Source organism: Protopterus annectens, chromosome 3.part1 (genome assembly GCF_019279795.1).
Source record: "Protopterus annectens isolate FY-2018-M chromosome 3.part1, PAN1.0, whole genome shotgun sequence".
NCBI lineage: Eukaryota > Metazoa > Chordata > Ceratodontiformes > Protopteridae > Protopterus > Protopterus annectens.
This window is the reverse complement of record NC_056732.1, coordinates 726,395,044-726,539,222: the sequence shown is the minus strand read 5'-3', so window position 1 is coordinate 726,539,222 and position 144,179 is coordinate 726,395,044.

The following is a 144,179-nucleotide window of genomic DNA, read 5'->3' as shown; positions in this document are numbered from 1 at the left end:
TTGAAGCAGTCACCAAAGCCGTAGACAAGGGTAAGGTGGTTCACACAGCCTATCTAGATCTCGCCAAGGCTTTTGACACCATCCCTCACTCTGGAATTATAGATAAACTCACTAAACTAGGTATAAATCTCTATGTCACAAGATGGGTTGCCAACTGGCTCACTGACAGAACCCACACTGTGAAAGTAGCAGACTCCAAATCCGACTTCAGACCAGTGACAAGTGGAGTACCACAGGGTTCAGTCCTGGGTCCTCTCCTGTTTGGTATCTACTTTTCTGAAGTACAGGCTAACACAGAAGGTCTTTGGTTAACAAAGTTTGCAGATGACTGCAAACTAGGAGCCATAATTGAAACTCCTAACTATGTGGACATCCTACAAAAGGGCCTGACTGAGACAGATGTCTGGTGTCAAAGCCATGGCTTCAAGCTCAGTGCCAAAAAATGCATTGTCATTCCGTTTGATAAAAACTCTTTACCCATAAGCTGCCACATAGGTGATAGTTTACTTAACACCAAAAGTGTGATAAGAGACCTTGGGACACAGGTGGACAGTAGTCTCTCCTTTGATAATCACATCACCACAGTAGTCAGGAAATCCTTCTATGTGGCACACCTCATCACAAAAGGTTTCTCATCCAGGAAAAAAGAGGTTATTGTTCCCCTCTACTCATCACTCATTAGACCTATTATAGAGTACAATGCCCATTTTGGTATGTACCTCACAAGACATCTACAACAACTGGAAAGGCCGCAGAAATACCTCACAAAGAGGATTACCAGCCTCAAACAGATGCCCTACACAGACCTTCTCAAAAACTCCAGCTATGTCAAACCCAGAGCTGTTGGACATGCTCCTCTTAATGAAATCCCGATCCCTCTCAGCTACATGCTCTAGGGACCTAAACCTTGTCACCACAATAAACAGAACATTCTGGAGGGATAGATTCCTGTCCCAGAGACTTCCTATACTCTGGAACAAACTACCTATCTATATCAAACAAAGCTCCTCATTAGCATTCTTCAAGAAAAATATTGATGACTGGATGGGAAATAGGAAATTTACCCTGGGGGTCACCTCTGTGGCTCTGCTCAACAGGGGCACAGGAAAATAATTTTCTTGGGTGGTGAAAGCCAGGGTACCTTTCTGACTAGGCTTGTATAGGCCCTAGGGCTGATAGCCTAGTACCTACCTATGAACCTATGAATCCATATTGTCCCTAAAATGTAAAATATTATTCTATCAATTTTCTTTACTTCTTGTCTTATTTTTTCATAATATTCATACTCCAACATATCCATATTTATATGTTCTATCTTATCCAAACCTTTCAACATCTTATTTTTACATATTTCTCCACATAATTTCTTTATTCTGATACATTTCAAAAAAACATGTTCTGTTGTTTCAAGTTCTCCACAATGAATACATGTCCTTTCTTGTTTTCTTTTATAAGGCATATTAGCCTTAACAGATAATTTACCTAGTGATAATCTCCACAGAAAATCTTTACTTTCATGTGCCTTTTTACACCAAATGTATCTCATTCTAATAGCTTTCTTCTTTTTGATCTCTAAATGTTTCCAAGGAAAAATGAGAAAGTGTTCTTTCATAATATTTAAATACCATTCTTTTCTATTTTTTCAATTGTATTCACTTTTAATTTATATAAGAATATATTGTTTTGATATTCCTTTATTTCTTCATTTATATAATTTTTCAGTCTTTTTCCTGTCTCCATTTTTCCCAAAAGTACTTGTATTTATCACAGATTATTATTCTCTTTTTTTGTAACTTGTTAAAGCTTTATACAGGTTCAATGAAGATGAATAACCCAATCCTCCTCCTTTGTTTACATACAAAATTCCCCTTTTCACTGGATTTAGCCTGGATCCCCATATGAATGAAAATATTATAGATGTTATTTATTTTCATAATTATTTGGTATCATGTACGTACTTGCTACATATGCTAACTTACCTATTAAGATAGAATTTATTAAGTGCACTTTTTTCTTATACGGTAACTTATAAGATTTCTAAAATATGCACATGCCTTTTATTTCTTGTATAATTTTCACCCATTGTTTTTTAATATATTTTGTTTTTCCAAATACTGTTCCTAGCATATCTATGGTCTCTTTATTAAACTCTATATCTCCTATATTACCAGTGAATCCAAATACTTTATTTTTTTCTTTATGTATACATAAACCAATTGTCTTTAACTCCTTCTTTAATTGTTTGATAACCTCTGTGACATCCCCACACTGGGCCAATAATCAAGGAGCCTGAATCCTCACCACTGACACTGGAGAGGGACGTTCACTTGGAATACAAATGGATAAACTCAGTATTTCCAGATGCAGACCTCCCTGCATCAAGTACAATTTCCCTTAAGAGCACACAGGGAACACACTTAACCAGGGGTCTGGATGTCTCTATATCTGTCTCCCTCCAGGTCTCCAATAAGACTGTCCACTGGTACAGCTGTAGGGTTAGGTCCTCAGCTTATTGCGCAAGCCAAGTCCTCCAGCACCCTCTCTGTGAACCCAGTGCTTCGTGTCCCTGCCCCAAGTAGCTGACATACACACTCTTGAAAATTAAATTTTTACACATACACACACACACACACACACACACACACACACACACACACACACACACACACACACGGGAAAGGCTGGTACAGATTACCTGCTCTACCAGTTTTGCCCAAACTATAAGGTAGGTTCACTGCTACCAGTCAGTTACTATAAGGCTCTTACAAAGAGTATCCAATTATACAGTGCAATATTAATACTAATACAAATGATAGTAGTTGACCAAGACAGCTAGGCCTTCTGTAGTGGCCCACACAGTGTCCCATATAAATGTAAGTACTCTCAAAGGTTAAATACTTTCTACAAAGACCAGCCACAATAAAAGTTTTAAATATATTTAATAATAAAAGAACATGAAAATATTGAATATATATATTTACAGTAAACCAAAAAGTTCAAATCACAGAAAATATTGAAATTAACATTGATGGCCAGACTCATACAACTAAAGAAAAACACTCTAAACTAAGCTTCACTATATTCCTGACTGAGTCTAGGAGAATTTACTCTTCCAACAACTTACTTGGCCAAGGCAAGATGAAATATGTGAGCAGTCTTTCTGGTCAGGCTTCCAAACAGAATACTCAGTACTCTAAGATTTCTCTTTGTAATATCTAAAATATAATTTCCAAGAGGGATGGAAGAATAACCTCATCTGGTCACCTGACCCTAGGTTCTCACAATATTCCCCTTTGAAGCTGAGACTGGAATTTAGCATAGATGGCTACAATACACATCTAAATGTTTATGGCAATGCCTGGAGCTTCTCCTCTTTTTACTGAGCTAACAAACAAAGGCTGTTTTCCAGACTTAGCTTTCTCTGGTCCTATTCAGCACTGTGGGTAGCCATTTTAATGGTTTAACAGCTCATTTACATTTCCCATATTTTTCTTAAAGTAAGCTAGCTGGTACATTTAATTCAGTTGCAATAATACATGTACATTTCTTTTCATTCCAGCAGGGTGCACTGTTGATACATTTTAACACAAGCAAACCTTACAAATACATTTTCAGCACAAGCATCGGTACAAATCAGTTTGATATACAAATGACATATAGTTCTAATACATTTGCAACACAAGCATTTTGTATAAATCAGTTTGCTATTCAAAGGACATATCATTCTTTACAAAACTCCAGCTGGCTATGCTGGCACTTTCCCATATGATCACAACCCCCCCCCTTCAAAGACTCACTCTAGTTTTTCAAGTGATCCTTGAGAAATATGGCTTGAGAGAAATAAGCATACCTGGGAATATGTTACTCCATTTCCTTTCTTGACAGCCCATCTGCATTGGTATTGCTAACCCCACTATGGTGTTGCACTGTCATGTCATATGGCTGCAATACTAAGCTGCACCTTAATAACTTGGCATTTTGCTGGCTATCTCTATGTAGCCATGTTAGGGGATTATGGTCTGTAACTACAGGGAATTTCCTTCCATACAGATAAGACTGAAGTTTCTGCAGTACCCATACTATGGTTAGAGATTCCTTTTCTACAGCTGCATAACATTCCTCCCTGGGTTGGAGTCTATAGCTGAGATATAGCACTGGGTGCTCTTCTCCCACCGAGGAAACCTGTATAAGCACAGGCCCCACCCCACCATTTGAAGCATCCACTTGCAAAACAAATTCTTTGCTGTAATCTGGACTGGCTAATACAGGGGGGTCCTCCCAAAGTGCCTTTAAGCTTCTGGATTCCCTACTCACATGCCAGGGTCTACACTGCCTTATCTCTTTTTCCTTGTCAGGTCTGTGAGGGGAGCAGCTAAGGTACTATAATTGGGGACAAACTTTCTATAGTACCCCACTGTCCCTAAGAATGCCCTCACCTACTTTTTGGTAACAGGGGCAGGCCATGCCTGAATGGCTTCCACTTTGGCAGGTTCTGGCCTGATCTTACCACTCCCTACTCGATGTCCTAGGTAAGAGACCTCTGCCATACCCATCCGACACTTACTGGGCTTAATGGTCAACCCTGCCCTCTGCAGTCTGCCCAGCACTGCCTGACATGCTGAAGGTGCTCTTGCCAGGAATGGCTGTGGATGGCAATATCATCCAGATAAGCAAGGGCATAATCTCCTGCTAGGATGCAATCTACCAGCCTCTGGAAAGTCACAGTGGCATTTTTCATCCCAATGGGCATTTTTGTGAACTCATACAATCCAAAAGGAGTCACAAAGGCTGATCGCTGTCTAGCGTTTGGAGTCAAGGGCACCTCCCAGTAGCCCTTGGAAAGGTCAGTAGTGGTCAGATACTTAGCCCCACCCAGCTGCTCTAAGGCTTCATCTGTCCTAGGCATGGGGTAAGCTTCTGACTCTGTGTCTATCTAGTTTCCTGTAGTCCACACAGAACCTGGTGCAGCCATCCTTCATTGATAACAGCACCACCGGGGAGGCCCAAGGACTGCTAGACTCCTGGTTTACTCCCATTTCTAACATCTCCTGTATCTCCTCCCTCACAGTCTGCCTGGCTCACTCAGGCACCCTGTAAGTGGCCTGCTTTATAGGTCTTTCGGGCTCTGTATCCACATGGTGCTGCACCAGGTGGGTGTACCCTGATTTCCCAGGGAACATGTCCCCAAACTTCTGTAACACTGCTTGGATTTCTGAAACCTGGGTAGGGGATAGCTGCTGGGACATTGCTACCCCTCAGACTCCTCCTGCCAGCCATTGCAAATACTCAGCACAAGGGCCGCCTTATCATGGTAAGGCTTCATCATGTTAACATGGTACAATTTGTGCCCCTGCCTCCTGCCTAGCAGTTCTACCATGTAGTTAACATCACTGTCCTTGCTTACCACCTTGAAGGGTCCCTCCCAAGCTGTCTGCAGCTTATTGTGTCTGACAGGAATGAGCACCATCACCTGTTGTCCCACAGTATACTCTCGAGCTCGAGCTTTCCTGTCATGCCAGACTTTTTTCTGCTGTTGGGCTCCTGCCAGGTTCTCCTCAGCCATGCCCATGAGCTCCCTAAGCCTTGTTCTGAGTTTTAGGACATATACCCCAACAGACTCCTTGTGGGATTTACACTCACTCTCCCACTCATCACAAATCAAATCTAATGGTCCCCTCACCCTATGTCAATACAGCAACTCAAAGGGTGAAAAACCTGTGGATTCTTGGGGTACATCTCTGTAAGCAAACAACAGATGGAGCAAATATTTGTCTCACTCCCTCTTAAACTGGGCTGCAAGTGTCCGTAGCATGGTCTTTAGTATAGAGTTTAACCTCTGCACAAGGCCATTAATCTGGGGATGGTAGGAGGTTGTCTTTATGTGCTTCACCCTACAGTGCTTCTACAGACAAGCCAGCAGGTCTGACATGAAATTGGCACCTCTGTCAGTCAGTATTTCTCTTGGGAAACCTACCCTGCTGAAAATCTCTAGCAAAGCATTTGCCACATTTTCTGCCTCAATGGAGGACAGAGCCACTGCCTCAGGGTATACAGTAGCATAATCTACTACCACTTTTTCTCTGTGGAACTTGTGGTATTCAGAGGCCCCAAAATATCCATAGCTACCCTCTGATATGGATCCTCAATCATAGGCAAAGGCATCCAAGGATCTTTGACCTTGTCTCCTGCCTTGCCTACTTTTTGGTACTCCTCACAGGTAGTGCAGTACCCTGTTACATCCCTGGCAATCCCAGGCCAATAAAGGATCTGCATAATACATCTCTTGGTACACTTTATGACCATATGACCTGCAAAAGGAATGTCATGTGCTATGGCTAGAATTGCATGATGGCAGGCTCTGGACACTACCAAATGCTGTATTACCTCACCTTCTAGTCCTCCCTCAGGGGTCCACTCTCTTTACAGTAACCCTTTGTTCAAGTATACCGATTTGCCCTTTCCTTGGGAATCAGGCACCTCCCTAGCTACCTCCCTCAAGTCTCTTAATGTAGGAACTGAGAGCTGAGCCTGTCTCAACTCTCTCTTTGTACGTTTTCCAAGCTCCCCTTCCACAGAAAGTCTGTTATCCTCTGATGGCAGTGCTTCACTGTCAGCCTGGGTACTACTACTTACCTCTGCCCTTGCAGTCAGTCTGTCCAAGGGAACATCAGTACACACTAGCAGCTATGGCTCACCTTCAGTTTTGCTGCTACAGGGTAGGTCACTCCCTGAAGTAGCCACATCACCAGTCCTGGCTTCAGGTATGTGGTCTGTCTGGGTCTCGCTCAGGCTACCAGACTCACATTCCTATCACCAAGCCTGACTGCATGTCACTGCATGCACACAAGGTACTGAATTATCAGAATCATTCCCTATCAAGACATCTTCAGGGCTATCATCAAACACACCTACTTGCTTGTTTCCTTTTTCACCCTCCCAGTCAAGGTGAACCCTGGCCAAAGGCATTTGGAATGGGACCCTCCTAAAGCTTTGCCTGGAGTAGACTGCCCAAGCAAGTATTGCTCCTCTTTAACCAGTGCAGGCTTCACAATGGTTATATCAGTAGTTGTCTCTCTCTTGGCAATGGCCTGTTTTCCATCCACCAATATAATTTTTCCATCCACCAAGATTGGATATAAACTCTGTTGATAGATTGGAATTGGTAGCCTTGTTGTCTCCAGACAAATTACCCCTGGCATTCTGGTATTCCCACTTGCTGGCTCCCCCACTTTTTGTTCCCCACCTTGCCTCCATGGACATCTATATGCTACAGGGCCTCACTGGTTACATTTAAAACATTTAACCCTTGATCCTGGCCATGTACCTGAACTAGTGGCTTCCCCTGTTACTGGCTGACTCTGTTGGGGTGGTTTAGGCTGCTCATTATGGGTTCCCTTATATCCATGGGTACTGGGTATGTCTTTCCTGTGTAGTGATACCCTGCTTGTTAGATATATATCCCCTTTTTTCCCAGTTCATCTGCAAAGTTGCATTCCCTGTCCACTAACCAGATTCTCATGTCCTCAGACACTGTGCTAAGAGCTTGTTCCCTCACCCAAAGGTCTGCCAGCCCTTGAAAGTGGTGACATGACACCCATTCACCCACCTATGAAAATAAGTGCTTAGATCAGCAATATAATCACATACATCTTCATCTGCCGTGTGGCTATGCTCACAAAACTTTTTTTCTGTAAGCTTCAGGTGTTAACTTAAAGCATTGCAATAAACAGTACTTAACTTTATCATAATCTAAACAATCAGTATCAGACAATTTAGAAACAGCAGTTACAGCTTAACCATCAGGAACTGTACCCAGAGCTCTTGATCAACAATATACTGTTTACATACCCTTTCAAATATATGAATAAAACTATCAAATATATCACCCTCTGTAAATTGTGAAGAAATTTACTGAATTTATTGCTTATGGGGTTCAATTATTCCCTTCCCCATTACCTCCATGACCCTGGCATAGAGTCAGCATCTTCTCACATGTTGACACTGCTTCTCCTTTTCTTTGGCCTCCAAATGACGCAGTTTCTCTGATAATTCTAGTTCCAAACGTTTGGCCTCCAGTTCAAGTCTCTTTAACTCTAGATGAATTTTTAAGTCCTCTGAGGCAAAGTTGAACTCTCCTGTTTCTGAGGGCTGCAAATTCCCATCATCAAACTGGCTATACTCCTAGTTGCTGGTCTGTGCTGTGGGTGTGTTTAAGGCCGTAATCATTTCCCATTTAGTCAGGGTGGCATGCCCCAGTGCTTTGGCTTGGCACATCTCAGCCAACTGGTTCCTTGTCAGCTTGCCAAAATCCTCTGCTGACATCCTTGCCTACTCTCCCTGACTAACTCAGCTAACAAAACGTAAATCAATAAAACTATTATAGTATGAAACTCTGAATGTTTACTTTGTGGCTGCTTGAGAGTACAAACACCTTCTTTAGTGACCACTGCTTACAGGCTACAGGAGTTCAATTAATATCCACACCACTGCTCAACAATATGTGAACATATGATGATCCCACCACTGGCAACAATATATGATACTCACAACTGATACCAATATATGATGGCCGCCACTGCCAACAATATGTCACATCCCCATTCTGGGCCAATAATTAAGGAGCCTGAATCCTCACCACTGACACTGGAGAGGGACGTGCACCTGGAATACAAATGGATATACTCAGTATTTCGAGATGCCAACCTCCCTGCATCAAGTACAGTTTCCCTTAACAGCACGCAGGGAACACACTCAGCCTGGGGTCTGGATGTCTCTATATCTGTCTCTCTCCAGGTCCCCAATAAGACTCTCTACTGGTACAGCTGTAGGTTCAGATCCTCAGCCGAGTGTCCAAGCCAAGTCCTCCAGCACCCTCTCTGTGAACCCAGTGCTTTATGTCCCTGCCCCAAGTAGTTGACACACACACTCTTTAATATGTAATTTTTACACACACACACACAGACACACACACACACACACACACACACACACACACACACACACACACATACACACACACACACACACACACACACATGAAAAAGGCAGGCACAGACTACCTACTCTACCAGCTTTACCCACACTATAAGGCAGATTCACTGCCACCAGTCAGTTCCTATAAGGCTCTTACAAAGGGTTTCCAGTTATACAGTGCAATATTAATACTAATACAAATGATAGTAGTTAACCAAGACAGCTAGGCCTTCTGGAGTTGCCCACACAGTGTCACCAAATAAATATAAGGACTCTCAAAGGTTAGATACTGTTTACAAGGACCAGCCACAATAAAAGTTTTAAATGTATTTAATAATAAATAATAAAAGAACATGAAATGTTGAATATACATTTACAGCAAACCACAGGGCTAAAATCACAGAAAATATTGAAATTAACATTAATGGACAGACTCATCCAAATAAAGAAAAACACTCTCTAAACTAAGCTTCACTATATTCCTGACTGAATATGAGAACTTACTGTTCGAATAACCTACTTCAGCAAGGCAAGATGAAATAAATGAGCAATCTTTCTAGTCAGGCTTCCAAATAGAATACTGAAATTTCTCTTTGTAATGTCCAAAATATAATTTCCAAGAGAACTGGCAGAATGACCTCATCTGGTCACCTGACTCTAGGTTCTCACAGAATTCCCCTTTGAAGCTGAGACTGGAATTTAGCATAGACTGCTACAATGCACATCTAAATGTTTATGGCAGTGCCTGGGGCTTCCCCTCTTTTTACTGACCTAATAAACAAATGCTGTTTTCCAGACCTAGTGTCTCTGGTCCTAGTCAACACTGTGGTTAATGGTTTAACAGCTCATTTACATGTTCCATATTTTTCTTAAAGTAAGCTAGCTGATACATTTAATTCAGTTGCAATAATGCATGTACATTTCATTTCATTCCAGCAGGGTGCACTGCTGATACATTTTAACACAAGCAAACCTCACAAATACATTTTCAGCACAAGCATTGGTACAAATCAGTTTGATATACAAATGCATACAGTTCTAATACATTTATAACACAAGCATCTTGTATAAGTCAGTTTGATCACGCCAGTCGCCCTGCTAGACAGGGGTCCAGGGAAGTAAATAGTATGGGAAGAAATAGCCAGGGCTGATAGCCTAGTACCAACCTATGAACCTATGAACCTATATTCAAAAGACATATTATTCTTTACAAATCTCCAGCTGGCTCTGCTGGCACTTGTCCATATCATCACTCATCTCTGTATGTAAATATTATTGGTAATAGTATTTCTTCCGTTATCTTATATCCTGCCATGTCTAGTATTCTATTTATTTTACTGATGATTACGTTTATTACTAAGCAAATATGATATTACTCTCCGGGCATCCATGTTTTATTCTACATCCTATTTTGATTTATTCACTTAGTCATCCATTTATAATTATTCTAATATTATTTCTTATATATATATATATATATATATATATATATATATATATATATATATATATATATATATATATATATATATATATATATATATAAAATTAATTTAATATTTCTATCACATATGTCCCATAATGCTTCATATTGTATTTTATTAAACATCTTACTTAAGTCTACTACCATGGTTTTGGCTTCTACCTTTTGTTTACAATGTCATCTATTACTCCTCTTATTATCCATAACAATTCTTAACTTCCTTTGCCTTTTCTACCAAATATTGTTTGTTCAAGCTGTTTATCTAGTTTATTTGTTAATCTTTTTGTTATTAGTCTCATAAATATCTTATTGTCTGTATTATTCAAAACTATTGGTCTCCAATTTTTTAAATCATCTTTCTCTCCTTTTTTCCATATAAATTTCATTATTCCCAAACATATCTGTTTATCTGTTATACCTTTCTTTAACCATTCATTTAATACTTCCATAAGAATATTTTTTACATTATTCCATATCATTATATATATCATATTCAATACCATCCAGTCCGGTGGCTGTATCCATATAAATGTCTTTTAATGCATCATTTCATTCTTTTCTACTTCTATTCTTTTCCAGATTCTCACTATCTTCTTCTTTTAGCTTTTACCTATACATTTCTGCATTACTTTTGTGTCCTTTTTAACAAAATCCTGTTCTATATGTTTTTAATACCTTAAACATTCCTTCTTGTGTTTTTATTTTTTCTCCTTCATTATTCTTTAGTTCTCTTATTATTCTTTGATTCTCTTTTACTGTTTACTAAATATTTATGACACAAGCCACTCTATCCGTAAAATGCCACTCTGTCCGTAACCAATGTATTTATATGTACTTGGAGTAAACAGAATATTGTCTCTGTTGCTAAAGCTCTAGCTGAAGTTTAATACTCCAATCCTGCCTGAAACATTAATGCATTTCACTCATTCCAGGACTGTAACTTAGATATTAGACCCTGTTGCTTAGCTAATCTGTGTACTGTGCCTACTACTAATCATAGTTTACTCTGTCTGTGCCTTGTTAATTTGTGTTATATTGGTATTTGAATATGTTTAACTTAAAACATTTCTTCTTAGAGTTGCTTTAACCAATTTTCAACTGGAAACTTACTGTGTATGCCTTAACTACCTGATTTTAAACTCCTGAATCTTGTACTGTATGCTTCATTACCCCTTTTTTTTTCTCTTTCCTTGCATATTTCAGCCTGTGTTCCTGTTTCTCCGGCTCTAATCTCCCGAACGTTCCCTTTTGGAAGTCCAAACTAAGGAACCCTCAAACAAGGACATTTATCTGTAAAACTAAAACCCATCCAGCTCCCTGCAAGGCATTGTCAGTGAAAGTATGTGTAGTGCTATATCTATTTCTGCCCGTTTGAAGGTAGTACATACTTTCTTGTAGGTCGCTGTACGCTTCCCTGCCAGGTCAGCGAGCAGCCAAAGCTCTCCCTCTTCTTGCCCACTGAATTATCCTACTCTCTCTATTTTACATATTTTTTGCCTCTTCCAGTCCTTTACAATAACCTTACTCCTCTATATTTCTTTACCCCCACTCTTGCTGTACATCCTCTTCTCACCAAACAGGATTTTTCCCCTATAGGACTCTCTGCTGTATTAATCTGACTGCCCACTAGGTGGCACTCTCCCACCATTCTGCTGTCTCTAGTTTCTTTCCTACTCCACTCCTATCTCCCCCATTTACTTCTTACATAACTCATACTCATCTCAGTTTCACTATTCTCCTTGGAGTATCCATTCCACTTCTCCACACTTCCATTACCCATCCCTATCCCACTTAGCCTCTGACCTTCTTCTACTGCTATTTCTCTTTCATTTCTAACCATAACTCTAACTTGTTGTCAGTCTTTTTACTTAACATAACTGTGCAAACTCACCTTCTGGCTCTCACTCCATTGATTGTTTTCCTCCCTTCCTTTTCTCCGTCCTTTGGCTCTTCCGCTCCGTTCGCCCTCTGGACTCCTCAGCTCCCTGCCCCCAATTCCCCCCAGCACCTCTACATTTATTCCTGACTAACCCCTGCCACCCAAACCAATTAACTAATCACTTTCCTCTCCTTATCACCCCTCCCTTTCCTACTCCTCCCTATACCCCTTAACCCACCTTATCCTCCTTACTCAGTCTCTCTCTCTCTCCCTGTAAAGACTTACTTCCCCTCTACTTCCTCTACCTCTTCTCCTCTATTAACCTGTAAACTTCCTCATACATCTCTCCCTTTTTTTCCTCACATTCTCCTAGTATGTCTTCCCATACCATTTATACTATCCTTGTCTCATGCTCCTTCTTGTGATACTAATTCCTGTTTATTCTGCTACTTCTTACTCTTCCAAAACACCCTCATGCCTACCTCCTTCTCAAACCATCCCATGCACTCACCCAAAACCATTCCTAGCATCCCACTTCCATACAATAACACCCTCTCTTATTTCTCCTAGCCTACTACACCTATTCCTCCCCAAACTCCTCTCCACCACAACAAATACCCTCACTCTTCAATCTCTACTAGCCGCAAACAGCTTCCTTCTTAATAAACCCAAAAGGCTAAAAGTTACTCCCATTAATGACCTAGCCTTATCTGGAGACATCCATCCTAACCCTGGCCCTTGCCTCACAACAAACTACTCCCCTTCCCCACTTCATCCATTTCACACATCCACTCTCCCCCCTCCCTCTTCTTCTTCTACCTCCTGTCCTAACACCCTTAAGTTCTTCACCATAAATGCCCAAAGCCTTAATAACAAAATACACCAAATACAAGCTTGGATTTCCCACAACCAACCTGACATCCTAGCCATTTCAGAAACCTGGCTAAAACCCCATATTGCTGACTCCGAGATCCTACCACCTGGATTCCAAATCCATAGAAGTGACCGTTTAAATAGAAAAGGTGGAGGCTCTGCTCTAATCTACTCCAACCTTCTCTCTCTCATTCCTCTACAAACTCCAATTCCAAAATTCAAAAATACTGAACTAACCGCTTGTCTCCTACAATTAAATAAACATAAAAATATCTGCATTATCTCACTATATATTTCCCCAGGTGACAACATCTCTACCCTTGAAAATATTCTTCACTGGGCCTCTACTAAAATAAATTTCGAAACTTACATTCTAGGCGATGTTAATACTGATTGGAATAAAATCAAGTCACCTTCTCTCTCCTTATTCGTTAACCTCTACAATTTCTCCCAAGTAATACAGACAACCACTCGCCCTAACAAACACCACCCCCCAGGATCAATCATCGACTGGGTCCTAGTCTCCCATCCAAATAAAATAACTCTCTCTGGTACTATCCCAGACACATTCAGTGACCATCTCCCTGCTTTCATACATTGCTCAACCAACAATACTAAACACCAACACCACTATATTCACACTCGCAATCTCAGCAACTTCAACCCCTCAAATTTCTCAAACACTTTTAAATATATAAACTGGCAAATCCTTTATACTCTTTCCCTTGACAATGCTGTAGAATATTTTAACTCTATCTTCCTAAAAACCCTCAACTCCCAAGCCCCACCAAGAAACAAACGAATCAAGACTAATTCTGCTCCTTGGCTATCCAAAGAAACTAAACAAATCATACACTCCAGGGACCAATCCTGGAAGCTCTACCAAAAAAATAAGATGCCTTCTACCTTGCTTCAATACACTCAACTCCGCAACCAAGTAAAGAAACTAATCACCTCTGACAAAAAAAATTACTACAATAAACTTCAGTCCAATAATAACAAGAACTCTAAACAATTCTGGAAATCTATTAATTCCCTACTCCACTCAGGATCTAGGAATAATCCCTGCCCTGACCCTAGCTTAACCGACTCAGAACTAAGCTCTCACTTCAACACATTCTTTACAGAATCCATTGCTAATCTAACCAAATCTTTTCCCAACAATAATCCATCCAACTCTCTCTCCCCTCTACTCCCAGCACCCCTAGTAACTGTACGCTTAATTTCCAACTCAAACCTGTACCAACTACTTTCATAAAAAGACTCCTATCAAAACTAAAGCCTTGCTCAAATACCCCAGACAACTTACCCTCCTCCTTCCTCAAAACTGCTGCAGATGGTATTGCTCTCCCTATCAGCATCCTAATTAACAGATCTTTAAAAGAGTCTTATGTACCCAAACTTTGGCGATCTGCCTTCATTCTACCTCTACACAAAGGAGGCAAAAACTACAATATCTCTAATTTCCCAATTGCCTTACTCTCACCATTATCAAAAATACTTGAAAAATGTGTCCATCACCAACTTATGCCTTTTTTAACTCAGAATCTCCTCTTAACTCCCACCCAGCATGGCTTTCGCCCTGGCCACAGCACCACTACCGCCTTACTATCCTTCTTAGACACAGTAAATCGATCACGCGATTTTGGATTTCTAGTATCCACAGTACTGCTAGACCTTTCCAAAACCTTTGATACCATCTCCCACAAGCACCTTCTCTTTCATCTCTCCAACCTTCATCTCTCCCTGATACCCTTTCCTGGTTCTCCAGCTACCTATCTGACAGATCTCAAGCTGTCAGATGGAAGAACTCTACCTCCTCTTTCTTGCCAACACCCACCGGTGTTCCCCAGGGGTCCATCCTCGGACCCATGCTTTTCAACATTTTCATTAACAACCTTCACTCAATCATCCCTGATACAACAGTTTTCCAATATGCAGATGACTCCACCTTAGTCTGTGCGCCTCCAACCTTCCTGAACTATTGACTAAAACTCAAACAGCTTTTCCACTACCGAAAACTGGATGCACCAAAACCATCTCTCACTCAACTCTAACAAATCTAAAATTCTTCTGTTTCCTCCCTCCAGAAAATTCTCCTTCGACAAGAATGCTTTCAAAGTCCTTAACCAAAGCAACTCTGCCATAGAAGTGGTCCTTCCATAAAACTCCTCGGCATTACCATAGACGAACACCTTAAATTTGATATCCACATCCAACAAAACATCAAGAAAACCCATCAAAAGCTAGGCATGCTCTATAGAAATAACCGCTTTCTCTCCAACTCTGCAAGGCAAACTATTGCTAATACCTACCTCCTACCCTCTCTATTATATGGAGCCCCTCTACTAACTAACATATCTTCTTCCAACACCTCTAAACTCGAAACTTGCTATAATAAAATCTCCAAATTCGCAACTAAATCCAAAACCTCTACCCACCACTGCTTAACCCTACAATCTCTGAACTGGCTGGAACTCCCAAACCTCCTAGACTATTTCCAACTAACCACTGCCCACAAATTAATATTCTATCCAGATAAATGCCCAGCCTTAACAAACATCCTTCCCCCTTACATCCCAACCAGATCTCTGAGATCTGAACATCAAAATTTAATCTCTGTCCACAAACCCAAATGCCCTGCAGGCCAACACCTTCTCTCTCTTTCACTGTTGGCAAAAAATGGAACTCTCTCCCTCCTTCACTCAGGACTACTCCTAACTCTGAATCCTTCAAAACCCTACTTTTCTCTTACCTATCCACTAAACGTAAATGCTCCTGCTTTCACCCTACATAACTATCTTAAGAATTTCCCCTTTGAGCTCTTCATTCTCCTGCTTTTCTCTGCACTATTACCTCTTTCTATTATCCTAATTAAACCCAAGCTAACATACTCAGACTAAGCATCCTCTCTCTCTTGACTCCAAGTATTGTATATATTGTAAATATCAACTAAGTCATATATACTTATTGTCCAGTCAATCTAAACCTACTGTCCTGAATGTAAATACCTACAAACTGTGCTACCTATGTCAAAATTGTATTTCAATGCCAATTTATCCCCTATACCTGATTGCATATATGTATTTTCCACTGTATTATGTAACCTTTGTATCCATTTATGTATGTACTTACCATTGCATTATGTAACCTTGTAACCATATTGCTTATTGGAGCTTTTCTCCCCGGGCCTCCACTGAAAATGGGCACACCACTGGCCCAGTGGACTTCCCCGGTAACCAAACTGAAATAAATAAATAAATAAAATAAATGTGGTGATACTTCTTTCTTTCCTTGTAAACAGTATCTTTGTTTATACAACAATCTTTTAATATTTTCTCGATGTATATCATATATTTCTTTTTCTTTCTCAAAAGGATTCCTCGTGTCTCTTATTATTTCCTTAAATACTTCTTGACTCAATTGCTTATATCTCAGTTTTTCTCTTATTTTTTTTGATTTTGAAATTCCAAAAAGCATTTTTTGTATTTTTCTTTAAAGCTTATCCACAAACATGTACATGTTTTATAAAATATTCACATACCTATATGATCTTTCCATAATTTGCTTCTTTTCTATTGTCTTTAAGTCTTTTTCATTGAATCTTTTAACACCTTTTCCCATTTGTATGTATCCTTCTTTCGCATATACCTCTTTCCATATAGCTATATGATCTAAAAAAACTGTCTTTTAATCCCTTTCTGTAATATTTTCAAAATGTCTGATACTACAAAATAGTCAATTTCCATTTTGATTTCTCTTCTTCTATATGTCCAATGTTATATTTTCCCCATATGTATAACTTTCCACTTTTCAATATCCCTTGTATTGTCTTAACAACATTGCTTTTTTTTCTTTCCTGTCCTTAAATTGCAATTAGAGTATCCCACTATGATTCTATCTATATTAACACTTACATAATTAAAATTTTAAAACATTATTTCTCTCTCTTTTTTGTAACATATGCATATAATACAATAATTCTATAAACCTTTGTTTTTTATCTTATGTCTAATACCATTATTCTCCCCAATTTGACTAATGTGAAATCTAAAATTTTAATGTTTTCTTTACATAGTATACCTATTACAGAACATGTGTCCTTTCCCATATTCCAAAATAACTGTTTTGTCCTATAAAACTTCAGTTTGTAATCTTTTTTCTTCTGTCAAAATCCTGGTATCTTTTAAAATAATAATGTGAATGTCCATTGATGCACACCATTCTAAAATACCTATTCTTATTTTGATATTCTTGATAATATTCACATTTAAAGCTAAAATCTTCTGCTTTTAAATGATAATGTCTTTTTATCTCATCCTTTGCCTTTTTTGCTCTCTTTTACAATTATACTTTTAAATTTTCTTTCCCTTTCTTTTACCCTTTTCCTTATTGAATTTTTTTCCTCTTACTACTTGCCAGTTTACATATTATTCTTCACTTGTACCTAATACCTCTTCTTCCCCTTCTCTTTCCATGAGTTTTGATTCCATTACAATTTATTTCTTGTTTTTCTTGTTCCTTTTCGTTATTCGTATCATATACTGACTCCTGTATAACTTCGCTTTCTACAATTTCCTTACTTTCTTCACACTCAACCCATGTAGGTCCTGCTTTTCCACATTTGTTTTACATTTCATAACACATTTTTGATGCATGCCCTATTTTGCCACAAATAAAACATTTTCATTTGTCATATCCATTAATCAAATGATTACTTTTTCCACACAAAAAAAAAAAACGTGTTTTAGGTTGTCCTATATACTTAACAAATCCTCTGTTAGCATTCATATTAATCACACTGGGGATATGCACAACATTATTACATTCCATTTTCAAAATAATCCCACGCTCTCAACCCACAGTCCATAAACCTTTTTTATCATATATTTTTGTTGTGTCAATCACATCTCTACATTTTGACTTTAAATATTCTTTCAGTTCATCTTTCTCAATCTCATTTCTAAATTATATCATGACTCTTTTTTTTAGTCTCTCTATGAAAAGCTTGTACCTCATATTCAGTCCAAGGATAACAGTTTTGTTTATGTTCATATTTTTCTAAAAAAATTTCCAAGTATTGTCCTGATTCAAAAATTATATCACAACATGTCTCTTTGTTGATAAGAATAAATGTTCTTACCTCCTTGGGTGATACACTTAGTGGTGCAATAATAGTGCCCCATACCTTGTACCTGTTCAGTCCTGTTTCTTTCTTACTGCTTATTCTTACTATGAATTTGCTCTTCTTTTCTTTTACCTCTTAACTTTTCTTTTCTCCTTTAAATTTCTGTGCATATAACTTCCTTTATGTAATATCTTCTCCAGCCTCCTCTTCCTGTATTTTTTCCATAATTTCTCCCCATGAATCTGCCACTTCATTCTCTTGTTTGCTCTGATTGATCATGTCTTTTAGTAAAGCATTCCACAACCCTCTCGAATGGAGGGTTGAAACAACACATTCTTGTACTGATAGGTCATCTCTGAAGAGATTCTCCTGAAAGGTCTCTTCCGAATTCCTTGCTGCAACATTATTCTTTTTAGTAAGCTCAACAGCTTTCTTTCCATCTTCATCAGCAGGCTCACCTGCCTGCCCTTACCTGACTCTTTCTTCCATTGTGTTCATTTCCATAATATCTTCATTAATAGATGATTTGCCTCTCATTTTGCAGTCCCTCACTCATTCTCTTTGTTGTCCATCTTCTTCCTGGTTTCTCTGGGCTGCCTACATGCCTGGCATGGAAACCAGAAGTGCAATCCCTTCACAAAACAAGCATTCATAAGTGAGTAGGGGAATTTCCCTGATGTTCTGAACAAATTTCCCTTAAGTAGTAAAAATACCACCTTGGGTTTCCCTTGAAAAGATACCACTAACCAAATAGGACTAACCCGGTCAACTAAGGCTAAATAAAAATAAATAGATTAGTTAATACTTCATACATAGATTTTCTTGGACCATTTTCAGACTCAGCCAAGAATGCAATCTCACGTAGTACAAAAGTCTAAATCAAAAATATAAAGAGGAGATAAGGAAGGCAAGCATATCAGAAAATATGAAAAAAAAAGTTGAAAAATAGATGATCTGTATATTTTGTGTATACAGTATTTGCAATATTATTCAGAATGAATTATGTTCAAAGGGCTTTATTAATGCAGAAAATGGATGATACCCAAAGGGTTTTGATAAAGAGAGAAAAACACACTAAAACAAGCAAACAAAAAATAGATAAATACAATAAAATGAGAATGTTTTTATTGTTTAGGAAGTAAAACACATAGTTAACATGACACTGGCATCAAATGTTGTACTTAGATGGGTTTGGGTTGTTACGTCACCACTGAGCATCATCTACAGTCAATGTTCACATATCTGGGTGGGTAGGCCTGCAAGCTAACCCATTAGTAAATAAAATCTGTACCATCGTCATAATTCCAAGACAACAAGAAAACCTTATATGTGCAGTCTCATAAAATGCAACAGATATTGATGACAGGATGTGTATCAGAACTCTAACGCCAGCCAGTATTAGCCTCAATAAATAATATACATCTCACACAGATAATTTTATCCATTTTATCCTTCCTTGTAGTCTTTATTAAAGTAACAGAGTGTGCCATAATCCAGTTTATCCAGAAAACTCAAGTAAGTAACTTTTTCTTACTAGGGAACAGTACAGGCTCATCATGATGGGATTGTGTCTTTGGAATCATGTCATATTTACAAAGAAGTAATTGCAAAAAGGATGAAGGAATAACCATACTTGCAGAACATTTTGACCTCACAAAGGTCTTTGGCACTAATTCCCATGAAATAATTACTGACAAATGAAATGATATAGTTCTTCTCACAGAGACCTGGCTCAAACCCCAAATTAAGGATACTGAAATATTCTCTGCAGGCTATAACATACTCCAGAAAGACCCAGAACACTAAGAACTAAGTCTACTCACACCTTTTGGCTCACCAAAAGTACCCAACAGTGCCTAAAACAAAGAGATAAGGCATGGGACACATTGGCATCAAAATAAAACAAACTCAAATAGACAGAAATACTTTGAACTAAGAAACATAGCCAAAAAACAAGTTAAATCCAACAAAAGAAATCACTATTCTGAAATCCACTCTAAACACAAAACTAACCCAAAGATTCTGGGCAGCCATCAATAAAATACTGCAGCCAGGAAAAATCAGTACACCATCCCTAAATATTGATAACACCACCACCAATATTGCTACTCATTTTAGCCAGCACTTCACCAATTCCATTCTAAATCTCATGAATACCAGTTCACCTACAACATACCCAAATCTCAATAACCCTATAACTGACAAAAATTGCTTCTCCCTACAACTTGTCCCTACCTACACAATTTATAAATACCTGACAAAATTAAAGCCCACAACCCTAATAGCTGATTAACTACCAGAGGAATACCTCAAAAAAGCAGCCAAGGCCATCTCATACCATATTTCCATATTAATTAATAGGTCAGTCGATGAACAACATATCCCAACCCTTTGGAAAATTTCACATATAATACCACTTCACAAAGGTGGAAATACAACTGATCTATCTAACTACAGACTGAGCGCTATTCTATCCCCCCTTTCAAAAATCTTAGAGAAATGTATACAGTCCCAAGTTCTAAACTGTCTTCTAAGTAACAATCTCTTAGCTAACACACAACAAGGATTTTGCCCCAATCACAGTACCACTACAGCCCTCACTAAGTTTACTAACACTGTAAATCACCAACAAAATAATGGCAGCCTTGCATCCACTATCTTTCTAGAACTCTCCAAGGCTTTCGATATGGTCTCACATCCCAAACACCTAACTGTACGTTCCAAACTCAATCTAAACAACACCACAATATCATGGTTCAAGAACTAACTATTCAACCACCAGCAAGCTGTAAAATGGCAAAATTCTCTATCCCCTCTTCTCCCAGTAACTTTAGGTGTCCCATAGGGATCCATCCTTGGTCCTCTCCTCTTCACCTTAATTACCAATGAACTCCACAAGGCCAACCTCCATGCCAACCTCGTCAAATACGCTGATGACTCCACCCTAATTTGCTCTGCCCCCTCTCTCCAACTACTGCAAAAGATTACCCAATAATCCTTTACTGCCATCAAATCATGGTTAGCTGGCTTACAGCTGATACGCAACCCTAAAAACACGCAACTAATGTTATTTCATCCCACAAAAGCCACAGACCTGATTCCCCCCTTTATCTCCTCTAACAACACCCTCATCTCACCAGTTTCACAGACCAAACTACTAGCAGGTATCGTAGATAACACTATGAAATTTGACAAGCACATAACACAAACAATAACAAAAGTACACAAAAAACTTGGAACCATTTACAGATGTGAAAATTACCTCACTGATAACAGTAAAGCCATCATCGCTAGAACCCACCTAATTTCTGCATTACTCTATGCCTCTCTCATACCAATTAATCTAAACAAAGGTGACTTAAAAAAACTAACCAACAGCTATAACAAAATTGCAACGTTTGCTATCAACTCAGCCTTCAGTACCCATCATTATCTAGTCCTCAGACAATTATCATGGCTGGAATTACCAAACTTACTTACCTATAACCAACCTTTAGCCTCCCAGCAAATTGTATACCACCCCGAAAAAACCCTGCTAAACCACTATACAAACAACTGTGTAATAAGATCTACCAACAAAGCGCTCATTGAAGTAACCAAAATCAGGAATAGCTCAGGTGACTCCCTCTACTCCAGTGCTATTGCTAAAATATGGAACACCCTCCCTCTAGATATCAGAATCCTGGACAGTAAGCTTAACTTTAAAAGACATCTTAAGTCACACTTAGTCAGTTCCTGGAACTGTACCTGCACCGAACCAGGATAACCATCTCCCAAAGCAGATTCTGTACCTTAGTCCATACTTACTCTCCACTATCATAACTTTGAACTCCCTGCTATAACCCCCTCCTTCATGCTAACATGGGACCACTTATGTCCTATCTGAATACAAAACCCCATACATCATCCTCCTAGTTCAAGCTCACCCATAAAGTACTAATCACTGTCTTCTCCTACAGCATCAGTCACTTCCAGGCTGCTACATGGTGTGTGTGTGTGTGTGTGTGTGTGTGTGTGTGTGTGTGTGTATATATATATATATATATATATATATATATATATATATATATATATATATATATATATATATATATATATATATATATACGCACACCATGATGAACATCAGTTTTTCCCAAAATCCACACTGGCACAATTCCAATTACTTACACTTGTAAATATATGTATAGGTAATACCCACCTATTTTGCAATGCAAACTTCTTGTAAAACAGCTATATCCTTTTCAACCGGTCTCATTAAATTTATGTATTTGTTGTTGTTATATTGCTTCAAGTCAATTGCACTAATAATGCAATGTAATGATAATAGCTATGCCAATGTTTCTGGGTTTTTTGTATATTCCTGTACTTATTACACACTGTTTAAGTCTACTGTTTGTATATTTGTGGAGCTTTTCTCCCCGGGCCTCTGCTGAAAATGGGCTTTTTGCCCAGTCGGACTCTCCCAGTAAACAAATGTAAAATAAAATAAATAAATATAGAATTCTTAAAAGATTTCTAAAGTGCCTCAGTTCAAAGTCATCAATATTCCAGCATATATCCTTAGTTATAGTCCAAATGCCATAGCCGCAAACTAGGATTTTTGAGACCCCACAAAACTGCAAAAGATGAGTAAAGGATATTCTAAAAGCAATATACCCTGCCAAACTAAAACAGATAGACCTTGTAAACAAGTACAGATACTTGGGATTACACCTTCACCCCCTGTATCGTTTTTACTATACACACTGAATCTATTACAAAGTATTACAACTACTATTCTGCTTCAAACAACCTCACAACAGACTCCAGATCAGACCTTGCAAACAGAGTTCTTATGCCCAGTCTATATTACAGTCTACCGCTGCTACCTCTAAACTCAGTAAGAAACACCTCAATTCTTCAAACTGTAGAAAACAAACTGTATCATTTTATTAACTTACCCTCAGATATGAGCACCACTGTGATTCAACACAGAAAGCCAAATGGCTGCAGCCCAAGCAGCACATCTACTGTCATTCCTTGCATTCAGTCTGCTTCACTGCACTTACTGCCCTACTCTGTTTCTGCAAAGTTCACATGAAGATGTTCTAGTTTGCAACGTGTTTGACACAGACAGCACAATATCCTTACTTAGACCTCCCCTCATCAAAAAACAAGCTGCTGGTGAAAAAGGCTTGTACACGCCAACCACAGCAAACTGGAACCTACCTCCCAACAACCTCAGAAAAGAAGGAAACAAATGCAAATATCTCAGAAACAATGGTTAACCTCCATCTCATCTTAATCTTGCACAAGTGATAAATGCAACATTTGAAGAGCAATCTTTGAAAATCTGGACAGTTGAGAGGTATGCATAAAATTACTATAAATACCCAAATATTTTGTGTGTGTGTGTGTGTGTGTGTGTGTGTGTGTGTGTGTGTGTGTGTGTGTGTGTGTGTGTGTGTGTGTGTGTGTGTGTGTGTGTGTGTGTGTGTGTGTGTGCGTCTGTGTGCACACGTGCACTCACATGTATGTGTACAAATAATAACTTCACTTTCTTAAAATGTGTTAAATTCTAACTCTGCAAATGAATGATCTCATAAGACTTAAATTCTGCAACATTCCATCTAAATATGCATATTTATTAAACTGTGTCCTGTAGAGGTTTCTTCCACATGTGTAGTTTTGTATAATAACAAACATAACATGTTTCATTTGTTAACACTAGTGTAGCCCAGGTTACTTTGGTGGCATAGAGCCCTGATGTTTCCCTTTCACGTGCCTTTTGGTGGACAGGTGAGATGAAAAGTCATTCTAGGGATGGGCTTTCAGCCCACTAAGCCACCATATAGTGTTATCTATCATAAGAGACAGAGAGAGAGCGTGAGAGAGCAGGAGCGCTGACTTGCATGAGAGTGAGAGTGTGGGTGTCCATGGTGATGCATGCAGCTAGTTCTCTTGCCCAGTGGGTGGAGCAGGCTAATTTAAAATAAGTTCTAATTTGGTTGGATTGCAGCATGAGCACAAGCACCCTGATGTCTGCCAAAGAAAGTCTAGACCAGTTTCCTCAAAAAGTCTTTCCAAATGACTCTTTATTGTTTATCAGTTTAAAACCCTGGGAGAAAGGGTGTCCTCATTTGCATATCAATAGAAATCAGAATAGCAAGCAAACAGATAGGAAAGGTAATTTTAGTATAAAATTTAATTTACTTGAAGACCTATTTCAACACCAATCCATATTACCTTTCTGAATAAGTTACAAACCACACCCTCTTAGTTTATCAGTTTCTGAACATAAAGTAATTTCTAACAGTTCCCATAGAAGAAAAAAGGGAAGGTGTTCTAGTCCAGATTTTTCTGACCTCCCAAAAAAAAAATGGAAAGTGGAGATCAATTATAGACGTATCCATTCTGAGTATATTTTTAAAACCAAAAATGTTGAAAACATTAACATTGCTGTATCTGCTATTGTGCCTCAGGGGACTTTGATGATTACCCTGAATATAAAGAATAGCTATTTACAGGAGCGGCCTTAGGTCAACTAGTGCCCTAGGCAAAAGGGATCCATGGTTTCCCCATCCTGGTCTACTTACACAAAATAAATACTAGAAAAGCACCCCTGCTAGAGCGGCGCCCTAGGCAGCCGCCTAGTTGGCCTATTCCTAAGGCCGGCTATGGCTATTTAGACATTCCCGTATAAAATCCCATATGAAATTCTTAAGATTTCTAATAAAATAGTGCATTTAGTCTTTTCAGTCTTGTCTTTATACTGCTTCCAGAATGTTTAATAAATTACTGCATTAGTGTTTTCTTACCCCAAAACTCAAGTTTACATTTAACCCTATGTAGATGACCACATCTCGCAGGCAGAATCAGTTTAGGATTTACATTCATCAAAACCCTGTTTTTTACCCATCAGCTTAGCATAGACTCTAAATTGAAAAAAGTCAGACTTATTATCCTTCCCAATAGAAAAGGGGGAAAATCCACCTCAATTCAGTACCACAAAATAAACACACACATATATATGTATTTAGCAGTTCTTCCATTGAGCTATTCTCCAGCTGTCTTTGCCAGCCATGATGTTTGTCATGGTTTTGGAATTTGTGTCATACAACACCACAAGCTTCTACAAAAATATCAAGCTTCCTTAGTAGAATACACAACTCTCAAATGGACATTTCTGTTTTCTGAAGAAGGAAGTCCTTCCACACCTCCATGTAGAGGCTGTGCACCCCCCCCATTATCTGATATAATCACCTACAATGTTCATATAAGTTGAAAAGGAGACACATTATGGTATTTTCTTCTTTCATCAGACTTAGGTTAAAACACCATTTTCATAACATTTTGTTCAATGTTGTTTATGGAGAAGACATAATTCCCATTCCATACTATAGTGATGTAAAATCTGAAAAGGCAGGGAGGAACCCATTCCCCACTATGCAGTAATAATTCAGTAACAGGTTTATGTCTGTGCATATCATTTCATGTTGTTTATATCCTTCACACCTAAGTATTCTAGTAAAGTCCCACAACAGAAAGATGATACTGTCCCACAAATGGAAGTTTAGGAATGTATTTGGAGAGATCTCAAAAATGTGACAACAATCGCTATTAGCTCTGTTTGCATCACCTCACAATCACCACATGACAATATTTTACATCCTGTATCCCCATCACAAGGCTTTGGCTACAGATGCTCTAGCTTTAAGCTGTTTTCACAATTTGCTTGATGCATTCCTTCACTGAGGCAACAGATTAGCTATTATTAAGGATTCCAGTCTGTGATCCCTCAAACTTGACAACTTGCTACTTCATGGTCAGGCCATCTGTCTACACTACCAGTACAGGGTGTGATTAGCAGAACAGATTTTGGGTGGATGGATTGCCAGAAGGTAAAGAGAAAAATGGCGAGGCTTTGTCCTGTTTATATCTTCCTGACAGATCGGGAAGGTGGGGTCTGTATTGTGGGCATGGAGCCCCAAGTGAGTCTCTAATGAAGGCTGTGGAACTATATAAGGTTTCAGGTTTCAAGGAGTTCAGGATTAACAGTACAGAACAGACCATTTGCAAAAGGGAGTGATATCTCCTTAATGCAACCATTGCATGTCCCCCTTGGGTGTTTCAGGAAGCTCATACAAAACAAACAACAAAAATCCCCATCTGACAATTTGGAGGATTTAAAACACATCTCTGGTAGTTTTCTGTTTTTCTGAAGAAGTTTTGTGTGATTTAAAGGAAGCTAACAGACGTTCAATCAGTTTTATTTGGAAAAGTGGAAATTGTTTTATATTTGATTCCATGCAGAACACGTAGACTCCTTTTTTTCCTATGTTTTAGAGTTTATAGCATTGAACTTGGTATTGCCCTTCATATTCATCAGTAAAAGTTTCTCTATCATTTCTGCTTGCTTAACTCTTTACATTTTTATTTCTTTTAATGTTATTAATTTGTTAAACCAGTAAACTCACTAGGCCTAAATGCCTATTTTTAGAGAAAGTCATAGCTCCTGATATTACAGTCACATTGTTTCTTAGCAGCGTCATGTACATCAGACCTCTTAAGAGAAACATTTATACTGCTTGACTCTTAAATATCATGAATGAGAAACTGAATATATGCCTTTTTTCACTACATATACTGTGGCTTTCAAGTTTCTTTCTTTGAAAACTATAATGCGTAAAAAACATTAAATCTTATCAATGAGGAGGGAGTTCATTTGAGAAGTCTCTCTTTCTCAGCAAAATTTGTTCAGGTATTACAGTGAAACAAGCAGTCCAGCTCTCAATTACTTTGCTTAAGAGTTAGATAAAAAAGGGAATCTGGCCCTGTGACACAAAAGGATTTCAACCCAGGTGACACATGTTCAACTAGTGGCACAGGTGGTGAAGGATTGGTCATAGAGGATAGGAATGAATGTCTGATGTCGGCTGTCTCATCTGGAGGAGGGAGGCTGTCTAGGCTTGCTACACTAGTGGCATTAAGAGCTTGTGGAAGCCCATGGTCTGGAGCTGGGTCATGAGCAGAACCGTGCATGCATCTCTTGAAGGGAGCCATAAGGTAGCTTGCAAGGCTGCTGTGGGGTGGTATGGGTAAGCCATACTCCCCAACAGCAGTATGGCACTGCACCGGCATCCTTGATCTCCTCAAAGGTCCCTGGATAGGTTAGGTTCATTTTAAGCCTAACCAGTAACTCAAGGTCAGAATCATACTCTGTACCTTCTGTCTATGAGGTGAAAACCTTCACCATTATGCCAGCCCATAGGTAAAGCCTAAGTGAGTCTAAGGTGGGTCATTTAGACCAGGTGAAAGAAGAGAAGAGCTGGTGGAAAATGCTGGCCAGCTGCAGGGAGCTAAAACAAAGGTTCAGGGTCAAAACTATAAATAATGGGGAGGAGGTTGAAGGCCAGAAATCAGGGAAATGTTTAAATGCTAGTCTTATTTGTTTAAAATATTAATTGAACAGCAGGTTTTGTGTCAATATGCATCTTGTGAAGAATAAGAGCTATGAAACTAACATCAGGCATTATGAAATAATTATAAACGTTAATGATTTGACAGAAAATAAAATAAACTTTACAAGGGACAAGGCAAAAATATGAGCCAAATCAGGGACTTACTGAAAAATCAAGAAGAGGTGAGAGGTATCAGGTATAATCCAGCTTCCAGTTTTCCTCAGATAAGAAAATAAGGTTCAAAGATTCATTTCATTAGATGGCCACAGACACGGAATAATGACATCAGCCTAATAGTCGACTGTTTATCTTGTATGAAAGGAAAATAAAGATGAGTAAATAAGGATTTTTTTTTACATGGCTAGGAATTTGCATTGACTTTTTTTATGATAAACGGAACAAAATTTAGACTGAAGTTGTTAGACCAGACTTTACTGTTGCAGCAAACACTATAAATGTTTCCTCAAGAAATGTGTGAAGCTTCAGCTTAAGCTTCTTTGCACATATTTATAAAGCATTACACACTGGGTTGTGTGTTCAGAGTTAGGACAAACTTTGCGTCATCTGTGCTGCATGCTTTGCTTCGTTAATGTCATCCTCCTTTCATTAGTCACTTCAGTACAACATGTGCTAGTCTGTTCATAAGTAAGGAATGCAGTGGCAGGAATGCATGATGAAACACTTTAAATGCAAAGCCCTGAGTCATACAGATGCCTGCCACTGTGTGGCTACCTTCCCATTTTTCACATTATGGTATTGCGTTTTGATTTAGATATTGTTATATGCTTGTTTCCTTCTGTCATCTTGTTTATGATCATTGCTGGGACTGGACTGAGGAGTAATGCATGCAAATTTGTCTTTACTCTGTTATGGCATAAGTACATAGTTATCGGTTTTCTTACTGTTTTTATCCTGATGACTAGTTCTTAATTTTTGTAACTATATAATTATCACCACAGTAAAGGAGAAGTGAGTCAGAATTTGCCATAAGTGCAGATCATAGGATCATAGGAGGTTACTAAGCTAATGGGCCTGAGGCCCTTACAAGCCTAGCCAAGAGTTTATCCCCAAAAAGAAACCTCATTCAGCACCTGTCACCCCCCATCAAGGGACACAGGTAGAACCCCTGAGATAAATTTGTGGTTTCCCATGCACTCATCAACGTTGTGCTTGAAGAGGGTCAGCTAGGTACTCTGACATGTATGGAAAGTCTATTCCAGAGATGGGGCAGCCTCTGGGAGACAAACCTGTCTCTCCAGCAGGTTTTGTTGATGTTGCATATTAGATTCAGGTCTTTTGAGCGGGTAATGTGTGAGGAGTGACATTCATGGATATGGAGCATTTCTAGTAGGGCAGGGTCCGAGATTGCCTTGCAGGCGAGACACAGATCACCTCAGAGCAATCTGCATGATACCAAGTAGAGTGATAATGATTTCAGCCTGTCTGCATAGGACAGGTGTTAGAGGCTATGGATTCTCTTTGTGAGGTATTTCTGTGGCCTCTCCAGTTGGTGCAGATGTTTGGAGAGGTACATACCAAATGGGGAGTTATACTCAAATATTGGTCTAAAGAGGGATGTGTATAGAGAGGTAATAACCTCCTTTTTTCTGGAAGCAATCCCTTTACTTATGATATATATAAGAAAGTGCATCTGTTTCAGGTACTTAAAAGAAGTGATACTACACCGAAGCATCAGAATATTGCATGAGGGAGGAATGACATGGTAGCCACTGATCACTTTGCTTTCTGGCCAAACAAGGTTATCTACAAGTCAAGAATAAAGTACAAGATTGAAGTATTTACTGCACTTTTAAGAACCTGAAAGAGATGCACTTTTTATATAAAATTATACAAAAATATATCCTTACTAATAGTTTTTGTTCAGTTTTTAATGTAACTGTTGCCCTCTTTTTCAGCTCATTCACAAGAACTGTAGTTATTACCCCCCCCCCCGGCTACTTTGTCCTCATCATTAACCAGTTTATTTATTGTGATTGGATGCTACGTTATAATAATGGCCATTGCAAGTACTTTGCCAGTACAGTATCTCTAAAATGTCTTGAATTTTCAGCACTCTTATTTTCTGTCATTTAAAATACTTCAAAGGTGCTATTTTTAAACTACTCACCATGGAGATGTCAGCACCTTAATTAGTCAAAAGGCTTGTGTACCATCTTTTGTCCCATAAAGCCAGCTATGCAGGGTAATGAGACAACTAACGAGGTTCTGCATAGTCCACATCACTAGTTATTACCAGTCATGGCCAGGGATTTGAAAAGGGAAAGACCATATTCAAGGACTTAAACCATGTATGGAAGTATGCAAGTATGACCCTTTATTTCCCAACAGTGTTCACTATCCAACATAGGGGTAGAAAGAAAAAAAATTCAACCCTGTAAATATGATGGCATTTGGCTCTTATCTTCACTGAAAGTCCCACTAAAATTGGTGTCCTGACAGGTCACATGAGGTTTTCATTTTCTACGCTTTATTGCAATACTAAGTAATGCTGTTTCTACCCATTCCCCACCATGCCTAACCTAGTCCCCTTATTATGGATCAGAAAGTCTGTACCATTATCTGCATCTATGCAGAACTCATGAAATCATTCAGACTCAGTCTTGTAGGTTTTGTGTACTTATGTTGTGTGCTATGTCAGTGGGTTCTTGGCCAAGTTTATTTATTATTTTTTATTAAAAAGCAGCCAGCAACACCAAGGCTACAGTGATGCGGCTTGAGTGGAAGTAAGAAATATACAGTTGAGGGCGGGAGAGAGAGAGAGATCCAGACAACGAAAGGCAAAGAAAAAGAAATGTCCATAATGTCCACTAAACTCAGCCACAGTGAGTAATAATAAGACGTGGACAGCCTAAGAATTTAGTTATGAACAGAGTTTCTACCTGCTTAAATGTTTTCTTAGCTCTTTAAGTTTGCAAATACAGAGAAATTTACAGGCTAGCAAAGCTGTACCTCCACTTTTACTGGTTATTTTATTGAATTACAGCCTGGACGCTGAGCTTTTCATTTGTAAACTGGTTCTTTTTTACTGAGTAGAAATAAAAATCATTCAGCTGGTTTGTTAAAAAGTTAGTAAAAGCATCAGAGACATTTGAAAAATATGGACAATGCGTTCCAATTCATAAGTACAACAGAAACTTGCATATTAAATTGAATCCTGCTTCAAAGGGTGAAAAGAAGCAATGTTCCTAGAGTGAAGATCCAGGCTATAGTGCTGAAAATACACAACGGGAGCTAAGTGGATGTGGTGCAAATAGTCTCATGAATACATACTTAAATTATGTAAAGAAAGAAGCAGACACACTTCAGTGGAATACTCCTTGGTGACATTCATTAATGGACATTTACTTGGCTGCTGCCAAGTGACAGTATAGGAGAAAATCTGTGAAGATGGGGTTTGTTTGAGAGCTACATTACTCTCCATACCCGAAGCAAAGGAAGTAAACAACTGTTTTGGTTTCCTTAGCTCATGAATCTGGCAGAGTTAGTAGAACAGCTATCACAATCATATATCCTTCCTCCAGTAATAAACATGAACAAGAGTGAAATGGTTTAATGGACACTTTTGTGATAAAATTATGAGAGATGACAAGTTCTTAAGGACCACTGCAATGCTTTCTGACAAAACAAAGCCTGAAGCTTAGAAATCTACTTGGTAACTGTAATGGCTACGAGAAATAATGTCTTAAAAAAGATTATTTTCAAGTCTTCTAAGACAGTTGACTTAAACAGCAGCCAAGAAAATGCATCAGCCATGAAATTTAAGTTGTAAAGATAGGAACAGATCTTTATAGGAAGGTGGAGATGAAGGACATCTTCTTGGATTATTAATCAGCATAGTTTTGAGCAAAGCTACATAAGGGTTTATATTTAATTTGGAGGGTTCCTCTAAGGTTCGGTTCCTGAAAGTGGAATGGTGTTAAATGCCTTTGCAAGGTCTAGATATTTGGTATGTACTGGTTTGCCCTCATTGATTTTTTCAGTAACTTTCTCAAAAAAGTTGACAAGATTAAGTAGGCAGGATATCTCCTTGATGAATCTGAACTGGCTTGAGTCAAGAGTTTGTAGGTTAACTATGTCCTTATTTATTAATGCTGTAATAATCCTTTCCATAACCTTACAGTTAAGATTAGTCAGGCTTGTGGGTCTATAATTTCCGAGATCAGTTGATGTCACAATATTGTGCAAGGGGATGACTGTTGCTGTTCTCCAGTCATCTGGTGTGAAGCCTTTTTGGAGACTGATATTGAACTGCCACTCTGGGGGGTCTGACAGGTCCTGTTTCAAGCTGACCAGTATGCAGCCTGGTATGTTATCCATTGAAGTAGTGTTTTCACCCTTGTATAGTGCCATGAGGACTTGTTCTTAGGAAATTTGAGAAACGTGTAGATGCAGGTATGTGATCTGGGAATATAGGAGGAGAGAGAGGGTGAACTTTGAGCTAAATTTGTCCACTAATAGATTGGCTGTATCCTTTAGATCTGAGCATGTGATATCATTTACTATTAGCTCTGTGCAGTGTTCTACATTGCTTCTGATGTTTTTAACATAGTTAAAGAATGCTTTGTGGATCTTTTTACTTCATATTTGGCTTTGGTTGATTTGATCAGAATCTAGAGTTTCCTGTTTAGTTTAGTAAGAGTGTTGTTAGCATCTTGAGAGTTAATTTTTTTTGCTCTGCACTAGGTAGTGATGTGCCAAGATGGCAGAAACATAAATTTGGACCAGTGAACAACTGAATCAGAAATAAAATAAGTGTCTGAGGTAAAATATATAGATGTGCAACTTCACAGACTGAGGAGAAAGAGGCCATTTCTTTATAGGATCATAGGATCATAGGAGATTACTAGACCAATGGCTCTGGGGCCCTTACAAGCCTAGTCACAAGTTTATCCCCAAAAAAGAAACCTCAGTCAGCACCTGTCACCCCTGTTAATGAGGGACACAGGTGGAACCCCTGGAACAAATTTGTGGTTGCCCATCCACTCATCAAGGTTGCACTTGAAGAGGGTCAGTGACATACTTTGTTTGACATGTATGGGGAGAGTATTCCAGAGACAGGGCAGTCTCTGGGAGACAAACCTGTCTCTCCAGCAGGTTTTGTTAATGTCACATATTAGATTTAAGCCTTTTGATCAGGTACTACGCGAGGAGTTAGACTTACAGATATGGAGCATCTCTAGTAGAGCAGGGTCTGAGACTGCCTTGCAGGCAAGACACAGATCACCTCTGAGCAATCTGTATGATGCAAAGTAGAGTGATAGTGATTTGAGCCTGTCCACATAGGACAGGTGTTGGAGGCCATGGATTCTCTTAGTGAGGTATTTCTGTGGCCTTTCCAGTTGGTGCAGGTGTTTGGAGAGGTACATACCAAATGGGGCATTTTACTCAATTATTGGCCTAATGAGGTAATAACCTTTTTTCTGGATGTAATTCCTTTACTTATGAGATGAACTAAGTAAAAGGCTTTTCTGACCACTGCTGTGACATGATAGTCAAATGAGAGATTGTTGTCAACTTATGTACCCAGGTCTCTCACCACAGGTTGTGGGCTTAGGGGGTTGCCACTAATGTGGTAACCAGTATGGGCTGTGTTTTTGCCAAATGGTATGATAATACATTTTTTTTGCATTTAACAAAGCCATGACTTTGATACCAGTCATTTGTTGCTGTGAGACCCTCTTGCAGTATGGTAACATAATTTGGGGAGTCAAAGACAGCACCCAACTTACAGTCGTCCGCATACCTTGGTCAGCCACAGGCCTTTTGTCTTTGCCTGGACCTCTGAGAAGTAGATGCCAAACAATAGGGGTCCCAGGACAGATCCCTGGGGGTCACCACTAGTGACAGGTCTGCTACTGGAAGTAGTGGCACCTATTTTGACCTTGTGGGTCCTATCACAATGATTTACTTTTTACAATACAAGAGTACAAAAGGGATTACTTTATTGTTTTAAATGACATAGATAAAGTCATGGCCAAGAATCACAAAAGGAAGGTACACAAATTAGATAGGGATGACCAGGCATATAGGAATGATCAGGCCTATATAGTAGGGCGACCTATTAAAAACACAGATATGAATTTTAAGGGGAGGAAGTCCTTTCATTCTGGTTATCAACAGGAATTTTCCTGAGAACAGGGTGGCATTTTACATCATATGGAGAAAGACGGGCAGTCAACCCTTTAGGCCAGGAAGGCCTCAGGAGATCCGAGAGAATTTGGAATCTACCTGTACATTCAACATATGCAGAGGCAACAAGGAACTATCAACCCAGATATCAGGGGAATCACCGTCATTAGATCAGACAGATACACTCACACAGGATACTTTTAGAAATGAATTGACTGTTAGGTATGAGAACCTGTCACATAACAACCACATTATTATGGATAATTATGTGACACAGCAACCTAATAGTAATTTTTTCATTTTTAACTACATTGATATGAACATTAAGGATAGTGATTTTTCTTTATTAGAAGGGCTTTACCTTCGCCCTACCAAAAAGGTGATCTAGCTAGAACTGCTCTTGATATTAGACAATTTACTAGGAAATTAAACTTGGATGTGATGTTTGCCAATGATTCTGGTTCAACTAATATTTCAGATTGTTTAACTAGGAAGAGTATCTCCAACCCTCCTTTACACAATGATATTAACAATTATGAGACAGTGGTTATTAAGGAAGTAAGGAATAGATTTTACAATAATAAATATTTCCTTAGCAACTTAAACCCAAAAGAAAAAGAAATTCTGGAGGAATTAACGCACAACCACTTTAATGTGAGGGTGATGAAGCCAGATAAGGGGGGAGGTGTTGTCCTTATGGAAAATTGGAATTATACAGCCAAAATAATGGATATACTAAATACAGATGCATGATATACGGTTGTATCTAGGAATGAACTTCACATAGCCTAAAGGAAAATAGACCTGATTTTAGAAGACAATTTCCTACAAGGGCTTATAGCTGGCAAACTGTATGATTTTTTTTAAAAGTTCAAAAACCTTTTGTGCCAACCAGACATCGGAAGGATCTAAAATTCAACCTTTGGCCATTTATGTGGATACAAAATTAAAACCATTCCGCAAATCATACCCCCACATCATAATTGATTCTTGGGATTTTTAAGGAAAATGGGTCAGCTTGAGTTCAACCCTGATTATTCATTTCTCACCATTGATGTGAAGGATTTGTTTTCAGTTATTCCTCACACTACAGGGCTTGAATGGTTTGAACACATGCTAGCTGAATTTGTTTTTTTGGATCATAACACGTTTAGAATAGTATTGGAAAATATGGAACTGGTCCTTAAAAACAATTTCCTTTATTTTCAGGGGGAATATTATCATCAGTTAGATGGAGTTGCCATGGGAGCCTCTTGCGCTCCCATTTTTGCTAATATAGTTATGCTATATTAGGAACAACATTTGTTTTTGATTCAGTTTTTAGTTGTCATATAACAAGATATTTCTGCTTTCTGGATGATATATTTGTAGTATGGAAAGGACCCCATGAACTTATACCCAATTTTTTTGAATATTTAAATAGTAGCACTGAATTTTTGAGGTTCACCCATGAATTTAATGTTAATGAGGTACATTATTTAGATGTGTGCATTATAAAGGATCCCTCTTCTGAGTGTTATATGTCTAAAGTATATAGGAAAAAATGTTTTTCCAATTCATACCTACATTTTGACAGTAACTACCCTCCTTTACAGAAGAAGAACATAATAAAAGGGCAAATGGTTAGGGTGGCTAGGATGACTTCTCAACAGATAGATTTTCTTAATGAATTGGAATATGTGCATCAGTTTTTTTCAGAACGAGGTTACCCCGGCAATATTATCAATCCCCTTAAAGAGGAAGTTATGAGGGGCTGGGGTACTAAATATGTCCCCCTTTTAACAAAGCTAGTTACTTATGGTGATTTGGACGATACCACCACAAGTCACAATCTTAGTGGTAATTTAGGGACACAAATTCCACTAGATTCTCAAAACAGCCAAATGCCTTATTTAGTCCTTACCTACAACCAGGACACTATTTGGATAAAGAAGACCATCAATAACGTGTGGGAAATGTTTAAAAGAATGCCCAACAAGTTGGATATATTCAATAGAAAACTAACATACAGTTTTAGAAGGAACAACAACCTCAAGGATATGCTGGGGAAATGTGGGCAAAAATCAGAGGTTAGGATTGATCGGACTAAGGGAACGTTTGGGTGTGGGAGATGTTCTCGATGTGCCTTTATTGCTAATAAGGGCAATTTGTTGCTCCCCACCATGCCTTTTACATTAAGGGCTACTGGTCACCACACTTGCTTTAATAAAGGAGTTTTATATCTTACCTACTGTACCATATGTTGGGCATTCTATGTGGGTAAAACGGAACGACATTTGAGACAAAGGATATATGAACACACATATGATATAAAACAGAAGAGAGAGACTAATGCACTATTTAGGCCTACATTGCACTGCAGGAATGCTGAATTCAAATTTTGGGTGTTAGAGACAGTTCCAAAGGATGGTATGGGGGGGGGGGTGATTGGGAAAGCAGACTGGAATTTAGAGAGCTTATATGGCAGTTACGGTTGGATGTAACTAAATGCCCAGGATCAAATGACCATATATCACTAATGCCAGCATTAAAACTTAGAGCAAACAAGTTAAAATAAAATAAAATAAAATAAAATAAATGATAAAGCATAGTGGACATATAAAAATTGGCCATGACTATGGTTAGTTAACTAGTATTTAGTGTACAATACAAAATAATGTATGTATTTTTATGCATCTTATGCATTTTTATGGATGTTTCTTATTATGTACAACTATATATATATATATATATATTTTTTTTTTTTTTTTTTTTTTTTTTTTTATTGTATGTGTATATTCACATATACATTTTTGTGCCTTTTGATACTTAGTATGTTGTTTTAAGAGTTGCTCATTTAATTGAAGTTTTGTCTTCATTGGTTGTTTCATTTATGGTTGACCAATGGGAGGGCTTTGATTGTTATTTAAATCACTATTATAATTGGTACTATGATTCTGATGAAGTTTCCTGGAGGGAAATGAAAGCGCTCAATCCTGTTTTTTGTTAATAAACCAAGTGAAACTATACTGCGAGTCTGCCTTTATTGGGTACCTGCTGTGGCTGGAGACCGTTTGGATTACTAATTTACTTTTTCTCCGGTTCCATCTTTTTTTCTGGTTATGTGATCTGGGAATATAGGAGGGGAGAGAGGGTGAATTTTGAGCTAAATTTGTCCACTAATAGATTGACTATATCATCTAGATCTGAGCATGTGATATCATTTACTATTAGCTCTGTGCAGTGTTCTACATTGCTTCTGATGTTTTTAACATAGTTAAAGAATGCTTTGTGGCTCTTTTTACTTCATATTTGGCTTTGGTTGATTTGATCAGAATCTAGAATTTCCTGTTTAGTTTAGTAAGAGTGTTGTTAGCATCTTGAGAGTTGCATTTTTTTGCTCTGCACTAGGTAGTGATTTACCAAGATGGCAGAAACTTGAATTTTGACCAGTGAACAACCGAATCAGAAATAAAATAAGTATCTGAGGTAAAATATATAGACATGCAACTTCACAGACTGAGGAGAAAGAGGACATTTCTTTATAGGATCATAGGATCATAGGAGATTACTAGGCCAATGGCTCTGGGGCCCTTACAAGCCTAGTCACAAGTTTATCCCCAAAAAAGAAACCTCAATCAGCACCTGTCACCCCTGTTAATGAGGGACACAGGTGGAATATGTGGTTGCCCATCGACTCATCAAGCTTGCACTTGAAGAGGGTCAGTGACGTACTTTGTTTGACATGTATGGGGAGAGTATTCCAGAGACAGGGCAGTCTCTGGGAGACAAACCTGTCTCTCCATCAGGTTTTGTTAATGTCACATATTAGATTTAAGCCTTTTGATCAGGTACTACGCAAGGAGTTAGACTTACAGATATGGAGCATCTCTAGTAGAGCAGAGTCTGAGATTGCCTTGTAAGCAAGACACAGATCACTTCTGAGCAATCTGTATGATACAGAGTAGAGTGATAGTGATTTGAGCCTGTCCATATAGGACAGGTGTTGGAGGCCATGGATTTTCTTAGTGAGGTATTTCTGTGGCCTTTCCAGTTGGTGCAGGTGTTTGGAGAGGTACATACCAAATGGGGCATTTTACTCAATTATTGGCCTAATGAGGTTGGAGTACAGAGAGGTAATAATATTTTTTCTGGATGCCATCCCTTTACTTATGAGATGAACCAAGTAAAAGGCTTTTCTGACCACTGCCGTGACATGATAGTCAAATGTGAGATTGTTGTCAACTTATGTACCCAGGTCTCTCACCACAGGTTGTGTGCTTAGGCAGTTGCCACTAATGTGGTAATCAGTATGGGCTGTGTTTTTGCCAAATGGCATGATAATACATTTTTTTGCACCATGACTTTGGCACCAGTCATTTGTTGCTGTGAGACCCTCTTGAAGTATGTTAACATCATTTGAGGAGTCAATGACAGCACCCAACTTACAGTCGTCCGCAAACCTGGTCAACCACAGGCCTTTTGTCTTTGTCTGGACCTTTGAGAAGTAGATGTCAAACAATAGGGGTCTCAGGACAGATCCCTGGGGACACCACTAGTGACAGGTCTGCTATTGTAGGTAGTGGCACCTATTTTGACCTTGTGGGTCCTATCAGTGAGCCATATGGCCACCCACCTGATGAGATAGGGATTTACATCAAGTTCTGTTAGTTTTTCAATGATGTCTTAGTGGGGTATTGTGTGAAAGGCTTTGGCCAAGTCAAGGTAAGCTGTATGTACTGACTTTACTTCATTCAATACCTTGGAGACAGTCTCAAAAAAGTCAACCAGGTTCAACAGGCAAGATTTGCCCATTACGAATCTGAACCGGGTGAGGTCAAGTGCTTGGAGATTGCCTATGTATTTGTTTATGAGGGCCATAATAATATGTTCCATGGCCTTACAGATCAGACTTGTCAAGCTAATGGGGTGATAATTTCCAAAGTCAGTAGTGGCACCACCTTTGTGCAAAGGGATGACAATGGCAGTTTTCTACTCTGCTGGAATGAAGCCTGTACTTAGGCTATGGTTGAAAAGGTTGCTGAATGGTGAGGCTAGTTCTTGCTGGAGATGTTGCAGAATACAGCCTGGGATACTATCAGGTCCCATGGAAGCTGTGTTCTTTGCCTTGGATAGGGCCTTTAACACTTGATCTATGGAGATGTGAGGTGCTGGGCAAGTATTGGGGAAGTTGAATGGGCCTTTGGGGGGACAGGGGGTGACATTTGCACTGAACCTATCTGCTAGCAGGTTGGCTAAGTTGACAGGATCAGTGTAAGTGGTACCATTAAGAACTAATTCGGAGCAATCCTGGCCTTTGCCTTGGAGGTTTCTGATGTAACTGAAAAAGGCTTTGCGGTTAGCCTTTGTTTCAGAGGATAGTTTTGATTCATAATTGACTTTAGCAATATATTTAGCTTTATCCACTTGATAGTATATATGCACATTGCTGAAGATTTTCCAGCTCCTTCAAGACCTCCAAAAATGTGCCCAAAAGATCTGTAGAAAAATTAGAAGTTATTACAGGAGCCAAGCTCATTGATGGAGGTAATTGTAATAATTTCTGACCAAGCCAAGAGATAAATGGGCTGAAACTAGGTCCTTCTAGGTATCAATAATGAAACTAAAATGGGCTTTGGTCTTTACGTTGTGAATATTGTAAGTAGGCAAGAGATTAGAGGGAATAAGGGAATGCATTCATCAGCATTCCTTCCTATCCAAAGTGAACTGCCCACTTTCCCTAGCCTCTTGATGGAAGCAGAATTTTGGAAGAGAGTCACTCCCTTAGGTGATGAGCATATTTAACCTATTTACTCTCAGGGCCCCATGTGAGGAAAACTATCTGAAGACTTCAGTGATGAGAAAGATTTATACAACAAGACTTTTAATATGGTTTAATGTGTTCATACTAATGTCTAATTTCCGTACAATGTAGACTACTGCAATAGAGATGTTATGGTTGTGTCCTGCTGTAAAATGTATGCTGCTTTCCAGCACAAGGGAAGCGGCACATACCAAATGCTTGCTTGGATGCCATAATACTGTCTAGGCTCAGCTTAGCGAAGTCTAACTCCAAAAGGCTACCAGGGCTTGGAAAGGTAACATACCAAGAGCCTGACATGCAGATGTTTCTTAGAGCTGTTCCATATCTCCTGAATGATGACTACCTCAAAGTAGGTTCACCAGCCTGTCAGAGATGTATCTGTCATGAAGGACTGGGTCAGAACTGGTGGGAGAAAGAGAAACTCTGCCTTGGTTAAGCATGCCAACAGGTTGGCGAAAGCTGAGGATAGAGTCATCCCTAGTAGCACAGTAAGAGTCATAATCCACTTATACACTGCTGCCAAAGAGTCCAGATTCCTGATCTCTTGAGCCCTCTCATAACAAAGGAAGAAGTGATGATGTGGAGTGTTCTACTCTGTCTCAATAAGGGGAACCATCTGCAATGGGAAGAGAATGGACTGCGGTCAAGGCAAAGCTCAAATCGAGACAGCTGAAAGGGCGTTCTAAGGAGAAAACGATCAGCTAGTCAGGTTTTATGAGAATACCAGGAAGGCTTTCAGCAGAAACATTCTCTCTCTCTCTACCCCCACCAATACTTTGGGAAGGCCTCTAGGGATAAAAGAGAAAACAAAGGGAAGCACTTTGTAATGCAATAAAAAAAAAAGCAAATCAAAGACAGATTTTCTGGGTTTTGGATACAGTGATATGCCAGCAAGTGTCCATCATATCCGTAATGGGAATAGAGAAAACATTACAATAAATGTAAGTTCTGTTTTATATTCTGTAATTCTGAGTTCATAGAGATAAAGTGAAGCTTACTTAACTGCAGCCTTGAGATGAAATTCTTTTCCTGCTATTGTAACAGATAGTAAAGTAGCTGCCATATTTTTCCTTTGTATCTAAAGGGAATTTCTATATCTGTGTTACTAAATCAAAATAAGACAGCTATGTGAAAGTACCATAAAAATGTCAGAGGACCTATGCTGTTACTTATCCTAATGTAGTTCCTAATGTAGTTTTCTCAATTACAAAAGGTTATTGTAGGATGGTAAACAAGCCCAATATGTGAACAGGATGCATCTCTCCTTATTTAGTGACAGAATGATGATATGCTCACATACATGTGCTTTTCACATAAACAGTGCAAGTAGTTGTAAGATCCTGATTTGTTAAAATGTTATCATAGCATGTTTGCCTCATGCTATAGCTAATCTTAAGGTGTAAAAAGCTTTTCTTTGTTTTAATTCTTTGGGATCATGTTAGAAAAGTATTGATACTCTTTGTGAGTTGCAATTTGGAATAAATATTATACTTGTATATCCAGATACTTTGTCTGTTTGTCATTGCAATATAATTTATCTATTTACCTTAACATATCCAAAGAAATTATTCAGTAAACCGGAAGCAGTAAAACACACGTGGTGCTTATTAAAGTTGCAGTAAAACATACATGTGGTGCTTATTAAAGTCGCAGTAAAACATACATGTCGTGCTTATTAAAGTCGCAGTAAAACATACATGTGGTGCTTATTAAAGTCGCAGTAAAACACATGTGGTGCTTATTAAAGTCACTGAAGTACAGAGTGGCGTGAAACCCCATGACATCTTCAGAAGCTGCTAAAGGCTAAACAGGATGCAGTACAAGTAAAAATTTACTTCTTTACTGCACTAAGGCACAATCTTTACAATCCCTTTGAGAAGAATAGACTGTAGATCATTACATTAAAGATCGTGTGCGTCCATTTTTTCCACATACCGGCAGTCTTTCTCTTCTAGGATGACAGGTTGGCTTCCTGCTTTGCAAATCCAGTTCACTGGATATTCTGTTGTTTCATTTTACTGTTTCCTACTCACAAACCTTGGCTCTCCATGGACATATGAGGGTAGTGCTTCCTGTAGTCACATCATCTCACTTGTAATTTGATGATGCAAACTTGGATATTTTCTGTGGTTCCTGCACTAGTAGTCTGGGTCTCTTTCCACTGTTTTTTTAATATAAGTAAGCAAATATCATGTTAATACTGCACACTGGCTGCGTGCAGTATGTCTCCTTATTAATGAAGCAGGTTTTGAATTAGCATGCATTTTCTATACAAAATGAACTATAATCCAAGAAACTCTAAAATCTAACATTATTGTCTAGCTATTATTCTCAGTGATTTACCAGAAAATTAAAAGTTTTATGAGAAATGGACAGAGTAAAAATATGAGACAAAATTGGGGGTGTTCTACAGAAATCATGGACAGAAGAAAGCTAAGGTGCATTGACATTAGGAAAAATCAGGGATAATTAAGAGTTATGGATTTCATACTGCACATGATATGCTTGTATGACAGTGAAACAGCAGCAGCCTCAACATTCCTATTGACATAAAAGGAACACAGAATGCATGGTTGTTTGAAGACTGGGTTAACCAACAATGTCTAAATAACCGTAAAACTGAAAACTAGACAAAACATACAAGTAAAACTGCCCCAGTCTAAAAATCCTCTCTCTGTACATCTTTTTTCCTTTTGCTAAGTAATGGACTCTGCTGTCCCTGACATGATGTCATCATGTCAACAAATAAGCAGAACTTCCTGCAGAGTAATCAATGAGGCCAGAGCATGTCATGACTATGGAGGTCATTTTTTTTTTTTTTTTTTTTGAAAAATGTCTTCCTTAAAAAGAAAAATGTAAATGCAAACTTAAATGACAGAAAGACAGCCAAGGTAAGCAACTACTAAGGAAATGCATTTTGAGAACAGAAAGCATACTTTGATATTTGTCAGCTTGCACTTCATCTTTAAAGGGCATCTCAGACTCATGAAAAGGAGGGCAATGATTACTTACATTTACATATCCAAAGCACAAGTTATAGTGGTGCAAGAAACCAAATTAGGGGTATTCTGAAAATTAAGGGTATTCTAAAAATTACGGGCATTCTGAACTACAAAATGTTTTTAAATGTTGTGTTTGTATAGCAAAGCAGGAAGTTATAACTTTATTTTTTTATTCCTTAGGAAAGACCTATAGTAAATCAGGGAAATGACATGGAGGCAAAAAGGGTGTATCTGTAATGTATATGGGTAACAAGCATTTGTGGCTAGTTTACTATGGGAGTTAACCAGGACAACATACAGTCACTGGAGAAAAACAGGACACTTGAAATGGGGGAAGTTTTAATGCTGACTTAGACCCACTGAGTGATAGGATACTGAAGGGTCACAATAGGCTTCCTAAAACCTCAGATTATTTCAGACGAACCAAAGAAGATCTTGGTGGCATAGATATGTGAAGACTGACGCATCCTACTGAGACAGAATTTGCATATTGTCCCTGTCCTGCATCCCTACTACCATTGTGAGTGGAAAAGATTTTTGGCTTTTATCTAGGCAATTGTCTTCTAAGGTGATGGATACTAGCATAAATACTTATTTTATTTCTGATCAAAACCAGGTCTATCTTAATTTGGAGGGGTTTATTTTTTAAAACATGGCTCAAGCCAGCAATACAAGACAGTGTGGTCATTCCCATCCCCCCCCCTGGTTATAGTATCCTAAGACTTGACCGTAATGCTAAGAAAGGTGGAGGAGTAACTATTCTATCTAAATCTGGATTACAGGTGACCTCTATAGACTCTAAACCTCTATTAACTAGTAATACAGAAATTCTTATTTCCAAGATACAACTCAACAAATGTAAATACATTTATATCATTTGTATCTACCTTCCCCCAGGCAATTATATCAGCACCTTAGAGGCTATCCTAAGTTGGCTTTCCACCACCTACCCACAAGAAACCATAGCACTCTGTGACTTTAATATAAACTGGAGGTGCTGTACATCTGAACAGCCTTCCACTCATATCAGCCTACATGGTTTTACTCAAACCATTACATCCCCCACTACAACCAATAAACTTAATAACAATGAAAGCACCCTAGATTGGATTCTGACAAATAGTCATCACCAAACTTACAAAGTAGGTACCCTCCCAGAAGATATAAGTGACCACTCACTCACCTTCTTAATCAGGTATAAGAGTGACATCCCAAACCCAACCATTTGTAAGACAATAAAGACTAAAAAATGTTTAACCCCGACAGCTTTCAAAAAGAACTTATAGCTTGTGACTGGTCACCCCTGAAACACCTACCATTAGAAGATGCAGTTAAATACTTTAATTCTAAATTCTTAGCCACTCTAGACTACCATGCCCCAACACGCACAATTAGAAGTAGCTCTAAACCAGCTCTGTGGCTCTCCAAAACTACCAAACAAAAAATCCTCCAAAGAAACAAACTCTGGGCCAGCTGGCATACAACTAAATGCCCTACAGAACAACTAAAGTTCAGACAGTTAAGAAATGAAACAAAAAAGCCATATTGTCAGATAAAAGAAACTTTTACTGTCACCACCAACAAACCCACCAAAATAAACCTCAAAAATTCTGGTCTGACTTCAATAAACTTTTACACCCAGGTCGTTCAGTTACACCCACTCCCTCAGGCTCTGATCACAACAGCCCCAACCAAATAGCCAATTCTTTTAACACTTTTTTCACAGAGACCATTCAATCTCTTGCCGATCAGCTATCCCCTGACACTATATCTTCTTCCTCTGATATCTCTAACAGCCCCCACTATTTCAATTTCAACCTGTTCCTACATCCCTTGTCTGTACCCTTATTCAGAAACTTAAACCCACCACCATCCCTGCAGACCTACTACCCTCAGAATACCTGCAAAAAGCTGCAAAAGCTATAGCCTACCCCATATCCATCCTCATTAACAGAACTATTTTTGAAGAAAGTATCCCATCAATCTGGAAAATTTCACATATTATCCCCCTGCATAAAGGTGGTAATTCCAAAGATTTATCTAACTACAGGCCTATAGCCATATTATCCCCACTGGCAAAAATCATGGAGAAATGCATTCATAAGCAGCTATTAAACTACCTACTAGAAAACAACTTACTAGCTACCTGCCAACATGGCTTCAGACCATTTCATAGCACCACCTCTGCTCTTTTATCCTTCACTGACTGCATTAATAAAAATCACAATAATGACACTCTATCCTCAGCCCTCTTTATTGATCTGTCAGAAGCCTTTGACATGGTTAACCACCAGCTACTCATAAACATACTTAAACATCTGTCCCTTGATCCACTTGCATACAGTGGTTCCAATCCTACTTAAATAACAAGCAACAGGCTGTACTATGGGAGAATAACTTGTTTTCCCAACTCCCAATTGCCCTTGGTGTCCCTCAAGGCTCCAGATTGGGTCCTCTCCTCTTCTCTATTTTTACAAATGACCTACATTTTGTAATACCTCAAGCTACCTGTATCCAATACACAGATTATTCCATGTTAATATGCTCAGACACTTCTCCATCACAACTTCAGTCCCTAACCCAAAGTGTGTTTAGCACAGTAGAGAAATGGCTCCTACACCGATGTCTCATCCCGAACCAAAAAAAACAAAAATGCTATTATTCACTCCCACCCGCAGGGCCTCCCCACTGAACTTTACTGTTACATCTAGCAATGGTACTATCATATCTCCTGATACTACCACAAAACTACTTGGGGTACTAATTGATAATAACCTTACCTTTGAGCCCTGTATTAACAACACTATAAAAACAGTAAACAAAAAACTAGGTTCCCTCTACAGGATCAAACCCTTTCTGACTCCACTAGCCAGGACACTATTGCCCATACCCACTTAATCTCAATCCTACTATATGCCTCCCCTATCTATACTAAACTATGTAAAAGCAATCTGAACAAGCTGGTTATCTCCTACAATAATATTGCCAGATTTGCAACTGGGTCAACCTATAGAACTCATCATTGCAACAATCTTAATCAACTAGGATGGTTAGAGTTGTCAAATCTAATACTATTGAACCAACTAATAGTTGCCCACAAGATCCTGTATCAATCAACAAATGCACCAATACTCACTAACCTTATCACCCTCTACAATAATCTAAAGACTTTACACTCATCAAATAAACTACTCATACAAATAGGTAAAACCAACAATTCGGCTAGTGACTCATTATTCTAATACAGTGGGTAAAACCTGGAACACCCTCCCCAATCACTTAACCTCCCTATCCTCAGTTACCCTATTTAAAACCAAATTTAAACCATACCTTAAATCACATTGGTTATGCCCCTGTGTTAACCCGGACTAACTACCTCACTTGTCTCCAGACACTAATCTTCATACCTGCATAAGCTAGTTAATCTTTTATTAACAATAATGTGTGCTTGACTTTACAGTTTAATAGTGTTCTTTTTTACATATTTTTGTATGTATATCCATACTTGTTATATAATCGGATTGCTTTTTCTTACTCATAAGCTAAAATGCAATGAAATGTAATGATTGCCAAAACTTTGTAATGTACCTGTGTTTTGTAAATACTATTCTGATTTGTGGAGCTTTTCTCCACAAGCCTCCACTGAAAATGGACATATATCCAGTTGGAGCAGCCCGGCCAACAAATAATAAATAAATAAATAAAATAAATAAATAAAACAGGCCACAGCAATGAAAATTGGACTTGCTATTAAAAGTTCGATCAGTTATCATTTGGTTTTAAAAGGATGAAGTGCTGAATTAGCAGTCTAATTTTTCATGTTGGGAATTAAGGCAAGCTTCAGAGCAATGGTCAGTTGTATAAAGAAGAAGAGTTATCAGAACTGGAGACAATGCAAGAGCAGAATGTTAAAACAATGGCCTTAAAAAACAATATACTTTAGGGAGTGGGGCAAGCAGAATCTTAGTGTTACAAATCAATGCGCTGAGAAAGTAGATGAAATTAATACATTTCAGTGTTCAGGTTAGAACATGTTAAACTGCTTTGTTGGACTAAATGGAGTATTACTCCCAAACTGTTGTTTTCTAAACTAAGAAACATATTGACGGAGCCAAAAAAAAAAAAAATCACCATGGAAAAAAAAGCAATGCTTAACTATAAAAAATGAAAATTCAATTTAAATGCAACAATAAGATGACCGTAACAGCAAGCATCATTGTGTGTACAGACTTCAACTTCATCAGACTGTTAATCATTTGGAAAAACAGAAGTATGTTTATATCAATAACACGCAATCAGACAACTCACAATAGTAATTGTGAGACTTGTTGCTCACACGCCTTAAAAGAGCAATGCAAACCGTAGAAACAATACCACATTAATTTACATGTTCTTCAATACTCTAGCTCTTAAAACGGTTCCCATTCAGAAGCCTGAAACATCATAAGCCTGAAAATCAAAATCCTGAAACCAAAAGCCTGAAAATTCAGAATCCTGAAAACTCAAAATCCTGAAAGCCCAAAATCCTGAAAGACCAAAATCCTGAAACTCAAAATCCTGAAAACACAAATAATGCTAATATGTCACTATAAAGACACTAATATCTACCAACTGACCCTGACCCTAACCCTAACCCTAAGGTCCGTCACTATCGCACACTCACCTGACCCCTAAACCTAACTCACTTAAACTAACCCCAATATTTGTCACTATTGCATACATGCCTAACCTGTGCCCTAACCCTAACTCACTTAAACCCCTAACCCTAAAATAAAACCAACACTTACCTGACCCCAACGCATGACCTAACACCACAGGGCTAACAATAGCAAAGCCACAATGACATCAGTATGTCTATTTTGTGTTTTCAGGATTTTGAGTTTCAGGATTTTGGTCTTTCAGGATTTTGGGCTTTCAGGATTTTGAGTTTTCAGGATTCTGAATTTTCAGGCTTTTGGTTTCAGGATTTTGATTTTCAGGCTTATGATCTTTCAGGCTTCTGAATGGGAACCCTTAAAACATATTCAAACTTTACACCATTAACCCCTGAGTGTTTAGTGACATCTAAAAGCACTTACCAATAAAATTATTTGTTTTTTAAGTTGCTTTCTTTATTATCACCTCAGTGTCTTTCATCTGTGTATCCATCTTGTCAAACAAAAATCTTTTGTATGATGTGCATTCCATGGTTTGTTTAATAAGGCATTGAACGTTTTCTTTTTCTGAATATCAAGGTTATGTTCATAGATGTGTCTCTGTAACACTCGTAGTTTCACCAAAATAAAATACCCCACAGCCACTGTCTTCAGCAGTATATACAATAAAATCACTTCTGCGTTTAAAATAACTCGGCGAACCAAAAGTCTTACCATGCTTGGGATTATAATAAAAAGGAATTTGTGCCACAAATCTACATTGGATACAGTGTTATCACCAATAGATATGGCTTTTTTGACAATTTTAACTGAAAAACATATTTTATTTTTAAATCGTGGCTTGTCTGCCACTTTACTAACAAAGTTACCCAGAGATTTTAAGATCCTCCAGCTGTTGTTAAAAATAGCCTTGCTTTCACTGGCATTCACTGAATGTTTAACTGCCATGGGAAATGTGAAATCTATACAATTTTTTATGTTAATATCACTCTTAATCGTACTATCATTATTTTTTGCCTCTTTAATGCTTTACATAATTACTTTCTCTGAGTACCGTCAGCATAAAAATCCATCTTTCCTAATTTTAATTCATCTTTCACCACATCCATATCACTAGTTAAACTGATAGTGCAGTTGCCTGTCCAGTCCCAACAGCCCATTTTAAACTCATGAGATGCATACTATCAACATATAATAAATTATTGCTAGGTATGTTTATAAGGTTAACTCTTGTAGCTAGGGAATATGTTTTTTTTATATATAGTCAGTTCTGACAAAGAAATAGATGTGTTACTTATACTTGGTGAAAAATTTAAAAATGAAGTTGAATCAAGACTTCCAGTATGGCAGTAGCAAGTTAGTAGATGGGAATTTGAGCTCCTGCCATTTGAGTGCATAAAAGTGTAATTGGAATGATTTGTGACCAGTTAATGTTCTCAGTGGTCTGTGACTATAGCTGGATAAGCTTAAAATGTGTAATTAGTGGTGTTAGTCCTGATTGCATATGACTGGAAGTAAAGGAGAAGCTGCTTTCTGCTGCCAAAGGAAGATACATGAAGTGCCAGAAGCTGCATGATGGCATCTGTGATGAAGAACCAAGGACAGAAGGAGATGCCCTCTGAATCTGAAGTTACACTCAACACCATTTTCAGGAGATACAGAAAATTTGGCACAGCGGTAGCGTTGTTACCTCACAGCAAGAGGTTCTCCCATTTGATTCTCGGCTGGGCTTGGGAGTGCCTTCTGTGTGGAGTCTGCATGTCCTCCCCACGGTTGGGTAGCGTTCGAAAGACATGCGTGCGTATATGGGCGTGCCTTCATTGAAGGTTGGGCATCGAGCTGGCACCTCGGTGTTTCATAAAAATCTACTGCCAATCATTAGCGGACCAGAGTTCTGCTGTGGCGACCCCTTACCCGGAAAAGCCGAAAGACAAACAACAACAGAAAATGAATACTATTATAGATAATTATATGCAGAAAACTGACTCACAGGTTAAAGAGATAGCAGCAGCTGCCAGCGAGCATATAGATGTTATACAGTCTCTCACCTGAGAAAACAAGCTGCTAAAGGCTAAAATGGATGCAGCAGATGCTAGACTTAACATAATGGCTGCTACCTTCATTGACTTAAGACGATTGTCCAAAATGGAAAAATCTTAGGTTATGAGATGACCATGAGGGCTTTAAAATAAAGGACTGTAGTGTGTTTATGTGAGCCAAGATCACTGAATGGGCACTGCTCCCAGAAGCCAACATCCTTTTGGAAAGAGAACACCAGACAATCTGGACCCCACAACAAAATGTAATTATTAAGGCATGACTAATTCTGTAAGATTCTCTACATTTTACCTGAAGGAAATGTTGCTTTCCAAACTTTTGTACCCTGAAAGAAACTCTTTTCAAGTGCCACATGAATATTTGTGGAGTTGGATTTTTCAGCTGCAACCACATACAGGAGGGACACATTTTTCCCTGTCAAGAAAACTTATGTTCATCAGGGATGCCTGATCATATGAAGATCCAGATGAGGCCCAGAAGGCTTTGGACAATGGGGGGAGTAAAAGTGGTTGTGACAAGCAGACTCGGTCAGTGGATTTGCAGGGGAAAGATTAACAACAGTCTTGACTGTGTATATGTTAACATTGTTTCCCTTTTTCAAAAGATACTCAGTGCTAAAATAGAAGGTGGACTTGCTCCAGGTACATGTGACAAAGGGAAAGACTGTGGACAACAGATGAATGTGACTAAACTCAATCTGTTGAAGTGTTTCAAGGCACCTCTCTTTTTTCCTTATCTGCCATGTGGTCTGGGACCATGTCTGGACTTTAACAAATTTTCAACACTTTGACTATCTAAACTAAAACGTTACAGCTATAGAATTGCATGTTGATTGGTTTCTTTATTATTTTTCTTGGTTGGTGACAGCTGTATTATTTGCACTTAAGTTTGCATGATACAGTATACCTATTACTACAAGCTATCACTTTATTTCTCTTTTTTAGCTACCTAAAAATAGTCTGACAAGTGGTAAGACTCTGAGATGTTTGATATAATCTTTACCAAATTAATTAGCATTTGGTATATCTCAGCTGATTGTGTCAAGGCTCCAGTTTTACTTCTCTTTCAGAAACAGAGCAATGCTGCTTGATCACCACTAGGTTTAATTTACCCCTGTATCCAAAAAGGAAAATCTAAGATGGAGTTCAGGGAAGAGTTAAGACAGGCACTGGATGGCATTAAAAACTTACCAGATAGCTGGGCAGCAGAGGTGGTAAGGAAGACATAGAAAGGTGCTTGGTATGACATTTAGACAGAGGAAGGAGGACAAGGAAACCTGGCGGTGAAATGAGGAAGTACAGGAGAGTATATAGAGAAAGAGGTTGATGAAGAAGAAGTGGGATTGTCAGAGAGATGAAGAAAGTAGACAGGAGTACAAGGAGATGAGGCACATGGTGAAAAGAGAGGTGGTGAAGGCTAAGGATAAGGGGTATGGAGAGTTGTTTGAAAGGATGAACACTAAGGTGGGAGAAAAGGACCTGTAGTGATTGACTAGATAGAGTAACCAAGCTGGGAAAGATGTGCAGCAGGTTAGGGTGATAAAGGATAACAAGGGAAACGTACTTACTAGCGAGGAGAATGTGTTGAGCACATGGAAAGACTATTTTGAGGGGCTGATGAATGAAGAGAATGAGAGAGAGAGAGAGAGAGAGAGAGAGAGAAGGATTAGATGATGTGGGGATAGAGAATCAGAAAGTGCAACAGATTAGCAAGGAGGAAGTAATGAGAGATATGAAGTAGATGAAGAATGGAAAGGTTGTTGGTCCAGGTGACATAGTTGTGGAAGCATGGAGGTGTTTAGGAGAGATAGCAGTGGAGTTTTTAACCATATTGTTTAATGAAATCTTGGAAAGTGAGAGGTTGCCTGAGGAGTGGAGAAGAAGTGTATTGGTACTGATTTTTAAGAATAAGGGTGATGTGAAGAGATGTAGTAACAACAGAGGGATAAAATTGATCAGCCGCAGCATGGAGTTATGGGAAAGAGTAGTGGAAACTAGGTTAAAAAGGGAGGTGATGATTAGTGAGCAGTAGTACAGTTTCATGCCAGGAAAGAGCACTACAGATGCAATGTTTGCTCTGAGGGTGTTGATGAAGAAGTATAGAGAAGGTCAGAAGGAGTTGCATTGTGTCTTTTTTGGACTTAGAGAAAGCATATGACAGGGTGCCTAGAGAGGTGTTATGGTATTGTATGAGGAAGTTGGGAGTGACAGAGAAGTACGTAAGAGTGGTACAGGATATGTATGATGGCAGTGGTGAGATCTGGAATAGGAGTGACAGATGTCTTCAAGGTGGAGGTGGGATTATATCAAGGATCAGCTCTGTGTCCTTTCTTATTTGCAATGGTGATGGACAGGTCAACAGACGAGATCAGACAGGAGTCCACATAGACTATGATGTTTGCAGATGACATTGTGATTTGTAGTGAGAATAGGGAACAGGTTGAAGAGACCCTGGAGAGGTGGGGATATACTCTGGAAAGGAAAGGAATGAAGGTCATCAGGACTAAGACAGAATACATGTGTGTGAATGAGAGGGAGGATAGAGGAATGGTGAGGATGCAGGGAGAAGAGCTGCCGAAGGTGGATGAGTTTAAATACTTGGGATCAACAGTTCAGAGTAATGATGAGTGTAGAAGAGAGGTGAAGAAGAGAGTACAGGCAGGGTGGAGTGGGTGGAGAAGACTGTCAGGAGTGATTTGTGATAGACAAGTACCAGTAAGAGTGAAAGGGAAGGTCTACAAGATGGTAATGAAACAGCTATGTTATATGGGTTGGAGACAGTGGCACTGATGAAAAGACAGGAGTCAGAGCTGGAGGTGGCAGAGTTAAAGATGTTAAGATTTGCACTGGGTGTGACAAGGATGGACAGGATTAGAAATGAGTATATTAGAGGGTCAGCTGAGGATGGATGGTTTGGAGACAAAGCCAGAGAGGCAAGATTGCATTGGTTTGGACATGTGCTGAGGAGAGATTCTGGGTATATTAGTTGAAGGATGCTAAGGATGGTGCTGCCAGCTAAGAGGAAATGAGGGAGGCCTAAGATAAGGATTATGGATGTGGTGAGAGAGGACATGTAGGTGGCTGGTGTGACAGAGCAAGATGCAGAGGACAGGAAAAAATGGAAACGGATGATCCACTGTGAGGACCCCTAATGGGAGCAGCCAAAAGATATCCCCATGGCATGTGGTATGCTCCATTCAGAGGTAGGTTCTGTTTGTGTATCTTGTATATTTGTTTTCAACAGCTGTTAGTATGTTAACATGGTTGCTGTTTTTTTTTTTTTTTTTTTGTGCCACGTGGAACAGATAGTTATGTGCTTTTTACATTTAATGATTTAATGATTGTGAAGGTACACAAACCATAGGAAGTTAATGAGTTTCATACTCATTGGAGTCATCTGTTAAACTGTTTACACTAAAAAGGAATGATTGGACTTTACATGAGTGTTGTAGATCAGTGAAGCAGATGGTACAGCCTGCATATAGGGATGGGGGAGGCTAAAAACCACTATGTCTCTGATGCTACAGGTGTAGCGATCACTTTCTTTTGAGATGGAAGCAAGGCATAGGGTTGGTGCCGAATAATAAGCAGATGCTTCCACCTCAGAAGAAATTATGTATATAGTTAGAGCAGTTTTTAATGGGTTTAATTTTTGTTAGTTTGTACAGAGGTTTTAGAAGCCAAATGTCAAAGAAAATACAACACATAGTTGGGAAGGAGATATAATGATGAGAAAGCAATATACTCAAGAAGAAAATGGATTCCAGTGGGCTATAAGCACAGTGCAGTGAGAATGTGAGAGGGTATACAGAACAGATATGCTCCAGAGGTAAAGGTAGATTTTGGCAGGATTGCATTGGCAGAGTGGTGAAAATGTTGCTTGAGGATAAGACGTACCACAGAACAGTAGCCTGTTTAGGTTATGAGAAGTTCAAATTTAAGAATTCTTAGCTGGAACATCAATGAGTTCTTAAATCCTGTAAAAAGTGATAGACTGTTTGATGTGTTAAAATGAAAGGTTCAACATACAGTGTTGATGCAAGAGATGTATCAAGCTGACCATCTGAGGTTATCATGGAAAGGATATTCATGGATTGTTAATTTGAGTTATGCGGGCTGAAGAAGGGGGTGGCAGTAATAAAGAATTGGCTAACACAATTACAGGTTACAGCAGTCTTGGAGGATAACACTGGATTTTTAGCAGCCATGAAGGGTTTACAGTTTGGGTATAAGATAACAATGGTATCGGTCTTCCACCTAACTCAAAAGTGACTTTTTAGACAGCTTTTACTGGAGCTGATTCAATTTCAGGAAGGAGTTTTGCTAGTGATGAGGCACTGGAATAGGATTTCTCAGGATTCTGAAGTGCTCAGAGTAAAGGCAGGATCCAGGTGATAGAAAGAAATCACATCAGGCTTTCCTATGTATGTTTGGACTGGGAGATGTATGGGAAACAATGGATGGGACAGGATCAATGGCTTATACTTATTACTCTCAGCATTGCATAAGATGGTCCAGACTAGGTAAAGGATTTGTTAAAGGGGTACAGTTGCACCTGGTACAGGATGTTTCTGTTACACTGATGATGTTCTCGAATCATGCTTATCTCAGCCTCAATATTAGCCTTGGACAAAAGTAGTCCTATGATAGATATTGTTGTTTCCCTGTGTTTAGGTTAAATGACAGAAGTTTAATGAGTGGGTTAAGGAACTGCTCTTGAAGGAACTGGAGGGTATGAAGGAAGTCACAGTGGAAGAATAAGACAGGTCAAAGGTTAAACTTTAATTCAAAATATAAAACAGAGGAAAGCTATGAATATAGGAGACAACAAAAAGGCAGACAAGTTTAATGGAGGAGTTGAAAGAGTTGCAGAGGAAGGAAAGTACAGAGACCAGAAGGAAGAGGAGAGAATGAAAGAAATCTCAAGGCACTTGCAGCATCAAAAAGATGAGAAAATGTATATGCAGGGACAGACTTGTTTTACACGTATTCTGCTCTGGCACTTAGGGCATTCAAGGGCAGACTAATGTGGCAGCACGTTAATAGAAATGGGTCTATATCATATAGGTTCATAGGTTCATAGGTTCATACTAGACTATCTGCCCTAGGGCATTTATAAGCCTAGCCAGAGTGTGTTTGGCTTTCGCCACCCATTTTAAATTAATTTTGCTATGCCCTTTTTCGAGGTTAGTATACTGTGCCTCTGTCTAACAGTGACACAAAAGTGATACCAGGGGTAAACCTACGACCTCCCATCCACTCATCAAGATTCCTCTTGAAGAGAGTCAATGAGGGACTCTGCCTAACCTGGACTGGGATTTTATTCCAGAGTGAAGGGAGCCTCTGGGTTATAAATCTGTCCCTCCAGCATGTCCTATTTATTTCAGTGCTGAGGTTCAAGTCTCTCGAGCACGTAGCTTGATGGGATCTGGATTTTCTGAGGTACAGCATGTCCATTAATTCCGGGTTGTACATGGCTTTATATGTCAGGCACAGATTGCCTCTGAGCATGCGGTATGCCACTGAGTAGAGCTGGAGTTTCTTTAACCGGGCAGCATATGGCATCTGTTTGAGCCCTTTGATCCTCTTGGTGAGGTACTTTTGGGGTCTTTCCAGTTGCTGCAGGTGTCTGGTAAGGTACATCCCAAAAGGGGCATTGTACTCAATTATGGGCCTGATGAGGGATGAGTAAAGAGGCACAATGACCTCCCCTGATCTAGATGTGAATCCCTTCATGATTAGGTGGGCTATATAAAATGTTTTTCTAACCACTTTGGCCACGTGGTTGTCAAATGAGAGATTGCTATCAACTTGGGTCCCCGGGTCCCTAATTACTTCTTCTGTACTTAATGGATTACCACCTATGTGGTAATTTGTGGGCACTTTCTTTTTGCCAAAGAGGATGACTATACACTTTTTGGTGTTTAGCTTGAGGCCATGGCTCTGGCACCAGTTGTCTGTTTCTATGAGGCCCTTTTGGAGGATGCTTGTGTCGGCTGGAGAGTCAATTATGGCGCCCAGTTTGCAGTCATCTGCGAACTTGGTCAGCCACAGTCCTTCCATGTTGGCCTGTACCTCCGAGAAATATATACCGAACAAGAGAGGTCCCAGGACTGAGCTTTGTGGGACGCCAAATATCTTTGAAAATTCAGTTCAGTGAACGACATTTACATCGAAAATGCCATTCAGCGAACTGTTCATAGTGAGATTGCGGTAGAGTTTTAATTAAGGGACATGCTGCACCTCAAAAAATCCAAATCCCATCGAGCTACGCGCTCGAGAGACTTGAACCTCAGCTCTGAAATAAATAGGACATGCTGGAGGGACAGATTCATAACTCAGAATCCCTTCACTCTGGAATAAAATCCCAGTCCAGGTTAGGCAGAGTCCCTCATTGACTCTCTTCAAGAGGAATCTTGATGAGTGGATGGGAGAATGTAGGTTTATCCCGGGTATCACTTCTGTGTCACTGTTAGACAGAGGCACAGTATACCAACCTCGAAAAAGGGCATAGCAAAATTAATTTAAAATGGGTGGCGAAAGCCAAACATACTCTGGCTAGGCTTATAAATGCCCTAGGGCAGATAGCCTAGTATGAACCTATGAACCTATGAATCTATGAGTGAAGATCGGAAAAATGACATTTTACTCACTGTAGTGCAATCTCGGAGTTGATATATATAATTAGCAGGGGGTGACCCACACAAGAGGAGTTCACTGAATGGCATTTTCGATGTAAATGCCATTCACTGAACTGACTTTTCGAGGATATAATATAGACTTGATAGAAATACCTCTTTGATAGTACATTGCAGGACAGGAGAAAGAGTTATAAAACTGAACATTTTGAAGGTACTTAAGGAGTTTTATGAACAACTGTATAAGATGAAAAAAAGAAAGACAATATGGAACAATACATCCTGAAGTGGCTAAGTAAAGTATGAATACACTCAATATCTTAAAATGCACAAAAGGAGTTAAAGGAATTACAACTGAAGAAATCACTGACATAATGGGTAAGCAGAAAGCACAGAATTTGCCACGTCTGTATGGATTGCCAGTGGAGCTGTGGAGGTTGGAGAGACCATAGATTAGTTGAACTGAGGGTTAACATGATGAGCAGAATACTAGAGGAAGGTGTTATCTCACTTTCCTGGAAAAAGGGAATTATTGTGATTATTCCAAAGGCAAGGAAGAATTTAACCCACTCAGGGTCTTACAGACCTATAACTTTATTGAACCACAACTAAAAGAGTTTCATGGCTGTGATGGGTAATCTCTTAGCCAAAATAATGCTGTGTATAATCCATTTAGATCAAACTGGGTTTTTGATGGGGCTGAAAATCTTTGACAATATTTTTATACTTTAATAGTAATTCAGGATGCACACAACAAGGAGAACCTCTGGTGGCTGTGAGCCTGGCTGCTGAAAAAGCTTTTGATAGAGCTAAGTGGAACTTCCTCTCTGTAGTCCTGAGTGTCATGGGCATACTGAAACAGCTTACTGATTTGCTGATAAATGTTTTTGATGGCTTAACAGCCTCTGTCAAAATTGTTGAGGGGAGGGTCACAAGAATTTCCATTGACTAAGGGCACTAGGCAGGAATGTTCCTTGTTCCCCTTGCTTTTTGCAGTCTTCCTGGAACATCTGATGGAAACTATCAGATAATTGGGGATTAAGGGTTAGAAAGGGTGTATAAATGAATTGAAACTGGCTGCATATGCAGATCACATTTTGTTGACTTTAGGGAACCTGGGAAGGATATGCAGGAGGTCTTCCAATTAATAGTGGCTTAGTTAATTATATGATCAATCTAGGTAAAACAAGGGTTTTGAAATTAAACCTGCAAGGGGCAGACCCCATGGGAAAGGAGTGTGCAGATATCTGTCCTACAAAGTTAAAGTAATTAGGGGGTCTGGCTTGCCAACAAAATATAGGATTCCATTGTCTTTTCACTTAAAGCTGTATTGCAGAAGGTTAAACATAATCTGGATTTAAAATGTTAAACCTGGAATATGACCAATGCATGTTATTCCCCATGTATTATATACTGACCAAGTCTTTTAGAGCTCAATAGATGCTAAGACCTTAGGTATGTTAAATAACTGGATGAGGTCCTTTTTCTGGGGTACTAATCCAGCTAGGTTTACATGGGAAAAATAGAAACAGGAAAAGATTTGGGTATTCTAGGGGCCCCTTATTTAATGACTTAGTTGGAGCAATTCATTGGATGAAATTGGAACAATGGCATATGATTAGCTATAAGGCTATTCAAAAAGAAATGTTGAAAGAGAAACATGTTTGGATCAGGTGCAAAGATATGGTAAAGACTTTTTTTAGTGGGGAGTGAAGCAAGAGAAGTTTCACGACTCAGTGTTAATAATAATGAACACAAAACTGTTAAGATGCGGAGAAAGCCTAATCTCAGACATTGTTTAGTTGATATTTTGCCTACCGGGGGAAGAAAGTTGAAAGGCAGCAAAAAACAGCAGCCTGGAGATGGAGAACAGATGGGACTAAGTTGAGATTTTGGGATCAGGTACTGGTACTCGGCAATGGGTATGTTAAACCATGGACTGTGACTATGAGGGCATTTCAACTGCCTCACATCTGAAGAGATCTTATGAGATTTTGGCTCAAAAAACTGAGAGCTTGACCTACAGAAGGGTAACTTAAGTGGACTGACCCCAATTGGTTATTTTGTTGAAAGCCTTGAATGAGGAGATTTTAGGGGAAAACCAACAGATAGTAAAGTTGTATGGGGTGTTGCAAGAGGATGGCAAAGATAGGTTAAGGAATATAAAAATGGGTGGGAGGTGACACTAGAAAAGCAGATTAACCAGCGCAAGGGGAATAATATCTGGCTGTTGTCAGGGAAGCAGTGAGATCCAGAAAATTTCAGATTTTTGGTTGACAGTGTTTACATAAATATTTTTATACCCCAAGTAGAATTAGGAGGATTTATGTTATGGTTAAGGCTTGGTGCTGGAGATGTCAGCCAGAAAATATAGGTGACTAGTTGCATATTTTTTTTGGAACTGTGCTGAACCTGAAATTTTTAAATGGGACTTAACAAGCTTGTGCATAAAATTCAAGGATATCAGACAGTTCTATTGAAAAGCCTTTACTTTCTAAGGTAGGACCCATGGGAAGATGGGAAGAGAGGTAGGATGAAATAGATCTTGACTATAATCATGCTGGTGGCAAAAAAGCAACTACTAGAAAGTGGAAGAGCAGGTCCTCCATCAGTTCGGGATATTGTTACTGTAATGGAGGGAGTTTACGTTTTTTGAACTGGGCATGAAAGACAAGTCTGAGAAGAGGTTAATAGAGAGATGGATACACTGGGAGTTATATATGGCCAACTATGTGAGTCAGTGTATGTAAGAAAGGACAGTCATAGGGGATGGAGATGTCTATAGCTAAGGATGGGAATGCTTATATACAATTATTGATAGACTACTTGTTTCTATCTAAGCTCATATCTATTATTACTGTTGCATTCCTCCTTTACCTCACTTATGCTGGTGGAGCTTAGTTGCTGGGGGAGTTGTAATTTTTTGGGTGGGAATGAAATTTATAATTTTTTGGTTATATAGGTGGGAGCATTTATTGGGGGGGTGGTTTCAAGAATTGTGTGATAATGAGATTGTAGCCAATGTACCAAGTTTGTCTTTTTCTAAGATAAGGAATAGTTATATATCTCCATTTATACTTTTTAAACTTAGCCAGTTTTGTTGTTATGGATATGCACGACAGTCATCATGGGTAAGGATTGCTTTATTACATACTTAGGGCTTATATTTTGACTATTCTTGTTTATTGAATAAAATATTTTAAAAAGGTAAATTGTTTAAATAGTTAAGAAAACAAACCCAGGAAACATTCATCAGAGTTCTAAATGAAAAAAAAAATATCATCAGTAAAATGTAACCAACACTGAATCTATTGGTAGCCATTGTAACTATAAACAAACTCATTTTCCCAGTGAGTTGAAACCAAATTTGCATAACTGAGTATCACAGCAGCACCCATTGTGACCCCGCTAATCTGATGACAAAAATCTTTTAAATAAATAGAACAATTATTATTCAAAACTGTATCTAAAGGTTCAAAGATGACCCTAAGATGTTTGTGTGCATGAGACTGTACACCTAATTCAATATTTACCCATTCTATGCCAATATAATATGGAATTACAGTGAATAAATATTTATATCCACTGTAACCAATAATTCACTATTATTAATTTCACTGTCTACAGTTTTCTCAAAGTGTCTAGAATCTCTGATGGATGAATCAGCAAGCATAACCACAGGTTTTAATTTATTTTCTAAATAAATACTTAATTGCTCTGTTTTAGAGCCCCCTCCTGCCACATGTGGCTTCACATGTGGATCAAATTTATTTTTGCGCACTTTGAGCACTCCAAACATTATTAGTAAATTACTTCTTTCTTCTACCCGATAAACGTATTTCCCACAGATTGGTTACTGCCATATTAATATATCTGTATGATGTATCTTCTCTAGACTTGTTGACCCTCAAATGAAATTTTTCATCCCTAAGTAGTATGGGAATCTTTTTACTCATAATCAGCCGTGTCCATAAGGGCAAGTCTTCCCCCTTGCCAGCCTTCTTGATACATTTCTCTGTATCTCTTTGTAGAAGATACATTGAAAACAATTTGTTTCTTGGTTTATTATTCAGCAGATCTAAACTTATCTTCATACAGCCTCTCAAATGTTGAAATAGTTGGATGCAGGGGGCACAACAAAATCACTGGGCTTGATGAAGTTGAGGTCTATATAGACAAAATGACAAAAGCTCTCACTGTTAACTTTTTTGCATTTAAATACCATTTATATTTTTTACATTTTCTTCTTGCTTTTTTCATGATAATTCATTCTGGAGTTTTACTGTTTTTCATCATTCTTTGCCATCTTATGTATTTCTCTTTTCTTTTGTTTGCTTTCCTTTCTCTTTTTTGAAGTGATGGAAAATTTTTGCTATTCCAACTGTAATGGGAGATAGAGGCAAGGCTACTAACTAGATCCACAGGCCATTAAACAGATTTTGGTAAGTAAATATTAGAAAGCCACTATCAGTTTTAGGGATTTTGAGGTTTATAAAATGGATTCTTTCTTTGAACAGCTTATATTAGTTATGATGAAGCCAGCTGACATTGCCAGATTAGAATGGCCAATTGGAGAAACTGGGAGTTACTAAAGCTCCAGACCCTGATTACACCATCACTGACTTTGATATGGTATATAAGCATCAGCTGTTGCAGACTTTGTTAGAACTATACTGTGGTGCAGAGATGGTTGAAATGCTCTCTGGTTCTTCTAGGTTGATGGAGGTCATTCTTATCCCTAAGCCAAGGAAAAAAATGTTATTGCAGGTTACTATCATATCATCTCCATAGCAGCATTGCAGAATAGGAAACTAGCTAAAATTTTAGTTCATACACTGGAGTCACTGGTACCATACCTTACAAGATAGCAACAACATGGGGTTGTCAAGTGTAGACATGTGGGCAAGAGTTCAACCATATTTAGCTTAATATTCAGAGGCTAGACAATAATCATAGTGTATTGTATGCAGCAGCCTTTTTAGATAAAAGGTATTTGACTCCATAGAATATACCTTTAAGTAGTATTCAGTCAAGAGTATGCCTTTACTGGAGAGCTTCATAAGGTGAAATGGAGTACTCTACAACTCACAGAATGCAAGTATCTTGTTTTAAAACAACTTATGACACTAGTGGCACTAGAGAAGTGTGCCCACTGTTGCCTCTGTTGCATGGATATTCAAAACTTTGGACTACGATCTTAAATGTAACGTTTCCCATACTGTTATCTTTGTCCCTAACAACAATAATCTGGTTACTTCTTGGTTTGCACTCTGTTGTGTGGTATGGTTAGTTAACTCACTCATGCTTACCAGCAGTCAGTAAATGTTAAAGTTCTGTCCAGTAGTACACTAGATCACAATTGCCTAGAGCAGACAGACTGAAGAAAAGTTATATGTAAGAAAATCTTTTCAGTTGAACAGGGAAAGTATATTTGTTTGCACTGTTTACTCAAATGAAATCATATTATTATATTTACTTATTCAAACATGGCAGTGAATATCATAACTTTAGTGCCATTATTAAATGGCAGCAAACAAAAGCACTAGTAGTCTTCCTCAAATACTGAAACATAACTGTATAGTGGTATAATGGTGCAAAGTAGGTAATAATCCCCCCCCCCCATTTCCTTCTTATTCTGGAGCATTTTTAATCCAAGATAAATTTATTATACTGGACTTAGCCTTTTAAGCTAAATGAAAAGGTCCGTCTGTCTGAGTTGTCTTATAAAAAAGCATTTTAAGGAGCATAATTTTATATTTATATCCAAATATGACAGGGAAGACTCATCTTCCACCAGAAGATTCATTTTTCACTGAAAAGTACATTTATTATGTAGCTACCATATTTCCCCGAAAATAAGACCGGGTCTTATACTCTTTCCCCCGACGAAATATGCATTAGGGCTTATTATCAGGGATGCCTTATTTATCCCCCACCCCCCACCCCCCCTGTACAACAATTTACATTTATTCATTTATTCATGTAGAAAAATCGACATTTATTCATGTACACAAACTGACATTTATTTGGTACTTTTCTGTTATTTGGCAACAGCTCTAAGTAACATGTTAACAGTTGTGTGAGAATTCTACATAAACAGTGCAACAAACATTTCAACTTCAGAATATCTACACCTTGGCTTTCACAGTGCAATATTTCATGCTTAACAGAAAGTGCAGTAAAATCTCATTACATGTATATTGGAGGAGGGCAATAAAACTGAAAGCAGAAGCAATCCATTCTGTTGCCCTGATAACGGAAAAGTTATTTAAATACAGTCATGTCATCTTCTTCTGGAACATTGACATAAGTCTCCAACCTCCGAATTCTGGCCTGAATTTCTTGTGACTCCATTTCTTGTAGAACCATTGGCCCCAATTTGTCATGCCTAGCAATAGACCTCTCCTTAAATGAGCATTGCTTGTCCCCTGCTCGTAGTGCACTGGCAACACAGCTGTCAGTGATTTTATCCCATGAATTTTTCACCCAAGTCACGCCCTCTTGCAGGCTAGGCTTCACAAAGTTTCCATGCTGATTTTTCTCCATTCTATTTTCAATGTAGTCATTACATTCCATGCGCAAATGGTCCTTGAATGGCTTGTTTATTGCAATATCAAGAGTCTGCAGATAGGCAGTCATTCCTGCGGGAATCCTTATTTGATTTATTCTTCTCTGCGCAAGGAATTTCTTCATGTCTTTACAGCTGTGAGTGCTGGCTGGATCCCAGACTAGCAGACCTCTTTTACCACCTTGCAAAACAAGTGGCAGCATTGCATCGACCCACGTCCTTATAACTGCTTGTGTGCACCAGGCTTTTTTGGTTTCAAGAATGTAAATGCCTGAAACACATTCAGTCTTATCTTTCTTGCCCTTACTAATGATTAGAGGTGGGGTTTTCTTTCCATCTAGATAAATTGCCAAAATACAGGTAACACGTGCACTCTTATAACCAGTGGAGGAAATGTAGATTGATGAGGCATCCCTCTGAGCAATTGTTGCTTGAGATCCTTGGCCCATAAACACTGTAGTTTCATCCATAGCAATCATGTTGGAGAGTTGGTATTTAGAAAAGTCAATACCATCAACAACGGACTTGAATGCAAATGCACGTTTAATAACTTCAGTATCTTCCAGCTTGAACAGTGTTGTTGATCTTCTTAGAGACAGTTCATATCGCTGAAGAAAGCTATCCAGCCAATGTTGTGATGCTTTGCATTCTTCTGGGGATATTTCTAACTGTGGTGCCATTGCAAGGGTAAATGCTTGACTATCAGCCCTGCGCACAACCAAATCCTTTAATCTCCTGTTAGCAATCCATTCACAGATGATGTCTTCCAGCTCAGGAAATAATGGTTGCTGACCTGATCCACACTTGCACTTCTTAGCATTTCCCTCGTCGACCTGACTGAGGTTGTCATATGCTGTACGCCATTTTTGGACCATTCGGTGATCTAACTTCTCTTTGCAGAAAGCCATCAGATTCTTTCCCCAGGTGTCGTCCACGATTCCTTTCTTGTACTCGACAGAATAGCTCTTTCCTTTTGAACTCATCTTGTCCTGGGGGGGTTAATTAAAGACATATGAGACTGGAGTGGCAACACAAAATAGCGAGGGTTAAGAAGTCACAACCACAGCCATTCGTTATCAAGTGCGCACACTTTACACACGTTGTCTGTACTTTGACCAGTACAGTGCCAGTGTTTGTGAGCCAATGACCTCAACCATCAAGTGTGAGTGATGATTAGGGTTACAGTTAGAATTGTGGAGGATTCCCAGGAAAGAATCTTACGCCTTTCTGCAAGGAGAAGAAGCTGGGTGTCCGAATGGTCCAAAAATGGTGAGCAGAGTACGATAATTTCAGTCAACGGGTGTCAATAATATTATTTTATAATTCAACACATCTGTTGTGTGTTGTTGACAATCTTAACTGGGGCTTATTTTTGTGGTAGGGCTTATATCATGACCACCCTGGAAAACCATGCTAGGCCTTATTCTCTGGTTAGGTCTTATTTACAAATAAATATGGCACTGTATTAGGGTCTACAAATTCAGCTCTAGTGTCTTAATATATTTCTTGCCCATTGTTATAACTAAATAGGACTTCCAAGATGGTTACACACTGATGAAAAGCTTAATTTCAGCTCTCCAAGTGTGAAAAAAGAAACTGAGAAATAAGAGTCAGTTATATTTTCAAACTGAGTAAAATTCAGTTACTGACTAGTAAGTATACTACTTATATGCCAGCAAAGATGAGATTGAGAAAACTGAAAGAAAATCAACCAGAAAAGCTAAAGACAAAACACACTGGTTGGGAATAATCCTGCAGCTGTTCAGCAAAAAAAAAAAAACCTGTTTAAGCTTTAAGTTACTTAAAATAACTTCAGATGTACTCAGAGGTATTTAAAATAAATGAAACATTGAAGGAGTATATCAACTCATAACAAAAGGCTGGAAAAATAGAAAAAGCTTTAATTAGCTATTCATATGAACTGATAAAACTGCAAAAAACAGAGGATGAACCGTAGAAAAGGCTGGCTGAGTATAAAACTTCACAAGAATATCTGTTTTGAGAGATTGTGTAGTTAGAAAACAGAGTGCACAGAGAGAAACTGGAAACTGCATTAATTTTATTTATGAAAGCACAAATGAGCAACTGGACTAGTATTCCACAGAAGGATTTGTTAATTGAAAGAGCACATTGACAGTATGCAACAAAACTGGCCATGAGAAAGCCACCAAGACCAGTATAAGTAAAGATACAATCATACCAGGAAAAAGAGTTGATTCTTACAAAACTGTGGCAGAAAGGAAAAATATTAAAAATTGGAGCCATCAGAGTGTTTGTGAAACATGATTGTACTAGGCAGAATAGAAGCAAATTTATCCTAGCAATCAGGTAATATCAAAAGGCAGGTGTGATATTCAAGCTACTGTATCAAAAATGTTTTTGGATACAGAACAAGCTAAAGAGAAACTAAAAAAGTGTACCCAATGACAAGTGAGTCAGCAAACAGAAGGGATCTCTGCTTCTCATTTTTCTGGCAAAAAAGCAGATAGAGACACTTCTCCCATAAGGCATTTTCCACTGTTCTAAAGGAGAATGCTTAGAGACAGAAAAAGCAAAAGAGTTGATTAGAAGAAACCAAGTACCTTAAACCTGAACCAGAATGTGGTGTTGAGAGATGAAAACGAACAGGAACAAAAACAGCAATATTGAAATTAGTGAATAAATGAGAGCTTATAAAGCATCAATCTCATTTGAGAAATATGGCTTTGTAAGAAAAAGTGGCTGAGAAAGACTGGATTTTTTGACTTGCTCTGTTTGATTGTACCTTATTGTTTGGCCCTATGATGAAAAAGTAGTTGTCGTGGTGTGAACAGGAAGGCAAAATGTCTGCTATGGGAGTTAGATTTGAGTGTCCTCAGTGACCTTTCAACAGGAATCAGAAGAACCATCAAGCCTTTGATTCTACCTTTGACAGCACCAGTAATAGCAGAGACTGTCCCTTTAGTGGTCCAAAAAATCTGTGGTTTTACAGTTCCTTCCATGGAAAACAGAACTAGTGGCCCTGATGGTGTATATGACTGCCCACCGCTGAAGTCTTTCTCTCCCCGAAGATACATGGCTTGTGATCACACAAGACAAATGGGTAAGAGAGATAATATCCCCAGACTATAACATTCCCTTTTCCCTCTAACATCTCTCAGACTTTACCACTTCCAAACATCCAACCCCACAACACAAAGCAGCTAAAAGGAAATTGCTCTTCATCTTCAAAAAAGACCCATCTAGGAGGTCCCACCTGCCCAAAGGGGGTCAAGAAGTTATTCCACGTTCTTTTTTGTACCCTACAAATGCAAGTATCTTAAGCCAATCCTAGACCTCAGCAGGCTAAACTACTTTGTAAAAAAGATCCCATTCGGAATGATTACTGTCCAAATGGTCCTGTCAATGTCTAAGGATATCTGGATGTGCTTAATAGACCTCTGTGATGCTAATATACATATAAAATTGTGAAAGATTTCCGGATGAACCTACACTTCTGTCTGGGAACCAGCCACTATCAATTCATAGCCCTGCCCTTTAGTTTTCAAAACAGCTCACTCCATATTTGCCAAGTGAATGGCAGTAGTCAAAGCCCATCTGTGATTCAAAGGAATACATGTATTTCCCTTTTTGTAAATCCACTGCAAGGAAGTTTAAATCATTACTTTCAGGAAGAGACTACTTTTATAGCTCTTCCTAGGTATATCCATCAGTCTTGAAAACTCATGCCTCCACCTACACAGCACAAAAAAATGTAATGGTTGCGGTCTTCTAGTTGAAATGGTGCAAGTTATCAGATCAAAGCTGCTTCTTCTAAGGTAACAACATTCTTCTTGGGCAGATGTAATTCTAAGTGCACTAGCACTAGTGGTGGAGTTTCTGGTAATGATCTTTTATGACCATCTTCACATAAGTCTACTGCCATTTACTGGTTCCAGCTATCAGACCATACATCTCATTCAGACTGAATAGCACTATCGTGCAAAAGCCATTGGAACTGGTGGCTGATATCAACAAATCTTTTTGGATAACCATTCATTTTATCTCCACCAGCAGCAGTAGTTACCACAGACACCTCCTGTCTGGGGTGGGAATGGGGACATTTCAAGGGATGATGGTCCAAGGAGTTTGAGCATAAGCAGAGGCCACCTTTCACATCAACATTCTGAATATGACAGTGGTTCTCCTAGACTTATAGGAATTCCAGGACCTATTTCCCAGGGAGTGATATTGATCTAAATGGATAAAATGCCAGCAGCTTGGTTCATCAACAAGGAGAGAGGAACCAAATCCTACCCCCTTTGCAGAGATGCGATGAGGGCATGGGAATGGGCACCAGATTTGCATTGCTTTCCAGCAGCAATGTTAATTCCGGGGAAGAGTTAGCAATCTTCCCGACAACCTCAGCAGGTCTATTCTGATCCCTCAAGAGTAGTTGCTCAACCCATCAATTGGTCGACAATTATTCAATCACTGGGGCACACATTGCTGCAAACCTTTGGTCATTACCTTCTTGATGTGACATTTTTCCCAGCCCACAAACACCAAATGCAGCAGCTACTTCACCTTCTTAACCCCTGAGGGGCAGTCATCCTGGGATGTTCTAGTCTGTCAGTTGTCCTCTGCTCTCTTTCACACGTTTTCACCTCTTCTACTTGTCTCAAAGTTTCTTCAGAAAATATTGTGGTGCAAATCAACTACAATTCTCATTTCCCCTCTGTGACCCAGGCATGGCTGGTTTCCCCTATTAAGGTCTCACCTGGAGAATACTTTCTGACTCTTAGATCTGCATCCAGAACTTATTTTTCATCTGCCCTGTCAGTCTCATCCAGACCTTCCCAACTTCAAGCATAGTATCTTCAATTCCAGTTATTAGCTAAGAACTCTTCTTTGTCAGAGATGGTAGTCCATATTCTGTCTCCTTTCCAGAAACAGTCTACTCAGAATGCATATAGCAACAAGTGGAACAGGTTCTCCTTCTGTACTTCTACACATAATGTAGATCCATTATTTGCTCTCATATCAGAGGTCTTACACTTCCTGGCAACCCCATAAGAACAATGATCAAGTTTCTTCACAATTAAAGTAATATCTACAACTACTGTTATGGCTATTAAGACCCTGTCATGGTTTCTCAAATGTTATGCAAGGCCTTCCTCAAAGGCTTATTTCTTTTCTGCAGTCTCATAAAGGACTCAAGCCCTCCATGGGATCTAAATTTCATTTTGGAGGCTTTGACAAGACCACCATTTTGAACCAGTCCCTTCAACAAATTAAAGTATCTATCTCGGAAAGCTCTTTTCTTGGTTGCCATTACTACTGCCAGAATACCAGAACTCCATGCCTTATTATCCACTGTCCTCCACCTGATCTTCTACAAAGTTAGAGTCTCTTGGAGGACTAATCCATCCTTTGTCTGCAAAGTAGCCTAAGAATCTAACCTGAATCAATCCATTCATCTTCCAGTATTTTCCCCAAACCATTCAAATATAGCAGTATACTTACTACACACATTAGATGTTCACTGTCAACTGCAGTTCTGTTTACACTGAGCCAAATCCATCATAAGGATTCTGTGTTGCTCATTTCTTTTGCTCCCAGTAAGATAGGGAAAAGGTTTCTAAACAAACTCCATCAAAATGGTTGTTAGATTGTATAATCTTTATCCATGCAAGTAAGAGTCTCTCCCATCCAAACCAAAAGCTCATTCCACATTATCATTGGCTACCTAGAAATTCTACAGTGGAGGAAATGTGTGCTAAAACCAATGGTCTGCGTTACAAACCTTTGTCAAACATTACAAATTAGATATGATTTCTGTGGCCAGATCTGCATTTGGGGTTTCTATCCTGAAAGGTATCCTGTCACAATGCCGCCCAAGAAAGAAGAAATCTTTGGATTCTGTCTCACTAGTTTGATCAGAGGGATGGATGAAACAGGATACAGAAGTTATGCACTTATCATAATGCTGGATGCTTTTAATCCTAGTTCATCCAATACAATGCCACCCCCCTGCCCTACATCCAGTTATCTTTTTCTCCAAATTTCTGTTTAAATGGTTATCCTTCCAGGGTCTAGTTGTACGGTGCTGGGCAAACTAGATCTGAGGCTAGTGGTGGTATAGAGCATTACGAGAGGGCAAAGTTCAGAAGTTTGAGACTGAGAGCACTGGCAAATGACTATGATGAATTGGATCCAGTTTTATTTGAGTACACAACTTTCATTTTCAACTGCTTGGATGAGTCCAGGGGGGGACCCTCCAGTATGATTCTGCTACTGCATTTAGAATGCTTACGGCTTGTTACATTCTTCTTAAAATTATTATTTGTCAGTATAGACTTCCACTGACACAACCAGTGGCTAATGAAATGGTTAGTGTAGTGTAGCTCCTACTATTGCTTGTTCCATGAGTAACAACTGAAACAGTGACCAGCCAGTAGCTGCAACCCAGCACTACAGCAGGAGGGCTCATATATGGTGCATGGCAGCAGTGTCAAAGAAACAGCAGCTAGTTCACAACTAGAGGCCATGAAGACAGTCCCTACAAGTCAAAGATATACAATTTGGTGCACGCAGTGTTACCTGTTGGCTATACTGAATAGTGCATGGTCAAATCACACTTTGCATCAGACATTCCTTCACACACCATAAAATGTATTACTTAATATGGTCACAGCCATCATCATTCACACAATGGTCAATATATAGAGACACAAGTGCTAGATGTAGTAGCTAGGGGGTTTGGAAAGTGAGCAGGGTTGTGAAGTAGACTATACAACCATACAGCAGCTTTTTCTGCAGATGCAGGCATAAGAAGCAATAGTGTGATGATGTTATAATGAAGTTGTTATGAAACTGGTAAGTTACGCTCTCTCTCTCTCTCTCTATATGTATATATATTTTTTTTTTTTTTTCAGTGACACATTTTCCATTCCTTCTCTGTACTTACAGACAGGATGTTCTTTAAATCCTTTTAATCCTTACAGGAGTTCTTCACCTCATGTGTGCTAACCATAACCCTATTCATGCCCCTAACCCCAATGCTGCACCTTTTATTTATTTATTTATTTATTTAATTTTATTTGTTTTTTTAGAGTAGGGAACTGATCTACATGGACCTTTTTCAGACTCAGTGCAGGAGCAGTGTCTGGTTAAGTGACTTGCTCAGAGTCACACATTTAGGCAATGGTGGCTGAGGAATCAAACCTTGTACCACTGGACCACAGGAAACAGCTCATTAAGCCTGTAAATCAGCTGCAGACTTAACTTTCGAAAACACCTTTCCCTAACAATATCACTATTCAGACAATTTATATCTAAGGGTTTTGGGGGTTTCTTTGTTATATTTATTTGTTTATTGTTTTATGATTTTATTTAAACTGATCACAAAAGGAAACTACTTGTCTTTCTTTTGTAATAGGATTAATGTGGAGTCTGGATGGTTTGTGTTTTTTGTTGATTTTGCATGTTCAGGATTTTTAGTTGTCAGCATTAGTGCTTGCTGGTATTTTTTGTCATTATTTTATTTGTCAACATTTTGCTGCATTAGAATATATTTGTGTGTGTGGGGGGGGTGCATCTATATATTTTGGTAATTCTGAGCAAAATCTTAAATATCAACATCTGTTTGATTGGGGCTCTTTGGTTGACAGGTGTGTGAGATCTACAATCCCCAGGTTGGAAATATGACCTTTCCCCTGGACTGAGCAATCTCTTAGTTACTGTAAATATGCATATATATATATATATATATATATATATATATATATATATATATATATATACATACACACACACACACACACACACACACACACACACACATAAACAGTGGATATAAAAAGTGTACACACCCCTGTTAAAATGCCAAGTTTTTGTGATATAAAAAAATGAGACCACAATAAATCATTTCAAAACTTTTCCCACCTTTAATGTGACCTATAACTTGTGCAATTCAATTAAAAAACAAACAAATCTGTTAGGGGAAAAATATAAAAAATAAAAATCATACAATAAGCTGGTTACATAAGTGTGCACACCCTTAAATTAATACTTTGTTGAAGCACCTTTTGCTTTAATTACAGCATTCGGTCTTCTTGGGTACACACCTGCCATCAATTAAAGAGACTCTGGTTAACCCCAAATAAAGTTCGGCTGTCCTAGTAGGGTTTTCCTGACATTTACTCCATTGCCTGCTACAGCAAAAAAGCATCAAGGGGATCTCATTGTTGAAAGGTATCAGTCAGGAGAAGGGTACAAAAAAATTTCCACTGCATTGGATATACCATGGAACACAGTGAAGACAGTCATCAAAACATGGAGAAAATATGGGACGACAGTGATGTTACAAAGAATTGGAATTCCTCCAAAATTGATGAAAAGACAAGACAAAAACTGGCCAGGGAGGCTGCCAAAAGACCTACAGCAACACTGAAGGAGCTGCAGGAATTTCTGGCAAGTACTGGTTGTGTACTACATGTGACAACAATCTCCTGCGTTCTCCATATGTCTGGCCTATGGCATAGGATTGCAAGACTGAAGCCTTTTCTTACACAGAAAAATATCCTGGCCCGGCTAAAATTTGCAAAATAATAAATCAAGTCTCCTTAAAGCATGTGGGAAAATGTGTTATGATTTGATGAGACCAAGGATGAACTTTTTGTCACAATTCCAAAAGGTACATTTGGTGCAAAACCAACACTTCGCATCACCAAAAGAACACTATCCCAATGGTGAAGATGGTGATGGGAGCATCATGCTTTGGAGTTGCTTTTCATCAGCTGGAACTCGGGAATTAGTCAAGGTGGAGGGAATTATGAACAGTTCCAAATACCAGTCACCTTTGGCCCAAAACCTACAGGCATCTGCTAGAAAGCTGAAGATGAAGAGGAATTTCAACTTTCAACACAACAACCCCAAGCATACAACCAAATCAACAAAAGAATGGCTTCACCAGAAGAAAATTAAAGTTTGGAATGGCCCAGCAAGAGCCCAAACCTAAATCCAATAGAAAATCTGTGGGATGACCTGAAGAGGGCTGTGGACAAGAGAAGTCATCGCAATCTGACAGATTTGGAGCACTTTTGCAAGGAAGAGTCAGCAAATATTGTCAAGTCAAGATGTGCCATGCTGATAGACTCCTACCGAAGAAGACTGAATGCTGTAATTAAATCAAAAGTTGCTTCAACAAAGTATTAGTTTAAGGGTGTGCACACTTATGCAACCAGCTTATTTTCTATTTTTTATATTTCTTCCCCTAACAGATTTGTTTGTTTTCAATTGAATTGTACAGGTTATAGGTCACATTAAAGGTGGGAAAAGTTTTGAAATTATTTATTATGGTCTCATTTTTTTATATCACAAAAACCTAGCATTTTAACAGGGATGTGTACACTTTTTATATCCACTGTATATACATATATATATACATACATACACATATACATATAAAATTAGAAGGGGAGGTATGGGGGTACAGCAAAAGCACTTGTTTTTTTTTTATTTTGCTTGCTGCTAAATTACTCCTCTGAGCATACACAGCCTATAGAAGTTTTGTTGTAGACTTTAAAGCTTTAACATTTCCAATGTAGATATTTTGTCAGTTAGATTTGTAAGACTATCTATATAACATGTATATATGTATATATACACACACACACACACACACACACATATATATATATATATATATATATATATATATATATATTTATATCACTGGGCCAATGACCACTAATTCCTAGCCACAAACCCAAAAACCCATTTGGATCTACAGTATCATGGGCATCTATATGGGGTCACGTTAATAGGGAAGTAACTAAGGGATTTGTTGGGGAGGGTGTGTTAGTTATGACAATACTTTTCTTATTGATGGCTGCTGTCCATAAGGAGCATTAGGGTTCAGACTGGGGTATATTTATGATTTTGCATTCAATTGTCAAGGTTTTGTTTGAGCAGAGTCAGTTGTGAACTCTGTTTTACATGGATGGGGAGCCTATTACATAGCACGGGGATCCTTTGGGACACATATCTGTCTCTCCAGCACATTCTGTTTATGTCACAAGCTAGGTTCATATCCCTAGATCTAGTTCTTCTGGTGTGTTTGTTTTGTACGTGTGCAACAGATCCATAAGGGCTGAGTTTGAGGAAGCTCTGTAAGACAGGCAGAAATCCCCTCTCAACAGGCTATAGGAGACTGAATACAGAGCCAGAGCCTTTAGGCGATCAGTGTAGGACAGGATATTTATCCCCTAAATTCTTCTTTTGACAAACCTTTGTGGGCACTCCAGCTGTTGCAAGTGTCTGGTTAAGTACATGCCAAAAGGGGCATTGTATTCAATGATAGGTCTAATGAGGGCAAAGCAGACTGGTACTATAACTTTTTTGGACCTGCATGCCAGACACTTACCTATGAACTGGGTGACATAGAATGAATTTCTTATTGTCTTATCTACTTGTTGGTCAAAGGTCAGATTTCTATCTACATATGTTCCCAGATCCTTTACTACTGGGTTGACTCTAAAGGCTGTTGTATTGATGAAGTAATTAACTTGAGTTGACAGTTTTCCAAAGAGCATTATAATGCATTTTTTGACATTGAGTTTTGGGCCATGACTTTGGCACCAGACATTTGTCTGTGTTAAACCCTCTTGTGAGATGTTGGTGTCTTGGGGGAATCTATAATAGCTCCCAGCTTACAGTCATTTGTGAACTTGGTGACTGAGATGCCTTGATTTGTTAGAAGTAGATGCCAGTCAGGAGTGGGCCCGACATAGAGCCCAGGTGTACTCCACAGGTGACTGGTCTCTTGGTGAAGTGGTCTCACTGATCCTGACTTCTTAAGTCCTGTATGTGAACCGGCCAGGAATCCAGTGAGTTATGTAGGGATTTATGCCTAGCTCAGAGAGCTTGTCAAGAATGCCTAATTGGGGTATTGTATTGAATGCCTTGTCCAGGTCAGGACATGAGATATGTACTTTGTTATCTTTATCTATTGTCTTAGTGACCCACTCAAAGAAGTCTACCAAATTAAGTAGTCATGACCTACCCTTAGCAAAGCCAAATTGGGGTGGGTCCAGCATGTGTAGTTTGCCAATGTCCTTGCTTATCATTTCCATGATAATTCACTCCAGGGCTTTGCATGTTAGACTTGTTAGATCGATGGATTTTATTTCCCTGGGACAACTGATGGTCTCCCTTCTGGAGGGAAATAACTGGTGCAGTCCTCCATTCATTTGGAACATAGCCTGTTTCAAGGCTGTAACTGAAGAATGCCTTAAATGGCCCTGATAGATCTTGTTTTAGACTGTTCAGAAAGCAACTGGGGATGTTGTCGGACCCATACAGGCAGTGTGTTTGGTTTTAGTGAGCTGGGGAAAGTAAGTTGGAGGGGACTTGACCTGGTGGGGCCAGGGAGGAGGGAATGAAGTTTGAGCTGAATTTATCAGCATATTTGTTACATCACCCTATTGACTGAGGGTGATACCATTCATCACCAGTTCAGCACATTGTGTGTTACCTTTAAGGTTCTGGACGTAGCTGAGGAAGGCCTTGTGATTGTCATTAGCCTATCCTAGCCTGACCTCAGAGTTTGCTTTCATGGACTTAATTAGACCTCTTAGGTTCTTGTTAAGTTGTATAACGGAGCATTTGTGTTTAATGGAGTTGCTCTTCCTGATTTTTGCCATGAGATTTTATTATTTTTTTTAATATATACCCTGTTTAGGAGAGGATTCCACAACAGGGAGGTTGTTTTTAGTGTTTGTTTTGGGTTTACTTCTGGTAGGTACTGCAGCCTCTATGCAGTCATTCACATGTTTGTATAGGGACTCTTTGAATAATTCTGTATAGGCAACTGTGGTCTGGGGTTTTGGGGGGCCTTGAATTTTGACAAACTGCTTCTTAAAAGGATGTAGTTCACCTTACACTAGCTCCTATCTGTTACAGGTTTACTTGGGTTTTCTGTGTTAATTTTTGCTTCAGAGTAGACAACTTTGGGATCTGACTTCACTAGTGAGGACATGGCATGGGAGGATGCAATGCCCTCCCATGTTGGTGAGTACCACATCCAGTATTTGACTCTGTAGTTGGAGCGTACACTATCTGTTCTGCGGTGTTTGTGTTAATAAGGTCCAGAAAGCATTGTGCCTGTGAGTCTGAGGCAGAGTACTTTCTACAGCGTTAATACAAGTTTCAGTCATGGCACAGATGTCTACATTCTACAGAGTGAGGATGGCTTGAAAGGTGTGGAGTTTTTTGTTTATGCTCCCTGTATTGAGCAGTAAGGTCCCTTGGAGACTTTTTCACAACGTTCGTAGTTGGTAGTTTTGGCTTAAATAAATATATTTGAGCAAAAAACCATACAAATGATACAAACATACATGGGCTATAATAAACTGAGTTGTCACGGCATGGTATCCCTGCCTCACTAGGACTACAAAACTCTCATGTGTGTAATAGAAATACGCCATTGCTTTGAATGCTTTTTTTCTATTTACTTTAGAACTTTGCTGTTTACTTAGAGATTGTCTTAATATTTATTTTAGTGGAAACAAGAACTGCTCAAGTTATCAGAAAAACAGATTATTGAACAAAGCATACATTATTTGTTTCTTATTTTTTTATTTATTTTTTTTTTTATGTGGCACTTGAGGAGGACTTTTTCCCAGTACTTTGAAGGTCATAGGTAGTTATTAACCATGCAACCCAGGAGACCATTAAGGAGCCCAGCCCAAATTCCCAATTGCTCCAAAGCACCGAATGGTTAAGCGATGTGCTCAAGGTCACACAATAGGCTAATGAAGGCTGCAGGAATCACTCCCTATACCAGGCTAATGAAGGCTGCAGGAATCACTCCCTATACCAGGCTAATGAAGGCTGCAGGAATCACTCCCTATACCAGGCTAATGAAGGCTGCAGGAATCACTCCCTATACCAGGCTAATGAAGGCTGCAGGAATCACTCCCTATACCAGGCTAATGAAGGCTGCAGGAATCACTCCCTATACCAGGCTAATGAAGGCTGCAGGAATCACTCCCTATACCAGGCTAATGAAGGCTGCAGGAATCACTCCCTATACCAGGCTAATGAAGGCTGCAGGAATCACTCCCTATACCAGGCTAATGAAGGCTGCAGGAATCACTCCCTATACCAGGCTAATGAAGGCTGCAGGAATCACTCCCTATACCAGGCTAATGAAGGCTGCAGGAATCACTCCCTATACCAGGCTAATGAAGGCTGCAGGAATCACTCCCTATACCAGGCTAATGAAGGCTGCAGGAATCACTCCCTATACCAGGCTAATGAAGGCTGCAGGAATCACTCCCTATACCAGGCTAATGAAGGCTGCAGGAATCACTCCCTATACCAGGCTAATGAAGGCTGCAGGAATCACTCGCTATACCAGGCTAATGAAGGCTGCAGGAATCACTCCCTATACCAGGCTAATGAAGGCTGCAGGAATCAACCCCTATACCAGGCTAATGAAGGCTGCAGGAATCACTCCCTATACCAGGCTAATGAAGGCTGCAGGAATCAAACCCTATACCACATGAAATAGCTTGTTACATTGATTACTCTTACTCCTCTGCACCAACTGCCAGACTACACAGGTTATTGTGCATATTAAATGGGTTATCACCTGCCCATCATTTCGGAAGGCTGTCCCAATTTAAGCATTTGTTTCCATTGGGGAAAAATATGAAAAATGATAAAGTAACACAGTAAATATGACTGATTCTCCAACACTGAATTTTCATTATTGTGATAAAACGAAAGCAGATCTTTTGCTTAAGATGAAGTAGTGGTCTGTTTATTAAAAATGTCCTGCTCTAAATATCTGGAAATACAGAACATTTTCTGCAGGTTGTTGCAAAATACTTAGTCTAGAAAGGAAAGTGCAAGCAAAGTAACATTACATTTCTTGTCACAGATTGCCCTCTAGTGGATTAATCAAGAGTGCTAGCTAAATTACTGCAGATAAATAGCTCCAAACATGAACATACTTTGTATGCTCAGAATGTGACATGTGGTTCATAAAAATATTTTAGAGAAGGTGTTTATAACAGTATTAATCAGAATCTTGAGGTGTTGTGAAAAAGTGCATACAAGTAAATGCCAGTGCTAACTTAAAACACTGATAATGGTTCGTTGGCTATTTGAATTCAGCAAAAATAGTAATGCATGTTCATACATGTAATGTAATACATGCTCATAAATGGACCAATTTATGCTATTTCACACAATATACTTTTCTTGTGCAGTGTGTTGTCTATTTTCATCTGATCCAACTGTTGGACAGATTTGCAAGCATATAGTCCAGGGTGGTATCAAGGAAGGACATTCCTAAGAATGGTGGAGCCAAAGAATGAGCAAGAGCTCAATCATTCATCTAGATTTTAATGTGACACAAATATATGAACTGTTGAGCAAGTAGCAGCTGCACCGATATCATCAAAAGGAAGTTTGCTGACAAAGACTGTAAAAGTAACCACTGCCTTGGTGGAATGACCTTTAGGCTTAGACTGTAAGGGTAGACCCTTTTTATTGTATACAAAGGTAATGCAGTCCGATAATCATTTAGAGCAAGTAACCTTAGTGACCAGGTTTCCCAATTTTTGTTTTGAAAATGCCACAAAAAGTTGATCAGACTTCCTGAAAGGCTTAGTTCTGTGGGGACAGAACCTTAACTGTTGATGGATGTCCAGCAAATGAAGCATGTATTCCCCTTTATTAGAAAGTCATTGCCTCACCAGCAAGAGGTTCTCCTGTTCGATTCTCGGCTGGAGTGCAGGGAGTGCCTTCTGTGTGGAGTCTGCATGTCCTCCCCATGGTTGGGTGGGCGTTCGAAAGACATGCGTAAATGGGCGTGCCTTTGTTGAAGGTTGGACGTCAAGCTGGCACCTCAGCATTCGTGAAAATCTACTGCCAGTCATTGGCAACCCCTAACCGGGAAAAGCCAAAAGACAAACAGAAAGTCATGAAAAAAGACTGGTAGATTTATAGCCTGATTGAGAGGCCACAGTGGTGCAGCAGTTAGTGTTATCACCTCACAGCAAGAGATTCTCCGGTTCAATTCTTGTCTGGAGCACCTTCTGTGCAGAGTCTGCATATCCTCCCTGCAGTTGACTGAACTTTACAGTCAAACCTATTCCAACAAAACACAAGAAAACAAACTGCAAAATACCAAAGAATAAGGCACCATGTATGGAACAACAAATTAATTTATTATAAAGTGCTTTTTGTCCACACCAAATAGTCGAACTTCATCAGATACAAGTACTACATTCACAAGAAACAGTTTAAATAACCCTCTCAATAAGTCACATGACATCCAAGCTCAGTAAGTCACATGACATCCCAGCTAAAAATTTAAAGTGCTACTCACATCTATTTAAGAAATAACAGCATATATTTAAAACGACCATGTTAATATTTCTAAAATCCACAATTACACTAGTTAAAACAAAAATATGTTAAACTTCTGTCCAGCAATTTAATAGAACAGTGAGTCTTCTTCTTCTTCTTCTTCTTTCGGCTTTTCCCAGTTAGGGGTTGCCACAGCAGATCACATATCCGCTCATGTATGAGTATAAAACTTAAAAATGTAAAAGTATATTTAAGGGAAAGGTCCCCAATACTATCTCATTAGATTTTTCAATTTCAAAATACAGATTAGGGAACACATATCACTGAGTCCTAGGTGGTTGTATGCATTTAATCAAATTTCCTAAATAAGTTCTAGTCTTTTGAGTTCTAACTGAATTGGGCCTCCCCTAGGATTCTGTGCCACCTGATCTATAACTCGAAATTTAAACGTGTGTTCAGGATTCATAAAGATATACTTTGCCAAAACATTTTCCATTTTTTATCTATTGATACCATAAACATGTTCGTAGACTATCCTTAAGCCATCTTTCTGTTTTGCCTATGCAGAATGATTCACACAACTGAGACTTGGCTAAATAAACCACCATCATAGAGTTACAGTTTCATTCTACAGGTTATCTTATTATTGTTCACTATTGTTGTGAGGCCCACGTCCATGTACCTACAGTAATGGCAATTCCTGCATTGCTTCATTCCTACATAAACTGAGTTGGATTTAGTGTTTCGTTCCAGCAGATTTTTAAAATTGGTAGGTCTTCTCAAAATAAATTTAGAAGAAGGCCACAATTTTGCTATTAATTCCTTGTCTTCCCTGAGAATATTCCAGTTTTTGCAAACTATATCTCTAATGTAGCTAAAGTCCAAGTTAAATGTTATGACAAAACCTAGACTAAAGTTACATTCTGAAGCAAGAGTAGTTGCTATTACTACATGTATTGACTCCTCTGACTGTATGGTATCTGGGGAAGAAATGTTTACAGTCTGAATTATGTTTAAAATTGGCCTATAAAAACATTATGCCTTTTGGACCTGACCATCTATTAAGTCATCCAGTAATGAGGTTGGGTAGGCTCTTTTCATAAACATTTGTTTTAAAAATTCATATTCATTGTGGAAATCCATTTCAGTAGTTACCCTTCTAGCAGCCCGTATGAGTTGCCCTTTAACCACTGATCTTTTTTGGTGGCATGGATGGGCACTTGTGTAGTGCAAGAATATGTTTGAATAAGTTGGTTTCCTGAAAATTCAAGCTTCATATCTCCCCTCCTCATTGTTTTTTCTTAGTTGTACATCTAGAAAGGAAATTTCATGTTCATAAAAGTTGTGGGTGAATTCTAAAAATTGTGTGTTGTTATTGAAATAATGCACAAGTTTTTCATCTACCAGTTCATTATCTTTTATTAGCAAAAAAATGTCATCCAGGTAACGTGTAAAATATACTATTTGACTGGTAATTTCCTGGATGTTGAAATTATAAGTGTGTTCCCAACAAGCCATTACGAAGTTGGCAAAACTGGAGCCACAAGGTGACCCCATAGCTACTCCCATTGTTTGTAAATAAAACTACTTTTTAAAATGAATGAAATTGTTGGAGAGTATAATGTCTAACAATACTTCAGCCAAGGAAATATCTGTGCTTGGGGCACCTTTGCTCCTTAAAATATTTTCCATCCATTCTATGCCTAGGTCATGTGGTATGGATGTTTAAAGGTCTCTTACATCCACTGTAAGAAAATTGTATTGTGCATTGAAGTCAAGTTCATTCATTTTTTTAAGAAATGTCCAGGAGTCTCTGCAAATTTGTGCCTCAGTTTGTACATATTTTTTCAGCATTAAATCCACCACTTTTGCACATGCGTATGTAGCTGAATTTCTACCATCTACAGTGGGCCTTAGTGGTGAATTTTGAAGGTCCTTATTATTTTTAGGGACACCGAACATGACTGGTGTCATAGGTATTAATATTTGCATGTAGTTGTATAAATTTATGGCTATTTTTCCTTCAATGTATAAGTCATAAATATAAATTCTTATATGTTGATTAACTGTACTGTATTCATTTAATGTAACTAGTTGGTAAGAATCAGCATTCAAAATAGATTCAATCTTGTTATCATAATCATCAGAGTCCATGAATACCCAGCTCCCACCCTTATCTGGTTTCATGACTCTGACATTAGTTGACATTAACACATTAAGCCAGGCTTGCCCATCCTTACTCAAGTTATTGTTAGTTGCAGACCTTTTATTGGTGGACTGTAACATCCTAAAGTCAAGTTCACCAACTCATTCAAAAGTATGTAAAAGGTTATGCAGTGGTGGATTAAACAACCTGGCTATCCTAAACTGTTGGTCCTCTAAACTAGTATTACCTAGAAGAGCTTTTAAATTTAATTTTCTTACAAAAAGTTGCAGGTCTAAAACACATTTAGCAATGTCCATTCTCCTTGAGGGAATGAAGGTCAGCCCCTTAGCCAAAATGTTAGCAAGTTCAACAGTCACATCAATTGTGGAATAGTTGTAAATATAAAAGTCACCCTCAGTATTTTTGATAACTAAAGGATTACTTCCATAAGTAATGTCATTCATTTCTGCTGAGTTGTTTACCTCCATTTGATGTGCTTCTTCCATTGGTTCCATTTGTGCTGGTATTTCCCTCTGGTAAAACACTGGTTGGAGGTGTTTTGAGTAGGCTGGTTATTGCTGTTGTGCTAGTTATCATTAAAATTGGAGGATGTTTGTTGGTTTTGTAAATGCTCGCTCCTTCTCACAGTTTCATTTTGCTCTGGACTTTCATAGTCATAGTTGGAAACCTGCTCACAGTCAGTGTGTGTAGACACAGCTTGTTCACTATTCCCTTCATTACTAGCGTGACTGACACTGAGCCCATAGTTGGCACCGCCTCCTCTGACGTTCCATGCTTGTGATGTAGGGGGTGTGGATAGGCAGTCCCATTTAGGTACTGAGCATGATCCCTTTCTAATTTCTTGACTTTAGTTAGTTTAATTTTGTTAATGTGTTGGTCTATACTCTGAAAGATATGTGCATAATCGTATCTGTAACGGTCAAAGTCCAAGTGAGTTTTAATCTGAACATCCAGTACAGAAATTGCATCTATTTCCTCTGCAAACAAGTTGTAGTGTTTGCGCATTAAGTCTAACAAGTCCAGCCCCTGTCGATTAAATAACTTAACTAAGTCCAAGTGAAACTGTGAATCTGGGACTAAACTTGTGGGATACTGACTTAGGCCTTTAGGTACTATTTCAAGTTTCATACATTCCTGAAAATATTCGATTTCTAGGCACAATTTTTTATATTTTAACAAATTCTGGTCAAATTTATTTAACAAATCAGAAATATTCACCCTGTCCCTGGCTGAGTTACCCTTTGTTTGTGCTGGATTAGGTGCATTAAAGCCCAATGGTGAAGTTATTCATTTATTTTATTTATTTTACATTTGTTTACCAGAAAAGTCAGACTGGATATATGTCCATTTTTAGTGGAGGCCCGGGGAGAAAAGCTCCAGAAGCAGAGTACAAATACATTAGGAACAATAGAAACATTTAGAGATAAGTATAATATGCAGTTTTCAGTAGGGTTACAAACTTAGATAAAACATAGCAGACAGCATCAAAATCATGCAGCTTCAGTTTCAGACAATAATACACACAGTTATGGGCTAAATCCCATCAAGAATTCATACACTTATTAGAGTATATGATTGAAATGCTTAGGGAGATTTTGCAGGAACAGCGGGTGGTGATTAGTCGGGGTTTAAGCAGGGACATTGCCAATGCTGTTGGAAGTGTAGTTTGTGGGTTTTTTTAAATGGGTTAAGGAGGATTGGTGAGTAAGTTTGGCAGGTAGCATATTCCAAGTTTTGCCTACTGAGTTGGCGAACAGAGAGTCATCAGCCACATTTATGATCTTAGTTGTTTGTACCAGCAGTTTGTCAGCAGAGCGTAGTGACCTCAGGTTGCTGTATGGTTTGATGATCTTATTTAGTGCTGGTGTTTTTTTGGGTTGCTATAGTATTTTGTGGGTTATTACAAGTTGGTTGTATCGGAGAAGACTGGGCCACTCCAGCCATCCTAGTTGAGTTAGGTTGATACAATGGTGAGTCCTAGAGGTAGCACCTGTAGCAAATCTAGCAATATGGTTGTAACAACTAGCAAATTTGGTAAGGGGGGGCTTGGTTCAGGTTAATGAAGAGGGGGGAGGCATAGAGGAGGGTAGAAATTAGGTGGGGAAGAGTGATAGTGATTCTTGCAAAAGGAGTGAGGAAGGGTTTGATCCTGTATAGGGAGCCCAGTTTTTTGTTGACAGATTTGATGGTTTTATTGACATGGATATCATATTTTAGGGCGTTATCGACTGTGATGCCCAGGAGTTTTGTGTGAGTATCTGGGGATAAAATTGTGCCATTGTTAGAACTTATAGTAAAGAATGCTAAGGAGGATTTGCAAGTGGGGGAAAAGATGAGCAGTTTAGTTTTCTTGGGGTTTAATAGAAGCTGACGGTTTGCGAACCATTTTTCTACATCATTGAAGGTATTCTGGGTTAGGGTGGTAAGCTCAGTTGAGGAGGAGAGGGTACATATTAAAGTAAAGTCCACGTATTGGATGCAGGTGGCCTTGGGAGTGATGATGGGAAGGTCATTGATAAAGACTGAAAAGAGTAGTGGTCCTAGTAGGGAGCCTTTGGGGACTCCTAGAGTAATGAGTAGATGTGTGGATAGGGTATTCTGCCATAAAACTGCGTGTTGTCTATCAGACACGTACGATTGGAACCATTTAGTAGAGCTACTATTCAGTGACAGTTCCTTCAGGGTATGGAGAAGCAGTTAGTGACTGACCATATCAAAGGCTTTAAAGAGATCTAGGAAGAGAGCAGAGGTAAGTATGTTATTGTTTTGGTTGATGTTGATAGAGTTAGATAAGGATAGGAGGGCTGATGTGGTGCTGTGGTGTGGCCTAAAACCATGCTGAGAGTTGGCTAGTAGTTTATTTTGGGTGAGATAGTGCATTCATTGGTTGTGGACTCACTTTTCCATAATTTGGCCAATGGCGATAGTATGGCTATTAGTCGGAAATTTGAGAGGTCTAAAGAATTCCCTCCTTTACAAAGAGGAATGACATGGGAAACCTTCCAGAGAGAAGGGATAGTGCCTTCAGTCAAGGTGTGGTTTATTATGATCGAGAAAGGGTATACAATGGCATCTGCCCCTTTTTGTAAATATTCTGGTGGGAGCAGATCAGCTGTCAGGGTAGTGGGTTTTAGTTTGTTATTTAGAGATCGGATGACGGATGTAGATACAGGTTGGAAGGTGAAAGGGAGTGGGGTAGTGGTTGTGGAGGAGTTTTGAAAGGAGCTGGTGGGGGGTAGTTGGCTAGGTAGTGACTAGAAGGTTTTGGTAAAAAAATTGTTGATGATGTTAGCAGTTTCCTCTGGAGTTTTAAGGTTGCAAGTTGAGGGGGTGGGATGGAGGTTTGGCCAGGGTGGAGCAGTTTGTTTATGCCTGCTCAAAATTTTTGAGGTTTGTTCTGATGTTTTTGCTGAAGATGTTGATAGAAGTTTTTTTTGTCTAACAGTGTGGCTTTCTTGGTATCATTCCTTAGTTGTCAGAATTTAATGTGGTCAAGTGGGTCTTTGGAGGTGCGCCATTTGTCCCATGCTTTATTTCTTGCTATGATTTTGGTTTTGGTTACTTTAGAGAGCCAGGGGGCAGTCTTAATTTTGACTCTGAGGGTGTGGATAGGAGCATGGAAATCTAGAATGGAGAGGAATTTAGAATTAAAGTAGGTTACAGCATCATATAGTGGATGTTCTTTAAGTATGGCCCAATTGCATGCTCTAAGTTCATTCTAAAAGTCAGTGGAGTTAAAGTTCTTGTTATTTCTGATAGATTTATATAGAACTTGATGGTGGTTATCTACTTTATGCTTAATGATGTAAGTGAGTAGGTGGTCACTTATATCATCTGGGAGGGTACCTGTGTTATACAGGTCTGGGTGATTGTTGATAAGAATCCAGTCCAGGATACTGCTGTTGTTGGATTTATTTATTCTGGCGGGTGAGGATATAAGTTGGGTATAACCGTGAAGGTTTATATGGGTGGTGGGAGATTCAGAGGAACAATTGTTCCAGTCAATATTAACGTCTCCTAACACCATAGTTTCATGGGGGTATGTGCTGGAAATCCATTGGAGGAAGTCTTCTAGGGTATTTGCATTGTTGCCTGGGGGGATATAAATGCAGGCAATGAATATAGATTTACTTTTGTGATAAATATAATAACTTGCGTCTCCAACGGTGTAGATATCTCTCTGCCCACTAAATACAAACCGATAAATACAATAATGACTGTGGCTGAGAGATAACCAAGGCGTTTCAAAGTTCCGTTCATATACTAATCACTGAAACAGATCCACCATCCACATAACGAACCAAAAAGATCCACCATCCAAACAACGAACCATAAAAGTATATAATAATCCACCATGTAGAAATGAAGAAAGTCTGTTTATTACTTAAAACAAATCGGTAAGTGCTTTCACAGTAGCTTCATCAGACTGTTAACATTCAAAAATGCTATCCTGTTTACTTTTATACAGATCACATGTTCAATTAACTATTCACTATTAAAGCATTAAAGCTATACTTTACATCTTGTAATTGTTCATAGCATTTCTAAAAATATCTTGTATTCATAAGTTCCTAAGTATATATAAATTTCATATTGCAAATATCCTTTACAATCGACCTAATGAAAACAACAACATATTGATAAAAATACAAACTTTATAAAAATAAGAAATATGTAAACTTCAACGGCAACATATATTGAACTAAACCAGATAGAACTAAATAAAATAAAATAAAGTTAAAATAATGTCGCTGTAGAAGTATGCAACATGGCATTAGCAAGACATAAATTCATGCCATTTTTAATCTTGCGCTCGTAACGTAAATGCAATAATCCTTAAATACTTTTTAATGAAAATAGAAACACAAGATGTTTACTCATCAACTACTCTACAGAAATATAAAAGTAATAAAAACATCTGCTTCAATAAATATTAACAACTAAATTATATTTCAGTTAATAATATCTATCTATCGCTTCCTAGTTATAAAGGCAGCTAGTAAGAAATTTCTCTAACCTCAACTAATGCAACTACTGCGCCTCTCTAACCTTATGTAGTGGAAGTTCCATTCTCCTCACAAAAAAGCTACGTGTATAGTTCGCAGGTATATACCTTACTACCAACCTGCTTACATGTCAGCTGTTAATGTTGTCCGATGTCTGAAAAATATACCTTCATTTCTACATACCAGACATAATAGAATGTTGAGTGTGTCCATCTACTATTTCAGCGTTGTTACTATGGAATCACACTTGAAGTAAATATAAACTCTCTACAATACTGATATAGATACAATATTAATGTTGATTTCAATAATACATAAATAAACAATGTAAAGTTCTAACTGCAGTAACAGTATCAGTGTCACGTAAATAACGAAAATAACCGACATAATGTCCATATTAGCCAAACTCTAATATTAATACTATGCTACATTTTTCACGTTGTTATTAACTTATGAAAAATTGTATTAAATTATTAAATTCATAAATTATGCATCATAAACATTTTTTATATATAAATATATCACCTATAAAATTCAGTTTATCATGAGTCATGATCAATTAATGCGCCTGGCCTTCAATATTGGTTTTATGGAGGCTCTCTCATTAAGGCCACTTCCCTTGTCTGCCCTAAGTCTCATTATCCAATTAACCTCTCTCCTTTCAGTGGTATTACGAATGTTACCTTCTCTAATCCTAGGCAGAACGTTATCTAAAGCCATAAACGTAAAAGTATGTTGGGGACCGTAACTGCTAACATGTTTAGCTAAAGCATTGTTCATATATTGTATTCTAATGGCATAAAGATGTTCTCTAATCCTGGTCCTAAGTGCCCTATTGGTCTTGCCAACGTAAAACGCTTGGCATACCTGGCAGGTAGCTAGATACACCAAATTTTCAGTGCTACAGGTAGCATTCACTTTAAAGGAGAAGGCTTGTCGTGTATCAGGATGTATGAATATGTTGCCTCTTTCTATGTAATTACAGTAGTTACATCTTCCACATGGATATGTTCCTATGAATGAATCATTGTCATATACCTCTCCACGATGACATAATAATTTTGTGAGGTTACTTTTGTTCTTGTATTGAAATATAGGTTTGGCTCCTACTATCTGTGCAATATCCTTGCTGCTAGTTAAGATCCCCCAATGTCTATTAATGATATCTATAATATCCTTCCTATCATTAGTGTAATACATTTGTATTCTCACTTGGTTATTAAAACTTCTTATAGTGTGTTTTTCTTTAGTTTGGTTAGAGTAATATGGGGCAGCTCTCCCCATTCTTAACCTAGATATATCCATTAAATTACGTTCTATCTCGCTCTGTTGATATCCACGTTGTGACAGTCTGCGTCTAAAACTATCAATCTCTTGCTGGAATCCTTAGACATTACTTTGGAGATATGGTATTAAACAAAGTTTGTAGTTTAGCCAGACAATTTTACTGACTGTTGAGAGTAAGCAAGCTTTTAACCTGAATTTTGTACAGATATTTATTTCTTTAGCAAGTGTGAGATAAAGTAAGCAGGGGGAACATGTTATACAGGCTGTTTGCGGTGTAGAATGCTTATTTTATTACTTATTACAGCAGCCTGACTAGGGAGTCTAAACATTTAAAGTGCTAGTCACATATATTTAAGAAATAACTGCATATATTTAAAATGACAAAGAATCTATTTTGAATGCTGATTCCGACCAACTAGTTTCATTAAATGAATACAATACAGCTAATCAATGTATAAGAATTTATATTAATGACTTATACATTGAAGGAAAAATAGATGTAAATTTATACAACTGCATGCAAATACTGACACCTATGGTATCAGTCACGTTCGGAGTCCCTAAACTTCATAAGGACCTTCAAAATCCACCACTAAGGCGCATTGTAGATGGTAGAAATTCAGCTACGTACACATGTGCAAAAGTGGTGGATTCAATGATGAAAAAATATGTACAAACTGATGCACAAATTTGCAAGGACTCCTGGACATTTCTTGAAAAAATTAATGAACTTGACTTCAATGCACATATTCAGTTTTCTTACAGTGGATGTAAGAGACCTTTATACATCCATACCACACGACCTAGGCATAGAATGGATGGGAAATATTTTAAGAGCAAAGGTGCCCCAAGCACAGATATTTCCTTGGTTGAAGAACTGTTAGACATTATACTCTCCAACAATTTCATTCATTTAAAAAAAAACTTTTATTTACAAACAATGGGAGTAGCAATGGGGTCACCTTGTGGCTCCAGTTTTGCCAACTTAGTAATGGCTTGTTGGGAACACACTTACAATTTCAACATCCAGGAAATTACCAGTCAAATAGTATATTTTACACGTTACCTGGATGAAACTTTTTTGCTAATAAAAGGTAACGAACTGGTAGCTGAAAAACTTTTGCATTATTTCAGTAACACCACCCAATTTTTAGAATTCAGCCACAACTTTCACGAACATGAAATTTTCTTTCTAGATGTACAACTAAGAAAAAACAATGAGGAGGGGAGATATGAAGCTTGAATTTTCAGGAAACCAACTTATTCAAACACATTCTTGCACTACACAAGTGCCCATCCATGCCACCAAAAAAGATCAGTGGTTAAAGGGCAACTCATATGCGCTGCTAGAAGGGTAACTACTGAAATGGATTTCCACAATGAATATGAATTTTTAAAGCAAATGTTTATGAAAAGAGCCTGCCCAACCTCATTACTGGATGACTTAATAGATGAAGTCAGGTCCAAAAGGCATAATGTTTTTTATAGGCCAATTTTAAACATAATTCAGACTGTAAACATTTCTTCCCCAGATACCATACAGTCAGAGGAGTCAATACATGTAGTAACAGCAACTACTCTTGCTTCAGAATGTAACTTTAGTCTAGGTTTTGTCATGACATTTAACTTGGACTTTAGATACATTAGAGATATATTTTGCAAAAACTGGAATATTCTCACAGAAGACAAGGAATTAGTAGTGAAATTGGGGCCTTCTCCTAAATTTATTTTGAGAAGAGCTACCAATTTTAAAAAATCTGCTCGAATGAAACACTAAATCCAACTCAATTTATGCAGGAATGAAGCACTGCGGGAATTGCCATTACTGTAGATAGATGGACGTGGGCCTCACAACAATAGTGAACAATAATAAGATAACCTGTAGAAAGAAACACAACTGTAACTCTATGATGGTGGTTTATTTAGCCAAGTCTCAGTTGTGTGAATCATTCTGCATAGGCAAAACAGAAAGAAGGCTTAAGGATAGAGTCTATGAACATGCTTATAGTATCAGTAGATAAAAAAATGAAAAATGCTTTGACAAAGCATATCTTTATGATTCCTGAACACACATTTAAATTTCGAGTTATAGATCAAGTGGCACAGAATCCTAGGGGAGGCCCCATCCAGTTAGAACTCAAAAGACTAGAACTTATTTGGCAAATTCAATAAAATGCCTAGAACCACCCAGGACTCAATGATATGTGTTCCCTAATGTGTATTTTGAAATTGAAAAATCTAATGAGATAGTATTGGGGACCTTTCCCCTAAATATACTTTTACATTTTTAAGTTTTATACTCATACTCACTGTTCTATTAAATTGTTGGACAGAAGTTTAACATATTTTTGTTTTAATTAGTGTAATTGTGGATTTTAGAAATATTAACATGGTCATTTTAAATATATGCTGTTATTTCTTAAATAGATGTGACTAGCACTTTAAATTTTTAGCTGGGATGTCATGTGACTTGCTGAGCTGGGATGTCATGTGACTTATTGAGACGGCTATTTAAACTGTTTCTTGTGAATGGAGTACTTGTATCTGATGAAGTTCGACTATTTGGTATGGACGAAAAGCGCTTTATAATAAATTAATTTGTTGTTCTAGACGGGGTGCCTTATTCTTTGGGATTTTGAACTAAGACATGCAGGTAGTTGAGTGAGTATGCGTGTGCCTTCTGTGAAGGTTGGGTGCTAGGCTGGTAACTTGACACCGTAAAAATCCACTGCCAATCAATAGCAGACTGGTAATCCACTGTGGCATCCACTAACCAGGAAAAGTTGAAAGATTTTCTTATACTTTTCTTGTGCACATTAGAAAAGTATGCCTGCCAGTCTTGGGAATACAAGAAAAATATGTCTGTCTATAAAATGACCATAGTGCTAATATTTTATCTCTGCAAAAAAGACATGAAAAATGGTAAAGAAAAATTACTTTGCACTCTAGCAGTGAAAACATTATTCCTTACCCAAAATTTAACAGAAGCATAGTTTTTATTTGACTATTTTGTCTCCATACAACAGACCATTGCATGCTTCCTGGACCTCTCCTCACCCACCACAACTAGCAGACCTGCTTTTGCTTCACACTGGCTAATTACAGCTCATGTCCAGGGCCAGTGATCAGACTGAGGAATGTGGGGCAGTCATGTTGATGCTGGGGAGTGTTTTCACCTAATACCCTACCCATTGCACATTATCATTTTATCCCCCAGTGTTTAGCTTGCAGTGGTCTCTGCAGCATCTTTGACATGCCTTCACTTGCTCCTGCCTCCATTCCACCCCCCTTAGAGTACAGCACCTCAGTGTGCCCCCACCCTCTACTAGGTATCTAAAGTGACAGTGTGTCTGAGAGTGTGCCTCGTCCCCAGGATGGACATGGCTATCCTCCTTGCCACTGCCATCAGTAGTACAAGCCTCTAATTGAGCCTGAATCACCTGGGCTCTGTCCCTCTATACACTGACACAGGTTAGTAAAAACATAGTCATGAAGGTAGATTAGAGCTATTTAGCCTGCAAATGTTGCAAATTCCATCATTTCTTCATAGGTTGCAGATTTAACTTAACCCACAGTCATTTTATATGCCACCCTGTATAAAGAGTTATGCCACATGTATCCTTTGCATTCTCACCTCTGTATTGTGCCATCTTTTCATGAAGGCTGTTAAACCATCCACCACCCTTTCTGTGAAAAATGTGTATTGATATCTCTATTGAACACTACATTTTTTACAGAAACCATGTTGATTTTATGGATTTCCTTGAGGTACATAAATGTTTCCATGGTATCCTTCTTCTGCCTCCTTTCTTCAAGACATATATGTTAAGCTCATGCAGCCTTTTTATATAGCTCCCAGTGAAGTCAGTTATCCTTTTCTGTTAAGTAGGTCTCTAGGACTGTATACAGTATTCCATATTTGACATATGAATTGTCGGGTCTATAGTGCAACATCAAATGCTTAAAACAGTGAATGATGTGACATCGACACATTTTCAGTGAAAGATGAAAATGTCGAATCCACAAAACAGCGATTTCTTTCCTAGGGAAAGAAATCGCTGTTCCAACCCCCGCAAAAAAAAAAAAAAAAAAAACATTACACACTTCCAAACACATACACACATACCCAATTCTAATTATACTCCCCAAAAAAACATTAAACAACTAAATACACATATGCACATAACCCAACCATACATTTAACGAAAAAAAAAAAACAGTAAACATTTTAAACCATATGCACTTACCTTAACCCGCACCCTAACCCTAAGGTCAGTAACTCTCGCACATTTACATAAACAGCTCCAAACACATACACACTTACCTTAACCCTAATTCTACTCCCCCAAAACAAAAGTAAACAACTGAAAACACATACATGCATAACTCAACCATACATCTAACACAAAATATAAAACAGTAAATACTTTCATACATATGCACTTACCTTAACCTGCACCCTAACCCTAAGGTCAGTAACTGTTGCACAATCACACTCGGGAGCTATACCAGACAAGGGACCACACTACACTTCAGAACGTGGCAAAACAACGAAGCGGTCAAGCAACTTCTTTCCCAGGGAAAGAATTTGATGAACAGCTGCTTCGCTGTTTTGTCCATTCGCTCTACATGTGTCGACGAAAACACATTCAACATAATGCGTTTTCGTTGTACTCATAGGAACCTGAATTGCCTGTATAAAGGATTAACAATTTATTGACTTCTTGTGTTTTTACTCTTGATACCCAGTCTTGTACATGCCATAAGTCAAAATCCCTTATTCTTTGTTTTGTGTCATTTTTTTTTTGTTTTCTTGCATTACTAACTTACCTTTATCTTGTTGGACATAACTACATACAGGTCCTTTCCTAACTGATGATTGTCATCCAAATGTATATTTATTTTGCATATTATTACTTCCCAGATACATTATTTGAAATGTTTTTAAATGAGTTTGAGTTGCCATTTTTAGACAACAATTCTTTTGTCTGAATTTTGTTATCCCTTCTACTCCTTCTTGTGCATCCACCCTGCTACATAAATTTGTATCATCATGGAAATGATGGTGCAATAGGCATTTTGAAAATACAGAAAGTGCAGAAAAACACCTGTATTCATTCTGTGGTTGTTTTTCAACAGAACATTATAGCATTGGTCTGGAAAAATTAACGGAAGAGAACTTCCATAGAAGTTGGAATGATCAGCAGGCTGTTGGCTCTTTTCCCATATCAGATACTTGGATTCATTTTCCAATATTGACACTTTATAATAAAATAAAATGGGTTGCCATCATTCAGATGAGACATTAAACCAAATTTCCTTCTGCCTTAAGTAGGAAGTAGTTAAGGTACATATTAAGAATTTCACGCCACTTACTGAAAGACCATAAGTATTTTACTAAAGCATTTTGCCACTATTATCCTTTTCCCCAACAAAATTTGTGATATACATTAAAACATATTCAAGAATTTAAAAAAAAATTTAAAAAAAAAACAGAATCAAAATAAAGCACGTGATTATGTCCAAAAATGTATCTCTTTGCTTTGTCCTTTTTTCTGCTTTTCCATAGTTTTCCTGCGATCTCACTCTTTATTATACAGTACATTATCGCAGTTTCTGTTCCATATAAGCATAAATCCTTCATTATTAGCTTATCAATTAATTTTGTAAAACATCTTCATTTCATTCTTATACCACTTGCATCATATTATTCATAACATATTTCTTAAAAATGTTATGACTATATTTTTCTACATAAATTGCTCAAAATCCGGCTACTCCAGTGGCATTGAGGGATAAAGCCCTGACTGTGACCCAGATAACCCAGGTTTGATTACTGGCTCAAAAAACTGACAGGGCTGCAGGGTGGGATGGCATGCCTATCTCAGGGGGGAGGGATGTAACATGGGATTCTCTCTGTCATGATCCCTGGTGGAGACTGGAAATGTCATTGGAGCAGCCCAAAGAGGAGCTGGGATGGATCTAACTGAGCTGCCTTGGAGGTGGGGAAATATGCAACATTGTCTCCATTGCATGCCTATCCCTCAGATGTAACCATATCACCATAAGGCAGACGGAGTCTGTAGGGTATACAAAGAAATCCTCCTCAAGGGATGTGGAGATGGCTGAGCCCCAAGACACCATTAGGCTTTACTATCAGTCCCAGCAACACAGGAGTACATTGGAGTAGTAAGAGGTCAGCTGGTAGACCCAGAGTGGATGTGCGGTGGGTGGGCTGGGGTACTGGGCTGGTAGAATGATGTAACAGAACAAAAACCTAAATTCCCTCTTCTTTTACAGTCTGAAAATGTCTTTAGTGTTTCTTCCCCAGAGCATTTATTTGCTAGCTACAGTATATCCAGTCCTGTAAAATTCTGTACTTTGCATACAAGTTTACTAGAAATTTATCATGAAAAAGCTTCCAAGTAAACTCCCAGAAAACCTTATCCACAGTTATGACCATTCTTCTTCTTCTTTGTATGCCATTAATAAAATTATCTGATAAATCCTCCCAGCTACTATCTCATAATGCATTCCTATCATTCTTTACATGCATACTATTCCACACATCCACCCATAAAATACTTTCCTGTCACACATCTTATTCCATTTCCTTTGTTCTATTACCTGTTTATTTTTGATCCATTTTCAATCTGCATGTCTTGATACTTTAAATTCAACACTTCCAACAGCAAATTAATCTGCTCCATCATTTCTTTTGTAACATTTAGCAGCTATGTCAAATATAAAAAAAATAAGATTTGTCATATTCAGCTCTCCTTATCTTCTTTTTTATATTGAATTCCTCTCTTAACAATGGAGAGTTGGGGGTTGGCATAAGGTGTTAATCTCACAGACACAAAATACAGGATCTGATTCTCATCTTAGAAAGAAAATTGGGTAGGCTTCTGATGGCCTGCAAGTACCTATGAACAAGGTTTAATCTAGTCCTCCACACCATTATATGGATCACATAACTCTGTCTTCAAATTATCCAATAAGAGATATATCCTCCCATAATATCCAATTAAGCTGAACAACACTTTTGATCAAATAAATCTTTTTTTTAAAAAAGCATTTATATGCATTCCACATCTTAAGTATTAAAATTATTCTTCTATAATTTAATTCCATTTCTACTCAATCATCTCCTAATCCCCAAACTTAATATGCAAATTTTCCACACTACTCACTATTTGTTTCTCGTTATTTCATTTTTCTCCATGTATACCTTTATACTTCTCTTTATTCAGATCTAACCTAGCACACTTTCTTTCATTTGTACAGTATTGCTCACATATTTCCTTTCACACCAAAATGACATCATCATCATAACGTATTATTATGTCTTTCTTTCCAATCCAGCCCAATGCTGTTGAGTAACATCCAGCACCTCTAGCAACACAATATACAGCCAACACTGTAAAAGCTACTGAGCAAGTAAGGAATTGACATGGATTGCCAAGCTTTTCATCTCTTTCACATACATGGTACACAAACAACTATGGACAATTTAGAATCACAAATCCACTACCTGCATGTCTGTGGGATGTGAAAGGAAACCAGAATACCTGCAAAAATTCCCATGTAAATACAGGGAGAAGAAGCAGACTGTACACAGAAGGCACTCCAGACAGGAATTGAACAACAGAATCCTGCGTTAGGGTGACAATGCAAGTCACTGTGCCACCCATGCATATCTTCATATTCTGTCTGTTACACAATCTCATTCCTAGTGGTTCCTTTCTTAGCCTTGAAATCACTGCATTGATAACTAAATCAAATAACACTGCCTTAGGGAAAAAATCAGTAAGAATAAAGAATGACATTAAACATGGATACCTCTTGTATCCTAACGTGTACCACTCTCCTACTTCCTTCCCTGGTCATGTGCAACTGTTGTAGGCATTCTCTCATTGAATCCACCCATCTCTGGGCTGGTCATCCTCATCTCCTCTTGCTTTTTCTTCCTGTCTCTTCCAGATCCTCACCAAATCATCTTCTGATTTCCTATCCATGTGATTTAACAACTATAAGTTATTCACCTTGACATCGGCTACTTTGGCTTCTGGTCTGATGTCCTTATTGTTTCATCTGTCCCATGGTGCACCTGATCTCCATCACTTCAGGCTTCCTCAACTGTTCTACCTTCACTGCCTAGGTTTTTTGCCTTATACAAGCATTGGTTACAGCATTGTTTTGTGCATCTTGCTTTTCAGACTCCATGGAATTCTTCTGTCGCAGACTACACCTTACACACTACCCAAACTGGCTGCTGCACCTCCAATTCTAGCTTTGACCTATTCATTCAGATTTCCCTTCTCCTGAAGCACCCTTCCCATTACTGTTCTAGTAACCTATTCCACTCTTTTCTCTTCTATCTCAGTTTTTGTTTTCTGATTCTCCCATTTGCTGCCATGACAAATGCCTTTTATGTACTCGTTTTCATCCTGTGCACCTTCAGTTTTGCATTCCAGTCTCCTATCATTTGCTGAAGTTCCTGTTCAGTCTACTTGTAGTGTGACATCACCTGTTTGCTAACATAGGCCATCAGCAGTATAAACAACACTGGGCTCAGAGCTGAAACCTGATGTACACCCATTCACACTAGAAATCCTTCTGTGAGTCCGAACAGTTAGTATTTGTATCACTGGGTCTTTTACATAGCCTGCTCTAATTCTACCAGTGCTTTTGGAACTATGGCAGAATTGCCCAAATCAGATTCTTGGAATCTTGCCATTGCAACCCTGCTAGGGAGAATAGAATCAGATTATAAATACCAACCTATTTTTACTCTGGAGTCTGATTGCCATGAGATTGTCAGTAATTCTGATAGCAACCCTTAATGTCTTCAGAAGATTCTAGCTCCCCACAACTACCACACTTTCTAGTTTGTCCTGCACCAGAAAAGTAGCCTCTGGATCCCAAACCAAGTGATTTTACTGTACTACCCTGCTACCTTGTATCCTGGATACACAGGATGGCCAGTCTCCTTACCATCATGTCATCCACTTCCAAGCTACATTCTGTCTGTGAAACTATATTTATTGCAGCAATCTTTAGTTCATTTTTATCAGGTTGCTTTGATTTACATACAGCTTTTACTCAACAGAGCAATCCCTGGTAACCCAGGCTTGACAAGTGGACACCAGCCAGCCTTTAAACTAGTCATCCAAGGTTGCTGAGTATTATAGCAGACACACTGTTAGCAATAGAGGCACAAAGATCTCTCCCATTACTAGCATAAGTCCCATGACATAGGTCGGATTTTTGCCAGGTCCTCAACTCACATACCATTGGAAAAAACACATGTCCATTTTTGGCGACATTAGTCAATGTGATGTAATCATAATAATAAACAACTTTAAACAAGATCAAATAACAATGCAACAAAATGCCCTTGGTCAGCCTCATGAAAACTTTACCACTCACCTAATCACCTTGTGCTATATACACTTCCACTTGGCTAGCTCTGACATAATGTGCTGTCTGTGATCTGTATTGTCCTTTATACAGGATGCTACATAGCACATTTGATGCCAAAAATGTCTGGACTACCTAACTCTTCCCCTGATAGGGACTATCTATAGTCTGTGCTAATGCCTATAACTCCATTCAGTTTTGAGCATGCTCTGTTGTCTTATCTAAGTTCAACTAGAGAAGTTGGGTTTAAACCCAATACATTCCATCCTTGAAGTGTGTTTTTGGGAGGAACTCCAAACAGACATAGGGAAAACATGCAAACTTTATACAGACAGTGACCAGAGGTCAACATCAAACCCATTACACTGTGTTTGTGAGCTGAGACCTTAGCCATTATCCCAGATGTATCTCTGAACTGAGATTTAATTTAATGCAGTACTTGTATTCACTTATTTTCTTATACTATATTTGCATTTTCATATCACATTTGTTCCCAAACACATTTCTGTATATGTTTCAGTTATCTTTATCATCTACCTTTGCTCAACACACTCCACCTCCCTTTCATCCTCCACATATTGTATGTACTCAAGTTTTCTGTTCTTTATTTAAGAAAAGAGAAAATGCTTCTTTTTTGCCTTAAAATAAGTTTTATTTCTCTACCATTCAGGCATTCTTTTATTTCTTTGACTACATGTTTTTATTTTCTTTCCAAAATGTTTTTATTCAATTTATAACACAATAACTTAACAGTATAGTAACAAGAAAAAACAAACTATATACAATGTTCACAACAACTAAAAACGCAATATACATAGGAGAACACTTAATATTTCTCCAACAGATTAGACAATTTTGTCCAAGCAATTAAATGATGAGTTGTGTTGTTAGTCCTTGCTTTTATAGTAGCAATCTCATTCTTACAAATGTATTTTACAAGATGAATAAACTCAACTTTAAAGACAGGAGCAGACTGGGATTTCCAATTTTTAGTAACAATTTTCCTTGCTATTGAGAGTGATAGAGCATACTAAAAATGTTTGTTTTTTTAGGAATGACTACAGGAACAGGTACACTGAAAAGGATAAGGGAGTCAGGAATTATACAGTTGTCATTCCATAGAGCTTTACAAAGATATTTAAGGTCTAACCAAAATGGGGAAATTATTTTGCAATTAACAACCATATGTATCCAGTCAGCATCATCAGGGTGTCCAGCATTTTTATTTCATCTTTCTTCTACATTATCACATCGCCACAGTAGTCAGGAAATCCTTCTATGTGGCACACCTCATCACAAAAGGTTTCTCATCCAGGAAAAAAGAGGTCATTGTTCCCCTCTACTCATCACTCATTAGACCCATTATAGAGTACAACACCCCTTTTGGTATGTACTTCACTAGACATCTACAACAACTAGAAAGGCCACAGAAATACCTCACAAAGAGGATTACCGGTCTCAAACAGATGTCCTATGCAGACCGTCTCAAAAAACTCCACCTTTACTCCATCACATATTGCCTACTCAGAGGCGATCTCTGCCTAACATACAAAGCTATGTCAAACCCAGAGCTGTTGGACATGCTCCACTTAAAGAAATCCCAATCCCTCTGAGCTGCAGGCTCTAGGGTCCTAAACCTTGTCACCACAATAAACAGAACATGCTGGGGGGATAGATTCCTGTCCCAGAGACTTCTCATACTCTGGAACAAACTACCTATCTATATCAAACAAAGCTCCTCATTAGCACTCTTCAAGAAAAATCTTGATGATTGGATGGGAGATAGGACATTCACCCCAGGGATCACTTCTGTGGCTCTGCTTGACAGGGGCACAGGAAAATAATTTTCTTCGGTGGCAAAAGCCAGGGTACTTTTTTAGCTTGGCTTATATAGGCCCTAGGGCCAATAGCCTAGTACCTACCTATGAACCTATGAACCTATTATTGCTAGTCTATGTTGGGGGAAAAAACATCTATGTAAAAATTTCCATCTGTACACATGCCAGAATAGAGAAGATGTGGATTCCTTTACTGACTGTAAACAAAGTTTTTTTTATCTTTTTTGAGAGTACTTGCCTATTAACTTCACTTGAATAATTCCAAAAAGAAACATCTGTTTTGCTAAAGTCATTTCTGAGACTTTTATAAATATCAGATATGTATGAAGTGTTCTTGGGTGAGCTATTAATAACTGTTGAGATAAAATCCAAGATTTTTAAGTTACTCTTATTGTATGCCTCTAATGAGGGTACAAGCTTAGTATGTATAAAATCCTTACATGTTTGGATGTCCAGCCAGTTGCAGTTTTGCAAACTATATCTGCTGATCACGTAGTCTGCAGAACTTATTTTAGTAGCTGAGAGAAATTCATTCCAATATAATAGGCCACCCTTCTTAAATTCTAACATTTTCTGAGTATCAAAATATATCAAACATTCATTTGTGTAAGCAACAGGAAACATAATTATTAATATATTATTAATTAATTGATTAGAAAACATAAGCTTTATAAATAACAGCAATATTGGGTTAATAAGAGGTGTGAGGATAAGTTTTGACCATTCAATTTGAATGTATATTTTTAAAATCCATAAAAAGATGTTTGTATGTATTTGAGTATATGGTTCAAGCAATGTCCTATTACTATTTAGAAGTAAGTTTTCATTTATTGATTTCCAATATGATGTATAAGAAGTATTATTCCAAAACAGCACTATGTTAATAAATGTGGAGTTAATTTTGACAGGTGGGGGAATTATTAGAACTTGGCCAATGAATAAGATTTTAGATAGTATCATTTTGATTAAAATTAGTATGTCTTCAAATGTGAAGAAAAGTCTGTTCCAACTGTCAGTTAGACTAGTAATTGAGTCTATAAGTTGTTGGTAATTAGATATGACAACATATTTCTGATTGCACTCTACAAACACTTCTGCCATCCTGTTCCAATAATTTGTTAAAGTCTAACTCTGCTGTCTCATATTTAACTATTTCTTAAAATCTCAACTGCCATTTTATCTACTACCTGTTTTCTGTCTTTCATCCTACCAAGGCCATACATCTTTCCATAACTGAAATATAGCTCACCAAACATCATTCTGAATTCATCCTTAACAATTGATTTCCATATATGACAACAATATGAACAACTCCACTTGTAAGCAAAGCTCAGTGATCTGAAAAATAAGCATCTAATACCAGACATTAGTATTTCCCAAAATATTTATTACAAGTACACAACCAGTTTCCATTCTATTCTGCTGTTTTCTGTATATATAATTTATTTTATTAGCTTCAAATAACTGTATTATAAAATAAACTATCATATACTTTGGCTATGATTTATAGAGATGTACTGGACTTAAGTATAAGGTTTGTACAGCTTGTCAGCACTTCATGGCAATTTAGACAGCAATTAGATATCCAAAGTCATAAGGGAAGCAATTCTGTGTAGGTAGCTATACCCAGGGTACATAAATGAGCAACACAGCAAATGCAAAACTGACCTATCCATGCAGGGAATGTGTACACAGATGTGGAAGATGTAATCCATTCAGGGACTGTGCACAACTTTATGCATATCTTGCAAGACCTCAAAACATAAACTCACAGGCCACTGTATCATGAAATAAAGTAGGATACATATAGGCTATGCTATGTGTGTTAGTGCGTCACTTGGCATGATGGCATAAAGTAGTGCATGTAGCTATATAACCATACAGTGTTTGCAACTACATTGATGTGGTCTCCACATATATGGCACTTGTTAGATGCATAAAAGGGGTGTCAATGAGTGTATATGCAAGTAAAAAACAGAGAAAGGCAGCGAGTAGGGGGACACACACTGAGAAAACATACAGGGTCATGCAGAATGGAGTGAAGACAGGATATATTTTTTGAATGTGGACAGAGGCCCATTTTTGCTTTATACAGAGAGACAGGATGAGAAAGGAAAAGGGGAGTAGGAATGGAGGGTGGTAGAACACTGCACAGGGGTAGACAAGCAAAACACATCCGGATAGAGTGACATGAGATAGATAAAGACAAACTAAAGGAAGACAAACCGTGATGACATGGGTAGGACAATGCACAGGGTGTGGGTCATGACACAAGATGAATGGGGGATCACATCAGACTGTGGCTAGGGTGGGGTAGTATGAGCAGCAGCATGCCATCTACTGCCCTAGCCCAGAGGGACATCACTGTAATCTGTGAACTGATGACGTATCAGGCTGGCTGTTTTATGGAGCATACCCTCCTCTGGTAGCTAGAGGTCAGCTAAGTGAGGGAATCAGCAATTCACTCCATCAGACTGTCCATCTGGGCCATAATCTTGCTCATCATTCTCTCTGCCACAGCCTCCACCACCTGTACCACATCAGGCAGTCATGATGGGCTATATGTGAATGCATGTCCAGGATACCCTCTGGCAAGGCACTCTCAACCACATCATCCTCACACTCCTCAGCTACAGCCTCAGTGTAAGCAAGCTTTGTTGGAGTTGCCCATTAATTAAATCTATCATCTGGATCGGCAGGGAGATGATGCAGTGAGAAGTCTGCCATAAGTGTATCCAGCCTGACAATAGACACAATATATTTAAACAAACATAAAAAATTATGAGAAGCACTAACCCAGGCTGACTGCTAGTCTCTTTTACCTTCTGGGATAGGTAACATGATTCATACCTCAATTTGCTCATGCTGAAAGAGAAAGGGTCAAATCAGAGAACTTTAAAGTGTAAAGTAAGATGCCAGAACAGCAAATGTAAACTAGAGTGCCATATATTATCCATTAGATACATGACAAGCATCCCTATGCTTCCTTTAACAAATATAATACAGAAACATAGCCTCTTACGGATGGAATTACACTAGGTAGTATGCAGACACCCTGATATAGAGCACCATAGCCACATCTTATAACTTGCTGCAGACTTTTGCAAAAAATGTAGTTAGCATGTTTTATCAAGCTCCACTAGAACCTTCACCTGACACCAAAATGCCACACAGTAGACCACATATATTTGTTATGCTGACTTTTAGAAATACCTGCCTGCAGGAAAATAAGAAAAAAATATACAGTGCTATCCACTTAGGTTTATGAAGCCACACCACGTCATCATAACATTACCTGCTCTGTTCCCCTGTCCTGCTAAAGGCTGAGGCAATACTTCAGTCAGGTCATAGCAGGCATCTGAACTGACCAGGAAGGAAGTAGATCATGATTTTGCTCTCCTTAATCCATCTGACAGGTGTCTGTGCCAGATATTCCCAGAAGCAGCCACAGTCATATGGATATCCTCCAAAAATGATGGCACTTTCACAAGGAGCAAAATGTCAGCCTGTAAATCACTCTTATTATATGATTTATAAATTATGCTTGATAATGATGTGGGAGTATAGTTCTGGTATTTCTTAAGTAGTGCAACATGTAGCAGTAAAGTAGTGTGCTGTGCAGTCTTATGCAGGTTTGCACACCAAGCATGGGGCCACAAGCTGTTAGTAGCAAGCTCAGACAAGCTGTACATTGTTACAGATGCACAACACAACCTGACCAACTCTGCCTATGTATCATGGAAATGTGCATAAACTGGATTTATTTTAGGGAATAACTGTATTTTGTACACTAAAAGAAGGTACCTTTAAAACTGCGATTTGCATTGGTTCGAGTGCTCATATGAACGACTCGAAACCATGAAACTGACAATGTCGACAAACCTACATGTTCGAAAAACAGCAAATCGAACAGCAGATTCATTGTTTTTCTAACATGAAAGTCGAAGAAAAAAAAGTGTAAGGCTGTGCCTCCCACACCCCCCCCTACTTTATTATTCTAACTCTGAGATTGCACTACAGTGGGGAAAGGAACCATTTCCCGATCCCCACTATAGTGCAATCTGCCCATGAATGTCGAATGTGCAATGAGCGAATCTCACTGTGCATTCGCTGATTGCACATTCGACCCTTTTTCTGTTCGGCATTTGCAAACCTTGCAAACTGCCTTTTGGAAATGTGCTGTTTGCCCTTCTGCAAATCGCGGTTTTAAAGGTAAACCTAAAAAAAGCAGATTTGAGAAGCTAATTTAGATATACGCAGTACATAATGCAAGTGCAGGGTAAGCTTACACCACACACTTGTATTGTTTTAGTCTGGATTTCTACGGCTATACACACTTGAAAAGGCTTCATGTTACATAAGTGTAGCACTATGAATATGTGTACCTTCTTGTGTTAATTCTACACAATCTGTACTGGCAACAAGGCAGCCAACATACATACCTGTTTCTACTTTTGATGGCTTATAATGTTGGTCACAGTACTGTTATGCATGTATATCTCCTCCTTCCCTCCTGCAGTAGGTAGAATTGTGCAATTATGAGACCACAAACTAGATGCAGTCTGCTGGCAAGATGTCCTACCAATGGAGGATGATACAGAACACTGGTTACAAAATCATATCAGTAAACTGTATTGGATGTGAACACCTGATGACTGTGATTTGGTTCAGTAAGTTACATAAGATGTTGATGTGCTGTCTGTTTTGTTGAACATAATAGAAAAATGTACATGTGCTGTTGATAGAGTGACAGCTCTTCGATACAATGTAACACCACTCACATTGCGGCACTTTCCCAAAGAGTAAAATGGCAGTCTGTCAATCACCTTTATTATATGATTTCTAAATTGTGTTTGACAATGATGTTGGAGTGCAGTTCCTGTGTTTCTTTAAGTATCACAAAATGTAGCAGTGAACTAGTGTGCTATGCATACTTATGCAGGTCTCCACCACAAGCTCGGAGTCACAAGCTGCCAGTAGCAAGCACAGACAACAAGTTGTGCCTTGTTACAGATGCATAAGAGCACAACCTGACCAAATTTGCCTATGTATCATGGAAAGAGGCATAGACTGGATTTGTTTTAGGTCATACCAGCATTTTGTATGTTAAGTGAAGCGGATTTGAGAAGCTATATTAGGTAACTGTGGGGCAGTATGAAGAAAGTAGTACACAATCAAAGCTCTCAACTGTCCAGATATTCACAGAATATCCAGATTTTTGCCTCTACTTTTGGTCTGTTCCTCAAAACATTTGTGGTTTTCTGGCAAATCAGTGAGGATTGATACATAATGATAGACATTTGAATTTCACACATCATATACGTTAGATTCATAGGTTCACAGGTGTTTATAGGCTAATGACCACAAGGGCCTTTTTAAGCCTAGCCATGCATCCCAAATCCTTGACAAGTTGTGATACCCTTGATAAGTGTAAGCATGGGCCTGGGAGATGAACCATTTACAGGTTACCCGTATGCATCAGAGACATAGGTGTCAAACCAGGGATGAATTTCCGGTTTCCCATCCAATTGTCCAAGTTGCACTTGAATTGGATTAGGGAGGAACTCTGCTTCACATGGATGGGGAGCCTGTTTCATAGATGAGGTAGTCTCTGGGATACATACCTATCTCTCCAGCATGTCCTATTTATATCACAGGTGAGGTTACGTCTTTAGAACAGGTAATTCTGGTACTGTTTGTTTTGTGAATATGGAGAAGGTCCATCAGAGTGGGGTCTGACAATGCCCTGTATGCTAGACATAGATATCCCCTCAAAAGCCTGTAGGAGACAGAAAACAGGGATAGGGCCTTCAGTTGGCCTGCATAGGACATATTACTTACGCACTGTATTCTTTTAGTAAAGAACCTCTGTGGACATTCCAGTTGTTGAATATGACTGGTTAGGTACATACCAAAGGGGGCATTGTACTCAATGATAGATCTGATGACTTCCTTGGACATAGATGCCATACCTTTGTTTATAGGTTGCTCAACATAGAATGATTTCCTCACCACTGTAGACACATGATGATCAAAGGCTAGATTACTATCTATGTGTGTCTCTAAGTCCCTGACTACTGGGTCAACTCTAAGGGGTGTGTTGTCAATATGATAGTTACCAGGGATGGATGACTTCCCAAAGGATATCGTTATGCATTTCTTGGCATTTAGTTTTAGTCCATGACTCTGACACCAGTTGTTTGTCTGTGTCAGCCTTTCCTGGAGAAAATTTGTGTAGGTGTAAGATTCAATGACAGCTCCTAATTTGCAGTCATCTGCAAATTTAGTCACCCAGAGACCACTGACATTGGTCTTGACATTTAAGAAGTAAATGTCAAAAAGGAGCAGTTCAAGGTCTGATCCCTGAGGAGCACCACTTGTGACTGGCCTCTTTGTAGACGTGGACTCCCCAATTCTAATTTCCTGGGTCCTGTCTGTGAGCCAGTGTTGAGTTTGTCAACAATGCCCGAGTGGGGTATTGTGTCAAATGCCTTGGCCAGGTCAAGGTAGGCAGCATGAATGATTTTACCTCATCCATTGCTTTGGTGACCTTCTCAAAGAAGTCCACCAGGTTGAGAAGGCATGATCTGCCCTTGATGAAACCAAACTTGGTTGGGTCCAGTGTCTTTTACTATATCTCTATTGATCATCTTCATGATAATTCTTTCCATGGCACATACATATAAGACTAGTGAGACTTATGGGTCTGTACTTTCTAGGGCCTGTAGATGGCCCACCTTTGTGCAGAGGGATGACTGTTGCCTTTCTCCATTCATGAGGCAAGAAGCCGGTTTGGAGGCGACAGTTAACTAGTAATTCCAGAGGCCCTGATAGGTGATGTTTCATTCTATTTAAAAGGCATCCTGGGATATTGTCTGGGCCCATTGATGCAGTGTTCTTGTTCTTAGAGAGAGCATTAAGGACCTGTTCCCTAGTGATAGTAAGGGAGTTATATTTGATGATATTTCCTGAGGGAAGGTTGAGGGGAGAGAGGAGTAAAGTTGGAGCTGAATTTATCAGCCAAGATGTTTGCTATATCTTCTGGCTCAGTATAGGTGGCTACATTTACAATGAGGTCTGCACACAATTGTGTATTGCCTTTGAGGTTGGGTTGCGGACATAGCTAAATAATGCTTTGTGGTTGTCCTTCACCTGGGAGGCCAAACTTACCTCAAATTTGGCTTTGGTAGACTTTATTTATCCTCTGAGTTATTTGTTTAGTTTAATGATGCTTTTATCCTGCTGGGTGCTGCACCTCCTAATTTTTGCCATGATTTCTTTCATCCTGTTATACAGCCTATTGATTTTGTGATTCCACCAGGGTGGCTTGTTTTTTGAGTTAGTTCTGTACTTCTTCCTGGTGGGTACAGTTGCATCTATGCAGCTATTAACATGCTTGTACAGGGTTTCTGTGAACAGTTCTGCATAGGCAGAAGTGTTCTTAGGGTGTATAGGGGCTTGAAATTTTACCAGGTTCTCACTTAATAGCAGGATGTTAGCCTTAGAATAGTTCTTGAATATTCCAGGTTTAGCTAGGGGTCCAGGTTTTATTTTCACTTCAAAGGAGACCATTTTGCGGTCTGACCTTACCAAGGAAGACATTATAGTAGGGGTGTTCAGCACTCTCCCATATTAGTGAGGACCAGATCCAGTATGGCTGGACCCCTGGTTGGTCTATTGACTATCTGGTCCAGGGAGTATGTGTTTACAAAATCCAGGAATCTCTGTGCACGCAAGTTTCATGTTGTATAAGATTCCCAGTTAATAGTGGGGTAATTAATGCAACCCATGAATATGATATTGGGTTGGATGGTTACTGTTTCTAATAAGTTTAAATACATGGTATGGGTTTCCTGGGTCATAGAGGGCGATCTATAGCTTGCAAGGAAGTGGGATTGGATTTTACCTATGGTGAGCTGAACATGGAGCAGCTCAAGTGTATTGTCCTGTTTGACCGCCTTGAAGTATATTTATTTTTGATGTAAACAGAGACACCTCAACCTTTAGTCCCTGCCTGTGAAGTAGCTGGTCTAAATGTGGGGAAGACATTATAACCCTGCACTGTTGGTGTGCTGTCCACAGCTGTAAACCATGTCTCAGAGACCACACAGACATCAGCATTCTCTAGGGTAAAGAGAGCTTCCAGGGAGTGGATTTTTTTGTTTAAGCTCCCAGCATTGAGCAGTAATACTTTAGATTTTCTTGGTTTTGATTTGCTATGTCGGAAGTACTTTCAGTTTGACATTGCCAAAAAAAGGCACTATGGGGGAAGACAATGTTTTAGCTAATATTCAAAAGCCTAGAGGGGAGAGGTGCAGACCATCTCCTTCCATGCTGACAAATATTGCATCCTTTAGAATGACACCAGAAACTAAGTCAATTATTAAAGTCAGTCATCTTTTGTTTGTATTGTAGCATCATCCTCTAAGGCCATAAGGCAAGTCACCACAGAATTCAACATTCTAGTAATTGGAGACTCCATTGTGAGACACACTGATGTACCTCTCACCAGGCTGAGTAAGGAGAAAGTTACGGTTAGTTGCTTATCAGGGGCTAAAATCCACCACATTATGCATGCGCTCAGGTCATTGGATCACAATTACCAATATGACTCAGTCATTGTCCGTGCGGGAAATAAATGACATGATACATACCTTCCTAGACTATATGAAGAGAGTCATCATAGAGATCTCAGAATACGTATTTCAGGCTGGATAGGATCCATGAGATGTAGCTGTTGATGTGGGTGTTGTTTTGAAAGAGTGTGTTTGTGGCTGATGAGGGTATGTCTTATGTGTACTTTGTCTAGGAGGTCTTTGTGGTTTAGGAAGATTACATGTAAGTGCCTCAGTATATGTGGGTCTGTATGTCTGGTTTGAATTGTGTGTGATGGGTGCAACATGTGTACTACTGACAACCTTATTGACATTAGGAGTACTTTTATGCAAGAGCTTTGTCTCCAGTGATGTTGTGTAAATATGTCTCACATACTGTATCAGTTTGTTTGAGAATTAACTGGTTGACAGTAAACATGAGGTAATTTTTACATTGCCTCAGGATGCCCATATCCACCAAGCCAGTAGCGGAGACAGTAGGAAAGTTCATATCCATGGCAACAGACCCTTTTTATTGATTAGAATGTTGGAGTGAGAATTTCAGTCAATGTCATGAGTATCCAGTTTGCAACTATGTGGACAGGGCTTGTCACTGCAAACTAGTTGTCATGTGTGCAACTAGGTGCTTTTACAGGAAAAATTTCACTCAAGTTGTCTGAGTCTGTACAGGGCACTGCCAAACACTTGAGAGGAAATTAATACGTAGGCCCTGAAAACTTAAGGATGAAGTATTTAGGAAGGTATTCTGAAGTTAGAAAGAAATCAAGCAGTACTTATTGAAAACAAAGAATTAGCTTGTCAAGAATGATAAAAAGAGGGGAGTCGCATGAATGGCTATTACTAATGCTGGTCTCACCACAGCTTCACTCTGTTGGAATACAATACTCCTTTACTTCTCTCACCAGAAGCAAAATATTAGCACCAATCCCAAGAAGAGAAGCAGGCCACAGCCTATTTTGTGATCCACAGTCATGTCCCAGATGATGCAAGGGTCTGTAGGCTTGTAGCCTTTTTCTGGTAGATGCCTCGAATAACAACCAGACCAATCAGGTACATTAAGCACAGACACTCAGTCTCCAACCATAAAGAGTCAGGAATCAGTGCACTCTGCTCCTACTCTCACCAGGATCAGAAAATAATCACAGATTCCAAACTGTCACCTATAAAGCAGTTTTTAGGCTATCTGGTGATCAGCAGTCTCCAGGAAATAATGTAACTGTACTCCTTCTCTCACCAGGAGAGAGCAGAAGCACTTATCCCATGATGACTACTGAGAGGCAGAGTGTGGGCTCTCCAATAACTGATGGTCTTGCAATAGATGCTTAAAGGTAAGATGAAAAAGTGTTTTATCCTAAACACTGCAGTGTGCACTAAGCAGTTAGCTATGAATGTGGGTAACTTATGTTTTACCTGTCTAAAAAGTTAAGATTTAGTGGAGAGACACTATTTTAAAAGAGCAAGATAGATTGAAAGGGGGTGGGACTTTTTTATTCTGGTACTATGGAATACAGTAGGATGGCCAATAAATTTAAATAATTGAAGGGGAGTGATTTCACAAAATGATAATTTTGTGCTTACTCACACCAGCCAGTAAAAGCAGAGAGGAAATAAGATATATGGTCAAATTAGCATAAGGGGCAGTCAACTAGAAAAACAGCGGTGTTTAAGAACACAACAGTAACAGGGTTGGAGCATGGGAAAGCTTTCTGTCTGACTTACAAGAGACAGAGCTGTGGTCTCTTTTAAAATTTTAATATGCAGTTAAAAGCAGAATACAACTAAAGCATAGTGTAAAGAAAACAAATCACAGTATACAAAATAGAAAAAGGCACTAAAGTAATACAAGACAGAAGAAATAAAAAGCAAACTAACCTTTTCCTCACAGCAAACTGTGATTAGTCCCATGGTCACATACCATCCTTTACAGGGGGTAAACCAAGTTTTAGTGCAGTAAGCCAGTAGACTAGCCCCAGGTGACAGTCACATATATGGCACCCCACCCAGTTATCAAAGGAAACTGACACAGTTTGAGAGATGACACCCATCATCCTGAGATCTCCATTTCTACCTCTTGTGACATACTCCTCCCACCTAATATCTCTTCCAGTTATCTCTCTAGTAAGTTATTTGCATGTAACCTCCTATAAAATACATGCCAGTGGTTCACTGGAAATGGATTCCCTGCACCTTGTCTAGCTTAAACTGGATGAAGTACCATTTTTAGTTATGTACATCTCGGTGAAGCAGAACTTCCCAATTGCTGTTTTCCATAGCAAATCCCTACATGTGTCAGTTTGCACTGACAATGATCTCTCTATTTTGAAATATTTTCCCATTCTTCATGTTTGTACAGCCATGGAAATGATGAATATAAGGGGATCTTTATTATGTGCTTTTCATCCAAACAAGGCTATGACTTGATATAACCTTATCCAGGCATAACTTGATGATTCACAGAGGAAGTTATTGTAGAATCAGTTGTAGTTAAGATGTGTTTGTACATGTTCATGTTCACACGTGTGTGTGTGTGTGTGTGTGTGTGTGTGTGTGTGTGTGTGTGTGTGTGTGTGTGTGTGTGTGTAAGATGTCTGTTGTGTTGAACATGATAGTAAAACATATGTGGGCAGTTGATGGAGCGACATTTCTTATGGTAGACACAGCATTACACAACTCAGATGGTGGGTAGTGGCTTCTAAAAATTTTAATCATGTAGGCCAGGATTTATGATTTTGCTGTTCTCTGCAAACAGACACCAATGTTTGCTCTGAGTAGAAGAATTTATAAGTGCTATTGTTAACCCAATTTGATTAGCTGTTCAGGAGAATGACAAGACTGGCACTGGCGGATGGTACTGAGTGCCCACTGCCGGCTTCCACATCCTAAGGTAAGGGAAGAGTTGCTCTTGGTCAACACTTTGTTTAAGATACCTTCTTGTACTGTACTGTACTAATAGTCTCTGTGTGAGTTATGCTAGCTGATGCAATATTTACAGTGTGGCATCTCTTTTTTATTTTACTTCTTTTTTTTATTTCTAATGATGCATGAATTAGTACATAAAAGGGCTTTTCTTTGAAGAGCCAAGTCTACAGCATACCACTCAACTCCCTTGCTCAAGGTTTTCTGGACAAGGGCAAATCTAATGATGGGATAAAGGCCCAAAATCAGTGACAATCTTTAAATGTCACTCATTCAGTTATTATGTTCATTGGTTAATAGGTAGGTACTAGGCTATTGGCCCTAGGGCATAATTAAGCCTAGCCAAACTGTTTCGGATTGTGCCTCCCAGGTGGTTTAGTTACCTGTGCCTCTGTCGAGCAGAGCCACAAAAGTGATTCCAGGGGTGAATTTCCTGTTCCCCATCCACTCATCAAGATTCTTCTTGAAGAGCGCTAATGAGGCGCTCTGCCTCACATAAATGGGGACCTTATTCCAGAGCAAGGGAAGTCTCTGGGACACAAATCTGTCCCTCCAACAAGTCCTATTTATTGTTGAGGTCAGGTTTAGGTCCCTAGAGCGTGTAGCTCGGGTAGGTTGGGTTTTTCTTAGGTGGAGCATTTCCAACAATTCGGGGTTAGACATAGCCTTGTATGTCAGGCAGCGATCACCTCTGAGCAACCAGTATGCAACCGAGTACAGTTGAAGTTTTTTTAACCTGGTGTCATAGGGCATATGTTTTAGGCCCGTTATCCTCTTGGTGAGGTATTTTTGAGGCTTCTCCGGTTGTTGCAGGTGTCTAGTAAGGTACATCCTGAATGAGGCATTGCACTCAATAATGGGTCTAATGAGTGATGAGTAGAGGGGGACAGTAACTTCCCTTTTTCTAGATGCAAACCCCTTTGTGATAAGGTGGGCCATGTAGAAGGATTTTCTAACCACTTTAGCGATGTGGTTATCGAAGGAGAAGTTACTATCCACCTGGGTCCCTAGATCTCTTACTACACTCTCTGTGTTAAGCGAGCTACCACCTATGTGGTAATTTGTATGTACTTGGTTTTTCCAGAAGGGGATAACAATGCACTTTTTGGCATTTAGCTTGAGGCCATGATTTTGGCACCATGTATTTGTTTCAGTGAGCCCCTTTTGAAGGATATCTACTTCAGCAGGAGCCTCAATTATGGCGCCCAGTTTGCAGTCATCTGCAAACTTTGTTAGCCATAGTCCCTCTGTGTTTGCTTGTACCTCAGAGAAGTAAATACCAAACAGGAGAGGTCCCAAGACCGAGGCCTGGGGTACTCCACTTGTCACAGGTTTGGAGTTGGACCTAGCACCTCCTATTTTCACTGTATGGGTTCTGTCTGTGAGCCAGTTAGCAACCCATCTTGTGATGTAGGGGTTTATGTTTAGGTTAGTGAGTTTGTCTATAATACCCGAGTGGGGAATAGTATCAAAGGCTTTTGCAAGGACAAGGTATGCCATGTGGACCAACTTTCCCTCATCAATTGTTTTGGTGACCGTCTCAAAAAAGTCAACTAGGTTTAGGAGACATGACCTGCCCTTTACGAAACCAAACTGGGTAGGGTCTAGGGTTTGTAGGTTCCCAATGTTGTTGTTTATAAGTTCCATGATGATGATGCACTCCATGACCTTACAGACAAGGCTTGTCAGGCTCATGGGGCAATAGTTCCCAGGGTCAGTAGTGGCTCCTTCTTTGTGAAGTGGAACAACCGTTGCTGTGCACCACTTAGTGGGCATGTAGCCTGAGGAGAGGCTATGGTTGAATATGGTATTCAGGTGAGGGATTAATTCATTTTAGAGTTCATGTATCACACAGCCTGGGATGCTTTCTGGCCCCAAGGATGCTGTGTTCTTTGCTTTAGAAAGTGCCATTTCCACCTGGGTGTCTATGATTATGGGTGCAGCGCACTCTTCTGGTATAGATATGGCCCTTTAGGGGGTGAGGGTGGGGTAAAGTTTGCACTAAACCTATCTGCCAGTATATTGGCGATATCAGTTGGCTCTGTGAATTTTGAACCGTTATGCTGTAGCTCAGAGCAGATCTGAGAGTTGCCATTTAGGTTCTTGCCATAGCCAAAAAATGCTTTCTGGTTGTCGCTGGTGTCCATTGCGATTTTTCTTTCAAAGCTCGCCTTTGAGGATTTTTATAAGGGATCTTAGATTTTTGCTATGGTTGGTCAGGGTGCTCCTCCATTCTTGGGTTTTTACTTTTTTTGTGATAATTTCTTCCTTCTATTATAGAGCTTGTTAATGGCCGGGGTCCACCAGACTGGTTTCCTTTTTTTGGAGGAATTGGTCTTGGTTTTGTTCAGAATAGCATGGCCTATGCACTCATGTAAGTGCTTGCAGAGTGCTTTTGTGTAGGCTACAGCAGATTCGAACAAGTTGTCATTCTGCATGGGGGTGATGAAGTTTGCCACCTCTGTTTTAAGCAGCATAAAGTTTGCTTTGGAGAAGTTTTTCACTGTGGTTTCCTTGTGGGGAGAGAGGGTGGTATGTGGATATTGAAGTTGATGAGTTTATGGTCTGATCTAACCAACAAGGGATTTACCTCAGGTGTGGAGCACTTGTCCCCCATGCTGATGATGACCAGATCCAGCATATTGTTGTCCCTTGTAGGGGTGTTGATAAGCTGGTCCAGGGCATTTGAGTTAATATATTTCAGGAAGCACTGAGCAAAGGTATTAGTGCTTGAGTAGTTTTCCCAGTTGATGTTTGGGTAATTGAAATCACCCAGTATTAGGGTGTTTGGTTGGACCCTCCTGTTTTTCAGTACCTCTGGGAATGAGGAGTGGGGGTCTTGGGGCAGGGATGGTGATCTGTAGCAAGCTACAATCTGGATTGCAGTTTTTCCCATTGTCAGTTGCACTTGGATGATCTCTGAGGCATCATACTTTGCAACTAGTCTGTAGGTGTGGTTATCCTTGATGAATATGGATATGCCTTCTCCCTTGGTGTTTCGGTCCAGGTTTTGTGGCTGAAATGTGTGGTATGAGTTGTATCCTAGAATCGCTGGGGTGCTGTCTTAAGCCCTGAACCAGGCCTCAGGTACTGCACAAATATCGATGTTCTCCATGTTCTTATAACCATAAGTGTGTCATCAACATACATTTTCTAAAAATTAGGAAGCATGAACTTCTAATGTCTGGCATTACTAACTGACTGTAATCAGAAAAATCAAAAATTGTATGCAGTACATAGCAAAAATATGAGGCAAAATTGGGGCATTCTGCAAAATCTGGAACAGTTGAGATGTATAGGATACAGTGATGAATGTTTTTGGAGTGAAAGCGATGTGTGCTAATACTGATCACATAATGAATTTTGTTTTGAAATAAAAGAGAAAGTCAGCAGCAAATGAAAAGGAAGCTACAGGGAGTGTTCTGCACATTTCATTTTCAACCTGGGAAGCACAATGCCTCAGTACATTTAGTTGCTACTGCATGCAGCTGGTTGCTCATCATAATTGTGGGAGGGGCTGCATGGTAGATGTCATAGAAGGTGCTGCATCATTGTGATGTCAAGCATTCTATAGCAGTGAGACAAGTTAGTTTGGAGTATGTTTTTAACAAGACAGCAGGTCAGAATTACACAGCAAGTCAGGTAAATACATATTATATTTTACTTATATTATAACCAAAATGTATTGATAGTATCTATTCTCACTAATCTGTTTCATTAGCTAAATGTGATGAATCACTGCTTGTGTATTAAACAAGCAGTATTTTTGAAAGTAGCCCATGATACTCATGGAAACATTGTACCAGACTGCTGAACATGGAAGTTAGAATAAAGTGTGTTTCAACAAAGTATTGGTGGAAATGGGGGCTGTTTACAGCATAGCAGAGGAAGAAGGGGGAAAAAGACAAGAGCATAATAAAGAAGGGAACACTTTAAAAGGAGACGGGAGTGGAAGTGGAAGTGGATATGAAGCTTAAGAAGAACTGAAGTAATAGAAGATATTCTTAATATCCACACTCACGCAAATATACACGCACGCACACAGACACACACACACACACACACACACTCACACACACACACACACACACACACACACACACACACACACACACACACACACACACACACACACATGCACGCATGCACGCACACACGCACACACACACACACACACACACACACAAAGGCCCAAGGTTTAAGTGCCTTACTTGTCTTGGGAGCAGTAAGAACTTTACAGGCGAATTTAAAATATTAGGTTATACCATCCTTACATTGATATGGTCTAGCCAGTCTGAGTTATACACAAGATTTGGTTGTAGAAAGGCAAATGGTAAAGGAACCTCATTGCTGATGCTTATATCAAAATATATTTCCTCATGAACTTCTATTACATTGTTGCATCTTTACATTTTACCTATATGCTACAAATGGAGTTTGAAGACAACTGTATTGTACTATGTTTATATTAAAGTAAAATATACATGGTACTCTCTCTCTCTCTCTCTCTCTATATATATATATATATATATATATATATATATATATATAAATGTTATTTTTTGGCAAATTCAAAATAAAATGAATAACCTCATCAGCATACTTGCATTTTAAAAAGTTAGACAGACATTCATGTCGTCAGGGTGTTATGTCCCACTGCTTAATGTATTTCAAGTGATTGAAGCCATTTGCATGTAACTTGTAAAATAAATACCAGAGATTCACTGGAACTTACTTCCATATACCTTGTGTTGCTTATAGTTGGAGATGTGCCATTTGGTCATGTACAACTTGATGACACTAACCTTCCTGACTGCTGCTTTTCGTTGGAAACCACTGCTGTTGAGGTTTTGCTCTGATAATTATCTCTTTATTTTAGGAGATTTCCTGTCTTCATGTTTATGCAACCATGAAGTTGATTTATATACACATTGTGCTTGTGTGTGCCTTACTGCCCACTTGTGGGGTTGCAGAAGGGGACAACAATCTCCTGCAAAAAATGCTTTATTCTTGTGTTGGGTATGTAGTCAGGGTAATGACAAAATGTAACCTCAAGTAGTTGTAACTTGACAAGTCATAATGTAAGATATTGGAAAGTCAGTTGTAGTGAGACATGTGTCTGTGTGTGTGTGTGGGGGGGGGGGTGTAGGTGTGCATGTTTGCTTTCCTAAACCTACATGTTATCACACATTACAGAGCAGTAGTAAATAATACCCAAGCAGTACTACTAACCAGTTTCACAATTTAACATGGCTGGCCAATTTCAGAAGTACTTTATGGGATTTTTTTTTCTGAAACTTATCATGATTTTGTGACTGAAAGGATGATACTGTACCATATTTATACACCTCAGCCACTGTTAAGATAACTGTGTCAGTAAACTGCACTAGATGTGAATACCTGATGAGTGTGATTTGGTTCAGAAAGTTTTGTATGATGTCGGTGTGCTATCTGTTGTACTGAGCATAACAGTACAATGTGTGTGAGCTAACACAACAACATTTATTCTGGTCGATACAGTGTTACACAACTCAAAGGATGGGTAGAAGCATCTAAAATTTTCAATTATGTAGGTCAGGATATGTGATTCAACTGTTTTCTACAAACAGACACAATAGTTTCTATGAGTAGAAGAACTTATAGGTGCCATTGTTGACCCCAGTTTAATTAGCTGCTCAGGTGAATGACAGGGCTGGCAGCTGAGGATAGTACTGAGTGCCAACTGCCGGCTACCACATCTGGGGCATGGGGGGAGTGGCTCTCCCTCAACACTTTTGTAAGATACCTTCTTGTAGTGTACTAATAGTCTCTGTCTGAGTCCTTCTGTGGATGACTTAATTACTAGCAGGTACAAAATGTGTTTTATTTATTTATTTATCTTTTAGGTCAAGTAACACATGAAGTAGTATAGATTAGGACTCTTTTTTTTAAGGAAGCAAGTTATAGAATACCACTCAACTTCTTTGTACAATAATACTGGACGAGGGCAAAACTAATGTGCAGATAAAGGCCACTAACTGGGGAAGGTTTCATAACATTACTCTGATAAACGTAAAATGTAATTACACCAAAAAGTTTGTCAACGGCATACATTTTCTAAACAATAAAAACATGAAATTCAAATGCCTGGCATTATTGACTGATTGTAATCCTGACTAATTTACCAGACAATTACAAGTTGTATGTGGGATATTGCAAAAAATATGAAGCAAAATCAGGAGCATTCTGCAAAATCAGGGGCAGTTGAGAGGTATGGGATGCAGTTTTTGAAGTGAAATAAATGTGTCCTAATATTGATCACATTGTTTACTTTCTTTAAAAAAATGAAGACAGAGAAAGGGAAAATCAGCAGCATATATAAAGGAAACTACAATCAGTGTTTTGCAGACTTAGATTTTATCTTGGAAAGCACAATACCTCAGTACATTTCTTTGCTAGAGCTTGCAGCTGGTTGCCAATCATAGTTTGGGGGAAGGGGCTGTAGGGCAGATGTCAGCATTTAAAGATGTCATAGATGATGCTATGTCATTGTGATGTCAAACATTCTATACTACAAACTGCGTTAGTTTGATAGCAGATCTGGACAAGATAGCAGGGAAGAAATACACAACAAATCAGGTAAACATATATTGTATTTTACCTGTGTTTTTAACAAACTTTGCTGATAGCATTGAATGTCCTCACTAATCTATCATTTGTCAAATCTGATGAATGTATTAAACATGCATTGAATTAATGCATGAATTTTTTAAAGTAGTCAAGAATGAGTTTGTTTTCCTGTGACTGAAACTTTTGGAAATACCTTTCTACCAGACTGGTGAAGATGGAAAGTTAGAATAAAGTTTGTTCGATACATTTTTGTTGGAAATGAGATTTGTCTACCCCACATCAGAGAAAGAAAAAAAGCAGAGGAAGAACAGAATAAAGAAGGGAAAAGAGGAGAAGGGAGCAAACGTGGATATTAAGTTTATGAAGGAAAAGTAATAAGACATTCTTAATGTAGACACACACACACACAAACACACGCACACACACACACACACACACACACACACACACACACACACATACAAGCAAGTAAAGGCCTAAGGTCTAAATGGTTTTACTTACCTTGGGAGCAGTAAAAACTTTACTGTGGAATTTAAAATAGAAGTTTACGCCACTCTTGCATTGATAAGACTATTAAACAAAAGTTTTTTATGCTCTTTCCAATCCTTTGCCAGTTTTTCATGTGGTCATTTGGATTTGGAACATATAAGAACCTTACTGCTGGTGTGCTTTTTGTGTATAGGCCATAAAATGGGTTTGAAGAGAACTGCATTGTGCCATGTATATGAATGTATTAAAGTGATGTTTTTGAAAGTTAAAAAAAAATCACTGATATGCTGATATTTGCAAAAGATAGACAAACAAATTCAAGTCTCTTGAATGTTGTTTCCCCCTGCTTAAAACATTTGAAGTGATGGAAGCTATTTGTATGCAACCTGTTGCAAAATAAATGTCAAAGGTTCATTAGAAAGGGTTACCCTACACTCTGTCTAGCTTATTGCTGGATGATGTGTCATTTCATCATGTACGACTTGAACTACCCAATTGTTTTCCATAGCAAATCATTGCTTGTGTGGGTTTGCACTGACAGGGTTCTCTTTTTTGGGAGAGATTCCCCATTCTTGCTTGTGCAACCATGGCAATGATGTATATAAGTTTAATGATTGTGTATGCTTTGTTATCCCACTGGGGGCGGGGTGTTGTTTGTAAGAGAGGACAAGTCTTTCCTGCAGAAAAATGCCTTATTTCACATTGTTTGTGCAGGCAACATAATGAGAGCATGAAACCTCACGTACCTGTAACTTTACAAGTCATAATGGAAGGCACTGGAAAGTCAGTTGTAGTGCAAAGTGTGTGCATGTGTGTTTCTCTGTGTGTGTGTGTGTGTGTGTGTGTGTGTGTGTGTGTGTGTGTGTGTGTGTGTGTGTGTGTGTGTGTGTGTGTGTGCGTGTGTGTGCCTGTGGGTATGTGGCTGTCTATGTGCTTGTGTGTGTGTGAGACTGTGTATGTTTTCCTAAAGCTGCATGTTATCTCACATTGACAAGCATATTCCCACGGAGCACTACGGGAATAGTGTCTGGTTGATTCTGGAGTTGATTTATGATGAGATTTGTTCTGTAACTCATCATAGGTTTGTGACTGAAATGATGAAACAATGCAATCTTCATAGACTTCAGCAACTAATTACATAACTGTACCAGTAAACTGTACTGGATGTGAACACCTGATAAGTATGATTTGGTTCAGGAAGTTGTGTATGATGTTGGTGTGTTGTCTGGTGTGCTGAACATAACAGTGCTACTTATGTGGGCTGTTGACAGAGCAACATTTCTTATGGTCGATACAGCATTACACAACCCATATGGTGGGTAATGGCTTCAAAAAATTTCAGTCATCTAAATTTGTTTTTATAAGTTGCTTTCTGTACAAAGGGACACAAATATGTGCCATAAATACAAGGATTTGTAAATGCAACTGTTAACCCAAGTTTGATTAGCTGCTCGAAGCTGGCACTGCGGGATGTTTCTGAGTGACCACTGTCATCCTGACCAGTATGATGGAAGGAAGTGGTTCTGGCTCAACACTTGGTTAACACCTAGTAGGTGCAGTAGATATAATACCCATGGAACATAAGCCAGTAGAACATGTGCTGCCATAGTGCAGAAAGTAGACCTCAAAGTGCTACCAAGTGGAGGGGTGCACAACCAGAGAGGGGTAGGATGCTCTCTACCACCTTATGTTTGAGCCAATAGGGTTTTCCAGGCAGGAATGAATTGTCTGTAAGGCTCTCTAAAAGTCTGGGAAAGTCATGCTCCCAGCCCATGGTATGAACAGGCTGACTGGGTACAGTACGTCTGTGGGAAGCCACTCTACAATGAAACTTATGGACATTTCCCTGAGACTGACTTTGTCTATAGTTAATGAGACTGTATATGCATACCTTGTGGTTCCATAGTTCTTTAATCCAAAGCCACATCTTCTTTAACTGTGAGTTATGAGGAGTGGGAGTAAGGTTTTGTTTTTATTTGAAGGTTTTGGACTCTTTTCTTTCCATAATCTTTCTCCTGTATGATTTACCCTTGACTGTGTTAATACTGAGTGGGAGGGGATGCCTTTGCTTTGCTGTTGTACAACTACTGCTACTGAGTCCTGTATAAACACCTATATAAATGTAAAGACTCAGCCATATCAGAACAGATCAAATCAAGATCCTCACAAAAAATAAGCCACCCTGGTGGACATCCAGCATAAATAGGTTATACAACAAAAGAATGAAACTGCTATCAAAAAACAAGAGGGAATGGTCCCAGCAGAGGAAGGACTCCCTTCAAAGCAAAAACAAGCAGATTAGACATTTTGTAAAGTCCTCTAAAGCTAATTACAAAACTAAATGAGCATCCCTAGCCAAGGAAAATCACAAAGCATTCTTTAGCTATGTCTGAAATCTAAAAGGGAAGGCCCGTCTTTCTGCTGAACTAGTAGTTGACGGTACCACTCATATTGAACCTAAGGACTCAGCTATAATTTCTCTTACCAGGCAACTCCACAATCAATCATAAACCAAGGCAAGATTGTTTAGTTAAGCTCTGGACTGTCCTGTCTGTGGTCAGTGTGAACTTTTAGCTGACTAGGCCCCTTGGGGTGGTTAGAGTTTTCCTGTGGAAAACCTATCATTTTCTAAAAACTAACAGTGAAACTTAAAGGTAAAACAATAAAATATGAATCAAAGTAAATCTTCCTGTCTACAAGCTATCCTTTCCTTCTACAAATAGTGAAAAGCAGTGGTAAAAAATAAAATATAAATTCAAATAAACTTCTCTTACCACACCGCTACACAGTCAATCACAAACCAGTAGAGGATTTAGATAAGCCCTGGATCATATCAATGGAAGTATTTTATACGATGCAATAAAGCACAAGGAGGTGTGCATTTATTTATTTGTTCAGTGGAGCAGGGCTCTGTACAGAGACAATTCACAAACAGGTTACAACACATTAGACACAAATTATGCAAATAGTCTAAATAAAGTGCATAAACAGTGTATGTAATATAGGTTACAAGTTACAATGCAGCTTTTAACAACAGAAGTTCATAAGCATAAGAGGAGAATATCAAATAAAAGAAAGAGAAGGATATATAAATATATATATATATATATATATATATATATGTATATATATATATATATATATATATATATATATATATATATGTATATATATATATATATATATATATATATATATATATATAGCTATATAGATATCTATACCTATATATCTTTATCTATATCTATATGTACTGTATATATGCATGCATATATGTGTGTGTGCATGTCTGCACACACATATACACACATACACACACACACACACACACACATATATATATATAACTAGATAGATATCTATATCTGTATCTTTATATCTATATATACTGTATATATGCACACATATGTGTGTGTGTGCATGTCTGCACACACATACACACATATATGCACACACACACACACACACACACACACACACACACACACACACACACACACACACACACACACACACACATACACACACACACACACGCGGAGGGAATTATACCCAAACTGTGAACAGTGTGATTAGACCGACAAGGAATTGGAAGGAGGAATGATTAGCAGGAGGTGGAGTTAAGTGGTATGGCCTGATGTTAGCCATTTACACTGGCAATGGTTCAGCAGATAAGCTTTAAATTGGACTCTGACGTTGGAGTATGAGGAGAGATGTTTTAAACAGAGTTCCCACCTTTTCAGTGGTCCAAACTATGACATGGGGTGCAGCCAGTATATGACATCACTGTGGCTTTGGTCAAGCATATTACATGTCCATTTTTAATTTCTCCAAATCTTTTGGGTTTCAAATACCATGATGGGTATGGACCCCATTCCTAAGTCAAAGTACAATTAAAGTTCATGAAATTATTATTGTTTCACTCTTTGATGTCAGCCAAAAGTGCTCTTCGCAGCACCTGCAACGTGCCCAGTAATTACTTCTTCTGCAGTTCATATGGAGTTACATGTATTGGTAACATATCTAAATATGATTGTAGACTCTTTTTTTATAAGACCAGTTGTTCCTACTACTATTGGAACTATCTGGGTATCCTTCTTCCTCATTGCTCTCATTTCTGCTTGCAAATCCTGATATTTTATAACTTTGTGTCTCTCTGTACGCAGGACACTGTAGTCACTGGGTGTGGTGATTTGAATTATCAGTGCTATTTTTGTCTTCTTTTCTTGGACCACTATATCTATCTTTTGAACTGTTGGTAATGGATGATCCCATGTGATGTAGACTTCATCATTTTCTATGATGCTTTGTGGCTCATGTTTCCAGTGTTTTTCAGCCACTTCAATACCATAATGTTTGCACAATCCCCAGTGCAACAGTTTTGCCACATTATTATGCCTTTCAGTATACAGTCCTTCTGCCATTAGTATGTCGCAGTCAGCAATGAGGTTTGCAACTGCTTCCAATTCGGTTTTACAAAACCTACATTTGTCTGTTTCTCCCACAAGTGCAATGGCCTTTGTAAACCAGTATGTACGTAGCCCACTATCTTGGGCCGCCGATATTAACCTTTCATCTCTTGGTTTAAATTCACCTCTCCCTAACCACTCCTGCATTCATTCCTGATCAACATGAGGTTCTTCCAGAAGTTTTTTATACTTGCAACTATATTTATGCGTTTTCCACATTTTTTGCCTTTTCATCTGGTCCTTCACCTTATATTCTTTCTTTTGTTTTTGGCACATTCAGTTGCTGCCTGATTTTTCTCTACTTCTGGTTTGATTTCCATTCCTGCTTGATGTCGATATGCTTCTGCTAGGTTAAGCAGAGAAGTCAACTTAGATTTATTCTCCTCATGTTTCAACACTTTCAATATGTGTGGGTCTTGTGAGGTCAGCAAATATGTGTGAAGTCCCACGATTGCAGATCTATACATGTAATCAATTTCAAGGAGACCCATCCCTCCTACGGAATGGGGAATATATAATGTTGGCATGCACTAATTTTTATAGATCATTTGGTAAGCATGAAGCATCCTTCTTGTTTTAATATCTAATCTATGCAACACGTTTTGGGGCCAATCAGTCACTCCAAAACTGCAAGTTGGGATAGGAAGAGCAAATTGGTTTATAGCTTGGATTTTGTTCCTAGATGTCAACACTGTTCTCAGGATTAATTTAAGTCTTGTAAAGTATTCCTTACTAAGTTTTATTCACATTTGTTCATGTTTTATTGCTGATACTTCGTCAGTTCCCAAGTATTTATACACTTCCTTTTGCACAAGTTCTTTTATATCACATTCTTGCCCCAAACTGATGTTTTCCTGGTGCTGCAGTGTTCTTGTTTTAAAGGTTGCTTTTTGCACATTTATCAAGACCAAATGACATTCCAGTATCATCTGAAAATATTTGACAACCTGAAGCTGTGCTTTCAGTTCCTCATCTGATGAGTTGTACAGTTTTACATAATCGACAAAGAGAAGACAAGAACTCTTTATACTTTGTTGTTTCCTAGGAGCCAAATTACAGCCATGGGCTAAGCTCCATCAGAGTGGTGAAGGAGATGTTAAAGTTAATGAAAGTGTGCTGTTATACATTAACACCATACTGAAATCCCTCTCACAAACAATTTAAAAAGTACCTGTGACAGTGAAAAATTAAGCCTTATTGGAAAAACACTTATGCACATATTGCTAACATTCATATAGCCCAATGCATTGTTATACTTTCTAACTACATTGTGCAGATAATATTGAGAAATGGATGTGTTTATGCTGTTAGACATGTAACATTCCACAGCTTTTAAGAGTGGTAAAAAAGATGCTACTAAATGGTTATAGCCACAGGAGCTGTAGAAGCTTACACCAATAACAGCCTAAATACACAGACAACTTGTATTTGAAACAATAAAGTAAACAGAACATCTTGAAATGCTCAACCACTAAGTATAAATAATAAATAAATAAATAAGTAAATCCAGTACATAAACAAGTCTATCATTCCAACAATACATGTTGTTCAAGTACCTAGGTGTAGCAGATGTAGAATTTCACACCCTTAGTAGCCCCCCCACCACAGTCCCCTATCAAATCTACTTACAAAGTGTATAAACCAACATCAGTATCAGTATCGGAACAGTAAATACCTTAATACAAGTGGTGCAATACTTCACATTTTATTTAGACACTGGTATGGTAGAAAACCTAGCATGTAGAGTATTTCTCTGCAAGTTGTAATGCAAGTTATATAGTATGTTAAGTACCAACATGAGTCAGTGCTGTGCCCTTTGCAATTAATGATTTAATTCAAAACTACAGTTATTGCAACTACCAAATCAGTATACACCAAGCCTAAAGAATGACCTAAAGGTAAGCATAGAAAAAGAGAAAAACACTATTTTAGCCATGGTAAAACCTTTAAAAAGATACAAGGGTTAATGATATAAGGACATGCTAGATCTAAAAGCTAAATATTGGAAAAAAATATTTTAAGCATTACAAAAGATTTAAAAAGGTAAAATGGTTACTGATATTAAGATGCACTATAAATGGCAATATATGGGGAAAAACATTTTAACTATTAAAAATATTGATATTACTTTTGCTTGCAACAGCATTATTATGTTCTTGCAGTTTATTAGTGCTTCTACAACCACAGAGCTTTCTAGGGTTCTCCTTATGCGAGTACTGCACCCGCTACAAATTGCAGCTATCACTGCACAATTTTCAGCAGCCGTATCTAATATGGCACAACCCTCCATGCAGGTTCGAGTTGGTCAAGTAACTGAATCACAAAGGAAAAGTCAGAAAAAAGTGCAGTTTTTATGGCAATCCTTGGCAATTCAGTGAAAGCAGGACTTTGCATGTCCCACCCCTTATGCTATTGGTGATGGAATGGAGATCCCCAGAACGTGAGTGTCCTGATAGCAACCTTAGTTTTAAAGGTACAATGCCACTGTTTGTTTACAGTTTGTAATGTTTACCTTTGTCTAAATGAGCATGCAGCAACTTTGTGGGTATGATGGCTGGGGAGGGCTGCCTACAGGAAGTTTCAGCCCATTAGCCAGAGTCCATCTACTATTTTAGCTGTGCTCATGTCATCTGTCAGTAGGTGCACATGTGAAATTTTATTTTCAGAGAAAACTAGCCTCAGGGATTTTATGACCTGACTGCTTCTGAGTGCTAATAGCAGAGCTGACATTTCCTTGTATTTAATATGTTATTTAGTGTTCACATCTGAATTCATTTAAGTGCCTTTACTAGTTGTGTTGTATGTTAATACATTATAGCTTCTTCTGCATTTCTTCCTATTCATTTATTCATTAATTTAACCTATGCTTTTTATCCTCAGACAGTAGTGTAGCTAGGGCAGGGCAAAGGGGATAATTGCCCTGGATGCAAATTGTTAGGGGGCGAAATCAGCCATCCGATTCCGATCTCATTTGAAAGCCAGTATTGCATTTGAGGTCAAACCTGAGTGCTTTTAATGCTCCATGTGTGATCTAAACTACATTTTTAGCAAGTAGTTTGCTACAGTTTAAAATATATGAACATTTTTTAAGTAAAATTTGAACTGTAGTGCTCTGTGCATGATGTAAACTATGCCTCTGTTCTTAGAGAAAATGTATTTTTAAATATTTCGTATCTTACTATTTACTATCTATATGGAAAGAATTAGTGCAGTTATTCTTCTGTTCCTCTAGCTCATATGTCATTTTCTGCCCATTTCTTTAACTGCTACTATCAGTGCTATAACTTACTGCAGTACATGGTAGATTTACATGGTAGTGGATCTTTTTTTTTATTTCTAGCTTATATCTGTTTAGTTCTGTTACCACATTGTCATTACCCACTACCAAATAAATAATTGAAATGCTATTGTGTTGGTTTGTGGCATCATTCTAGCATTTTTCAATGCCTGATAAGTGGCTGTTCTCATGCTTTACAGCTGTAACTTCTGCATGATGCCATTCAAGTTTCTATTGTCATTAAAACTTACCTGTTGCCATTGTCAGTCTTCTTCTTCTTCTTTCGGCTTTTCCTGGTTAGGGGTCACCACAGTGGAACAATGATCCGCAGAACAATTGGCAGTGGAGTTTTACAGTGTCAAGTTGCCAGCCCAGTGCCCAACCTTCCACAGAAGGCACACACATGCACATACCCACACTTTGGACCAATTTAGAGTGCCCAATCTTAGGGTTAGGAGGGTGGCCTAATGGTTAAGGTGTTTGCCTTACAAACACAAGGTGCAGGGTTTGAATCTCACAAGGGATAATTGGCTAGGTTTAAAATGGCTCGCCAGGGCAGTTAGCCTAGTACTAATCTATGAATCTATGAGTCTTCGGCATGTGGGAGGAAACCGGAGCACCTGGAGAAAACTCATGCGACCACAGGGAAGACATACAGACTCTGCACAGAAGGCACCCCAGCCAAGAATTGAACCAGAGAACCTCTTGCTGTGAGGCAGCATAAATACATATATTAATATAATTATATAGCCATACTTGCATGCATCGCCTTTCAGACAACAACATGAAACAGACTTCAAACAGACATGGCACACACCTGAGTGATGGTTTCACATCTGGGGATGCATGTCTGGTGGTTTCAGATCTGGGGATGTATGTCTGGTACAGATACAATCCTTGGCCTCTGTAAATATGCTTTGTGAATATCATGGCTACCTCCTTATATACAGGTGTAGAAGACAATGTCTTACATCTCACATATACACTTGCTGTCTATTATTCCCATAAGTACATATATACTGCTTTTTACTTGTTATTTCTTGACTGTTGCACCTACTAATGTTCAGTGCCATACTCCTTTGCCCTCATTCTCCACCAGGGTTGGGAGGGTGGCCAAACGGTTAAGGTGTTTGCCTTACTAACACAAGGCTCTGGGTTTGAGTCTCACAAGGGATAATTGGCTGTATCTACTGGAAACTACCGCCCCATAAGCTTGACCAGCCTGATCTGCAAAGCTATGGAAAGGATCATTATGGAACTCATAAACAAAGACATCGGGGACCTACAGACAATTGACCCTACCCAGTTCGGTTTTGTAAGAGGCAGATCCTGCCTTTTAAACCTGGTGGACTTTTTTGAAACAGTCACTAGAGCCATTGATGAAGGCAAAGCAGTTCATACAGCCTACCTGGACCTGGCAAAAGCCTTCGACACAATACCCCACTCAGGCATCATAGACAAGCTCAACAGCTTAAATGTAAACCCGTATGTCACAAGATGGGTTGCAAACTGGCTGAAAGACAGAACCCACAAAGTCAGAATAGCTGGAGCTATGTCAGATTCTAAGCCAGTCACAACTGGAGTCCCACAGGGCTCTGTCTTGGGACCCCTCTTGTTCGGCATTTATTTCTCAGATGTGCAGGCAAACAAAGGGGGGTTGTGGCTGACAAAGTTCGCAGATGACTGCAAACTAGGCGCCATAGTCGATACACCAGCTGACACATGCATCCTTCAGAAGGGCCTTATAGAAACAGACGACTGGTGCCAGAGTCATGGCCTTAAACTAAATGCCAAAAAATGTATAGTCATCCCCTTTGGGAAAAACAAAGTACCCACAAATTACCACATAGGTGGTAACCCATTAAGTACGGAAAAAGTAATCAGAGACCTGGGGACCCAAGTTGACAGTGACCTCTCATTTGACACCCATGTCGCCAAAGTGGTTAGAAAGACCTTCTACCTTGTCCACCTTATCATGAAGGGATTCACATCCAGATCAAAGGATGTCATTGTACCCCTATATTCCTCTCTTATCAGACCTATGATTGAGTACAATGCCCCATTTGGTATGTACCTCACCCGGCACCTGCAGCAGCTGGAGAGACCCCAAAAGTACCTCACCAAGAGGATCAAGGGTCTCCAACATATGTCATATGCTGCCAGACTAAAGAAGCTCCAGCTCTATTCAGTAGCATACCGCCTGCTCAGAGGTGATCTGTGTCTAACTTACAAGGCCATGTCCAATCCGGAATTAATGGACATGCTCCACCTCAAAAAATCCAAATCCATCAGAGCCACGAGAGCTAAAGATCTAAACCTCAGCACAAATATGAATAGGACATGCTGGAAGGGCAGATTCATAACACAGAGGCTTCCCGCACTCTGGAACAGGATCCCCGTCCATGTTAGGCAGAGCCCCTCACTGACTCTCTTCAAGAGAAATCTTGACGAGTGGATGGGTGATCGTAGGTTTACCCCGGGGGTCATCTCTGTGTCATTACTAGACAGAGGCACAGTAAACTAAATTTAATTTGTACATGTTTGTATCATTACATGGGGTGGCGAAAGCCACATGCACTATGGCTAGGCTTATAAATGCCCTAGGGCAGATAGCCTAGTACTATACTATGAAACTATGAAACTATAATACCCACCAGTATGAATCTGAGATTAATCTTTCTTCTTTTTTTAATATGATTAGCTAAGGATGTTTCAATTTATAGACAATCAATGTGTCTCCATGTTTAATGTCACATAGAATCTTGTAAAACAGCCTTCAGACAATTGTGTTCAGCAAATTTCCTTAAGGTGCTTGCAATCAAAAGTGTTTTGCATATCATTTTAGTGTTGTCACATTTTAAAATCACCTTTTCTCATCTAATTCTCTATAATTTTGACAGAAATCTGTCAAACTTTCAGAATGTGACGCAAGAGCCTCTGTCATGGGTAATGTGTGCTCCACTGTTTGCATGTAGTCTATATTTATAATGACTGCAAATAAAAAAAAAAGCTCAAACTGCAAACACACACACTTGAATATATATATTACCATGATATATGAGTACATACATACCAAATGTGTGTGTGTGTGTCTATTTGTTTATAAAAGCAGAAGGTATAAAGGTTACATGGACAAATCATTCAATTGCCTTTGGATGAAAATAAGCATTCACATCATTTAACAAACCACACATTTGCTTGGAAGAAATGGCTGCAACCATGTGTTTATTATGCCAATCAGATCAAATTATGTATCACATCAGTGAAAAATCAGAACTCAGTGCCAATCATACCAGTCAATTCCAACCAACAATATTCAGATGTGTGTAAAGGGCAGAACTTGGAAGGAAATCAAATCAACCATGCCATAACATACCACCGCAGTCCCTGTAAATACTCAACCAACACCAATGGCTAAAGGGATCTACAACCAAACACTGACAGTCCCCTGTCACCCTTTAGCCAGATACCAGTGGCTGAAGTGGATCTGCCACTTCTGGAACCCTAGGCTGTGGTCCCCACCCTGCTCACTACACCATGGGGTAGCCCACCCATTGAAGGGCCAAGTTGTCTGAGCCTTCACCCCTCCCTAGGCCATGCACATTCCTTTGCAGTTTTAGTCTTCCGTGTTTGCCCTTCTGTCCTTCATGGCTGTGACACCTACCTATCCTACCTATCACTTGCTGAGGAAGGCAAAAACCTGAAAACTAAGTTGGGAAAAAACAGGAAATTCCTTCCTGCCCCCTAGTGCGTTCACCCTTATAGGTCAGCAAGCACCTACCTTCTCATATCAGTCAGCAGTTACAACTTCTCACCTTGTGATATCTACATCTCTTCCTGCTTTTACAGGGAAGGGTGGGAGTTCTGCTCTGTCCTGCTCTGCTGTTGAAGAGAGAGCTTTCCTGTCGACCTGTTGCTTTTTATATACTTTCTCTAACTACCCATCTACCTTTACACAACTCCCCCACAACATAACCAACTTCCTGACTTCCTGACCCCCCCCCCCCCATCTCATGCATGCTATTTTCACCAAAGCAGTACAGATGTGTCTACAACTCCTTGACATGCTCTCACTACCTTTGGATGAAAATAAGAATGCACATCATTTAACAAATCACATCACATATTTGCTTGGAAGAAATGTATTTATTATGCCAATCAGATCAAATTATGTATCAAATCAATGCCAAATCAGAAGTCACTGCCAATCAGATCAATCAATGACAACCAAGAATATTCAGCTGTGCACAAAGGGCAGAACTTGGGAAGGAAGTCAAATCAACCTGCCCATAACATACCACCGCAGTCCCTGTAAATGCTCAGCTAACAACAATAGCTGAAGGGATCTATAACCAAACACTGATAGTCCCCTGTCACCATTCAGCCAAATACCAGTGGCTGAAGGGGATCTGCAACTTGTGGGAACCCAGGCTGTGTCTCCAAGCCTGCTTGCTACACCATGGGGTAGCCAACATACAGAAGAGCCAAGCTGTCTGAGTTTGCACCCCTCCCCAGGCCAAGCACACTGTTTTGCACTTTTAGTCTTCCATGTTTGCCCTTCAGCCACAGGAAATGGCTTGTCTTACAAGGCATCTTTTCCCCTAGTACATCCGCCAACTTTGTGATTCCTTTAAGGTTTCATATAAATAACTTTGTTCCTGAATGTGTCAAGTGAACTCCATCACTTCTGTACAGTCCTGGTGAACTAATATCAGTATTAGTGTGGTGCACTGCCCAACCCACTAGTTCACTTACCTGTTGCCTAATAAATCTGTAGATCAACTTCCTAACCCTTTCCACTGCTTTGATATTTTTTTGTTTTTTTGTTTTTTGAGATACAACAGTGGGATACTTGTCACATCATTATCTCAGGTATTGGCTCAGAATACTCTGTTAAAACTGCCAGCAGGTGCCTCCACTGCATTCCTCTCCTTCCCAGCCAATGAACCAATATTTCTACCTCTTTGAAACACAGGTTTCATCCATATTCATCCAATTTTCTGGACGTATGGTACACAAAAGAATGTCCTAGAATCCACACCTCTGTCAGCTGCTTTAGGATACCTGCAAAAGAGAATGCTGATTGGTCATCATGATCTGACTGACATATCATCTATAAGCTTGTGATCTCTGACCGAAGTGCAGTACCTCAATTTCTGATGCCCCTTTACATGGGCATGTGATGCAGCTCCTAATCTGAAGGAATGAGCTGTTAAATTGCTAATGCCGTCTTGGCGGGTGAGAGTGTGTTGGAACCTCTGTGGCTAGGCTTAGTGTTCTACCTGACAGTATAGCTGAGCCACAAAAAACCTCTGAAGGATCACAAGCAAAGTGCTAATGGAAAAACATTTGCTACTATAACCACCAATGGTAACTATCACTACAAAGCAGTGCACAATGGTATGCTACACTCAAGAAGTGCAGGTGTGTGGCTTAAATAAAACAAGAAATACCCCTTTTAACTCAAACTAACAATTGAGGATGGTAATAACCATTTTACTCAAACTAGCAAATAAAGACGCACTCTCTGAGCTCAAGTCCAACCACCCTTAATTAGATGGGACCCAGACATCATTCTCCTCCCAAAAGGGTGCAGAAAGGCCTTCTCCAACAAGGATGGCTTGAATTTGATGCTCAGAGGTTACAAAACAGAAATGAAATTTAAAGTGCTTAAAATCACAGTCACAACAGCAAAAATCAGTATAAAGCAGCAATTCGGTATAACAATATTCTCAATGTAATCAGGCTACTAACAAGCAGTAGTAAAAGAAGTGGTATAAATGCAACTGAACACTTCTAAGAATAGCAACAAAAGCAAAATACAGTATTAAAGTAGGAAAAGGCACTGTATACGTACAGCAAAACACAGTTAAAGCAGCTGAATTTAGTGAAATTCAGGTCCCACAGATTTTGTGGAATCTTGTAAGGCTTTGGGGCTGCTCCTGGCACCAATTGCCTGAACCTGTCCCACTAAAAATGAGAAAGTGTGTCAGCAATAGTATTCTTCTTCACTGAATATGCAGTGCTCCAAATGTTATGTTATGTTGTGCTGCCTGCATTTCAGCATAAACTGACTTTTTTCTCTCTCTCTCTCTCTCTTTATATATATATATATATATATATATATATATATATATATATATATATATATATATATATATATCTTCATCTTCTTCATCATTGGTTCTATTTTCAATTAAGCCTTACTCTCAAGCTTGCTCTTTAACTCCTCTCTCATCCCCATCTGAAGAATATACTCTAACTCCACTTCTTTGTCCCCTTTCTCCTTCCTACTCTACCCCCCCCCTTTCTACTGTAAATGTTTATGCACACACACACACACACACACCCACACACACACACACACACACACATTTTTTCTTCTTTTTCTTTTTTCTTTTTTTTGCTTCTGAAACATTTGTTTGACTGTAACAATTATGTTAAGCTCCATTTAATGCAGTTTCCTGTAGTCACATATTATATTTCACCTCTATGTATATGTACAGTTTCATATATTCATGTATTTTATATGTTAATGCCATGTTGATGTAGAATTTTGGTTTTGTTAGTACATAACCCATACTGGGCCTGCCACTGGTCATTTGTGTTCTGTTCTACCCCAGTAAACAGATATAAACAAAATATAATAAAATAAAACCCTGAAGCTTCTTTAATTGCCCTGTGTTGCTTCTCCCCCTTCCCACATGGTTACATGGCTAGCTGAATATTCTCATATTGTGCCCCAAAACAAATTGTGCTTTTCCTATTTTCCTACAACTCTCTCACCCTGATGTGTACTGCCCCAGCTAGACAGATGCCAGACCAGAATGTACTCATTACCATTCCTTAAATCAGAACTTTGCAAACCATTTCCTATTCAAATAGCTCCCAAAAACTGATGCCACCTGATGCACTTGTACATTCATAAATCACTAATTCCACATGACAAACAGCATAGTAATCCATGTTATCTTGTTCTTAATGTAACACTATCTATGCACCATTGATAAAGGAAATACTGTACATACCCTCTGAACCTTGTTAACACTTCTTAGCTGCAGCAGAACATTGAGCCACCAGCTGTACTGGAAAGTGAAACAACACTCCCTTGTTACCACTCCAACACTCCCTTGTCACCACTCCAACACCCCCCTTGTCACAACTCCAACACTTCCCCTGTCACCACTCCAACACTCTCCTTGTCACCAATCCAACACCCCCTTGTCACCACTCCAACACTTCCCTTGTCACTACTCCAACACTCTCCTTGTCACCACTCCAACACCCCCTTGTCACCACTCTAACCCCCTTGTCACCACTCCAACACTTCCCTTGTCACTAATCCAACATTCTCCTTGTCACCATTCCAACACTCCCCTTGTCTCCACTCCAACACCCCCTTGTCACCACTTCATTTTGCTCCTCGAACTGACGTATTATAAACTACTCAGGCTTAAACTCAGTTAAGGGGCTTCATTGTGAACTCTGTGTAAAGAGTAATGCTGGAGTATTGGGATAACATTATCCAGCTTAGCCTTTCAAGGTACTGCTGCAAACCCTATATTACACTTGATGCTACTCTTTCCATGCATTACTATTGATCATGGGCCACTGAGTAAGCACTAGATGTACCATACCCATATAAGTGGTGTCCTCTCCCACTCCGTACCAGGATATTCCTAAACCTATGACATCTTTCTCACTCTGGACCTACACATTTATTTATTGATATCTCTTCCTAGCATGTATAGGCCCAGCAAAGCCATTTCCTTCCATGTTATAGATCCAGCCCATGGAGTAAATATTGCTGTGCCTGCCAAATAGGCCTCATTTAATTGCACCTTATGACTAAGCCTAAACCCTGCCAGTTCTTTATTCTATCTAGTTTACCCCATAATCTGACCTTAATGCCCACCTACTAAAGCTGAGTAGCATAATGTAATGCTCCAGGATCACCTTTCTGCATGCAACCAAATAGAATACATGAATAATGTATGATGAGATACACTTATTTCCTTCAACTAAACATTTCATCTTGTTTCAATCAGCAACCCCGCCACCCCACTGACCACTGCTGGGCCTCAGCCAGATATTGCAGCAGTTAGCCCAGCAAACTGTACTGCAAAAGCTGCTTACTGCCTTATCAAGCTTTCCCTTATACCCATCCACCTACTTTCTCTAGCTGACATGGCTGCCACCAACCTTGCCAATACCTTCAGAGGCAATAAAACTGTTAACACTCTCATAATCTGTGATCCCACCAAGATACTAAGGGCCATATGAATTGGGAAATAAGCTCTAGTGTTTTTTGCTTAAACTACTGTTGTATGGGGTGTCAGCTTTATTCACCCAGTTGTTAACAAGAAAAGTGGGCAGGTCATCAGAATGTATATAGACCTAACCCCTGACTCCTGCTCCATGAAGAGCTCCAAATAAAGTGCTGCAGAATAATACATAAGTGATTCAAAGATTGTGACAATTTATGGAGTAGCATTTACCATACAATAAATTAAACAGTACCCCAAATATGTCTCAGCTTTAATGACAACACCCCCCCCCTTCCAGAGATCCACCCCTCCCCTTTTTTTTGCCCTATCCCACCTACAAGTTTGACTTTCTCATAACTCACTAATGGCCATAGTCAGTCAACAATGCCAGATAGTAGAGCTTTTTACTGCTCAGAGAATGCACACTAATGCTGTCACTGTGGACCTACTAACTTTTAATTGAATTACATTAATACTTAAGTTTGGTTTTGCCCAGAATTCTTGATCCAAGAAGTTAAGAGAAATGCTGCAACTTTCTACCTCAAGACACAGAAGACCTTCTGTCTATCAGATTGGAGATTTTTTTTATCATCATATACATATACATACCAGATTTCTAAGTAAATCCGGAGTACCATTTACATCTTCCTGACTAAGCTTTCTTGTTCTGTATTGCTGAATTCTTACCACTAAACTGATGTGAGTATCCAAAGGCCAAGACTTGTATATTAGTGTGTGCACATTTACAAACTGAGCTTACAAGAATATGTGAGATGTTCTTCATCTCACATTGCTGCAGTCCTTACATATGGGTAGTCCGCTGTCCTCGGTCGGCCTGAATACCAAAGTATTAGGCTGACGTCGGTCATGGGCGCTCAGATCTGACATCAGAGCATCAGGGTATTAAAGTGCATGACCGACGTCATATCCTCAGTCTTTTTTGCCGCATGGTCCAATGCAGAAGCAGCGTGTGCAAGTGCCGTTTGGCGTTCTGAAATTTTAGTATTCTGAGTTTCAGACCGAAACCAAGTTGGGCTAAGTACCCCGTTGGGGAATATTTTTGTTTTTTCTTGCTTCAGTTAATTCCGGATGTCAGAAAAAGTGAATAATTGTATTTCTTGTGGGAAACAGATACCGCATAGGGATTACCACTCTCTTTGTATTCCTTGTTTGGGACCTGAGCACGACGTAGTTGGGTGTCGCTTTTGTGCTAGGTTTAATAAGCGCACCATTAAACGTAGGTTAGACTGCGCTAGGCTTGTCTTCGGTAAGTGGTGTAATTATAATATGCCATCGGATCCTCCGACGCCCGCTACCGCGAAGAAGCGCAAAGAAAAATCTTTAAAGTCCAGGCAGGATGAGTTGTCCGTTCCGGACACCGGTTCTTTAGAAACTACGGTGGAATCTGTGGATCCAGCAGAGGTTTCAGTTGAGTCTCAGGGGGAGGCTTTGATTTTGCAAGATGTGGCTGAGGGGGCCTCTCAGGTTGCTGTTCTCCCTTCCTTGCCTAAGGTGGTTAGGCCTTCTCCTTCTGTCTCTAAGGTTCCTTCCAAAGGCAGGCCTGGTTTGCCTTCCATGGGTGTCAGTCCTAGTTTTGCAGGTTCTGTGCCTAAAAAACACATGCTTAAAATGGCAGAAGATTTAATTTTTTTGATCAGAGGTTCTATGCCCCCTCCTGATAAGAGGCCTAGGGTGGAGCCAGAGGTGGAAAGTTTGGAGCAGGCTTCAGATTACTCAGAGTCTTCGGCTGAAGACATTCAGGATTTTCCTCCTTATTCTGATTCAGACGCAGAGGATTCCACTCCTTCTGCTTCTCCTCCAGAGGATTTTTCTTTTTCGGAAACCCTGCATTCTATGAGGGAGCATTTTAAATGGGAAGGTCAGGATTTCTCAGATTCCCAAAAGAGGCTTAGGGAATTTTTGTTTTTACCACAACATAGGCCCTTGGCTATACCTCCTGTTTTGGATGTTGTTCAAGACGTTTTCTCCGAGGCTTCCCTTAATCCAGACTCTCTGCCTCCTGCGCCAGTTAAGCCAGACAGGTATTACAGAGTACCTGAGGCTCATAAATATCTGTATAAGAGTCCAAGGGCTGACCCAGAAACTATTAGCCAGGGACCTAAGGGTGTCAGGGCTTCTGTTGTAAAGAACCCAGTTCCTATGGATAAAGATGCTAGAGCTCTGGATAGATGGGGTAAGAAAGTATATACCTCTTCCACTTTAGCAATGAGGGCTTTGAATTGCCAGTTTCATATGTTGAAGTATCAAAATTTTCTCCTTACTCAACTAAAATCTAAAGTGGATGCTTTGGCAGAGGGCATAGAGTGTAAGGAATTGCAGGATTTGGTACATGCCTCTGAACAGGTGGGTAAGCATTCTTTGCAGTGTGGTTTCGATGCTTTACAGGCTTCTTCCAGGGTGGCTGCCACTGGTTCAGTTATTCGCAGGCACGCCTGGCTTAAGGATCAGAATTTGTCAGAGCATATTAAAACTAGAATTTTGGATGCTCCTTTACAGTCTGAAGTTTTGTTTGGTTCTCCTGTGGAGTCTGTCTTGAAGAAAATGGAAGACAAGGCTAAGTCTATGCAGACTGTTAAAGATTTTTTGCAGGTACAGCCTCCTAAGTTTAGCAGGAATTGGCCTACTAAGGGATGGGCTTATCCTTCTTCTGAATCACAGTCTAGAGGTAGATCTAGACGTGGTAGGGGCAGAGCTCAGAGTACTTTCAGGCCTAGAACATGGAGTTCACCTGCATAATCTACAGGTGAGGGCAGGGGCCAGTCCTTTCGTAAACAGGCCCAATGACCTGCATTTTCAGCTGCCAGATTCTTCCTGTCTGGCAGCTCCTTTGGGAGGAAAGTTGGCACTCTTCAAGCAAAACTGGCTTTTAGTCACCCAGGACAAATGGGTGTTGGACATTATAGACCGAGGCTACAAGTTTTATTTCCATACATTGCCTCCTTTCAAAGGCATACCAGACGTTCCTCCTCAGCAAAGGGTAGAGGCTCACAAGCAGATTTCTTTACTTCTTCAAATGGGGGCTATACAGCAGGTCCCTCTGTCAGAAGTGGGCCTAGGATTTTATTCTCACCTGTTTCTAGTACCAAAGAAAGGAAACACTTGGAGGCCGATTTTGGATTTATCTATCCTCAACACATACCTGGACATTCCAAAATTCAAAATGTTGATGTTGCAACAACTTCTACCTCTGTTGGGCAAAGATCACTGGATGGTAACTCTAGATCTCAAAGAGGCTTATCTTCATGTTCCTATCAGGCCCAGTTGCAGGAGGTACCTGCGGTTTCGGGCTGGGACTTTACATTATCAGTTCTCTGCATTGCCCTTTGGCTTATCGACTGCGCCCAGGGTGTTCACAAAGGTTCTGGCTCCAGTGATAGCCTTCTTACGGTTAAGAGGAATACAAATTTATCCTTATTTGGACGATTGCCTGATTCTTGCTCAAGACAAGTACGAACTTCTTCATCATCTACAGTATGTGATGGCAGTATTAAGGTGCCTAGGGTATTCTGTGAACGAAACAAAGTCCAGTCTAGTACCCTCTCAGGAAATGTGCTTTCTGGGTGTGAGACTGAATACAGCTTCCCAGATGGCCTTTTTGACCCCGGACAAGCAAAAGAACTTTACTCTTTACTTCCATCAATTGTCTCTACGGTCCAGGCTGACTGCAAGGACAGTCCTTCAAGCCTTGGGGTTCATGGCATCTTGTATTCTGGTGCTTCCCAATGCCAAACTGCATATGAGGAAGCTACAATGGTATCTCAAAATGTATGGACACAACACTGCCAAGATCTGGACACTGTCATTCAAATAATACCTTGCATTCAAAAGGAATTTTTGTGGTGGGCTCAGGAATGTCACCTAAACAAGGGACTCTCTGTGACCCGACCAGAGGCGAGTCAGATTTTAATGACAGATGCCTCGGACAAGGCTTGGGCAGCACACCTCAATGGAAAATGGGTTCAAGACACGTGGCCTGCCAGACTTCAACATTTGCATATCAACTTGAAGGAGATGTTAGCAGTCCAATTTGCATTGATGGCTTTCAAGGATTTACTTCACCCAGGGCAAGTGTTGATTCAAACAGACAACACAACTGTCATGTGGTACATCAACAAGCAAGGGGGAACCCATTCGTACCCTCTTTGCAGGCAAGCAATGATTTTGTGGGAGACTGCTCTCAGTTTACACCTCAATCTTCAGGCAAGGTTTCTACCAGGAGCACAGAACTCCTTAGCAGATGTTTTGAGCAGACAGATAGTGGATCCCCACGAGTGGAAATTGGATCCTCATGTATTTCGAAAATTGACAGTGATATGGGGAACTCCAGACATAGATCTGTTCGCTTCTCCACTAAATTTCCAGTTGCCAAAGTTTTGCACAAAAATGTTTCATCCCACAGCTTGGAAAGTGGATGCTCTATCATTGAGTTGGAGCAATCTTCACGTCTATGCCTTTCCGCCTCTGCCTCTCCTCTCCAAGGTACTCTTGAAAGTCAGACAAGACAAGCCCTCCATGATTCTAATAGCTCCAGATTGGCCTCGACAGCACTGGTACCCTCTGCTGAGGAGTTTAGTACGGGAGCCTCCATGGCCTTTGCCTTTGATTCCGCACCTTTTGTCACAGGAGGGCAATCATTTCCTCAATGTCAGGATTCAGTCCCTGCATCTAACAGCCTGGCATATTTTGTTCTAGACCCTGGAGGGTCGCAGCTTCCACAACAAGTTTTGAATGTTATTTTGGAGGCCAGAAGGCCTAGTACAAGGAAAGTTTATGCTGATAAATGGAGGAGATTTTTAATTTGGAGCACAACAAAGGGCTTTGATGTTTCCAGGCCTGATTTAAGTGTTTCTCTTCAATATCTTACAGAATTATTAGACAAGGGTTTGTCTTTCTCCTCTATAAAAGTTCATGCTGCAGCCATTTCTGCTCACTATGACTGTGACCCTCCATTATTCTCTCATCCTTTGTTTAAGCAATTTCTTAGAGGGGCGAAGAACATAAGACCCCCACGTAGAGCTCCTACTCCTGCCTGGGATCTCAATTTTGTGTTGGAAAAACTTACTTTACCTCCTTTTGAACCTGCAGCTACTGCTGAGTTAAAGTTTTTTCTTGGAAGACTGCTTTTTTGTTGGCCATTACGTCTGCTAGAAGGGTTTCTGAATTACAGGCTCTTATGGCAGTTGAACCCTTCCTAATTTTTCATAAGGATAGGGTATCTCTGCGTACTAATCCTACTTTTATGCCTAAAGTGGTTTCAAATGTGGCCTTGAACCAATCAATTCATTTGCCTACTTTTTATGCAGATCCCCAAAATAAAGGGGAGAAAATTTTGCACACTTTGGATATTCACAGGCAGTTGCGTTATTATTTGAGCAGGACTAAAGGGTTCAGACAGTCTCAGCAGTTGTTTGTTTCTTTTGCTTTGGGTTCTCAGGGGAAACCTGTTTCAAAACAAACTATTTCTAAGTGGATTGGCTTTTGTCTTGCTTTTTGTTATTCTCATCATGGTAAGGAGATTCCGGCTGGAATCAGACCTCACTCCCCTAGGGCTACTGCCACTTCTACAGCTTTTTTAAGGGGAGTAGCTACTAAAGATATTTTGGAAGCAGCTACTTGGAGTTCAGTGCATACTTTTTCTAAACATTACCACCTTCCTCTTTATTCCAAATCTAGGGCTGGATTTGCCACTGCAATCTTACAGGGCATTTTGGCAGCTCCCAATGCTTTATGATTTTGCCAGCCTCCCTTTACCTCTGCTTTGGGATTCTACCCATATGTAAGGACTGCAGCAATGTGAGATGAAGAACATAGTACAGTTTTGTACCTACCATAAATGTAGATGTTCGAAGATCCACATTGCTGCAGTCCAATTTTCCCTCCCTCCTTCCCCTCTGTAGTTTGGAATGGTTGTATGGTTTGGGTGGTAGCTGTTATTTGTACATGCCTTTTGGGAAGTATTCTATTTTTGGCTGTGGCCTTTCTTTTTAGGGCCTTCTGACATCTGGGGCAAGAAAAGACTGAGGATATGACGTCGGTCATGCGCTTTAATACCCTGACGCTCTGATGTCAGATCTGAGCGCCCATGACCGACGTCAGCCTAATACTTTGGTATTCGGGCCGACCGAGGACAGCGGACTACCCATATGTAAGGACTGCAGCAATGTGGATCTTCGAACATCTACATTTATGGTAGGTACAAAACTGTACTTTAATAGTGACTGAAAGTAAAGTTTTATAACCTAAGGCATTTACAGTACTACTACCACCCTAATCAACTTCACCAACACTAAGTCACTCAGGAACCAAGGCAACCTAGCCTCCACCACCTTTCTAGACTTATCCAAAGCATTTGATACAGTCTCCCCACAATAAACTCTTAACCTGCCTCTCTGACCTCAGCATCTACAACCACATACTACTGTGGTTCAAATGTTACATAGACAACTGCCAACAGTCTGTCAAATGGCTCAACTCCCTATTCCCCCACTTTCTGTCACACTAGGTTTCCCACAAGACTCGATTCTAGGCCCCCTTCTCTTTAACATATTTGCAAACCTATTCCACTTAGCAACCACTAAAGCTGATATAGTCCAGTATGCATACTACACAACTCTGATTTGCTCTGCTCCTAGCATCCAACTTCTCCAGCAAAAAGCCCAAGAATCCTTTACTGAAATAGAAAACTGGCTAAGTAAGACACAATTGATATTAAACCCCAAGAAAACACAGCTCATGTTCCACCAAACAAAGACCAATGACCCCACCTTCTCCATACTCTCAGCCAACAACACCTTCATCACCCCAGTATCAGAGGCCAAACTACTAGGAATTACAATTGACCCACAACTAAGATACAAGTATATCTCTATATCTCCAAAGTCCATAAAAAACTAGGGACCCTCTATCGCTGTAAAAGGTACCTTACCTCCAAGTCTAGAGCTGATATAGCCAGAACCCATCTCCTATCCACATTACTTTATGCATTCCCAGTTCTAGCAAACATAAACAAAACTGACCAAAACAAACTTTCCATCTGCTACAACAAAATCGCCAGGTTCGCAACCAATTCCAAATCTCACTCCCACCACTGCCATTCCCAACATTCATTACAGTAGCTTGAATTTCCTAATCTACTAAGCTACCACCAACTCAACCTTGCCCACCAAATACCATACTATCCTGAGAAAACCCTTGCCCTGACTGTTCTTCTAAGCCTCTGCAACTCAAATAGACACTTACGATCCAGTAATACAGCTCTGATTAATACGATCCCATGTAAAAACAGCTCTGGTGAATCTCTTTTCCCTAATGAAGTCACTAAAACATGGAACACTGACGTCAAATTACAAAACTGTACTACCACTTTCAAATATCTCCTTAAATCATACCTTTACACTAGCCATATTTGTAACTATCATGCACCCCCATGAAGCCTCACCCCAATGTAAGATTCTATTCCCTTATGCCACTGGTGTTCACAGTTATTATTCTCCACCAATACTCATTGTATATATTGTACATATAACTTGGTGAAAGTCTTGCATTACTGTGTTCTAACTGTGCTGTAACCATGCTGAATGTTTATATTGTACATATTGTGTCTATGTGTCTACGATGTATAGCATGTTTCTTAATTTGTCATTATCATCCTTTCACTATGTAACCAAAAAAGAAAAAAAAATATTATTTCTCTATTCATTATACTGTGTGGAGATTTTCTCCCCAGGACTCCACTGAAAAGGGACACCAGTTGTCTAGTCAGACTATCCTTGTAAACAAATGTTAAATAATAATAAAATAAAATAATACAGTGCCCAAAAATATAGCTATAGCTCTAAAGCATTCCCTTCAGGAATTTGTATGTGGAAAGCCATAAAACATTTTTTATAACTTGCTAATGCTATCTGTCTGTTTTGTCTCCACTCAACCCTCCCTCCAATGCAACCTGAAGACTCTAGGAGAAGAGATGAAAAACTACTTGCTTAACAACAAGCTAACAAACCAGTTTTACTGCTCTTAAAAACCTTTGCAGTCGTGAGCCAAGATCATAGTTTGAACTTCACAGCTAAAATGAAATCTTTTGCCTTTTTAGAAACACTCCTACCTTCTTTATACAGGATTATTCCTTAAATCTGTTCTCTATTTCTCCATGAAACTTTGCAGGAATAAACAACAGATAAACAGAATCTAACTGATAAGTTAAAAACTTCATCCTCATTTGGAATATTCTAGCCTTCTCTGGACAAGCTTTGTGCATTGCCCCCTTACCTTCCCCTTCTTCTAAAGTAGTTAACATCGATAAAGTTATAATGGGTACAATATACTACTACCTGGCCACATGTTTGCCAACATCCTGCTGCCATATCTTTCAAATGTCCCAGATTTTCAGGGACGTCCCTGATTCTGATTCTAATTTTAGCTCTGTCCCTCTTAATCCCTGCTAAAACTGGTGACTTTCGAAGAAAAGGTGGTGAATTAAACTTAGTAAATAATGGCAATAAATAGAGTTATAGACTTATTTTACTTCAGAAAATGTATATTAATTCACATTCTCTTAGTCTGCTAATGGATGGTACAGTGGTGCAGTGGTTAAAGTTGTCTCCTCACAGCAAGAGGTTCTCTGGTTCAATTCTCAATTGGGGTGCCTTCTGTGAGAAGTCTTTATGTCCTCCCTGTATTCACATGGGTTTCCTCTGGGTGTTTATTCCCACATGCTAAAGAAATGCATCTGGAGTGTTTCTCCCCAGGTCTGTGCTGAAAATAGGCTCTGTCCTCATTGGACTTTCTCAGCCAACAAATATTAAATAAAAAAAAAATAGTAATAATATTTTAAAAGTGTCCCTGATTATTTCTGGATTCTGTTGAGGTTTGTTCCTGATTCATTGAGAGGTATGCCTGCTGCTGTTTTCTATATTAAGTTTTAGAAATATGTTAGCTAGTACATAAGTAAATAAATGACAATCAATCCACAAGGTCATCAATTGCAAGGCACGTGTGATTGGTTTTGTGGGAGTAGTGGTTATTATACATTCTCCATCTTAGCTACTTCTGCCATTTGGTCCTGAACAGATAATTTCCAGAAAGGTTACTTAAAACTTGGTGTACCCACACAACATTTAGTTAAACATTTCTATCAAATAATACCCATTTATTAACTTATCCTGCAACTGGCTGGTAAATTCCATAATAACTAGTGTAGATTTATTGTAGCAACCAGACTTTTTTTGTTAATTAAAAATTAGCCAACATAATTTACCTTGAAATAAGCACCAACCAGTTAGTGAACCAAACATGATTACCCTGCTCTAAACACCAGATGAGTAGCACCTACACAGACACACACACACACACACAGACACACACACACACACACACACACACACACACATACACACACACCCCAATAATCAACAAAACATGCTTTCCACTAAAGTTTCAACTAAGTAGCAACCACTTTTTTTAATACAGGTCATTTGGAAAACATGATTTATCTTACAAAAAGTGTGTGTGTGTGTGTGTGTGTGTGTGTGTGTGTGTGTGTGTGTGTGTGTGTGTGTGTGTGTGTGTGTGTGTGTGTGTATTATTTACCTTGTAGTAAGCACTGAATTTTGAAATCTTAGTAATTCCCATTATTTCCAGATGCTGCTGAACTCTTTTCAGAAAATCAGTGATTCTTGTGCATCTCTGTTGCTTACTTCCCCATTACTTGTCTTGTTCATTCTATTGTACCCTGCTCTGTTTTTGAAAAAAGATCTTGCCTGGCTACCTTTGGCTTCTTATAGCTACCCATCTACCTTTACACAATCCGCACCTCCTTCCTCATCCTAACCAACTTCCTGACCCCATCCCATCTCATGCATACAATTTTCCATGATATGATACATTTGGGCCAATAAGGCCAAGCCCTAACTAACCACACGTTTCAGTCATTTTAGTGATCTCATCAGTACAGCATAAGTGAGTTGCTTGGCTATACTTCCATTTATATACACTTTTTATGTAATATATAACAACCTGTACTTACACTAAAATAATTTCTTGTGTGTATCTGACTGCTTCAGTCTGTGTGCGTGTATGTGTGGATGGGAATTTCACACCTCTAAGTGCAAGTAATATGGACAAAGGAAAACAACAATGGTGGGACAAAGGCCCAAAACACAGACACAGTTTTTAAATACCAGTCTTATAAACGTAGAAAGTTGCTAGAATAATAGGTTTTGCATTAGCACCTATTTTCTAAAGGACAGTCCTCAAAGATTTGCCAGACAACCACAAATTGTATGAAGAAGGGCTTGAACCCAAAAGTGCTTAGAAGTGGACATTTTAGCTTGTGTTTTATTCATGCTGTGTTGTTGGTCAACATCAATTTTATTAAATTTTTGAACATAGTGGTGTTCTGCAGTGATTTTTCCTATATGTATCCCCATTATGGAATAGCCTCCTCATCCATGTAAAACAGAGTTTAACCCTGATCCTAGTCAAACATAACCTTGACAATTGGATGTGAAATTGTAAATTTACCCTCAATCTGGTCCCCATGACCAAATTACCACCATAACAGCTATACATAAATGCAATCTGAGGGGCATGCTGCTCAATGCTAGAAGTCTAAATCTCAAGATGCACTTGCTTAAAGCACTCCTCAAAATGGAGAACATCGACATTTATGTTGTAATGGAGACCTGGTTTAAAGCAGCAGAAAGCACCCTTGCGCTACCATGCTATAACTCATTCCACACCTTTTGGTCCCAGAACACAGACCGAAGCTTCAAAGGCAGTGGTGTCTCCATATTCATAAAGGATATGCACACCTTCAGACTAGTAGCCCAGCATAACGCATCTGAGATACTGCAGGTACAACTAACATTGGGTAAGACAGCGATTCAGGTCGTAGCCTGCTGTAGGTCCCCAACCATGTCCCAAGACTCTCACTCCACAGTTCTAAGCACCCTGGAAACTATTAAGGTCCAACCCAACACTCTCATACTAGGTGACTTCAACTACCCCTCCATCAACTAGGAAAACTACCAATACACTGGCCCAACGCTTCCTGGAATTCATCAATTCCAATACCCTGGACCAGCTCATTCTTACCCCCACAAGAAGAAGAAACATCCTTGACCTGGTTATTACTAACATGAGCAACCATTGCTTTACACCAATAGTCAGTTCCTCCCTGGTTAGATCCGACCACAAACTAATCACCATGGAAATCCACAAATCAGCCACACCCCCTGCAAAGGAAACCACCATGCAAACTTCTCCAAAGCTGATTTTGAGCTCCTAAAAACAGAGGTGGCTAACTTCACGACATCCATGTCAATGGAAAATAGATGTATGATGCTGAATCATACACCAATGCACTGTATGAACACGTATATAAATGCATGGAACTAGCCGTACCCAACAGAACCAAGACGCTCTCCTCCAAAAAAAAAAGAAGCCAATCTGGTGGTCCCCTGCCATTAATAAATTCTACAATCAAAGGAAGAAACTGTTGCAGAAAAAGGTGAAGTCCCAAGACTGGAAAAACTCCCTTATTATCCTCAACAAAAAGTTGAGATCCCTCATCAAAACCTCTAAAGCCAGATATGAAGGCAGAATTGCAGCAGCCACTAAAAACAACCACAAAGCCTTCTATAGTTATATCAAGAATCTCCATGGCTATACCCAGGTTTGCTCTGAGTTACTGCACAATGGTACCTCCTATACTGTGCCAACAGCTACTGCCAACATACTGGTCGACAGATTCAGTGGCAACTTTACCCCTCTCTCCCCCACCAAAGGACCGATTACAA